Raw genomic sequence first — 117,447 nt, 5'->3', positions numbered from 1 at the left:
TTTCTTGCCAAGGAAATGGGGTATAGCCGCCCATGTCTGGTTTTGTCCCTTTTCTCCTCCCTTGCAATAACACTGCCGCTGTTGTGTGCCTACAAACCATTATGACAACCCTACGGAGAACCTGTCTTAGCGTTTTCTCTGCAAGATTTGCATAGAGGGGACCTTGCTCTGAGGCTGAGAGAGTGTGTCTTGTCCAAAACCACCCAATGGGTTTTCATGACTAAGCAGGGATTCGAACCCTGGTCTTCCAGACTCAAAAAGTCCAGCACTCAAACCAATTCACCACACTGACTCTGCAATACATTGCAATGGAATGCCTTAATCTCTTAATATCAAACTGGACAATAATTTCCTAGCTTGGTTTACAGAATGACATTGGCTACTTCTGCACTGCAGAAATAATCCAGTTTGACACCACTTTAACTTGCATGGCTGAAGGCTATGGGATTCTGGGACTTGCAGTTCTGGAAGACGTTAGCCTTTTCTACCAGAGAGCTCTGGTGCCGCAGCAAACTACAAAGCCCAGGTTTCCATAGGATGGAGCCACGGCAGTTCAAGCAGCGTCAAAACTGCATTAATTTTGCAATGCGGCAGTAGCTCGAAAGGTTAATAAAAGGGGGAAACGACTGCCAATGCTATTCTATGGAGTTAGGAGAATGGAGGGGAGTCCAGTCCATGAAGGTGCCAATGCATCTCAATATAGATCGTCCTATTCTCGTCCTTCCAGGGGACAATTATTTTATGACAGTCACAAAGGAAATAATAAAACTGAATGTTTCTTTTACAAAACCCACAACCGTTACCTGGGTTTTTCCCAAAAAAATTGTGTTTGTACAGAAAAGGAAAACACAGCGGAGGATGATCCGGATTATTGGCCCAGATGATCTCAAGGAGAAGGATTTAATTTTCCATGTTTGTCAGGAAATTGAGCCCCGTATCAAATGATAATAAAAAAGAGCAGATAGGCAGACAATCCAAATAACTAAATTACTCTAGATTACGGGTCGTGATTCAGAGACTCATTGCCCTAAACTGAGCACAATCCATTCTGCACATTTGAAGTCTAAAATAGCCCCAAAGGACGGGATCAGAATCCAAAACCCAGAATCCCACGCTGCAGAATTAGTGCGGTTTGATGCCACTTTAACTGCCATGGCTCAGTGCCATACAATCCTGTGTGGTATTTCTCCATTGGAGAGCCCTGGTGCCACAGCAAACCACACATCCCAGTGTTTCATAGTCTGGAGCCACAGCATTAAAACCGGTGTCAAACGGCATTCATTCTGCAGACATGTCCATCCACATTCGGTCCAATACGATTCCACACATGGTTTCAACCTGCTTTCAGCTCTCCACGCCATTCGCCAGGCGGTAGATACGTAAACAGAAAGGGGTGAGAAAGTTCACCGCTCATAAAAGTTTGGTGGCACGAAAAATGAACAAACACAAAAATTGCGACCTTCAGACTTTATGGGCTGTTTTGCATCAACATTAAATGCCATTGCAAACTATACAATCACAGCACTCTGCTTTCCCTTTGGCAACATCCTGAGATTTGTAGTTTGCGGAGGCATTTGAGCTGCATAAAGGTCTATGCTGGGCTTTGTAGTTTTGTCCTTGCTGGTCATTGACCGAATAAAACATATCTATCTATCAAGGAGAACAGGAATCCCCAACCAGTTTGGCCAACAGTCAGGAATTGTGGGAGTTGCTGTCCAAAACATCTGGAGGACCAAAGTTTGCCCTAGGTTGATAAAGATGATGATATATTATCGCAAACCGACCATGAAACGCAGACAATACAAATGCTAAAATGCTGATAATAATCATAGCACGGAACCATGGCAGTTAAAGCAGTGTCAGGCTGCATTGTTTCTGCAATGCAGACGCAGCTTCGGCGGAAGCGATCCCAATCCAGATTTCTTTGGAGCCTTTGCCCCAGAGTCACTCAGGGGTAAGTGGAAAGGTGACTCAGCCGTTGGGTTCACATTGGCATTTCCAACCCCGGTATCACCGCTACCTGGGCATCTAGATGGCCTTCCTTGGGTCCTGGGTTGTCAGTCAAGGAGAAAGTGGAGAAAGCTTCCTTCTCTCCGCTTTGAGTTTTGCTCCGGTTTTCCAGCGAACTCAGGGGCAAAACGACGATGCCTTCCTCCCAAACCGGGTGAGAAGAAAAATACTGGTAGGAAGAGGCCACTGAGGAGAGCCTCCGAAACGTGGCCTTCACGGCCTCCCGAAACTCATGGCGTATCAAACAGTAGAGGATGGGGTTCAGGCAGCTGCTGGCGTGCGCCAAGCAAGCAGTGAGGGGGAAGAGGTACGCGTGGACGAAATAGAAGGCGTTCCCCATGGGCACCATCTTGAATTTGACCAGGACCCCCCAGAACGTCAAGACGTGGTTGGGGAACCAGCAGACAAAGAAACAGCCGACCACCAAGCGCACCGTCGTGGCAACTTGCCTCTGCCTCCTTTGGTTGTTGCCAGAGATGGGGTGGACCCTGAGGAAGCGGAGGAGGAGGAGGTAGGAGGTCAAGATGATGGCCAACGGGACCACAAAGGTGAAGACCACCCTCTGGAGCTGGTAGACGCCCAAGAGAGACGGCGTGGGGAACTTGAAAAGGCACAACTCCACACCAGCAACATCCACCACGGTTGTATAGACGGCGGTAGGTACGGCGGCTCCCACGGCTAGGACCCAAAGGGCCAAAGTGATCCATGTGGCCCCCCGAGCGGTCATCCTCGAGCTGTCCTTGATGGCCGAAGCCACGGACCAGTAGCGCGTGACGCTCATGGCGGTGAGCAAGAAGACGTTGGCGTAGACGCACAGGACGGTCAGGGAGGGGATGACCTTACACATGGCCAGCCCGAACGTCCAGCTGAAATCCAACGCCGTCTCTGTCGCCCAGAAGGGAAGGGTCAAGGAGAACTGGAAGTCGGCCGCCGCTAGACCAAAGACAAAAACGTTGATGGCCGGCATGGGTCGGATCTTGTGGGTCCGGATCAGGTACATCACCAGACCGTTTCCCAACAGCCCCATTGCACAGACCAGCAAGTAGACCACCGTGATGACCATCCTCAAGCCAAAGGAAACATCTGAAGGGACGAAGGGGTCACCATCTCCAGCAAAGCCAAAGCCTTCTTGTGAGGACCAGTTCCAGAGCCGGGGATCAGGGGTGGTGCGGTTGTTCCAACCAAGTTTCCGCAGTCCGCTCTCTTCCATCTTTGCAAAAACAAGAGGACTAGCCGAGGGATGCTTCTGCTAGTCTACAATTGGGAAAACGTTGCCCATCAAATCACCCAAAATTGGCAATACTCCATGAAACCGGGGAGTTGCTATAGCTGGAACGGACACTTGCGTTTGCGCTGGTCCAACAGAAAACAGTCCCAAACAACGGAATATTATTTTGCATGTGAGAATGAGGGGGGGTGGGGGGTGGGATTGCCTTGTAAACCAAAGTCTGTTATTTGAGAAATCTTCTATCCTTGCCCATCATGGCCAATGAAGAGAAGCAAGATGCTGGACTCACCAACGATGGCTCTTTCTTCAGAACTGGCAGGTCCTTTGCGACGCTTTCTCTGCCTTAGGTGAGTCTCCGTCTGTTCCTAAAGGAAGGATGGAAGGATTTAATCTGCAGAGGGAAGGTTCTTACCACGCCTGGCCTGAAGATCAAGGACAGCCCCTACTTATGACCAGGTTTTATTTTCCTTGGACTTTGCTACTTCCTAGACAACTTCGTTTGGGGGAAGCAGCGGCAAAGGAGGAGGCCTGACCAAAACAGAATAGAGTGGTGTTATTACTTCACTTGCTCTAGACATTACACATACATCCAGCCTAGAATCACATTGGCCTTTTTAGCTGCTGCGTCACGCTGTCGACTCGTGTCCCCGAAGCCCCAACAGTCAGGAATACTGGGAGCTGCAGTCCAAAAGACCCGGAAGGCCACAGATGGGTTGAGAGGATAACGTAGGACCGCGCTTCTTTCTGCGCATGCGCAGCTCCCATCCCCTCGCCCCTCCCACCCCCTCAGAATACGCATGTGCTGAGCCATTTGCCGGAATGTGCCTGCGCATAATGAGGCTGCGTTGCCTGGGCAACGACGGCGAGGCCTTCAAACACAGAGGCAGCACAGCCTCCGCCATTTTGCTGAGGAGGCCTAAGCGTCAACAGCGAGTCAGGTGACCATGGCCAGACAAAGGCTCCTCCTTCTTTCCACGGCGGTTTCCGTTTCCGTCCTCTTTTCGTTGCTGGAGGTCAAGGGAGGGCTCCCGCGATGGAGGGAGCGCAGCTGGGGAGAGTTCTACCTTCTGCTCTCGGTCTTGTTCGGGAGCCAGGTCACAACCGTCACGCTCCTGGTCCTGGATGTGTTTTCGAAGAAGGGGCAGAAGTTGATGGCGACGGTCGGGACTCAGACCGAGAGCGAGGACCTGGAGGAGGAATCCGGGGATGGAGACTGGGCCCTGGAAGAAGAAGAGGAAGAAGAAGAAGAAGAAGAAGAAGAGGATGAGGAAGAAGCACCAGGCGAGGAAGACGAAGAGGAGGTGCGCGCTGACGTCGAATGGCTTCTCGGCCAGCAATTGGAGCAGAGGATGAGGCCCGAGGAGCCAGACCCACCGCCCAGGCCTGCCTTTCGGGGCTAGCAGCCAGGGTCCCGGCCTGGCCCTCGCTCCCCAGCATCGAAGACGCACTTGGGTTAAACAAGGCAGTGCCCCCCCCCAAAGAATTTTGAATTGGTTTAATTTAAAGAAACGTTGTAAAGGGTTATTCATTCTGTTGCAAAACCTCAGCCATAACGCAGTTCCTGGGAGTGACAGTTTGCCCTCGCGGTTAAAATGAATTAAAAAGGGGGAATAATCTGGAGGGGGAAAAAAGGGACCGGAAGCAGTCCCAGCGGAGGAGGAGGAGGAGAGGCCATCTTTCAAAAGCACAGAACCCTTTGAAAGCCAGGGACGGAGGAGGAGAAGATGTCGGAGACCAAGAGGGAATGAACGCTCCTCAACGTCGAATGGGTTCTCGGCCAGGAATTGGAGCAGGGAATGAGGCCAGCAAGGCTAGCAGCCATCATCCCAAAAGGTGACTTTGGAAACCGATGACCTTCTCCCTCTTGGTTTTGTTTGCTTTGTTTCGTTCCAGTTCGCTTTTAGGAATAAGCAGAGGCTGGCTAGCTTTGGCGCAAGGAAGAAGAGTCGTCATCTTGGGAACCCACTCTGCCCTCAGCATTGCACTGCGCAATGGCCTTCTGCATTCCCCTTCTCATCCTCCTTTTGGGAAGGAAAGATGCCAAGAGACCAGTGACACCAGTACAGCCAGCAACCTCCACCCAGCTCTTTCAGACCAAGCGTTGCTTCCGACTGGCCCCCGCTTCCAGTGATGTTGGAAATCTATGACGTTTTCTCTCTTGTGTATCTTGCTTTGTTTGCCAATGGTATTTCGTTCAAGTCCGCCGGAATAAGGACCTTGGGAATAAGCAAGGTTTGGCGCAAGGAAGAAGAGCTGTCATCTTGGGAGCCCAGTGTGCCCTCAGCGCACTGCGCAATGGCCTTCTGACTTCCCCTTCTCCTCCTCCTCCTTTTGGGAAGGAAGGATGCGCAGAGGGCTTGGAGGGTTAAAAAGCCACAACCTCCAAACCCCATTCGGAAAGCGCCTGGCATTTCGTTTCCCTTATGCTTAGGGAAAAGAAGAAGGGAGGCAGTGCCAACCAGACCTCCTTGGCCGCTTCTTCAAAACGTCTTTTCTCAACCTAGCCATGTTTGTTAATGGCTTTGCAAGCGAGGGCCGTGTGCCATCCGTTCGGTGGTACCTTTGGCACGTCGCCATCTTGGATTGTCGCGACACTTGTGTCGTTTGGCCTTGTGCTTTTCCTGACCCTCCTCCTCTGCGCAGAGGCCTCTGTTTCCGCTTTCCTCTCGGCGCTTTCCACCTTTTCCCCCTCCACCATCTTTGTTTGGGACGCATCAACTGGCTGAATTAAAACAACAACAACAACAACAACAAAATGGGTCTCTTCTGCTTTTTGTGATGTTTGGGAATCACTGTCCAATGGAATCCTGGGGTTTGCAGTTTGCTGTGGGGCCAGAGATGTCCAACACAGAATGACTGTTATCGTTACTATACTATTAATAATAATAATAATAATAATAATAATAATAATAAAATTTTAATTTATATACCGCCCTTCCATCAGATCAGGGCGGTTCACAGCAATTAAAAATACAAACAATAAACATTAAAATCATACAAACAATTACATAAAAGATAAAAACAAAAGGCCCCAGGTTAGCCAATCCCGTTGCCAGTGCGGCGGGGGGGGCCTATAGGACCTTATTCAGGGAATGCAATCCCAAACAGGTAGGTCTTCAAGTCCCGTCTGAATTGGGCCAGGGAGGTAGCTGAGCGGAGCTCTATGGGCAGCGTGTTCCAAAGGGCCGGGGCGGCGATGGAAAATGTCCTCCTGGTAGTGGAGACAAACCTCGCCCCGGGAACCCTAAGTAATTGCTGCCCAGATGTTCTGAGGGTGTGGGGCGGAATGTATGGGGAGAGGCGGTCCTTCAGGTATCCTGGGCCCAGGCCATTTAGGGCTTTATAGGTCATTACCAACACCTTATATTGTGCCCGGAAGCGAATGGGCAGCCAGTGGAGATCTTTTAATACCGGTGTTATATGGCTGGCCCTGGACGTACCAGTGACCAGCCTGGCTGCCATGTTCTGCACCATTTGTAGCTTACAGGTTTGGTATAAGGGTTGCCCCATGTAGAGTACATTGCAGAAGTCCAGTCTCGAGGTTACCAGAGCATGTACCACAGTTTCAAGGTCCCTCTGGGTCAGGTATGGGCGCAGCTGGCGAATAAGCCGAAGCTGATAGCAGGTGTTCTTGACCGTCGCATTCACCTGAGCAGTCAGGTGAAGCGATGAGTCAAGAAGCACCCCCAGACTGCGCACGGAGTCCTTCACAGGGAGTGTGACCGCATTCAGGACAGGTGGAACCACCGCCATTCCTGGACCAGGGGAACCTATCACAAGTACCTCCGTTTTCTCTGGATTCAGCTTGAGTCGGTTTTCCCTCATCCAGCCCATTACTGACTCCAGACAGGCCACGAGAGGAGAGACGCCATCCTCAGTCACTGCATCAGTCGGAGACATAGAGAAGACTATCTGGGTGTCATCAGCGTACTGATAACCCCGCGCCCCATGTCTCCGGATGATCTCTCCCAGCGGTTTCATGTAAATGTTAAATAGCATGGGAGACAGAATGGCTCCTTGAGGGACCCCAGTTTTAAGGGCCCTCTCGTCGGAGCACACGTCTCCCAGCTGCACCATCTGGGACCTCCCGGAGGTAGGACCGGAACCACTGGAGCGCAGTGCCCCCGATTCCCACCTCTGCCAGGCGCCCCAGAAGGATACCATGGTCTATGGTATCGAAAGCCGCTGAGATGTCCAAGAGCACCAACAGGGACACGCTTCCCCTGTCGATGCCCAGACGGAGATCATCGACCAAGGCGACCATGGCCGTCTCAACCCCGTAACCCGCCCGAAAGCCAGTTTGAAATGGGTCCAGATAATCCGTTTCATCCAAGACCGCCTGAAGCTGCATTGCAACCGCCCTCTCGATCACCTTCCCCAAAAATGGCAGCAGTGAAACTGGCTGATAATTATTATATACCAGGGGGTCGAGGGAGGGCTTTTTTAATAAAGGTTTTACGATGGCCAATTTAAGATCGGATGGAAATTGCCCATCCCTCAAGGATGTATTAATAATCCGGCGTAACAATAAAGTCACAGCCGGTCCCTCCTGGGCTGCTAGCCACGAGGGGCAGGGATCGAGAGAGCAGGTTGTCTTCCGAACACTTCCGAGGATCTTGTCCACATCCTCGGTACTTACCAACTCAAACCGATCCAGTTTAATAAGGTCCACGGAGGCCCTGGATACCTCTACTCTAGGTTCTGCCTGAATGTCGGCGTTAAGACCTTCCCTTATCCAAGAAGTTTTATCCGCGAAGAAGTTGTTAAATTGGTCACAGCAGGCCTTAGAAGGTTCAAGGATCTGGTTCAGGGCAGGAGGGAGCTGAGTTAGCTCCCTGAGTACCCTGAACAACTCTGCTGGACGCGACTCCGCGGACGCAATACGAGCACCATAGAACGAATTCTTTGCTGCTCGTATCGCCTCTCCGTAGTCCTCTAACAGTTGGGCTAGGAGTGTCTTGTCGTCTAAGCGAAGGTGTTTCCGCCAACGGTACTCTAGCCGTCGCAGCTCCCGCTTCCTTGCCCGGAGATCTTCCGTATACCAGGGCTTGCACTTGGAAGCGGGTCTGAGAGGGCGCTTGGGAGCGATGCTGTGTATAGCCCTCGAGAGACCGGTATTCCAGATACCAGTCAGGGCATCAACAGAGTCGCCGTCACTTCCAACCATGTATCCCTCTAGGGCTTCCTGGAACCTTTTGGGTTCCATTAGCCTTCGAGGGTGGACCATCCTAATAGGTCCACCACCCCCGGGAGGGATCTGGGTAGAGACCTTGATGTCCACCTCAACCAGGAAATGATCCGTCCATGGCAGGGGGGAAATATTAGTTATTTCCGCCCACGGATTATTCGCATCCGAACAGAAGACCAAATCAAGCGTATTACCCGCGCAATGCGTAGGACCTGAAATCAGCTGGGACAGGCCCATGGCTGCCATGGTATCCATGAATTCGCGAGCTGCACCGGGTGGAACATAGGTGGCCGTGAGGGAGATGTTGAAGTCGCCCAGGACAAGGAGCCTGGGCGTCTCCAGCATCAGTTCAGCGACCAGCTGTGTCAGCTCGTTAAGGGAGTCCGTTAGCGCATGGGGTGGCCGATACACCAACAGAATCCCTAGACTGTCCCTCGCTTTTAGGGTCAGGTAAATACACTCAATGTAGGACGTCTGTCGGATGTGGTTCCTGGTGAGGGACACGGTGTTCCTATGTATCAAGGCCACACACACACACACCCCGCCCACCTAACCTGGGCTGGTCCTTCACCGAGAACCCAGCAGGCAGGGCCTGAGCCCACACAGCATCCCCTTCAGGCCCAAGCCAGGTCTCGGTAATGCAAGCCAGATCGCAACTTCGGTCCTCCAGCAAATTGTGGAGGATGTGGGTCTTGTTGTTGATCGATCTGGCATTGCACAGGAGCAGCGACAGGGTTTGTGGCACGGTTGGAGTGACCCTCAGGTCCCTTGGGTTGGGAGAGGGACAGGAAGGGGAGATAGATATGAAGCATCGATCTCGCCTTCCCCTGGAACGCAAGTCCCTCCTCCCACCGCCATACCTCCCCCTGCCCCACACAACCTCAATAGGAGCTCCGCTCAAAGTGATGTTATCCCCTTCCTCCCCAGCCCATGCATCCCCCGCGTCCATGACCTCCCCCCCACCCTACACCAGCAATTTAAAGAGCAGAGGTTAGCCACCACAGGCATCCTCTGCTCTAAGCTAACCCACAACCTCCCAAGCCCAGTAAAAACTGCGCAGCTGCGCAACTGCGGAGTCCCGCAACGGAGGCCCTTCAGTCCGTGGGCGGCACTCCCGGGGCGGTGCGCAGATGCGCACCTCCGACACCCCGGGAGGAGGCCGCCCGGCAGAGGCGCGGCTCTGGCTGCGGAGTCCGGCGAGAAGGCGGAGGGGGCGTGGCAGGAAGGTCCGGGCATCCGGCTTTTAAGCTCGCCGCTCTCACCTGGCGAGCACTCTCCCTGCCTTCCCCCCAGGAGTCTTTAAAGGGCCCGCTCCCAGCTGCCGCAAAGCGCCAAAACAGCCAACACAAGAGTCCCTCAACGGAGGCCCTTCAGTCCGTGGGCGGCACTCCCGGGGCGGTGCGCAGATGCGCACCTCCGACACCCCGGGAGGAGGCCGCCCGGCAGAGGCGCGGCTCTGGCTGCGGAGTCCGGCGAGAATATTATTATTATTAAGCTTTGTTTATATAGCACTGTAAATTTACACAGCGCTGTACACAGAATCGGCTAAAATAGATAAACTAAACCGTCCTGCGGCGTACGTTCTACGAAAATAATTAAATATAATACATATTAGTACATGTTAACCCTCAATACAAAATAAGGCAGAAAACGGATTAAAACAGAATCATAGAATCGTAGAGTTGGAAGAGACCCCAAGAAGGGCCCTGATCCAGTCCAGCCCCCTTCTTCTGCCATGCAGGAAATCACAATCAAAGCATCCCCATTGACAGATGGCCATCCAGCCTCTGCTTAAAGACAGCCTCCAAAGGAGACTCCATCTTTCTAAGGCAGCATCTTCCACTATCAAACAGCCCTGACTCTCAGCAGGTTCCTCCTAATGTTGAGCTGGAATCTCTTTTCTTGCAGCTTGCATCCATTGCTCCATTCAATCCTAGTCTCTGGAGCAGCAGAAAACAAGCTTGCTCCCTCCTCAATATGACATCCCTGCAAATATTTAAACAGGGCTCTCATATCACCTCTTAACCTTCTCTTCTCCAGGCTAAACATCCCCAGCTCCCTGAGTCTTTCCTCATAGGGATTCATGGTTTCCAGGCCCTTCACCATTTTAGTCTCCCTCCTTTGGACACATGGCTCCAGTTTCTCAATGTCCTTTTTGGATTGTGGCAACCAGAACTGGACACAATATTCCAGGTGGGGCCTGACCAGAGCAGAATACAGTGGCACTATTACTTCCCTGGATCTAGACACTAGACTTCTATTGATGCAGCCTAGAATCGCATTGGCCTTGTTAGCTGCTGCATCACACTGTTGACTCATGTTCAATTTATGGTCTACTTGGACTCCCAAATCCCTTTCATTCAACCAGGTCTCCCCCATAATCCTATACCTGCGCATTTCATTTTTCTGCCCTAAGTGCAGTACCTTACATTTCTCCGTGTTCAATGCTTTGGCTCAGCTTTCAAGTCCATTCAGGTCGTTTTGAATCTGGATCCTGTCCTCTGGAGTATTAGCTACTCCTCCTAGTCTGGTGTCATAAATCACATCAGATAACAATCGCATAATGCCTGGGACGCTTCCCTGAACAGCGGAGAAGGCGAGAGGCATCTTGCGAAACTACGAAGCCCAGCATCCCAGCATCGTATAGACTTCATGCAGCTCCAGTGCCTCCATGAACTGCAAATCTCAGGAAGCCATAGCTGGATCCCAAAGACATGGTCACAGACCAGGGCCTCTAGTTTAGGGTTTCCCCAGGCCCTGAGGTTTCTTCATATATATATATATATGTGTGTGTGTGTGTGTGTGTGTGTGTAATTGTACATATATATTTGTTCATGTGTAGGTATATATACTTGCATATGTGTTTGCATATATATATATATACACACAGACATATATATAATATACATGACATATATACATATGTATATGCATGTGTGTATGTATATATGCTTGTGTGTGTGTGTGTGTGTGTATATATATACATACATAGATATGTGTATGTGTACATGTATATATCCATGCATATATGTGTGCATATATATATATATACTGTATATATATGATTTATGTGTATTTATATACGCATCGATATGAGTGTATGTGTGTGTATGTACATCTGCATGTTAGGGCTAGGACCAACAACTATGTACAATGTGCATAGACACTAATAGGCAATAATTGAGGCGACTGACTGAGGCGCTCGCGCAGCCTAACCCGCCCTCCGCCAATCAGGCGCCTCGCCGAGGAGCGCTCAGCCAATGGGAAACCGCCTCCGGCCAGAGCAGCACCGCCCACTCCCACCAATTAGGTTGAGACAGAGGACGACCGAGGCTTTTCTCCGCCCCCTCCTTTCCCCTCGCCCGTCGGCGCCCCGCCCACCTCTCACTATACGCGTGCGTCCTTCGCCCCTCCCTCCTTTCTGATAACGCGCACGCGCGTGCGCAGAGTGAGAGTGAGGAGGAGGAGAGGGCGGGGGAGCGAGGGAGCGCGTTGCCTGGGTGACGAGGAGGCCTTCATAGACACACACAACACGCATGCGTGGAGCTGTTTGGCGGCGCGCGCGTGCGCACTGCAGAGCGAGGCTGAGGCGGGAGCGCGTGGCCTGGGTGACGTTGAGGAGGCCTTTCTTGCTGGTCTGCCATTTTGCTGTGGATTGAGGCCTAGGTGCCAGGAGCGGCGCCTCCGCCGTCACTGCCGCCATGCGCCCCTGGACGGCTATCTACCTCTTCTCGTTCCTGTTCATCACAAGCGTCTTGTGGGCCATGCTCCGGCTGCTGTGCTGCTGCCTGACCGAGGAAGGGCGCGAGCAGCTGAACAGAGAGCTCCAGGGGTACCTTTCGGCGCTGGTGGACGCAGCCGTGGTCATCTGCGTCATGGTGGCCTTTGAACACGTCTTCTGGGTGAAGGGGCGCCTGGACCTTGACAGAGCGGAGGAAGAGGAGGCGGCGGCGGTGACGGTGGCCACGCAGACGGAGAGCCAGCCCCCGGAGGACGGAGGAGGCCAAGGGGGAGAAGCGCTCCTCTACATCGAAAGGCTCCGGGAGATCTGGCTGGCTGACTGGCCCCTTGTCCGCGAATCCGAGCAGCGCAGGAGCCTGGCGGCCGCCAGGGGCCTAGCTGGGTCCCCCCCGGAAGGGGCTCCGTCCTGTTAAATCCAAGGCCCTCCCAAGAGGGAGGAGGAGGAGGAGAAGAAGAAGCCCTCGTTCAGCTTCAGAGAACCGTTTTCCAGTTGTTTTAATTGTTCACTACGTTGCAAATGTTTTGCCCCATTGGGAAGCCTCTGCTGTTCCAAAGTTTCCCCTCAAGCGTTAAAAAGGAATCATCTAGAGGAAAAAGGGACCGGAGGAGGCCATTTTGCGAAGGCCGTTTGCGCAGAACCTTCGCCACTGCGGTCCCTCCGTTGCAGCCTCCTGGCTTTCTGGCGCGACTTCAGCCTCAACACACTTCCAAGGCTGTGTTTTTCCCATCTAAAAGGACCACAAATGTGTCCCTTCCGAAATCGAACGGCGTGGGGACCGCTCACTTCCATCCAAGGCCTAGGCTTCCAGTCATTCCCTATTTCAACAAGAGGCCTTTCAAGGCAGGGAGCCCTGACGCCGCTTTGGAGCTGGGCCTGTGTAATGTCTCCAGAAGAGGAGGCAGCGGCGTTCGACGTAGAGTTTGTTAATAGCCTTGGAAGCAAGGGCTGTTTGTCGTCCGTTCGGTTGCAAGCGACAGGCAGCCATCTTGGGTTGTGTTTGTTTGGAAGGCATCAAACAGCAGAATTGAAACGACAACGACAACAGCAACAATAAAATGCGCAAAATGTTTTTATAAACCCTTTATTCCAGGTCCGTTGTGCTTTTTGTGAGCATAAGGCAAGGGTTGGCGTAACGCCGGGGCAAAGGTCTGGTTTGCGCACCCCACAGTCATAGCGCTGTTATTCCACTTTAACTGCCACGGTTGTGGTCCCAAGGTCCAGGGGCCAATTAGCCCAAACTGTTGCCTATGATGTTGGGGTTGTATTAATTAATTAATACATCAATTAATCTATACAGAGGTCCCTACTCAGTGACTTTGGGCCCATTGATATAATAGCTAAATAAACCAGATATAGAACCAAAGTGACCAAGATTAAAACGCATTCGCCTCATAAACTAGCTTTGCTGGCCTTCCTTCTTTACTTAAGCGTTGCTTCTGGGAGTTGGGAGTTTGTTGTGGGGCTCCGACTCCCAGAATTCCATAGCCATGAGCCAGAAAAGAGTTAAAGCCGTGCCAAACCGGGTTATAGTTTCTCCAGTGTGGATGCAGCCTAAGAGTGTCTTGAACCTCTGCTCTATCCAGGTAACTTGTTTTAATGCCAGAACTGTAACTGGCCTGGCTCAGTGCTAGGGAATCCTGGGAATTGTAGTTTCTTGTGGATCCCAGAGCTCTCTGGCAGAGAAGGCTATATGTCTCACAAAGCTAGAGCTCCCAGATTTCCCTAGGACTGAGCCAGGGCACTTAAGGCGGTCTCAAACTGGATGATTTCTGCAGTGTGTTTTGCACTGAGTCCCCAGGGACCAAAGTACAACAGCCTCAGTTTTATCATCATTTGGCTTCAAATTGTCCAAGGACCCATTTATTTCTATATGCACACATAGAGACATGCATATATACAGACACACACATGCCTAGACAAGGCAACTGTTGCATGGACTTGTAATTGGTTGACCGGCCGAAGCCAAAGGGTGCTCAACAATGGCTCCCTTTCATCCTGGAGGGAAGTGACCAGTGGGGTCTCACAGGGCTCTGTCCTGGGGCCAGGGCTATTCAACATCTTTATCAATGACCTGGATGCCAGAAATGGGGGCATACTTATCAAATTTGCAGATGACACCAAATTAGGGGGAGTAGCTAATACCCCAGAGGACAGGATCAACATTCAAAATGACCATAATAGATTAGAAAGCTGGGCCAAAGCTAACAAAATGAATTTCAACAGGGAGAAATGTAAGGTACTGCACTTTGGGTGGAAAAATGAAATGCACAGATATAGGATTATGGGGGACACCTGGCTGAATGAGAGACTTATGTGTGTGAAAGGGATCTGGGAGTCCAAGTGGAGCACAAACTGAACGTGAGTCAACAGTGCGATGCGGCAGCTAACAAGGCCAATGCGATTCTAGGCTGCATCAATAGAAGTATAGTGTCTAGATCTCTAGTCTGCTCTGGTCAGGCCCCACCTGGAATATTGTGTCCAGTTCTCGGCGCCACAATTCAAAAAGGACATTGAGAAACTGGAGCCATGTGTCCAAAGGAGGTCCACCAAAATGGTGAAGGGTCTGGAAACCATGAATCCCTATGAGGAGAGACTGAGGGAGCTGGGGATGTTTAGCCTGGAGAAAAGAAGGTTAAGAGGTGATATGAGAGCCCTGTTTAAATATTTGAAGGGATGTCATAGTGAGGAGGGAGCAAGCTTGTTTTCTGCTGCTCCAGAGAATAGGACCCAATGGAGCAATGGATGCAAGCTCCAGGAAAGAGATTCCAGCTCAACAGTAGGAGGAACTTCCTAAGAGTAAGGGCTGTTTGATAGTGGAACACTCTCCTTCCTCGGAGTCTAGTGGAGTCTCCTTCCTTGGAGGTCTTCAAACAGAGGTTGCATGGCCACCTGTCAGGGATGCTTTGATTGTGATTTCCAGCATGGCAGAAGGGGGTTGGACTGGATCAGGGCCCTTGTGGTCTCTTCCAACTCTACGATTCTATGATTCTGTGTGTACATATGCACATATATGCATATAAACATACCCACACACACACATAGATATATGCACATATTCATGCATATATACATACACATACATACACACATATATGTGTATAGACATGCACATACATAATATATATACAAGTACATGTACATACCCATACACACATATATATGCATATATGAATACACACATGCACACATATGCATGCATATATACATACACATATATACACACATACATATACATATATGTATCTATTCACACACACATATATGCACACACATACATTCATACATACATACACATATATGTATATATAAATGCATACATATATATGCATATGCATATACACATACATATTATATATCTATATGCACACACACACATATATACACATGATTATATACATACACACACTCATATAGATCTATACATACACATACATATATATATATATACATACATATATGCACACACAAACATATACACACACACACACGTATATATATATACGTGCATACACACACATGCATATTATATATATATATGAATGAAGAAAACTGGGCCAATCCTAAACTAGAGGCCCTGATCTGTGACCATGACTTTGGAATTCATTTTCTAAATGGGTTGGAATTAAAATGAAATCCATCGTTTCCAGTGGGGCATTTCTAGACAGGAACCCGGAAGCAGCCTGTGCGAACAAGGAGTTCTATCGCTCTATGCTTGAGTAGCTCTGTGTTTCCTCCGTTGCCAACTCCCCCTCCTCTCCCTACGTCACGGCATGGCCCCGCCTCTTTCTTCCATGACGTAGTATAAAGGAGAGGAGGCGTGGCTGCAGCACGCAATGTCGCACATCCCCCGAGTCGGCCTCGCTTTACGGCCGCGTCGCACGGCGCTCCTCCTTTTCCTTTCCTCGCTAAGATGGCGGCGGCCGGGGTGAGCTTGCTTTTCCTGGGGGAGCCCTACTTTTATCCGCCGGCATCGGGCTCTAGAGGCGGCGGAGGAGCCACCGGAGCGGGGGGACGGGAAGAAGGGACCCTGGCGGTTCTTTTGGGGGGCATATTGGAAGGGAGACGGGCCTGGCTTGGGAGAGATCGGGGCGGGAGTAGCGGGAGAGGCAGGCAGGGCCTTCGGGGGGAGTGTCAGAGTACTTCCAGAATGGATGTTTCGTACCCCTTTAGCTGCCATGGCTCCAGGCGATGGAATTGTGGGATTTGTAGTTTTGTGAGATAGCCTTTTCATAAGGCTGCACCTTCACAGCAGATTCAATCCAGTTCCATACCGCTTCAACTGCCCTGGCTCCATGGTATGGGATCCTGGGATTTGTAGTTTTTGTCAGCTGCTTAACCCTTCCCTTGTCATAGAGCCCTGGTGTGCCATCCTGAACTACAAATCCCATGATTCCATAGAAAGGCGTTAAAGCAGTGTCAAACTGGGTTATTCCTGTGTAAGTGATAAACTGGTAAACATTTCCCATTTTGAAACGAAGCCCTTAGTTAAAGCTGATGCTGCGCGGCGGAATTAATCTGGTTTGACACAGCTTTTGCTGTCATGGCATCATGGGATTTGTAGTTTGTCATGGCGCCAGAACTCTCTGGCCAACAAGGCTGAATATCACAGAAAACTACAAATCCTAGGATTCCATCGCACCTAACCATGGCAACTGAAACAGTGTCAAACTGTGTTAATTCTGACATCTAGACGCACCCTTAAATACTTAGAATACGTAGATCAGTCCAAGCTTTGGTCCTCCAGATGTTTTGGACTTCAGCTCCCAGAATTCCTGACTGTTAGCCAAGCTGGTAAGGCTTCTGGGAGTTGAAGTCCAAACCCGCAACCTTTGGGAATCATTGCCTTCAATACTCTGACATCAGGGGCAAGGCAGCCTTTGGATCTCGGGACATTTTGGACTACAGTTCCCATGCTCTTGTTCCACTGCTCTCCCTGATGCTCACTTGGACTTGTAGTTTGGGATTTCTGGGGCATTTTGGACTACAGTTCCCATAGTCTTGTTCTACTCTCTTCTTAATGCTCACTGGGACTTCTCGTTGGGCTTTCTGGGGCGTTTGGGACTAGGGGCAAGGCAGCCTTTGGATCTCGGGACATTTTGGGCTACAGTTCCCATAACCGTGTTATACTCCTCTCTCTAATGCTCACTGGAACTTGTAGTTTAGGATTCAGGGGCACTTGGGACTACAGTTCCCATAACCTTGTAGTCTGTAACACCTGGAGGCTGAGCGTCCTACAGAGCTGGGGAGGTGTTGCCCCAGGTTCGAATTCAGAGCAAGGCTGCCAAAGACCTGTCTCCGAAACCCCCAGAATAGCGCCAGCCAGTTCAACATAATCCATTTCCTACAGTGGAAGTGGATTATGGTTTGTGGAGTGACCAGGCTGATAGAATAGCAGCCTACAGTGCCACATCACGGAGCCGTTGTGTGGCAAGTGGGTGCGGACTGGTGTAAGGAAGGCTCTCTTGCGTACCTCGAGGGTGGCTTAAGTTGGGCTTAAGCTTGGCAAGAGAGAGCGCCCAGGAATAGAAGGATGATGGGATTGCGTGTTCTTGGTAGGGAGAGCGTTAGCATGGGAAGGGTGGGGCAGGGAGATGCTGCAGCGTCAGTGTTGCGGCGGCTGAGCAGAACACGATTGTGGCTTTTAAAAAATCAATCTGCTGTGAGTCTGGCTCCACAATGTTACAGTCTTCAAGGCATGGAGTTTCCGCCATGATGTCCCTTATATGAAGCGGCAAAATCAAGGTTGGCTTTTGGGGATGTATAGTGGGTCCTCCATATCCGCCGGAGTTCGATTCCACGACCCTCTGGATACCAAAAGTCCCATTAAACACAATGGCTAGTACAGTGATGTCCCTTGTACAAATAGGAAAATCACAGTTGGCTTTTTGGGATGTATAGTGGGTCCTCTGTATCTGTTGGAGTTTGTGGATGCTCAGGTCCCATTAAATACCATGGATAATACAATGCTGCCCCTTATACAAAACAGGAAAATCACGGATGGCCTTTGGGAGTATATAGTGGACAATCCATATCGACTGGTGGTTGGTTCCAGGACCCTCTGTGGATAAAGAATCCATGGATAAGAGGGTCTGGCTGTATTAAATCAGGAGTCCCCATTTTGGGGGTCCGGGTTGCTGGGCTGTCGTTCTGGCTCCTCATGCGCTGTTCATATTCCACAGACTCTCTACACTTACCCCGAGAACTGGCGGGCATTCAAGGTCCTCATTGCTGCCCAGTACAGTGGCGCCAAGATCAAGGTCCTCTCCACGCCGCCCCAGTTCCACTTTGGCCAGACCAACAAGACCCCCGAATTCCTGAAGAAATTCCCAGTCGGGAAGGTGAGTCGCTGTGCCCCATTTGCCTTGGCCTGCTCCCTATCTGTCTCTCCCTGCCAGTCAGCTGCATAGGCGCCTTCTGGAGACATGTTGGGTATGTTCCCAGCTTGCTGGACGTTAGCTGCGTGCATGATGACAATAGTTGACTTGCAATGCCCTTCTGTGGTGTCTGGTAATGCCAGCCACGATTCTCCTGCTGTTGGTGAGATTGCCAGCAACCGCCTTCAGAAAGGGAATTTGGTTCTCTATCCAAAGAGGGGGGTAAGGTGCAAAAACCTTGACCTCGAGACCCCACATTTTATTATTAGCAGACTGAAGACCCCCGTTTTTTAGAACATTCACCTAAATTGCCTGAACAGCACTTAAACTGTGCCCAAGTCCTGGAGGACTATGCTTTTCCTATCTCTGCTTCAGCACTCATGAATTGGATGAGGTTGGTTTAGCAAAGCTAGGTTCTGTCCTTTTGGTGGCTTAAAAGGCCCTCTTTCTTTGTAGGTCCCAGCCTTCGAAGGGGATGATGGATTCTGCGTGTTTGAGAGCAATGCCATCGCACACTACGGTAACCTTGGCCTCTCATCTTACTGTTCACATTGCCTTTCTGTTAATGTCACAAAATGGGGGTGCAGGAGAATCATCGTTTCTAATAATTCAGTGAAGGCATCTGGGGCTGGTGATAGGCAAGCAGTGCCATATTAAATTGCATGGAGGGTGAGGTACGCTGGCTGCTAGGACAGGTCACAAAGTACTGGTTGAGGATCACCAATAAAAGTGGTTTCCTAGGAGCCAGATTCTAACCGTACAGTTGCCCCGGCTCTTGGGTTGCCAGGCTCTCCCCATCAGAACTCAGTCTGCACTTGTTTGGGTGCCTCATCTCCTTTCTTAGTGTGTTGGTTGTCAAGACCTTTAGTGAGGCCTTGTTACAGATACTATCCTGAAGAGGCTTTGCCAAATTCTCTTGGAAGGCTGGTTTAAATTTCTTACTGAGCATTTGGAAGCTGAGCTTGTATCTAATCAAGACTCTTGTGGGATCATAAAGCTAAAAAAGAGTTGGCACGAGGTTTTTTTGTCTTCAGTCCAGTCCATCAGGTGCCATTTCCCAACCGCTTCCATTCTGTTTTGTTCTCTTTTGGCTGAGTGTCTATTAAGCGGCATTCAAGACCTCTGACATATGCTTTGTTGCTTCAGTCAGCAATGAAGAGCTACGAGGACCAACCAAGGAAGCTGCTTCCCAGATCATCCAGTGGGTGAGCTTTGCTGACAGTGACATTGTGCCACCGGCCAGTACTTGGGTCTTCCCAACGCTGGGCATCATGCATTATAACAAGCAGGTGAGTAGCGAGCATCGATGATGCTGTCTTTGCCTGAAGGTAGGCTGTTGGTTTTCCTCATGTGCCATACGTAATGGTGTGGTCCCTTCCTGCCTCCCTCCAGGCCACAGAGAGCGCAAAGGAGGAAGTGAAGCGGATTCTGAGCCTCCTTGACTCCCACCTGAAGACCAGGACGTTTCTGGTGGGCGAGCGCATCACTCTGGCTGATATCACAGTGGTCTGCACTCTCCTCTGGCTGTACAAACAGGTGAGGGCCGTGGTTGTTGGAAGCTGATGGGTGGAAGGGAAGCCCTTACCTAGCTTTCTGGTGCCAAGGGTGCTTATCACTCCCAAGTTTGGGCTCCTGCTTGCTTGGAATAGCAAGAATCTCCCAAGTTTGAACGTGACACATTCAAACTGCACAGTCTTCTAATTTCTGTGCAGGAGGACTTGTATTGGAGACAAAAGCCCAGGTATTCTGCAGGTTATATTAAACCGTAGTTCAGTGATAAAGCCCAAGCCTATGGTTGATGCAGGCCATTAGAAAGTCAGATCCAATTGGGGTGGGGGCCGTGTCCAGTTTGAGATTCCTTGCCTGAACTTTTCTGGCTTCCCCTCGTCGCCTTTAGGTTTTGGAGCCGTCCTTCCGCCAACCTTATGAAAATGTGAACCGTTGGTTTGTGACCTGTATAAACCAGCCACAGTTCAAGACTGTCCTGGGAGAGGTGAAGCTGTGTGAGAAAATGGCCCAGTTTGATGGTAAGGGGGCTGGACAGCTCTAAGGAATCTGCACTTTGTTTTATGTTTAAATGTCCTTATTTACAAAAGAAAGGTAGTCTGTAGAAAATACGCTTGTTTCGAAGTGTTTTATCTCCTCAGTTTCTGATAGAGAAAGGGTCAGGGTTTTTTCTGACCCTCACCTTTGATCCTTTTGAAAGATTGGACATTTCAGGCATTTTAAGAGCCTCTTTTTTGTACCCAAGGACACTCTGTGCCTTGCAGTATTCTTGTGTTGCTTTCAGCTGTGCCAGCGTTCTTAAAATGCGCACTGCCTTCTCTGCAAATTCAGTCACTTCATTAGTGATGGTGCTTTTTCACCCTTATGCCATCTTAATTTCTTAAAGACAGTTGGTTGGCTTCCCTTTTGAACCTTTGATACATTTGCTGGCAGAACAGGCATGAAAATTGAGCATTGCTTTTAAAGCATAGTCTGGTTTAGCACAGAATAGGGATCATGCAGCTCTCCAGGTTTTGGACTGCAACTTCCAGCAGCCCTAACCAGTGTAGCCAACAGTGAGGAATGCTGGGAGCTGCCATCCAACATTTCCCCCCGAACATACCTACTTGAACCCTCAAGATGTCACAGGCTGAACTAGGTTGATCTTCTGTGTGCAAAACCTGGTCTTTGCCACTGCAAGGTATCTGCTCTCATTCTTAACCTGCCATCTCTGTTCTTCCAGCTAAGAAATTTGCTGAAAATCAGCCCAAGAAGGAAGCACCCAAGAAAGAGAAGCAGCCCAAAGAGGAGAAGAAGGCCGATAAGAAAGAGGAGAAGAAGCCAGAGCCTGAGGAAGAGATGGACGAGTGTGAGCAGGCCTTGGCAGCTGAGCCCAAATCCAAAGACCCCTTTGCTCACCTCCCCAAGAGGTAAGGCCCAGCCTTCGGCGGCCCCAGCTCATGGGAATCATTGGCTTTTGCCTTTTGGGAATAGCTGGGTCTTAGGTATTGTAGATAGTTTGGCCAATATACTGACCCATCTGTAGTCCTGAGAGGGAAAAAGGGCAGATTGCTTACTAGACATGATTATAAACCATGTCAAAAAAAAAAAAAACTGCTGGTGTCATGGTGCCCTTATGCAATTCTCGAATCCTGTGTGTCCTTGTGGTTACTGTATTGCAGTACAGGCGGGGAAAGTGTGGCATCAAAATGATCGGGTGGGGGAGCAACTCCCTTGTCTGCAAAGGTTATAAAATTTTGGCTGATAAGACATGAAAAGAGGCAAGTGAATGGGGGAACGGGATCGAAGTGGTATGTAGAATTATATCTGGGAAGAGTGGGTAGGAGATGTCTCTGTCTCGTGCACAGATACATCCCTGGAGCCTCCAGGGTAATGGACTGACACAGAACAGGGGGAGATTCTGCACAGGCCAGAGGAGGTACGTCCAGATTGCAAGCAGTTGGTGAAACTGAGCAGTTCCTGACCACAAGATGTAGCGATGGCCACCAGATTGAGCAAGTTTTGAAAAGGGTTGGACAGATTCTTGGGGGTGAAGACTCAACTGTTACAATCCCTATATATGGCCTCCAGTGTTAGCAGTACCACTTATCAGGGAGCTGAGGCCTTCATGTCGGGCTTGTGGGTTTCCCCTTGTGGCGACTGGTTGACTGGTGTGGGAACAGAATGTGGGAGTAGATAGGCCTTTGGTCTGATCCTGCAGGGCTCTTTTTATGTTACTTCCAGGTGTTTTCAGTGAATGGCTAGTGTTTCTCTTTTGTGGATGCAACTTGTGTAGTTTCTTCAATGAATCCATATACTGCTTATCATAAACAAAACAACTTCAACTGTGTGAGGTGCTTCCCAGACATCTGTGCACCTCCATCAAAATGGGGAATATTGGTTGGGGGGTTTCAATATCCTGTTAGCATTCAGCTTCAGGTAGATGTTAGAAAATATGGAGAGGAAATGGTAGCCTTGTGAACCTTCTTTGTGATGGTGTTAGGCACCATGTTGACTGGCCTATGCCAGCCCTCTCTTAGGGTTTTCTTGGCCAGATTTCTGCAGAGGAGGGTTGTCATTTGGTTTCCTCTAAAGCTGAGAGAGTGTGACTTGACCTAGGGGGTTTCTGTGGCTGGGTGAAGGTTTTAACCCTGGTCTCCCAGAGTCTTAGTCCCAACATAGTGCTGATTCCAATATGGTGACCCCATTTTAGGATTTTCTTGACGAGTTCTTCGGAGGAGGTTTGCCACGAGTGTGATATGCCCACAGTCACCGACGGGGGTTTCCATGGCTGAGGAGGATTCAAATCCTGGTCTGCAGTCCTAGTCTTCCACTCCACCCCTCTCCTTTGTAGTCTCCATAGCATAAGTAATTCCGATCAAGCAGTAATATCCTCTGGGAGTAGGAGTAACCGCGTGTGTTGATCGTGAGCAGTCAGGAGAGGGCAGTCGGCAGCCACGGTTGGAAGGCCGCTTGTAGGGCCTTTCCGTCGGCCCTCTCCCACGCCCTGCCACGTGCCCAGGCCAGCTTTTGTGCCTCATTCCAACCAGGCCAAACCCACATTCCCTGCTGGGCTGGGAACAGGGAGGGATCGAGGGGAGCAGCAGAATCTTGTTTGCCTGAACTGTGGGTGCCTTACGGTTATTGCTGGCCGTGCCTCTGAGTCGTAGAATGGCCTGCAAGAGGTTGCGGACCGAAGGGAAGTTCTGTTTTGGCCTGCGCAACCGATGTCTGCATGCAAAACAAGGAGACGTCATGTTTGCGACAGGGAGAGATAAGGTGGGATTGGGAAACCATGTCTGCCTTGGATCATTGGACTAATCCTGCTCATTACATGTTCCCTGGCGGATGCCTGGAGGCAGCAGACACTTTTCTGTTCTCAGGCGTCTTTAGAGGGGCTGGAAGGGACACATTTCACACCTATGCCATGGCCTCGTCCTCACATTTTTGTCTGATGTTCCCCAACCGTCACATGCAGCTCACATTAACTGTGTTGCAATGCTTCAGCTGTGGCTGAAATGGGCCATTCTGCTGTGAGGCAATAATGTCCTAAACAGTAGCTGATATTTTAAATAAAGTCCCCTCCACCCCAATTCTTTTGCCAGGCACTTCTAATTGTAGCATTCGTTCCCAAAGCAGATGGATCTCAACACCGGTGTATTTCTGCCTTCTGGAAGAACCAGTTTGGGGGGAGGCTTTTACCTGGCGTACCAGGTGGGGTGGGGGGGGCAGAATTGACATCTTCAGGGCTGTCTCTGTGGGTCTCTGAAAATGCAAAGCATTTGTGTCGAAGTCCCTCCAGTCCTGGACAGAGGGAGACATGGCTGATAGAGATGGCAACTATTTCACAGAACTACAAATCCCAGGATTCCATAGCATTGGGCCACAACAGTTAAAGCAGGGTCAAGCAGCAGCATTGATTCTGCATTGCTGATGCAGCCTCAGTCTTGAGGAAAAGGCAGGATATAAATACTGCTGATAATAATAATAATAATAATGGGGCCAGAATCCTATATCTCCTTTTATGCAATGTGACTTTATGTATACAGTGACCTGGGGTTTGGTTTCAAGGCCTTCTGTGTATACCAAAGTACTCAAGTCCTATTGAATACAGTGGCAAAATAAAATTGTGTCCCTTACACAAAATGGCAAAATCAAGGTTTACATTTTGGGATTTATATATCACACTCCCTCTCTGGACGCGGGATTGATGTCTCCTCTCTGTTGTCTTTCCTTCCAGCCCCTTCGTCATGGACGAGTTCAAGCGGAAGTACTCCAACGAGGACACCCTGACTGTGGCCCTTCCCCACTTCTGGGAGCATTTCGACAAGGAGGGCTGGTCCATCTGGTACGCGGAGTACCGCTTCCCCGAGGAGCTAGCGCAGACGTTCATGAGTTGCAACCTAATCACTGGTAAGGCAGCCCCGACACTCTCCCTGCCTTCTCTCCCCTCAGTCCCATGTTCAGAGTAACATCATTGCCTCCTCTCTGCTTTCCCAACAGGCATGTTCCAGCGTCTGGACAAACTGCGCAAGAACGCCTTTGCTTCCGTCATCCTCTTTGGCACCAACAACGACAGCAGCATCTCGGGTCTATGGGTCTTCCGTGGGCAGGAGCTGGCCTTTCCGGTGAGACTGGGCCAGGAGTTGGCCTACAAGTGGGGTGGGCAGAAACAGGTAGAAATGGAAGTAGGGAAGACTTAGTGCTCATAGAGGACCTATATACTAGTTGCTGCCAGATTATGGACAGTTTGGTTGGCCACCTCTCCATTCAGCAAATGAGGCTTTCAATGGAGAGTTTTTTTTTTTTATCTTCTGTTAATTAGGATTTGCATTGTTTACACTGCTTAACCAAACTGCTGTTTATTTGCAAGTGTCTGTTACTGATGGGTCCTCTTTGTGTCTTCCGCAGCTGAGCCCCGACTGGCAGGTGGACTACGAATCCTACACTTGGAGGAAGCTGGACCCCGAGAGCGAGGAGTGCAAGACGCTGGTGAAGGAGTACTTCCTATGGGAAGGGGAGTTCAAGCATGTCGGCAAAGCCGTCAACCAGGGCAAGATCTTCAAGTGATGCCGCAGCTGGGGGTGGCCTGGAACTGTTCCCCAGACATGGACCTAATGAGGGACGCATTTCCAGAGTGGCATCCGCCACCCGTAGTAGAAACAAGACAGGAAAGAGATCGCAACAACAGTCTTCAGACGTGAATTAAAACCCTGAGTGTGCTATTGGCTCCCTGCCTCTTTCTCTGGTCTCAGGGGTGGGATTGGAAGAAGCTTTGCCTCTGGGCAATGTTGTTCCTCCTAGGCGGTAGGTAGTTGTTTTCATGGGTCTTCGGGGGCTCAAGTATTGCTAGCCAGGCCTGATGTTCTGCAGCCCATTTGCCTTCTGCACTAAGGACCCTGGGAGAGGGCAGAGTTAAGAAACCAACCAGAGTTAAGCCCTCTGCTTTCTCTCTGTTAGAGTTTACTTGCTCTGTTCTCTTTTAGAGTTTACTTGTCTTATTCCCTCTGACTCTCTCTTGAACCTGCAGCAAACTCAGGGCATATGGAAGTGGGGGGGATGCATGCATTGCAATAGGTAGGGGCTTCCCTCATCCATTTTGCCACTGAATGTGGAGTCTGAGGGTGCATTTACACAGCTGGATACCACTTTAACTTGCCATGACTCCATCCTATAGGATCCTGGGATTGGTAGTTTGGCCACTCCTTGGCAGAGAAGGCTAAAGGCCTTGTGAAACTCAAAATCCCACCAGTCCATAGGATTGAACTGCATCACTTAGTGGTCTCAAACTGCATCATTTTTAGATGCACCCTTAGTGCCATGATAGGAGTGCCATGGAGATCTTCTCACTTCTGCATCGTTTCATTCCTTCTGGTTAACCAAGAAGGGGCTTGGTTCGGCTTGTGCTTTTAAAGGTTTTCTGGTGTTTCCAAGAAAGGACTAACTTGGTTTTATTGCCCTATGCCCATTGTGAGTAAATTGGTACCCATAACTCCCATCATCCTGCTCCATGTGGCTTTCTCTCTGGGGCAATGGGAGTTGTAGTCCAGCCGCAGCAAGAAAGCTGCAAGTTTCCTTAGTCACCAGGACCTTCAATATTGAGCAATTCTGCTATAAAAGCACAAAGTGTGAACAGTGCAAAGGCACCTTGCCCAATCCCTTTTTGAATGGGAGATTCGGGACGATTGGACCTTCTTGCAGAGAGAAACCAGAGTCGGACCTACTAGGGTTACACAAGCCTTGTTTGAGCCAGGCCTTAAAATAGGTGGAGGTGGCATCTTAAAAGTGGCTGGACCGGTTTCGGAGGTCTCTCTGTGCCAAGCTATTTATGGGGAGGAAGCAGGGATGCCTTGATCCTGGGTCCGAAGCCATGCAGGAGCAAAACAAAGTCAATGAAAGCGGGGTGTGTCCTTGCTCTCCTCCCCCCAAAATATCCTTATCAGTACTATAGGTATAAGGGCCAAGGCTGGGAGGACAAAGAAAACCACACCTTTGGTATTGATTCAGGCCTGGCCTTTGCAAACAAGGCAGGCTTTTAGAGGAGGTGAAGCTGATGCGTCTCCTTGTGGACTAGAAATCCCAGAGGAGTTGCACTCTTCCAGCAGAATTTGGGCTAATTTCAGCAGGACCCATTTGCAGACAAGGGATCCCATAGGAGTTGCTCGGTTTAGCAAAGCTGCTGCGAGATTTGGGTCCAAAACACTGCGGAAACAATCCAATTTGAGACTGCCTTTAACTGCCTTGTAGGTTTGTGAGATATTTTGCCTTCTCTGTCGGAGAGCTCTGGTGCCACGATGAAAACTACAGTTTCCAGGGTCCCATAAGAAGGAGTTACGGCAGTTAAAGTGGTCTCAAACCGGAGTATTATTTCTGCAGTGTGTTTGGGACCGTAGGATCTTTTACTCTCGTCTCCTTGCATTGTGCTCTTTCCCTTGCTGTTCCAACTGGGCTTGTCATGAGCTTGGAATTTGTCTCTTTTTGGCACCGGGGCTTGTTTGGGGAGGAGAGATTATGGATTTCGGGAGGAGGAGAAGAAGAGGGGAGGCACGGCCATGGTTAAGAATCGCCTTCCTCTGGCTTTTTGGGAGGCCCACAGGAAGAGTGAATCATCTCGGCATCCTGCTTGGCGGGTGGAGCGCGGCCACAGTTTTCACTCTGTATTTATCGCGCTGAGATAAATATGGCAGAGAGAGGATCGGAAGAGACCCCAAGGGCCATCCAGCCCAACCCCAATCTGCCATGCAAGAACTCACAATCAAAGCATCCCCATTGACCTCTAAAGACCTCCAGTGCTAGAATTGGGACCTGCAAAGGCCATCCAGCCCAACCCCCTTCTGCCATTCAGTGGAGTTTCCTCCTTTGGAGGTCTTTAAACAGAGGCTTGATGGCCATCTGTCAGGGGTCCTTGGATTGTGTATCCCTGCATGGCAGCTTGGGTTGGACTGGAAAGCCCTGTCAACTCTATCCAAGCCCTCCTGACAGATGGCCATCCAGCCTCTGTTTAAAAACCTCCGAAGAAAGAGACCACTATTCTCCAAGACAGCTCTTACCATTACTAATGTTTTTGGTGGAATCTTTTCCTGGAGCTTGCATCCATTGCTCCATTGGGTCCTATTCTCTGGAGCAGCAGAAAACAAGGTTGCTCCTGCCTCAATGTGACACCTCTTCAAAAACTTAAAGAGGGCTATCATATTGCCCCTTAACTGTCCCTTTTCCAGGCTAAACATACCCAGATCCCTAGGTCTCTCCTCCTAAAGCATGGTCTCCAGACCTCTGGGCACCTCTATAGAAATGTAATATTTCGGACGCTATAGCTCTCAGCCAGGGCCGGCTCACACAGCAATGTCCAAACTCTGGTCCTCCAGATGTTTTGGACTTCAGCTCCCAACATCCCAGACCATGCCATTGGTCTGGGATGCTGGGAGCTGAAGTCCAACCCTTGGAGGGCCAGAGTTTGGACATGGCAGAACAGGAACTTGTCGCGGCTGGAGGAGGGAGAACCCCCTGTCCTTTGGCCAGATTGCGCCACATTGTGGGCATCAAACCTGGCAAGAAGTTTGCACTGTGAGAAGAAAAGGAGGCAGATTTGAAGATCTGAGTGGCAATCCTATTCCTAACCCTATGTTTTGGGGTTAAGCTTCGCCCCAGAAGTTTGTTTCTGCCTTGTGTTGCCAGTTTTGAAGGAGACTTTATTCGCCTCAGAAATGCGAGCGGAGAGTTTCCCGCCAAAACCAATTGCCGCTTCCTCCATGATCCTCTCAGACCGAAGGGACCAGAGAGGGCTGGCAAAAGGATTTGGTCTCCATCTGCCCCCCCCCTCCATCATCCCCTAGTTTTGGAGGTTTCGGTCACTCCCTAAATTTGGCCGAGGCATTTGTTTATTGCCCTTGCCTTGCTTGGAAAGGAGAAGCCAAGCTGGGCCTAAAAGTGCGGCAGCCATTTTGATGGGCAGCAAAGGCCCAAGAGGAAAGGGCCTGCTGCTTCTGCTGACCAATGGCCTCTAGTAAAAAGAAGTTAAATAGTAACCATAGTTCATTCCTTGTCTCCCATTGAACCGAGCGCCAACGACTTTTGTGCATGGCACTCAGTTTGCAGCAATGGAAGCAAGCTGGAGAGAGAAGGAGGAAGGAAAGAAAGAAAGCAGGACATTTTAAAAGCAGCTGGGGAAAGTGGGACGGCAGAGGAGTACGATGTGCCCTTTCCTGCAGAGATCGGAGGCGTGCATGTTTGGGAATTAAAAACCCTCCATAAAAACAAGAATTGTGGTTTGGCAAGGGATGTGGCATCATTTTCTCTCCCGAGTCCCAACCCTTTTGGCTCGGCGCATCGAGAGGAGTGGAAAATATCTCAGCTCCAAGGCGAAGGAGAGTAAAAGAGCAAGGATCAACATTTCCTCGCCGGAGTTTCTTGTCTCTCTCCCCCCTCCACCAACAACAACTTTGCCGCCGCACCAAGTTGTGCGGATGGTTGTGGAATCTGGGCCCGGAGCCAGGGCTTTCTTGGCAAAGAACGTTGGGCTGAGTTCAACTTCAACAGCCCCCTTGGTGTGCGTTGTGTGTGTTTGTGACTCTGGGTCTACGAAAGAGTTAAAATCCCCATTGCCTCCTTTGCTTCCAGCCACTGCATGGGTTGACAAATGTGAGTTTCCTCTAACCGTGCAAAAAAAAAGAAAGCCCCCTCGGTCAGTGATGGACCCCCGGGGCAAAAGGGGCATCCTGGCCTCTGTCCAGCCACATCTGGAATTCATTTTCGTTTTAATTTTGCAAGGGCCGCCCCACCTGAGAACAGTTCTGTCTGCAAGAGATCAAGCTTTGCGGAAGGGAAAGACAGCTGTGCAACACAGTTGTGCATCCCTGTTTCCAAAAAATATATATGACATTGCCATGTTTCGGGGTTGTTCGCAGCACGACAGCACTTAAAGTGGGGTTGAACTGCAATATTTCTATAGTGTAAATGGACCCAAATCCTGGGATTCCATAAAATGCAGGTACAACACTTAAAGTGAGGTCGAACTGCATTATTTCTATAGTGTAGATGCACCCAAGTCCCTGTGCTTCCATAGGATGCAGGTGCAACACTTAAAGTTGAGTCAAACTGCATGATGCACCCAAATCCCTGGGTTCCAGAGGATGGAGTTACAGCACTTAAAGTGGGGTCAAACTGCATCATTTCTACAGTGTAGATGCACCCTCTTTTGCTTCAATGAAAAGCTTTGCTGGAATCTTTCTGCTAGTTGTTGAAAGGAGTCCTCCTCTGTAACACAGACACACAAACACACAATCTTCCACCCCAACCCAGGGAAAGGCTTTGGACCTTCTTCTCCTGCCAGCCCTTGCTTTGAAAGTGGAGTGTTTACATTCAGTTTCCCTCCCATCTTGGGAGGCCAGAGCCGAGGAGGAGGGAGGCCTCCGTTTTATGGGGAGCAAAGGCCCAAATCTGGCACCGATTCCCAGAGGCATCTGGCTCTGGAACACAAAGCCAGGGTTAGAGAGGAATGCAACTTAGGCTGGAAGAAATGCTCATGCTTTCTCTTCTGTGTGTGTTTTCCTTGGGAGGCTGGGTTTTTTGGGTGGTTCGGTCAAAGTGCTGCCCTAAGTGGAAGGAGGTTTGTACAGAAAGCCTCCGTTGGTAGCTGGGCGTCTAATCCGTGCAAAAGAGCAAAAAGGATCGCTTATCCTCTGCCACGATGAAATCTGGGATGCATGACAAGCAGCGTCAGATAGCAAGAGCTGCAAAGCTTCTTCTGAAATGCATCTAGGGATGTCTTGCTTTTCCTTTCACCGTTCTCCGCTTTCGTTACGACGTCCTTTTTAGTGGCCAGACCGATAGATCTGGATGCATTTAACAAAACATGGTGGAACGATGACTCTGGAGACCAAGGTTCAAATCCACGATCGGCCATGAAACCCACTTGGGCAAGTCACACTCTCTCAGCCCCAGGGGAAAGCCATGGCAAACCTCCTTGGAACAACTCATGCCAAGGAAACCCCATGAAGCTTTGCCTTAGGATCGCCATAAGTCGGAAACGGCTTGAAGGCACACCAAGGAAAGTCCATGCTTCCATTCAAAGCATGGAAATTGTCAGGAGATCATGGTGGAAATGGCCTCCGTATCCCCTTAGAAGACATTTTGGAGCAACTTACATCCTTTTCTTATTTATGGGTCTGTTTTAAGTAGGACTAACGTTCCCTTTCTTAGCCTCCCTCCCCAAATCTCTCATCCAAGAGCTGGATCAGCCGAGGAAATGGCACTCCCATCTTTAGCTGTATTGCCCCATGCCTTTGCTCTCCCTTTTCTTTCTCCTTGAACCTGTCAGATCCTCATGAAGGCTATATTTAAACTCGGCTGTGCATGTTGCACAATTATAATTACACAGGAGACGGGAAAAGGACAGCCGGTTTGGGTGGCATTGTAGCACCGCCGCCGTTCTGTACCAATTTGCAACGGGGAGGAAAAACACCTAAACCACGGACTTTCAAGTCATGCACCTTTGGGTTGCGTCTACACTGCAGAAGCATTGCAGTTTGGCACCGCTTTAGCTGCTGTGGGATCCTGGGATTTGTAAGGGTTTTTAAAAAGGATAGTTAGCCTTCTCTGATAAAGAGCTTTGGTGCCACAATGGTCTGCAACGCAACCAGGAAAGTAGACTTATATTCTGCATCCGCACTGCAGAAATGATGCATTTTTGCTGTGCTTCCAGAAAAAATTGACCCCAAAAACCTGAGTTGACTTATCCACAGGTCAATATAGGTACTCTCTCTATATATATAGGATTTTGTAAGTCCTTTGGCATTTGTTTTCCTTTGCGTCATCCTTTAGATCCTTTGTTACATGCCTCTAGATTTTTACCCTCGACGTATCCATGGGTCATATCAAAATCCATAGTTTTGACCCCTCGACTTATACACGAGGTTGGCGTATAGTCAAGTATATATGGTATGTACATATTTGTATATGCATACAAATATATATAATCCTCTCCAAAATGCAGAACTGGTTTTTACGGTGGCCTAAAGAAAAAACATTGGACACATCCTGGGTTGAGTCTCTCTCTGCCGCTGGATTGTTTGCAAGGAAGGAGAGAAATAAATCCGATTTAGGGAAGCTGGGACAGGCGCCTATCAGCCCTTGGAAGCATGGGGTTTGGCAACCCAGCCTTTTTGGTTGGTGGCCTTACCTCTAACAAGGGTTTTACTACTTCCCTAACAATTCTGGGGGCTTTCCTCCTGGCCTTTGTGGTTCGTTCGCCTCGCCTTTCTCCACTTTGCGTTGCAAAGCGCTTTCCTGATTGCAAGAAAGTGGCACTTAGACTGAGCAAGATAAGCTTTGCAAGAGGCAACCTGTTCCCTGCAAACGGTCCGTCTTCTGTGCCGCATTGATGCTCAATAATGTGGCTTCTTCTAAGATTGTAGAGCCCTTGGACTCCTGGCGAAAGCTCCCTGGCAGGTTTAACTTGTGAGCAGATAAGATAAGCTTTGCATGAGGCAAGCTGTTCCTTGCAAGCAGTCAGTCTTTTGCATGCACTGAACCTAAATGTGGAAGGATCTTCTTCTTAGATTGCAGTCCCTGGCCAGTTTAACTTGTGAGCAGATAAGCTTTGCAAGAGGCAAACTGTTCCATTAAAGTGGCCAGGCTTTTGCATGCGCTGAACCTAAATGTGGAAGGATGTTCTTCTAAAATCTCACCCCTCTGAGCAAAAGCTTGCATTGAGCCTTGGCGGTTAAAGCAGCGTCCAAATACATTAATTCTCTGGTACGGATGGAGTTAAAGATAAGGGCCTGGCCCAAAATATATTTGAAAATCATAGGAAAAAGGGTGCCTCTGAGCATATGCAGAAGGACTCCTCATCCTCTGGGGGACTCCCACAGAACTGGGATCCAAGGAGGTGAATTCCATGCAGGATTGAAGCCTGACACATCATCAACTCTTTCTTGAAAAGTTTTTCCGGTTGTGGCGGCGCAGCGTTTCCCCTGAGGGTTGTTGTCATGTGTGTGTTGCTCAGAGGTTTTGCCTTTGCCAGTTTTGCTGCTGTTGCTGCTGCTGCTGAGCATGGCACATCCGGCCAAGCGGTGACTCACAAAGCCCATGCCAAGCTGCCCGGGCACATCATTGTTATTTTCTGCCTCAAACGCTTTGCTCCGGTTGCTACAGAGACACACATTTCGCCCTCCGGGAAGGATGCATGCCGTTTGCAAAATTACTCACGCGGATTCCCCTAAAAGCATTCATTTCCGACGGCCGTTGTTAAGGCGACACAAGCTGTGTGTGTGCAACAATGACCCAGGGCCCAATGCAGCCTGCCCTTGGTTGTGTTGGGTACGTTGCCGTCTGTTGTCGTGTGCCTTTGAGTCATTTCCGAATCATGGCGACCCTAAAGGGAACTTATCATGGGCACGTTTCTTTGGAGAAGGTTTGGATATGTCATCCTCTGAGGCTGAGAGAGTGTGACTTGCCCAAAGTGGATTTCCATTGCCAGCTTGCAAAGAAAGCCCCATGATAAGTTTGCCCTTTTGTTGTTGTGCGTCATTTCCGGCTTATGGAGACCCTAAAGCAAACTTATCATAGGGTTTTCTTGACATGTTTCTTCAGAGGAGGTTTTTCATTGTCATCCTCTGAGGCTGAGAGAATGTGACTCGCTTAAGGGACACCCAGCAGATTCCTGGGCCGAGATGGGAATCGAACCCTGGTTCCTAGAGTTATTAGTAATGTTATTTTATTCGTTTAGTATATTATATTGTTGTGTCTTACTCCAACGCTCAGACCACTGCATCACTTGCCTTAAATCAGAAATGCCTTGGAGGCACACAACAACGACAAAAGCAACAACAGATCATCCTAAAGTTCATCTCTGGCTGCAAAACCGCTTGGGTTTACTCTGAAGGTGCAACAATATGTTGCCGCCTTGCAAAGAAATTGGACTTTTTCTTGCTTTTCGCCACCAATATTTTCCTTGCCTTGGCTTACTTTTTGGGGGAGAGGAAAGTCCCTGACCGGACGAACGTCTTTCAAAGCCATGGAAGTATTTCCGGCTTTCCACGGTGCCGCCGAGCAAAGCCACATCTGGAGTAGATTGGGATTGTTGCTACAGCAATATGAGCGCTCTGAAATTCCAGAGTCCTTCCCCCAAAACAACCCAAAAAATCCCATCCTGCTGGGACTGTTTTCCTCCCCGTTGCGTTTCCAGGCTGCTATAATTGTCCAGGAGGAGGCCCTGAGATTTGTGATGGGTCTTCCGAATTGGTTGAGGCTTATGGGGACCCTTTTGGAGTTTCCTTGGCAAGATTAGGCAAAGGAGGTTTGCTGCAGCCTTCCTTGGAGGCTGAGAGTGTGTGACTCGACCAAAGGCATTCAGTCGATTCCATGGCTGAGCAGGATATTGGACGCTGGAGTCCGGCACTTGGACTGTTACACCGATTGTGGTTGTGATGCGTCTTCTAGGGTTTGCCAAGGGTTTTCTTGGGCCTTATTCCCACTACCTTTTAAACCAGATTGCAAATCGGTTTAAATGACCATGGTTTGCACTTGAAGCAGACCCATTTAACCCACGTCTTTTTGACGCTGATGTTTCCCACGTCTTTTTGGATAAACCGATTCCACGCAAGCGTGAACCAAATGTGGATCGGAATCGATTTAAATTTGCCCTTCGGCCGGCTGGAGCAGGTCCATTTTGAACTGATCCATCCATGAATGTGAACCACAAGTGGGTTATTTTACAGGGGGGGAAATGCGACAGGGGCAAATGTAGCGGGAACCACGCTCCGTTGTCGAATTGATCCATCCGATTCAGATCGCAAACCGATTTATTTGTAAGTGGGAATGAGGCCTTGGAAAGTTTTGGACAGTGGTTTGTCTTCTTTGTCTGAGGCTGAGAGAGTGTGGCTCACCCAAAGGCACACTGAATATAGTTCTTAACTACATGGTCAGACACATTTGGGGTTTTTGAGCTGCAAACGGTTGCATTCAAAAGTGGACGCTTCTGGCCCATGACCATTGCCTGGCTCCTTCTGCCTTTTATAACCCAGGCCGGCTTGTTTACGAAACAAAACGCGGAGGGGCCTGTTTTTGTGGGGAGGTGGCGAGGACGGCAACGGCTGCCCCATGTGAATGTCCTCCTTTGTTGGAATGTCTCTGGAGTGGCGCGCAGCTGTCATGTGAGAGAGCAGCATCGGTTTCCCTGCTGCTTCAGCCCTTTTTGCAAGCTGCCTGCTTTGCCAAGGCTGGGCAGCCGGCTGTGGGCGCAAAGACAGAGGCAGCGCATGGGAGGAAAGCAAACCTCGCCTCCTTCTCGACTTCCCTCCATGCCAGCCATGTGGCTCTGTGCAAGTCACACTCTCTCGGCCTCAGCCGTAGGTTCGCCGTAAGTCAGAAACAATGTGAAGGCACAGAACGACAATGGCAACCGTGACAGACCCTGTCTCATCTTGGAAGTTAAGCAGGGTCAGCCAGGGCTGGTACTTGGATGGAAGACAGCCAACAAATATCAGGTCCCATTGAAAGCAGTGTTTCAGAGGGAGGAACTGGCCAAACCACCTCCGCCTAAGAAAACCCTTTGAAATTCACAAGGTTGTCAAAAATCAGCAACCACCACCTAGAAATTTCATAAACACTGACTGAGATTCTACATCTTGGGCTACATTTGTTGCAGAAATTGCAATGAATCCATTGCAAAAGTTGTATCTCCAGGCCCATCCGTGCCACCATTACACATCAGTCATGCCACCATTGTGCCACAGATGCCTACTGCAAGCTGTAACATCATGGCAGCCCCATAGGAGAAGTCGCAAATCCCAAGCCAATGCCAGTCCTCCCCTTGGCACGTCTCTTCTGTAGGTCAAAAACTCAGCAGAAGCTGGCATGCCTGGCTCCGTTTCCAGTTTCTTCATGTGCCACCCATTCGGTTGCTGCTCTCTATGGCTGGGAAGTTTCATTTCCTTCCACTTGGCCATCGGTTCGTCTTTTTGGTTTTGGTTTTTGCAGCGGTTTGCTCAGAGAAGGGTCCTGTCTCCGTATCTCTCTTGGGCATTTCCTCCTCCAACCCTTCCAGTATTATTTCCCCTAAGCATCTGGCCAGGACCTTTCAGCTCTTCATTCGCGTTGTAATTTTTCTTTGGCATGGGCACTGCCACCCTGTTTTCTGGAATGGGCAGTGCCAGGGGACTTCAGCCAAAACAGCTGTGCTTTACTAAAACAAAAAAGGAAAGAAGGAAGGAGATAGAAGTGGAAGGAAAGGAGTAAGAAGAGGAGGGAGGGAGGGAGGGAGGGAGGGAGGGAGGGAGGGAGACAGAAGGAATTGAAGGAAGGAAGGAGACAGAAGTGGAAGGGAAGAAGTGAGGAGAGGAGGGGAGGGAAGGAAGGAAGGAGACAGATTGGGAAGGGAAGGAGTGAGGAGAGGAAGGAAGGAAGGAAGGAAGGAAGGAAGGTCCACTGTTCCTAAACAGCTTTTTCTATTGTTTTCTATCAACCTGACGAAAGGGAATGATTCAATAGTAATCTCCCAAGACAACAATAGCTAGGTTAGCTGGACCCACCTTTTCAAAGAAGGAAGTTGGCCGGATCTGCCTGGCCCTGCTTTTAATTTTCAGCCTTCTTGGCTGGCTTCTTTGGAAACCGGGGTCTCTGGGGAGCTGCATGCGAAGTGCACACTTTGCCTTGCTCTTTAATTCATTTCCTCCTCCATGGCCTGGCAGAGACACTGCCAAAGTGGAGACAGCGATGCGAGAGCGTTTTGCCGCCTCTGAGGTCTTGCACCCAAAAACCCACTCCTTCCCAACGTTGCGCAGGAGAAAATCCAAAGCTGGGGGGGAACGCAACAGGTTGCTTTTGCAACTGGGAATGCTCTGTTAACACCCCCCCCCAAATTCATTCATTGTGATCTGCTTTTGCGCTTTGCGTTCAGTTTGCGGTGACCGAAGTAAGCCAAGGGCAAAGGAGGAGAGAGGAAACCGGGACATTTTAAAACTGGCAGAAAAAGTGGGAAGGCAGAGGATTAATTAATTGGCCCCTGCCGAAATTTGGAGAGTTGGACGATATACAGTGGATGGAAGGAGATCGCTTCCTTCTCTTTCCTTTTGTTCATGTTTCTTCCCTCTTTTCCTTTCTCTCCTCCAAGCAAGGAGAGGCTGCAGCAGGTTGCTTTTGCCTGAGGTTGGCCATTGTCATGAGGCTGAGATAATGTGACTTCCCTGAACTAATTCAATGAGTAGGGATTCGAACCCTGGTCTCCAGACACTCAAACCACTATGCCACGCCGGATGACCTGGACTCCCCATAAGTCAACCAGTGACTTTTAAAGTGTGATTCACCATCCAACAAGCCACCGAACCTTAGATTTGGAAGAGGTTGCATGAGGCCATCTAATCCAAACCCCGCATTATAGCATTATGTGCAACTAAGAGGTGTCCTCAGGCTAGGAATCGCCACACTATGAGTCAGGTCAAGCATCTTTTGGGCTTTCCTATGCTAATTTATAATGGGTTCCTTTGGGGGGGGGGATAGAAAAAGCTTCTGCCAGAGATAAAGCCTGCAGCCTTTCAAGTGCCTTGAAGGTCTTATCAGTGAGTCCCATTGTCTCTATTTAGACTCATAGACTTGCTGATAAGCCTCTCTTGTTGGCATCTTAAAAGGATAACCAGTTTATCTGCAAGCATTCCTGGGCTGGAGAATCCCCTTTATCCAATGCATGGATGCGGAAAGGCGCACCACAGGTGTTTGGTTGGCTCCGAAGACCCTCTTATCACCAACCGAGGATGCTTTCGGGATGACCAACCGTGGGCTTATCTTCTCTTTCGACATCCGACCTTTGGCTAGAAGAGCCACGGACCGGCTTGGCCTTTTGGCCTCTCCTTTGCCCAGTCTCTGCGTTTCAATTTCAACCAGACATTCCAATTTCAAACCCTTGCAACGCTTAAGCATTAAAATATTCTGAGATGTACATTCGATGCACGATTGTTTTAATATCTGCATCAGGAGGAGGGAGTCAGTGTTTTACGATGGCCAGGATTATGAGCGCATAATGGTTTGAGCATTGGACTGTGACTCTGGAGACCAGGGTTTGAATCCCAGCTCAGTTGTGAAACTCACTGGGTGACTATGGGCAAGTCACACTCTCTCAGCCTCAGAGGATGGCAATGGCAACTGAAGAAACCTGTGATAGGTTTGCCTTAGGGTCACGATAAGTTGGAAACGACGGCACACAATTTGACACAATTTGTAGAGGTTGCTGGTTTAGTGCAAATACAATTTGCACTAAAAGATATTCCAACCTTATGCCGAAGGAAGGAAGGGAATCAAAACCAAATTAGACCAAGCTTGCTTTGTTTCTTGCAGATCAGTGGCAGGTTCTTTAAACAAAACAGCTTTGTTGGTGTTTGCCTCCAAGATGACTCTGCATTGCAGAATTGATGCACTTTGGCACCGGTTTAACAAGTGTGGCTCCATGCGAAGGAATGATAGGATTTGTAGTTTTGCACAGCTCTCTGCGCCTAAGACTGGGGTTGCATCGGCAGTGCCGAAATAACCCAACCAAACAATACTTTTGCTTGGGCCCATTGCATTGGCTGCAAGGTGGAAAAGGAGCCAGAGGCCTCTGCAGCAGAAAAGCCAACCAAACCAAACAGTCATCCTCCAGTGACAGTCTCCACCCATGAAAACGGATCAGGCGCTCTGACCGCAGGAACCGTGTTTTCCTCTTGCTGCTGATCTTGGCGCGGATCGCCCACTTCCTCTCCCTCACCCACCGATGTGCCATTTTTTGTTTGGTTTGGTTTTGTCCTTTGCTGCAGAAATGCGCGCTACGCATATCCTTCGAGTCATAGGTTAGGATCCCAATAGCATAATGCACATGCACCATGCATGGCTTTGCGCTCGTCTAGGTTTTGCTTTGTGTGGAGCACAACAAGAGACTGATTTTAGCCCTTTATGGTCTATCCAAAACATTGCCTTCCAGGTTGGTCTCAACCCCAGGAGGCACTACTGCTGCTTTTTAGAAGGAGAGGACACTCAGATGATGGAGACACGGCTGGTCTTGGCTGCAAGGGGAAGAGAAACTAGGGTTTGCTCCGTCGGGGAGATAACCCTCCTTTCCTTTCGCCTTTCAGCTGAGACCAGATGCTTCGTTGGAGTTATCGGAGTTGTCTCCCTCCTATTTGGGAACGCTTTTTGGTAATGAGTCAAAAGATGGAAGCAAAACCATGTGAGATGATGCTGTTGGGACTTGCCTGCAACCCTTTCCCCCCACAAAATGTAATGAAGGTGGCAAAACCATTGCACAATAAACACCTTGAGTGGAAGGCGTCGAACCAGTCTGCATTTGGTATGCGCATTAGGTTGCAGAATGAACGCAGTCTGAACACCACCTTAAACAGCCCTGGCTCCATCATGTGGAATCCTGGGATTTGTAGTTTCGCAAGGCCTTGAGCCTTCTCTGCTGGTGCCTCACCGAACTACAGATCCAAACATTGCCTAGGACGCAGCCACGGCAGCATTATTTCTGCACCATAGATGCAACCAAAGGTGAATTTATTCTTCAAGCACAATCTTGCAGATGCGAAATGGGGTCGCTTTGCAGATTTGGGCAGCTTTAAGTGGGGATTTTGAAGTCGCAAAAACCCCGCAGAGAGAGAGAAAGAGGAACACGTTGGGGATGGACTTGATTTGGGACGTACCCCTCCTGTCCTCCTGCAAAGTAATTTTGAGAGTTGTTCGGCTGAGGAATTGGGCCAAGCCTCCTTTCTTCTCTCTATGCCTAGTTTAGATGGAAAAGAAACCTGTTCTACCATTTTCTCGCAGGCAGGTTCGGTCTTGCTGCCAGCCGAAGATAATAGGGCTGGATTTCTTGGGCGTGGATGGGAGACGGAGGAAGGGAGAGGGACTGAGGAGCATGTCTTACGTTCAGGAAAGTTGTAATTACAAGGCGAGTCCTCCCATGTTTTCGGTGCCTCCAAACACATTGGTGCATACCCACCAACATTTTGCAAATACAAAACCCCTGTGGCCAAGCAACATCGGAGCATGGTTGAGAAAGCTATCGATGAGGAAGGATGCACAAGCTAGGAAAGGGTTGCAGCGGTTTGCTTTTGCCAGAGCCGACTGGGAAGTCTGAGATGCCACCCCTTCTTCTCTTTTCTTGCGGAGTCAGCTGCAAATTCCTTTTGCATTTTGGGTTTAGTTTGCAGGAATTGAAGCAAGCTTGAAGAGAAAAGGGGAAAGTGGGAGGAGGAGAGAGAAAAGCCGGGACGTTTTAAAAGCAGCTGGAAAAGTGGGAAGGAAAAGGGATCATTGGGACTATCTCTGCCTTTGGAGGGTATAGAAGCTGTGCCTGTTTGAAGTGCCAACTGCTGCTGTCCATCTCTGGTACTTTGCTATATATATATATATATATATATATATATATACACACACATATATTGTAAATTATACAGTGATCAAACCGCTGCGGTTTTGCACACTTTTTCTTTGCAAAACATACGTTTGCAAATGTGTTTTTGCCCTGCTCCCTGCCTAAATCCTTAAGACGTGAGCTGCCTCGCCATCGCCGCTGTGAGCAAGTCCAGGCACAGGTCTGGTATCTGATGGAATGCTTTGGAGACACAGGTTCGAAACCTGCCAAGCAGGCAAAAAGGCTTTTTTAAATGAGTATTGTATTACACACAGGGGCCTTAGAAATATAACAGGCTGCCTTCATCCCAAGGGAGAAGTTTTTCCCAATCGGCTTGTCTTACCATTGGGATAGAAAGGGCTCCTATACAAGACCAAAGCGATGTCGAAGCTCTAAACATTGGTTTAAAAAGAAGAAAGAAGAACTAGTTTTAAAAGGATGTTGTAGTGGTTTGAGTGCTGCACTACGAGTCGAGAGACCAGGGTTCGAATCCCGGTTTGGCCATGGAAACCCAATGGGTTACCTTTGACAAGTCACACTCTCTCAGCCTCAGAGGATGGCAATGGCAAACCGGCTCTGAAGAAACATGCCAAGAAAACCCTGTGATAGGTTTGCCTTAGGGTCGCCATAAGTCGGAAGCGACTTGAAGATATGACAACAACAGCAACAACCAAGTCATTTAGTCTTGCATTTGGTTTACATGTTAAAAATTGCGTGGGATACCTAGTGCACCGATTCCTGGAGTCGTCCCTTTGCGATTCACCAAAGTGATGCAGGTTTCATTCTATACCTTTTTCAAGCATGCAATATTTGGATATAAAGAAAAGAGAAGAGATATAATTTTGGAACTAGAACTAACTCGGCTGCGGTTTGTGGTTTTTCTAGGGGAGGGTGAGCTGAGATAAAAAGGGAAGGAAACGCAAGAGAGAAAGAAAGAATAAATGCTCGGAGAGGGCCTTTGGAGCATTTATGCTTGATATAAGCACAAAAACTGGGTGGGCGAAGAAGGGAAGGTTTGCTCCGAAAAGAGGAGTTTTTAAGTGGCGGATTTCACAAAATGACTCAAGAGTCTGTTTCTTATCAAACTCCTCCTCTCCTTTGCCAAGAAGCTGGAGTGGGAATGTGGCGCACCCAGCTCTTTGCGTTTCGCATGCGCCAAGGCAGCCTTGGGAAGAGACTCCCTCCATGGCCATCTTTGCAAACCGCTCTTGCAAAAAACAAACCCAGAACCCAGCAGGCCTAGACTATGTGCAACAACTCCTCTGAGGCAGAAAAGGATCCCCACCCCAGTGCCTCCCCAGCTGAGCATGATGCGCCATGCGCGAGCGCATGGTTGCTGTGGCTACTGGATCATAATAGAGGCAAATATTGCAATTGCCGGGCTGGGTTGCCAGGGAACTCAGGCCAATGACACCGCCACGAGAAAGGGAAACCCCGTCTCTCCTTGCACATGGCAATGACAGTGCGCCATGCCCACAATATGCCTAGTCATAATGCAACAATGTAGGGATGCCCAAGGGGTGAGAAGGCTTCTGGGATAGATAGTTGCAGGGTGAGCGGTTGGGACAACCTGAGACAGTTACATTGGCTTCTCTTGCGGTTCAGGACGGTTCATTCGGAGACCTACCCTTCGGAAGAATTTGTGTGAGGCAAGACTTTTCTCGCTCCCAGGGGCACCATTTTGGAAGATGTTTCGGAAGGAGAGCAAAGTTGAAGGGCCTCCGCCGCTTGCTTTGGCTATCTTCAAAACCCGATGGATGCAAAACACAAAACGTTAGCCGACCCAGCATACATGCGCATGGGATACATGGAGTTACAGGAGCGAAGTGGTGTCAAACCACATTGTTTCTACGGTGCAAATGCTGCGGGGGGGGGGGAACCCAGTTTGACATCGCTTTAACATGCTATGGAGTTCTGGGATTTGCAGTTTGTGGTGTTCCCTCTGTCACAGAAGACTCTCCAAACTGCAAATCCCAGAATTGCTCATTGGCACATAAAGTGGTGTCAAACTGGATTATTCCTGCAGTGCGAATGCAGCTGAAGTTGCAAACGGAGAGGGCTGACAAGTGACGAGGAATTGCAAAATGCACCATCACTCCAAGAGAACTACATATCTCTTTTCTTTCCAAGTCTTGGTCCGCCCGCCTTACCTGACATCTGAGTTGATGTCTGGGTTCGGCAAGAGATCCGGACTTTAATCCGCTTTTTGGTGATGACTCCAGAGCCATGTTCCTCTTATAATTAGAGGCTTTGCCAGTGATGTGGGTTTTCCTCACGGTTCCCAGGGACAAGAAGTCTGATTGTGGGTTGCAGGGCATAAACAAGAAAGAAACAGCCCCTCCTTCCCCCTCTTGCTCTCATAATCGACCGAGTGTTTTGTGTGTGTGTTTTGTGCAAGTGTGTATGTGCCGCCCTGCGAAACTCATTTCTGCCGCTTCGATCAGGACTTGATCAAAAGGGAGCATGAAATGTCCATGCAGAATCGGCTTATGGGACTCAGGACCCCATGACATGATTAGGTGCTTTCGAAACAGCAACTAATAGAATACGAATTCACCAGAATTAGGGTTTTTGTATCATTGATAAGGGATTGGGAGAACATCCAGAACAACTGAAACAGCCCAGATTTTGTTTTATAAAGTCGCTCTTCTGCAGCCACAGAGTCTGTATTTATGGATGCTTGACTTTACCATTGAATATAAGGGACACCATTTTATGGCACCACTGTATTTAATGGGACTTGCGCATCCGTGGATTTTCGTATCTGCAAAGGGTTCCCTGGAACCAAGCCCCCGTAGATACCAAGGGCCTACTCTATATACATTCCCAAAAGCAAACCTTGATTTTACCATATTTCATAAGGGTCTGACCATTTGACTATCCCAAATGATGACAATGTTGCTGTTGCATGCCTTCAAGTCATTTCTGGCTTATGGCGACCCTAAGGCAAACCTATTATGGGGTTTTCTTGGCAAGGTTTGTCCGGAGGCTTGCTATGGCCTTTCCCTGAGGCTGAGAGAGTGTGACTTGCCTAAGGTCACCCAGTGGGTTTCATGGCCAAGGGCCATAATTTAATGCTCAAACCACTGCACCACACAGACTGCTTTGTAAATACTGTTATCCTTTTCAGGTTTGCATTCCTCACTCCAAATCCCAGGATCTTGTAGGACTGGAGCTGAGAAAGGCGGTTAAAGTGATGTGGCGCTGGTACAGCTGCGCAGTGCGGACACACCCATCCCTTCCGCATCTGATTCACCACTGCACAATCCCAGTTCTTTCTTCCTTTTGCTGGAGACAAAAGGCTGAGTTGTCTCTCTCTCTCTCTCTCTCTCTCCAAAAGTGGTGATTCACTTTTCAGATAAGTTACATACATCCCTCCCTTGGCTCCTGATTCACATTTAAAATAGACTCCTGCTCCGCTTTGGGTTCGGTTCTCCAGTCTGGTTCCCCAATTGCTCCATTTCTTTGGTTTGGTTTCCCCACTTCCCAATTCTGTGACCTTTGGGGGGAGTTTGTACGGTGGAGTGGTTTGAGCGTTGGCCTATGGATCTGGAGACCAGGGTTCGAATCCACGCTCAGCCAAGACTTTTGGCAAATCACACTCTCTCAGCCTCAGTGGCAAACTCCCTCTGAAGAAACCTGCCAAGAAAACCCAGTGTTGTTGTGTGCCTTCAAGTCGTTTCCGACTCATAGGGACCCTAAAACCAACCTATAATGAGGTTCACGTGCCATGTTTCTTCACTTGCCATTGCCGTCTTCAGAGGCTGAGAGCATGTGGCTCAGTCAAAGTCACCCAATGCGTTTCCATGGCCAAACCAGGATTTGAACCCTGGTCTCCAGAGTCAACACTCCAACCATTACACCAAACTGGCTCCACTGTTTATACTGTTGGCCCAAACAAATTCAGTGAGCCTTCAAGGACATTCCCAAGGTACAAAAGCAAAGGATTTTGAACCTGGTGAATGATCTTTATATACATTATCATACAATTGCTTAGGAAACACAGCCGCACCCACAGACTGTACATAAAGAGAGAGGAAACCAGTATACGCTGCCCAGAAACCAGTCCACCGATTCAAGCGAGGGACCTGCCTTGCCTTAAGTGACTATTATGAATATATACACAATATAATTTGCGCATCGGACGCTTTGCAGAGCGGTTATGGTTTTTATAAGGTCTCTGCCCCAGGGAGTTTGCAGTCCGAATGTAAACAGTGGAGGAAGAGGAGGAGAAGCAGGACAGGAGCTGTGATCGTTTGGGGAAAAACTGGGGTTTCCCAATGGTCAGAAGTGTTACGGATGGAAACAATCTTCAGGAGGAAATATAATTCAGCAGCTTTTACAATGTCCTGGTTTCTCTTTCCTCCGGCTACATTCCCGCTTCGTCCTCAGCTTAACTTCAATGGCTGCAAAGCTGATTTCAAAGTGCAAAAGCAGCTTGCACTCCATTAACCCAGCAGCAAAGAAAGGAGAAGAGGAGGCTCTGGAGACTTGCCCTTCCCTGTAAACCTGGGCCAAACAAACTGCTGCAGCCGCTCCCATCATTTGTGTTCACGAATAACGTTTGCACTCCATATTCTGATGCCAGCTTCGCCACTTGGGTCTTGGTTTTCATCTGCGCAACCTTGGAGGGTTTGCTGTGTGGATGAGAAGGGGTTGATATCATGAGACAGGATCATCCAGTCCCAATTAATCTTGGATGAATTGAAGTCTCTGGACCATTTTGCAAAGGCTGTTTGATGTACAACTCTCCCAGTTGCTGTTTCTGTATGCCTTCAAGACGTTTCCGACTGACAGTCCTGACTATGAAGTAGTTTGCAATATTCCTAGACTAAGTCATCCTTAAGTCCCCTTGTAGCAATAGTTCCAGCTTCGATATTTTTCCAGACAAGTTTGTCCTCCATCTCTTATCATAAGTCAGGCTGATAAGGTTGGAGGAATTCGCCATCTTTTCCCCAAATACAGCCTAGAAGGTTTGGTCTCTGATGTCTTAATAATAATAATAATAATAATAATACTGTTTATTTGTATCCCGCTTTTCCTTTTCAGATCAAAGCGGGTTACAGGGGCACAGCAGTGCGCAAAACATTTCAACAGCATACACATCTAAAAATGTGAACGGTACAATCAGATTAAAAACAGATAAAAAGCTACCAATTAAAACCATAACAATAGCTAGCAAAAGTGCAAGTGCGTCAGTACATCGGTGGGAGAGCAGATATTACATTGTCTGGGGGAAAGCCTGTTTAAATAGGAAGGTTTTTAAGCTCTTCCTGAATATGTCGAGGGAGGTAGCCGAGCGGAGCTCATCGGGAAGAGAGTTCCAGAGCTGCGGGGCTTAGAAAGCGTCCTTGGTAGATGGAGAGAAAAGAGGCAGGGTTGCCATCCCTTAAGTAAAGCACAATGGCTGGCATGGGACTTATGTCTCCATCAGTGGATTTACATGGGCCAGAAATAGAACCAAGTACTTTTGCAATTCACCTGGAGCTGTTGTGATGTTACAACACATGGGCAACCATTGCTCAATGGTATCCAATGGAGTGATGGATGTGCCAACGCTCCAATGTGTAATAGGCCTGGTGTGCATCTAGACATTACTAGGAAGGCAAGCCCAGGGCACATCAGAAATGTGCAATACCCATCATGGGTGCCTAAGGTACACCAGGAGTGTCCTATGTACACCAGGAAGGCACAATGCCCATCAAAAGTGCTTGATTCGTATCAGAAGTGTCTAAAGCACATCAGGAGTATCCAAAGCATGCTCAATGCCCATCAGAAGGGCTTGATCCACATCAGGATTGCCCAATGCCTATTAGAAGGGCCCAGTGTGTGTCAGAAGTGCCCAGTGCCCATCAGAAGGGCTCGATCCTCATAGAACCTAAAGCAGCTTCCTATCTAAGTTAAAACAAAATCCAGGGTGAGGCAAACTGTGTTCGTCCTGCGGAGAAAGCTAAGAAACATGCATTTCTATTTCTGTGAGCTCAAAGATGTGTAGAATCAGTCTGCAGAGAGCTCCTGTAGCCCCTTTGAGACTCCTGGAAGAAAGAAGTTGGCAGCAGGAAGAAAGAAGTTGGCAACTTCAGCCTACTTCCTCAGATGCATTTCTGTCATGTAATGCAATGTCCAAATTGATGTAGAGAGCTCTTGTGGCCCCTTTGAGACTCACTGAAAGAAAGAAGTTGGTAGCAGGAGCTTTCGTAAAGTCTACTTAATGCACCCAAGGAAGCAGACAAGCCTATGAAAGCCCATGCTACCAACTTCTTTCTTCCAAAGGTATAGCTGTGCTGCTCTGCAGAATCAGGATGCAGAGAGATCTTGTAGCCCCTTTGAGATTCACTGGAAGAAAGAAGTTGGCAGCAGGGGCTTAGTCTTAAGTCTACTTAGTGCATCTGAAGAAGCAGGCTTAAAACTAGGAAAGCTCAGGCTACCAACTTCTTTCTTTCAAAGGTATAGCTGTGCTGCTCTGCAGAATCAGGATGCAGAATCAGGATCTTGTAGCCCTTTGAGACTCTCTGGAAGAAAAAAATTGGCAGCATGAGCTTTTCAGCCTACATCTTCAGATGCTTTCCCCCCTGATATTTCTATGAGTGTTTGGAGCTTGTCTTGGGTCGGGTCCTCCCTTGTTTCCTGGGATGCCCTCCTCTTTGGAAACAGGAGATCGGGATCCCCCTGGACCTCAGGCATCTCCAAGTCTTGGGTCTGCCCTCTGGAGAGGAGCAGGGCGAGGCTGGGCTTGCTTGCTTGCTTGCTTGGGCTGCCTGGTCCCTCCCCCTTTGGGGAGGGAAAGGGGGGAGGACCAGGACCAGCCCTGCCCCACTTAGTCCCTCCCTTGCTGGGGCTGAGAAAGTGAGGCATACAAAGGGGCCCGGCCAGCCCTGGGCGCGCCTCACTCGCAGCTGCCACCTTTGCGCCAAGGCTGAGGATCTACCGCCTCCAGGAATCTGGGTCGGTGGCAGGGGCCAAGGGACAGGAGGAGAAGACCCCCTTGGCTTGACCTGGCATGGCTGTGCCAGGCAGCTGAGACCCACTGACCCACACACAGGTAAGGAACAGGGACCCTTGGCTTTTACGCATCACTTTTACGCATCTCTGTGCGTAAAAATCTCCAGGGCGCACAGAGAACCTTTTTACACCTTTCTTCCCCTCTTTGAAAACTTGGTGGGAAAAACTTTTCAACTTTGCAGTGGGTCAAGATGTGGGGCAGAGATGGCAAAGTTTTCAGCAGGGCAGCCTTGCTTTGCTCCTGAACCCTTCTTCTTTTCCTGAAGCTCCCTCCAAGAAAACAATACTCTGGCAAGGGAAAGTTGAAGGCACCAATTTGGGGCACTTTGTGGCAAGGCTTTCAAAGGACATGCCTCTCTTCTGAAGCTCTCACTCCTCTCAAACTTTCTGTTTGACAAGGAAATTTGGGTACTTTCTTGGAAGAGGGGCTTTGCAAGGCTTCCAGAAGCTAGGGCAGAAAGGAAGGGTGTGTGCCACCATGGCATAGCTTGGTCCCTTCTTTATCTCTTTCCTATTTCCCTCCCCCTAAAAAAACACAAATCATTTCTAAAAAGGAGATTTTAATGCAGAAATTGGGCACTTTCTTGGAGAGGGACTTTGCAAGATATAGGGCAGAAAGTGGTTTTGGGTTGGTTTGCACCTTCCTTAGTTGCCCCCTTCCTTGGTTCTTCTGGTGCCCTCTCCCCAATTTCTTTTATTAAAGGGGATTTTTAAAACCCAGCCGCTTGCAAAGGCTGGGCAATATCCCCCCCCCCCCCGAAAGAAGGCAGAGAGAAATAATAGCTGGGCTTTGGGAAAAAGGGGAGGCTTATTATTATTATTATTATTATTATTATTATTATTATTAAATGAATCTTCCCTCCTCTCTTAATGTTTCTGAGCAAATCTCTTGCTCTGTTTGCTCCCCACATTTGCTGCCCCCTGGGCACCGCCCTTGGCACACAGGCCTTTGGGCTTTGGCAGAGCCTTCTTCCCCTTTCCCCCAAACTTTTCTTTTTGGAGGGGGAAGAGGGCTTCAGATTGGAGAGGACAGAGTGGTTAAAGAGGGACTACAACTCCCATCTGGGGGACCTGGCTGGGGATGGTGGGAGTTGTAGTCTCCAAAGGGGACCAAAAGAAACTTGATGGAGGAGGAAGGGAGGGGTTGGAGAAGAAGTTTGTAAAACTGTTGGCTTTTGGTGTGCCGATAATAATAATCACAGTTATTATTCCTTATCGTTCATTATTATTAACATTAATATTTTATGATACTATTGGTATTACTTTTAGGCATTGCAGTTGGGTGTGACCCAGCCTAGTCCTTGCGTAAAGTTGTGGGGGGATGGGAGAAGGAATGGGTGGGATACCAGTTCAAATGGGAATGAATTTGGGGTTGTGTGTTCACATGGTGTGGTTTTTTCCCTACAAAGACAGGGTTCATTTTAAGAAGGAAAGGCATTTTGGGGTGGGTTTTTTTGGCCTTTGCATGGAGGCAATGATTTTTGGAGGGGTGTTTTTATACGCACATGGCGTGGCTGGCTGCCATGTCCATACTGCAAAAATAATCCGGTTTTGACACTGCTTGAACTTCCACGGCTCAGTGATATGGGGTTTTTGGATTTTAGCCTAGCGGGGCCCCAGAGCCTCTTGACAATTCCAGAATTGCATAGCATTGAGCTATGGCCGTTAAAGTGGTGCCAAAATGGATTATTTCTGCAGTACAGATGCAGCCTTAGGCGTCGGTTTTAATCCAGAGTGACTTCAGTTTTGTGGTTTCGTCCCCTGGAAGTCCTCCTTGGGGTCTTCATAGCCTAGACCGATTTGTAGAGGAAAGCTACTGGAGTGTATTTTTGTGGTTTATATTGCATTGGAATATTCTCCAGTAATGGCAAAAGCGGCATTTCTTGGACAAGTGTTAAAAGACAAAAACTGCTGTATTTTGGACTTTTCTCCATCTGTTGACAATGAGTTTCCAAACCATTTTTTGCCTAAGAGTGAAGGTTTCCATGCATTGCTTTATTCCGGAATGACACCTTTTTTGACATTGTTGGAGAAAAAAGTATTGCGCCTTGGTCCATTAATGGGGCACATGGGTATGTGTGTATGGTATGTATGCAAGCGCAAGGTGTGCCTGACTACCCTTCCTTCCCCTCCCTGCATGGAAAAGTTACTTTTTTTTTGCAATTGTCACTCCCCAAATCCCCTTTGCAACCATCTTTCCCAAACTTCCTGACCCCTTGGCCTTCCTGGTTGAAGGGATCATAGGGGAAATAATCTGGCAGCTGATGTTCCCCAATAAGTCTGGCAGAGGATGGCCCCCCAAAGTGACTCCCCCCCCCAAGTTCTAACCAAAGCAATAATCTCCTTTGCTCCAACTCTCCCTTCCACTTTCCTCCCTTTTGCAACTTGCACTTGGAGGGTGGCTGGATGGATTGGTTGCTGGAAGCCTCCCAGGCCTGCCTGTCTTTCTAGGCCTGGCCTTTGGGGTGGGGAAACTCCTCCTCCCCATTCCCCAAATTGGTTTTCAACCCCCCCTCTTTGCCCCAAACTGGCCTCCTTCCAGAAACCTCTGGAATGCAAGGGCTGGAAAGACTGACTAATGCAAAGCAGGATTTTTTAGCTGGCAAATGGCAGCAGCAGCAGTAGAGCAAAACTTGGGGAGGGGGGGGAATAGAAGAGAGTCCAGATCCAAAAGGGAAGGGCCTTGATCTAGAATGAAGGACTTGGTTTTGGAGGAGAGCTGTATGGCAAGAGCAACTGAGTTGCACTGTTTGTGCCATTGCACTGTTGTGACTTGATCTGTAGGGTGGCATGATGGGGCTGGAGAGGGAGGTTTTTGGTCCTGGTTGTGGGTCTGAGAGGATCTTTGCAAGAGTCCTTCCATGGGGGAAAGCCTTGGAACTGGGCAAGTTGGAGAAGGGGACATTTCGGACCCACATGCAAGCTTTGCCGAAGCAGGACGTCCCTTTCAGCGAAGGCAAAGAGGGTCTTCTGTGATGGGTTTCTGGGGGAAAGAGGCCTATCTGTGGATCTCTAAGATTCTACGGAGCGAAGGGGCATGGCCTTGATATGGCTAAGCTGTCCTCGATCTGGGGAATATGGGTCTTTGCATGGATTCAACCCTCCATGGGGCACTTTGGTTGTCTAATAGAGTTGGGAAAGGGTTCCTTCTAGTTATGGGGCCAACCTCCCCGTTTAGGGACAGGATTTCCGGAGCCATATGGGAAAGCTCTGTCCTAAAGGTTGTAAATAATTTTATTAGGGGAGGCTCTGTCCTATAGCGCTGATGGATCTGGTATTTTGTAGGCCCTTTTGGCTTTGCTTCTTTGTGAAGGGGAGGTGTACTTTCCTCCGCAAATGTGTGGGGCTGGGCATCCCACAAATTCATCTGTTGTAGGCCTTTTCGAAGAAGACTCTTAGGCCATGTGCGTCCCACTTTGGTCCATATAGCCCTGCCACAGATATGGGCCACCATTATAGACACCAGTTTGGAAGCGTGTCGAGGCAGAACCCTATTGAAAAATCCCAGATTTTGCTCCTGTCCTTTTTAAATTTTGATACTGGGAGAAAGTGAGCATATAAATGCAATGAATAAAAAATAAATACAGTGGTCCTGCCCCAACCGTGAGCATCCTTGGATGGCCTTGTCGCATTGAACTCAATGGTGGCGTGTGCGCATGTCCATGCCGCCCTTGAAAACCACGAGACCCTTGGTTTTTGGCATGCACTGGGGGGTCCGTTCCGGATACGAAGACCCACCTGTACATTAAAATAAACTGACTTGTGGAACTGGTATATAAAGTCTTGGGTGGCATTGGGAGCTGATACAAAATATTCTGAGATGCACAAAATGCGTATGTCTCTCCAAAATATAATTGAAAAGAACAGGAGCAAAAATGGGGGTCTCTGGTCTTTTCAGTTCATCTGGATGGGCCTGATTCTCCCTTTTGTGGGCAGGAATAATGCCTTCTCCTATAGGATCGTCTCCAGGAATGACCCCCAAACATCCGGGGCTTTTGCAGATGGAGAATTGAATCCCATCCCCTCCTAGAGAAAAGGCAGGGATCTGATTTATCTAACAAGGGTGTTGGCCTTTTGCTTTGGGTAGGGCTGGACTGGCGCATACTGGTTCGGTGGCTTTCTGGAGCTACCGTGGCGCAGGTCATGGGTTTTGTCTGGGTGTGGCACCACCGTCTCCGCGTGGGAAGCCAGGAAGAAACCCGGGTCTGGTTGTGGCACGACTTTGCACACCCACACCTCTTGTCTCCTTTCTGGAATGGCTCCGTTTTGCACGGCTGCAAACGTTGATGGGAGTTTAGTCGGCCCCGACATGAACACAAATTCCCTCCCTCTTCCCATTTTGCGGGTCTCTGAAGCCACAGAGTTTTATGTTTTTGTTGGATAAGTCTGGAAAAAGCAGGATTTGGATGGGACGGGTGGGGAGCATGGAAGGAATGTTCCCCTAGTTTTGTTCTCGGAGGAAAGAATGAGCAATTTTAACCGTTTTCGCCCCCACTGCTAGAATAAATCTTCAAATACAGTGGGCCCTCCGTACTCATGGATTCTGCATTCCCGGATTATCATGGTATCTATGGAGGGTCCTGAAACCAAACCCTAGTAGTAGTTCTTTTTAAAAAGCATTCGCCGCTTGGGATTTCTTCTGTGCAAAATTTGGGTAGATTTCTTTTTTGGGCCGCAGTGTCTCCACAGAACATCTGTCTGCACTGAAATAATATTCCCTGCCATTTTCGTTGCCAGTTTTGTGCAGAACGAATCCCAAATTGAATCTCGTCGGTCCAAGATTCTCCTCGACAGGATTCTTGATTCCGGAGAGGCGTGTTTTTCGGCCATTTCCCCAACATTTCTGAATATTCGTTCCATCCCTAATGTGGACATATTTTCTCTCTTTAAACAAAGTGTTTTGCTCAATGCTTGAGTTGGCCAGACCCACAGCCAAGGAGGCCAAACGCCTTGAGTTTATGGGCGAGCAAAAGGGAACATAACACAAAGAGGGCAAAAGACTACACTCGCCAAACCGAGAGGCCTGACAAAAGGAGTGAAAGGGATTGTGTTGTTGTGTTTCAAGGCACTGAGATCCAAGCTTGGCGCCAGAGGGGTCAACCACGTGCGCTTTGTCCTGGTGCCCAGAAAAAGAAGGGGGTCTCATTCACACTGGCATAGAGACATGGAGAGGGACATCGTTGGGGTTTAAGATTCCCATCTTATAATGGTTTGCTGGGGTTGGACCTAGTACTTGGCTGCTTGACATATGTGTGGGCTCTTATTGGGGTTATACAATGGACTGTTCTTCCATTTTGGGAAAAGATCACCGCAGCAATAAGCTAGCATGCCCAGGAGCGGACTGACCGAGACCCTGACAGGCTGGTTTTCTGTGTGCAGGGAATGTTTTTACAGAGAAGGGATTATACAACTGAATACTCTTCCATTTCAGAAAACGATCACTGCAGGCACATGATGACTGAGACCCTGATATGCTGGTTTTCTATGTGCAAGGAATTGTTATTTTTGTACAAAGGAGGATCTGGTTAACATGAACTTCAGCTTGCAATCTAAACAGTGGCGACTGATGCCCACTGGGACTGGTACGCCTACCTTTGCTACCCGATCTTTTTCTTTGGAAGATCCAAAAAAGCAAAATATTCCACAAGTCGAGTTCCCCTTATCTGGAATTTGTAAATCCGAGATGCTCCAAAATTGTCCACGTAAGTGGCTGGGATGGTGACACCTTGGATTTCTGATGGCTACACAAACTTTGTTTTATGTGCAAAATCGTTTTAAAATATGATGTACAAAATTGCCTTGAGGCTATATATGTATGCGGTGTCCATGGAACATAAATGAATTTCAATCATGTTAGGACCTGGGTCCCATCTCCAAGGTATGTGTATGCAAAATCCAAAACGCCTTTTGGATAACAGAGATGAATCCTATATCCTCTTGCTGTTTGTAATAATAATAAAATTATTTGTTAATAATAATAATAATATAATAATAATAAAATTGGGAATGGATTGATGATTAGGTGGGCATCCTTCCACCTTCCCAAATTAAGACCTATAAGTTCATGTCCAGGTTATCTGAAGGGCCATTTTCGTGCATTTTCATGGCAGAATTAATGCAGTTTGTGACTGCTTTAACTGCCCTGGCTCCATGCATGCTATGGAATCCTGGGATTTGTAGTTTGTGGTGGCACCAGAGCACTCTGACATGAAAGGCCAAGTATCTCACAAAATGACAAATCCTGGAATTTTGTTGCATGGAGCCACGGCTGTCAAAGCGATGCCAAACTGGATTATTTCTCCAGTGCAGATGCAGCCCAGGCGGCTGTTCCCCCATCTTGCCAGCAACACCCCGGCCTGTGTTGTGTTCCCACAAGCAAATTTCTTTTGCTAGCGGGTTCCTGGATTGCTCTGTCCAACACGTTGCGCATTAATGCGTCCCTCAGCTGTTGTCCCCGTAGCGCACCACATGCCCATTTGCTCGGAGGGTTCGTGGAGGCCACTGTCGGAGATTGAAAGGGATGCACTCTGGGGTTACATTAGTTTGCGGTCAAAGGAAGAGGTCTTTTCCAGCGCTGTCTTTCTAAACAAGAAACCAGAGGAGAAATTGGGGTGGTGGCCGTCATGGTTTAGATGACCTCTAGGCCTCTGGTTCCCAGAGTGAGTTGGGTTTGGAGAGATGTGTGAAGCCTTGCAATCTTCTGCAGAAGTCGTGTGGCTTCAAGATGTTTTGGAGCAACCCATGTGGCGTAGTGTTGGCCTATGACTCTGGAGACCAGGGTTCGAATCCTGGCTCGGTCACAAAACCCGCTGGGTAATCAAGTCATTCTCTCTCAGCCTCAGCTGACGGCAATGGCAAACCTTCCCTGAACAAACCTTGCCAAGAAAACCAAGAACACGACTTGGAAGGCACAGGACAACAACAATAAAGTGACCTTCTCACTGAATTTTCTTGACAAGGGTTGTTCAGATGCGTTCGCCTTCCTCTGAGGCTGGGAGAGTGTGACATGGCCCAGCCAAGCAAGGATTCGAACACTGGTCTCTAGAATTATAATCCAACGCTCAAATCATGATGCCGTGACACCTCTCAGGGTCTTCTTTTCATGCCCCATGTTCAGCAGAAGCACCCATTTTGGGCATCTCCGCCCATCTTTGAAGCTCATGTGGGTGCCGCACGTGAGGTGAGGCATTAATTTCATGTTTGGGAAGGAAATGTGTTTGGGAAGGGGACGACGCAGGGGCCTGGCTCCTTCCAAGGTTTTTTGTGGACGGGTGGGAGGTCGCTCTCTTGCTTGCTTGGCCTTCCAGGTTGTGTTTCGTTTTTTTCCAAGCCAGATGTGACTGCGTTGGATTTGCAAGGAGATAGGAGATGGGCAAAAACCCTTCCCGGTTGGGATGGAAAGGCGGTGCAATGAAGAAGAAGGAGAAGGAAATTGTCCAGGAAATTGGAAACTGTCCGAAATTCCTGAATGGAGAGAGGAAAGAAAACCTTAAGGCAGGGATGGGGACAGCCTTGGCCCCGAGGGATACTCAGAAAGGATGGGCGCATTAGTCATTTTTGCCTCTCTAAATGAGTAACTTGCAAAAATCCTGCGGGATTCCTCTGTTATCAGTTCTGCGGCGTTGTTTCCGTCCTCCGCGTCCTTTCATTTGGATGTGTGTTGTTCTGAGTCCGAATGCATGGTTTTTCTGGTCCCGGTGGATGGGCAAAGGTGCCAAGGAGACATACTTAGCATCGCCCCTGGGGCTTTTTGCCATTTGGAGAGGCACCATGAGGTCTAGCAACTTGATCCCGTCTTTAATAAAAGTCAGATTTCAGCCCCAGATCCTGCTGCCCTATGCTCCTGCAAAACCTCAGCTTTGCCAATTGCTTTGCAAACGCGCCCATCCCTTCGCCCTCGCAATTAAAAGTGGCAATCTTCCCTTTGCGGTGTTGGAGAGTGTTTGCGTGTTTGTTGAGGGTGTGGGGAGCTCTGGAAACTTTGTGCGCCTTTTCTTTTCTTCCAAGGCGACAAAAGGTATGAGAGAAGGCAATTGGGCCTCTCTTATTGAAAGGCTTGAGATGCTGGGAGATGCAATCCAACATCATTTGGCTGGACCCATGATGTCAGGTCAGTACATAACCAGAACGTTGTGTTGTGGTTCGAATGCTGGACTAGGTCTCCGGAGACCATTGGGTGATCCTAGGCAAGTCACACTCTCTCAGCCTCGGAGGAAGGCAGTGGCCAAACCCTCCTCTGAACAAATCTTGCCAAGAAAACCCCATTATAGGTCGGAAGTTGGAAAGGAACACAGTAACAACAATGGATTCCTTTAGTACAGGACATACGTAGCTGCACCTCTGGAACAAAACTCAGTTACTTCTGCCCTTTGGATAGGAGTGGCATGTTGTTCGGATGAAAACAGAAACGGAAATGTGCTTCCTAGACAAATGTTTCAGTTCAGAGAGGCAAACTGAATTTCTGAACCATCCGGAGCGATCCTGTTGCATCTCCGCTGTTGGAAACATTAGAAAAATGACCACCTTAGCAGAGGTTTCTTTGCAAAGGAGCAAAATCAGATCAGCAAACCTTGCAGAAGCGCAACAGGCAGCTCCCTCTGCGTTGGCCCTTTGTGGGGTTTTGTCATTATTTGGGGCGTTTTCTCAGAGTACACAACTTGCCGTTGTGTGCCAAGTTGGTCCTTGGATGTTTGCCCTTTGGAGAGAGGAGGGACTTGTTAGATTGTGTGCGCTGTGTGCAACCTGTGGCAACCATAAAGTGAACCTATCGCAGGGTTTTCTTGGCAAGTTTCTTCAGAGGGAGAAGAGGCTGAGAGAGTGTGACTTGTCACCTAGTAGGTTCCCATGGCAAAGCCAGAATTCGGAGCCAGCTCTCCAGCATTCAAGCCCACTACATCAAGCTTGCTCTCATATGTTATATGTGGACTCTGTTTTCTGGATGCCTTTATTCCATTCTGGTTTTGCATCTTGCAAGTGCAGATTTCATGCGCAGTTGGCTCTCTTCAAGACGAAGGAGTGAGGATGATGGGAATTGGAAGAACCGCTCAGGCTAGACTTTGGCAAGGCAGCCGCATAATCTTTTCCTTTTGAGATAAAAGATCCAGGTCTGTTTACACAAATGAGTGATTATTTAATGCTGCAAACATGCATTTGTCATTTCCGAATGACAAGTAGGGACCGGCCTGGGCATTGTGACAACCTTGTGGGTGTGTAGCTGGGTTGTGTGATGGGTTTATCAAGGCAATGCATTGCCGGCTGGGCAGGTCAGACCTGCTGGCATTCGAATGCACAAAAGTGAGAGGCACTTGGCTTGACTACTACTCTGGGGAAGCTGTGAGATTTCCCTTGAAGACTGTTCAGAGCTTGCAACTTGGACAGAGGAGTATTGCCAGTATTAAGCAATTTCATTGCTGCTTAGTTTATTTGTCCAGGCTTTTCGCTCCCCTGTTGTTTGGTTGTTTGTTTCATCTGTGAAACAGGGTTTGTAAGGCTGCATCCACACTGCGAAGATAATCCAATTTCACCCCACTTTGGCCTCATCCGCACTGCAGAAATAATGCAGCCTGACATGGCTATAACTGCCTTGACTCAGTGCTATGGAACCCAGGGACTTATAGTTTGTTGTGTCGCAGAGAAGGCAACATGTCACACAAAACTACGCACCCCAGAATTCCCTAGCACTGAGCCAGGGCAGTTAAAGCGGTATCAAACTGGATTATTTCTGAAGTGCAGATGCAACCTAAATACGTATAGGATAGCTTGCAAGGTGCTGTTATTATTCCCAAGGGATCTGAAGGACAATCCCTGTGGCCACCTTTGCCACAAATGGATGCAAGACCACAAAAATCCTGGGGTTGCAACAAGGCAAGATTGGGGTACGGCCCCAATATTCGCTCTTCGGTGGCACAGCTGGTGGTGGCTGGCAAAATCTTTCTTCCCTCCATATTATTCTTTTTAATATCCTTATCAACACGCTCACCTCTTGCAATTTCAATTTCCTTCTCCCAGGCTTGTCCCAACGCAGTAGGTGTGAAAGCGAGCTGGGCACGGCGCATGGCGGCGGTGTGCCAACTTCCAGGTGGTTGGGCTTGTTTGGCTACTGAATCTGGAAAGAGACGAAAAAACCATCCAAAGGGCTCCGTTCCGACACTTTTGCAGGAGGCAAGTCGGGACGAGTGGGAGCAACAAAGGAGTCGGGATGTGTCTGGCCAGGTCCATTGCACACTCAGCCATCTCCGTGGGGTGTGTACACACACACACACACACAAACACAATGGTTGCCAGATATCAAGGCCTGGCCCTGAGCCTCCGCTTTTCAGGGGTTGTTTCTAGGCCAGAGACGAAGCCAAATTCGGCATTTTTTGGAGAGCTCAACCCTAGGCAAGAGGAAAGGCTGATGTGTAAATCTCCATCTCAGCCGCCCCGATTGCATAATAATAATAATAATAATAATAATAATCATCATCATCATCATCATCTCAGTTTGGACAGGTAGACTTCCCAAGGCTTAATAGATTTGCAAAGTGGAAAGACCCTCCGGAGAGAGGGAAGGTTTGGGGATGTGTTACAACTTGAGTCTCCATAATCCGAAATACTTGGGACCAGAAGTGTTTTGGATTTTGGGACGTTTGCCTATATAGAGCGAAACATCTTGGAAATGGGACCCAAGTCTAAATACGAAATCCAAGTATGCATTGTATGTATGCACCTTATGCGCGGCGCATAGCATGGAGGTCATTTTGCGCACAATATTTTTGTGTGTGAAACAAAGTTGCTGTACCTCTACCTGTCCACGATTTTGCATTTGCATCCCCAAGGTGAGCTGGAATTATAAGCAAGGATATAAGCGTGGTTCGGAGCAGCGGCCTTGTTTTGGGACTGCAAGTCCCAGAATCCCCCTGAGCAACTGAAATACTAAGCAAGGTTATAAGCACAGCTTGGGGAACGGGATCCTTCATGTTCCCAAGCTCTGACTTTAAACATCGTCCAGATGGTTATGTTTTTCCTGTGATGCAATATAAGGGGGGGAGGATGGGAGTTGTAGTTTTTTTGCTTTAAAAAAGTAACTTTTCCAAGCTGCAGAGACAGGGATGCTTGCGGTTTGTCGTTGTGGGTCTATGATACAAAAATTGTCATCATTTTCCCAGAGGTTCAAAGTAGGGAATGCATCTTTGTACATGGAGCATGCCAGCGTCTTGGGATGTGCATGGGTCGCCTCTGGACAAAGAAGAGGGATTTATTATTATTATTATTATTATTATTATTATTATTATTATTATTATTTTGGAAGCCAGACCCAAACCTGCAAGGCCTGTTTCGCCAGCCATGGTTCTGGCTTCATGCATTGCCTTCCAGACATTCTCGTCTGAAAAAAAGGATTGCGCACTTTTTGTCTTTTCCTGCCATCTGCGAAATGTTGTGCCACACAGAGAGAGCGCTGCATCCTCACATCTCCAGTGATGCTCTTGGCGTTTCGATCTCGGTACGCAGGTTGAGTCTCCTTTATCCAAAATGCTTGGGACCACAAGTGTTTTGGACTGCAGCTATGTATCTATGTGTGTTTATATACATATATATAGACACACACATGTACGCAGATATAAATACGCATATACATATACATACACAAACATATTCACACACACACACACACATATACATATATGGATTATCTGTGTTTGTATACATATCTATAATAAAATCTCTTGGCGATGAGACCCAAGTCTAAGCATGCAATTCATTTGTGCATAGAACCTGAAGGTAATTTTATGCGTAAGATCTTCAATAAGGTTGTGCATGAGACAAAGTTTGCATGCGCCGAACCATCGGTTTTGGATTTTGGAGCGTTTCGGATTTCGGAGTTACAGTCTGTATCTCCGTTATTGTTTGCTATGACTTGGATGCATGCCGATCCTTTCTTAGGGTCTCCTTGGCGAGATTTCCTTGGATGTGTTCCCCTGAGGCTGAGAGATTGTGACTTGCCTTTTCCGTGGCTGAGCAGGGATCTTGAGGAGTCCTAGTCCAACACTCACATTGCAATAGCACCATCTTGGTGTCCATGTTAAATATTGAAGGCACTTTGCTTCTGATGCACAATGACCTGATTGCAAAGTTTTCATGGCATGATTTATTCAGTGGAGGTTTGTCATTGCTTTCCTAAGGCCTGAGAGAGCGTGACTTGCCTAAGATTGCTCACTAGGTTATTGCAGGAATAGGGACTCGAACCCAGGATTCTCAGACCCCTAGTCCAGCAGTCTAACCACTACCCCACATCCGGTTATCTTGGCAATATCTATCCAAGGGACTTTTGCTCAGTCTGAAAGAGCATGTGACTTGTGCAAGATGGGCTCCTGCAGCTCAGCAAGGATTTGAACTTGGAGTCCTTGCTCAATGCTAGCAAACCAGGGGCTGGGAGAGGGATGGCATGCCTCCTCCACTCCTAATGGGACGATGCTCCTACCCCTCCAAGCAAATGCGTTTGCCAACTTGGCTTTCCAGTTGCATTTGCAAAGTGGCTCATATGACTCGGGTTTGGTGGTGTTCTTCTTCCTTTTGCCAACTGAACATAGGCTCCATCCTATGCAACCCTTGGATTTGTAGTTTGGCACCAGATAAGGCTCAGTGTCTCACGGAACTACAAATCCCAGGACTCCATAGCATTGCAGGAGGCCAGGGATGGAATTGTCGGACTGGTTGCAGGAGCTGGGCATTGCAATCCCATACCCACCCATAAAACCAATTTACAATGCGAGTGATATGCATCAGGCGTAAATAATAACGGGGAGAACCGGTTACGGAGGCTGGGGAGGTCTGTGCCTTTTTAATCGGGGAAGATTCGTGGCCTGTAAATATTTCACACACAGAAAATATGCTTTTCAACCCACGCCAGGAATCGGCGCCTGAACCTTTCCTCTCCTCAGCTTGCTATTTGTAGTCCAGATGTACAATGTTCCTTTTTAAAACCCTTTCCATGCCCAGCCTCCATTCCCCTTTTTCCTTCTCTTCCTCTGCCCAGCTGCAAGTTTCTCTAGCAGTGTCTGCCTCAGGAGAAGTGGAGAAACCTATAGATTCTAGGAGTCCTTTGTTCAGCCTCACTGCATCAGATCTCCATTCGAAAGGTACTGTGCCTTCTTCCAACGGTGGAGCGTTTGGTCTCTGTTTGCTGCCACTTACAATTAATCCAACAGAAAACAGAGCCGCGTGGGCATCGCATAAAAGACCGGCGCCCACCGAAAGGTCAGATCGGAGCATGCTTTGCGGAAAACGCTGCGTCCCTAAAGAGATGGGCATGAAAAGAGTTGGGGATGATGGAAAGCAGGGATTTGGTTCGCTTGCATAGAAAAGGCCTGTTTGCTCAAAGGTTTGGAGAGGATCGTAAGTGTTGAAAATCCACAACTAAGCTTTGAGTTGTTGTTTTCTGTTTTAGAGGGGGATCATAATAATAATGACGATGTTGTTGTTGCTGTGTGCCTTCAAGTCATTTCTGACATCCGGCGACCCTAAGGCTATCATGGGTTTTTCTTGGCAAGATGTGCCATCGCCGTCCCCTGAGGCTGAGAGAGTGTGACTTGCCATTGGTCACCTAGTGGGTTTCATGACCAAGCTGGGAATTTAAACCTGTTGTTAATGTACTGCAACTCCCATTACCTTCCACCATTGGCTCATGGCTTATAGGACGACGGAAGCTGCAGTGCAATGACATCAAGGGTGCGCCTGTCGTGTGTCGTGCGCCTTCAAGTTGTTTCCAGTTTATGGCAAACCTATCATAGGGTTTTCCTGGCAGGATTTTGGAGGAGGTTTGCCACGGCCTTCCCCTGAGGCTGAGAGAGTGTGACTTCTTGCCCACGGTGGAAATAAAAACTGTATGCAGACCCTTAACAAGCAATGCATTTGTCCATTTAGCACCATGGCAATTAGAACCGGAATAATGCCGCTGTACAGTTTGAGTGTTGGACTGTGATTCTGGAGACCAGGGTTCGATCGCCAGCTGGGCCACGAAACCCACTTTGGGCAAGTCACACTCTCTCGGCCTCAGAGGAGGGCCATGGCAACCCTCCTCTGAAGAAACTTGCCACAGTTGGTTTGCCATAGGATCACCATAAGTTGGAAACAACTTGAAGGCATGCAATGACAACAACAACAACAGCAAAAATGTGGAAAGACCCCATGGTACCCTTTATTGTCGCCTTCACTGGCTGAAGGATGCATTGAAGGTTGCAGCTCCGAACATCTGGAGTGGTGCCCGGTTGGGAAAGATTGCATGAGAAAAGGACAAGCCAGACAGACCAGTTGTTTGCCTCCGTCCCTATAAGGCCTCTTTGCAAAGGTCTGAGGTGTAACCAGGCGTGCCAACCCTCTCTCTTCCCCCTGCTCCCTTTATCTTTGCCAGTCTGGGCGTAAAGGGGCACGGCTGCCAAGGAATCTGCCTTGGCCAGTCCTACAGGCTGGGTTTGCAAGGGAGAATCCTTATGGGAATTTTATGCGTTCCTAGAAGCTTTGGTGGGGTTTTGTCTCAAGAGCAATGGCCATTGGATGGATGCCGTCTCCCAGCATCTGCTGCCTGAGACAAAATGGCAGAGCCTCCATAGCTCTGCATAGGCTTGATGGTCCCTCATTTTGGCACATGCTTTGGAAAGGCATCAGTCATGCTGGAAACAAAGCGCTAATCCTGGGATGACCAAGATTTGGGGTTTACGGCCCTCAGTCCTTGCATTTTTGGTTGCTGTCCCCCATGGCTTCTGCATCCCGCCCCCCTCCTTCTTTGCAGCCCAGCCCTTTCCAAAAATGTCGACATTCCTCTTGACTGACATCATGGTTGCAGTCAAGATGAATTGCACCAGTGTTCAAGGAAGTATCCATGAGCTCCTGCATGTGCAGCAGTCAAAGCTTCGGGGCGAAGGACCCAAACAATTTGCATTGTGTGTTGGTGTGCCTCCAAACTGCCTCACCTGCGACCAGGTGCATTGTAGTTCTCCCCCTGGGAATAAAAGCCAATAAACCCCAAATATTCCCCTATATGGGAATAATGTGTCTCTTTTGCACTCCTCGCGCATCGCTTTTTTATGGGATTAGCCAAAATAGCAGCCCGCATTTTTGCTCGGTGGCACATGTCCTCCCTTTTGTTTGGTTTTTGACTGTTCTGGAGCATCCGTCATTAACTGTCTCAGTCCAGTCGTCCCCGGACACAATTAAAAATGCCCGGCCCAGATAAAAAGGATTACTCCTTTTGCCAAGAGGATGAAACCCACAGCTTGCACCGTGCATAGCAGGCGGCATCACATTGGCTTTTGTTTCGTTGCCCCAAATATTAGCAAATTGCAGTGGTCCCTTGGTATCCGCTGGGGTTTGGTTCCAGGACCCATTATGGATACCAAAATGTATAGATGCTCATGTCCCATTAAATCCAATGGTGTAGTCAAATAGTGTCCCTCATGTAAAATGGCGCAATTAAAGTTTGCTTTTTGGAATATACAGTGGTCCCTTGGTATCCTCTGGGGAACTCTTGTGGATACCAAAAACCATGGATGCTCAAGACCCTAATAAAATGGTGTCCCTTATAAACTGTGCCAAAATCAAGGCTTGCTTTTTTTGGATTATGATTGCTATTGTTGTTGTTGTTGTTGTTATTATTATTATTATTATTGACTATTTTCAAACTGTGCATGGTGCAATCCATGGATGCAGCATCAATGGAAATGGCTGACTGTACTGAGTCCTGAGTATACCTTTTGGCCTAGGTTCTGAAACAAGTCAACAGACTTGTGAAGGCACACACAGACACACAGACACACACACACACACACACACTAAAGGCACCAGATATAATCTTGGAAGCTAAGCAGGATCAGCCTTGGTTACTCCTTGGATGGAAGACCTATTTCAGAGAAAGGAACTGCCTAAACCACTTCTTCCTTGCCTAAGGAAATGCTGTGAGATTAATGCAGTCGCCCGAAGTTGAGATGTGAATTGAAGTCGCATAAGAGCCAGCATGGGGTGGTTTGAGCATTGGGCCATGACTCCGGAGATCCGGGTTCAAATCCTCACTTGGTCATGGAAACCTATTGGGGAACCTTGGGCGAGTCGCACACTCTCGGCCTCAGAGAACCCCACAACAAGGTGGCCTTCTTAGGGTCTCCATAAGTCGGAAATGCCTTGGAGCCGCACAGTGACAAACCCACTATAACCCCAAAGGTAATACGGTCGACAAATCTCACACCGAGGAGGGAAAGTATCTCAGATGGTTCACAGCCCTGGCTATGTTTGTTTTCTCATCCTGGCGGCGAAGTAAGAAACCCTCAAGCGTGGATTAGTGGTTGCGAACGCAGCCATTTAACAGATGTAGCGTTCTGGCAATTGTGCCATCCCTGGAACCTGGCTTTTGTTTGGAAGCAGTTTGTGTGTGTGTGTTGTTGTGTTGCAATAGAAAATGAGCCAGCTACTGACACAACACCCTCCAGCATGAAATTAAATAACTCTCACCTGGGATTATACATGTAGGAATCAATAGTTTATGGCTACCCGGATCTACTGTGGTTTCTAGTGTGCCCAAGCTCTTGGCACAATGGGCAGCTGGTGACCAGAAGATCTCTTGGCGGTTTCCAATTACGATGGTCATTTTTGTTACTTTCTATCCCTGGTTGATCCATCGGGCGAGCGCACATCAGAGTCAATGCGACGCGCAACAAAAAATACGAATACTCATTCCGAATGTTGGTCTTTTTGTTTGCCGGAACCACTTCTTCCAAAGGTAAGGTGGGCATGTATGAGTGCAGCCGGTCTGCCAAAGCACCCGCCAAGCCAAACTTGTTAGCTTTGAAGGTTACACAAGACTCTCTGTTGTCTTTACATTCAAAACAAAATTGTGATTAAGATGTCTAAAGGAGTTTCTCCCGGCGCTTTTGTCGGGAATGGTTTTTATCCCAGGAGGGCAGGTGCAAGCTTGCGTCTCCTGGTTGAGCAACACTCTTAGAACTGGGCCTGCGGGTCTTTTGCTTTTATATCTCCGCAAATAAGGCAGACTAGAGACTTAGAGTGGTTTTCTTTTCCCCAAAAAATAAAACCCTGGAAATCCAGGGGCAAGAACTTAAAAGATGGCTTAAGAGCCCTAAGATCTACTCTGTGGCAGTGAATGACTCTAGCAATGAAAGCCTGCAAGGAAGAGCATAGTCATGTTTTCCAATGAATATCTATCTATCTATCTATCTATCTATCTATCTATCTATCTATCTACTCATACATATATACAGTGGGCCCTTGGTATTTGCTGGGGTTTGGTTCTAGGACCCCCCATGGGTACCAAAATCTGTGGATATTCAAGTACTGTTAAATAAAATGGCACAGTAAGATGGTGTGTGCCTTGTCTAAAATGGCAACATCAAGGTTTGCTTTTGAGAATGTCTATATTGTTGAAATATTTTCAAACCATGGATGCTTGAATCTGTGGATATGGAGTGCCAACTGTATATGTATGTGAGATTATATATATATATATGTGCATACATACATACACACACTATATATAATCTTTTTTAGTTGTGGATTTGAGCACCAGCAACCCATGGGTATCCCTTCTGGATCCATTGCACATTTCTGCACTTCAATAGCTCTAATGCAGTTTGGCACAACTTCCAACTGCCATGGCTCCATATGACCGAATCCGGGGATTTGTAGTTTTGGGAGGCACCAGCCCTTCTTAGGGAGTTTCGTAAACCTTTCCAAACATAACATCTCATAGGATGGTGCTACAGCAGTTAAAGTGGTGTCAGGCTGCATTACATCTACAGGATGAATGCACCCGCAATTTCGCTTCCCAAACGCTTAGGAGTGGATTTCGCTGTGCAATAAGGGTAGGAAATCTCAGGTTCTGCGGATGTTGTTGGATTGCAGCTCTCAGCATTCCTCTGGTGGGTCTGGATCAGGATGATGCCAGTCTGGCATCTCCGGGGGATGCCCAGCTGAATGAAGGAGGGTGGCTGTATTGGCGCATAACCTCCTGGTTCTCCCCCCTTTACTTTTTCCAGTAATAAGCTGGCGATCCCAAGAAGTCCTGACCAGTTCGTAGCTAGTTGCGAGGCAAAGCAGATGGTTCTAAATATACCAGGAATGCGCACACGTGGCCAACCTGCGAATAGAAGCAACTGGTGCGTGCCCTCGTGGTTGGCATATCTCTTGGGGATGGCTGGTTTCCTCTTTCAAGGCTGGGGAACAGGCAGAAAATGTGCTCCGATCCCACCTTGTTCGGTGGCCCTCCCTTTTGGCAAGGTCTCGGAGAAGTTGGCACCGAACGCGGGGCGGTGGGCAACGAGGAGGGCTTCGTGGGGATGCTGAATTCTGTATCCAACCTTTCTGAGTTGCAAAGTGGAGCCCAGGTCCATACAACAGTCTATCAACCAAAGCTTTGGACAGTGCAACAACTTCTCAGACTGTGAACCAAAGCTTTGGACAATGCAACAATTTCTCAGTCTGCAAACCAGAACTCAGGGCAATGCGATAGCTTCTCAGTCTGCAAACCAAAGCTATGTCAAACTGCATTTATTTTTGCATTGTGGCCGCAGTCTGAGCTTCCAACAGGCCTGTGTCGGGGATTCATGTTTGCTGTGGATGCCAGGCCTCCATCCTGACCGACTCGCTGCCAAGAGTTGTATTCCTTGGCGACCTAAGGAGTGTTTTGTTGACCGTGGGCTGCGCACTTGGCAGCTGGGTGGCAAAAGCAGCATCCCCCCCCCCTCTTGTGGCTGATCTCTCAAGGCGCAAGGGTGCAGGTTCCTGAGTTTCCACTGACCCTTCTTTCCCGGGCGGTCTGTCAGCCTTTCTTGGGGAATATGCAAACTGTGCCAATAAAGCGAACACTGTTTTGTGGATTCGGGACCTTATTGTACTTTGCTGGATATGTTTTTGGCTGTGTACATTGCAATGGGGCAGCGGAGAACCTCGAGGGGGGAAAAAGATGGACGTGGAAACGTTAAAGCGAGGTTTAAAGAAGCAAAAACCGTTGTGGGTTCCATTTCCGTTCCTGGCCTCCTCACTCGGCGGTTGCTAAAATGTCAGCCGTGGCCGGCTGTGAGACGGTGCAAAGTTTGCCCAGCCGCTCCCTTTACTCCAATCCAGCCTGTTTGTGCCTTCTTCTTGGGGTGAGTCACCTTCGCAGTCCGTCACACCCGGCGTTTGGGCTCCTCTCCAGAGGAACAAAGCCAGGCGGGGTCCGTTTGTCTCCGCTTTTTTCCCAGGAGTTCAACAACTGGACACTCCTGAGCCAACTTCGGCTCCTGGATCCGTCCCTCTGCCTTTCCAGAAGCTGGCAAAAGGACTTTTGGAGATGATGGTTCCCAGCATCCACACCCGCCGTGACTCATGGCCAGCGTGGGCTGTGCCTTTCCGCTGGCCCCAGAAAGTTGCATTTCCAAGCTCTGATTGCAAACCAATTCCATAGTGTTCAAAGGTCTGGCGATGGACGCCCTGAACATGAACCATATTCACTTTTTTGGAAACGTCGGAGAATAGTTTAGGAAAGCTGCCGCAGCGCACCGGTTTGTATGTTGGACTTATGACTCTGGAGACCAGGGTTCAAATCCCTGCTTGGCTATGAAACTCCTCTTGGGAAAGCTAACCTTGGGGAAAGGCCTCCTATGGGCAGCATCATCCAAAATCCATACAACAGTGATACCTGTATGCACATTATGCACAACCAAAATGCACATTATATATGTTGCAAGCTTTTGAAGCTGCACTGGGTTCTTCATAAGGCAAAAAACATGTTAAAAATGATGCCGGATGGGTGGAAAATTGGCGACGTTAGCCCTGCGTTTGGTCCAGATGTTGCCGTTTTGGTGTTGTTCCCATGCATTCTGTTCCTTTTGAAATGTAATTTCACCATCCTTCCCCCCAAAAAGATGGATGCTAGTCTGCATAGGGTTGTATTTCTCAATAAATCTAGTCCTGGGTTGTTGTTGTGCATCTTTGAAGTTGTATCCGACGTACGGTGTTTTCTTGGCAAGGTTTGTTCAGAGGGGGTTTGCCATATTTTTCCTCTGAGGCTGAGAGAGTGTGACTTGCCAGTGGCTTTCCATGTCCGAGCCAGGATTCGAACCCTGGTTTCTGGCTTCCAACGCTTTGACTACTGCACCGTGTTGGCTGTAAGGTGTCCCAAAAAAACCGCTTCTAAATAAAAAGAGTCCGGAGTCTGGGACAGGAGTTTTGCAGAATGCAAAAGGAACGATGCGGGAAAAGGGATCTACATTTCTTGGCGAGGTTTCAAGCAACGCTAGCATCCCATCTGGGTTGCAGATGCGTAGTAAAAGGCGACATAAATGACTCAATAGTCGGGCAGCTCCATTGTGTCAGTTTTCCCCCACATTCCCAGCGAGGAGCATCTGAACATCGGCCGCCTTTGGAAATTTTGACAGTCTTTTGGTGACTTTTTCACTATAAACAGTTTCTTTTTTGGCTGCACTCACAAAGTAGGAGTTTGCTATTTGCTTTTATACAAATACAAAGGGGGGAAAGAATGAAAAACTTGCTATACCAGAACAACTTACGGTGAAGATCTGATGCGTTCGGTTCGGCACATTTGATGTGCGGAGTTGCTTCCCTTTGCAAAGCGAGTTTCTAGATCTGAAGATCGGGGAAAGGACTTTGGGAATCCCAGGGTTTGTTCATGTTCAATCATAACATTTATTTATTCCTATCTTTGACAGACCGAGTTCAATGTCTCACGAAATTTGCAAATCCCAGAACTGTGGCAATTAAAGTGGCATCAAACTGCATCGTTCTAAAATGTAGATGCATTGTCTGCAGTAGAGATGAAGCCATGGTTGGTTATAAAGGCGTTATAAACCCTTTTCTTTCCTTTTGACGATATTTGACACTGGGATAATAACCATGGAGGTGGAATAGCCAAGTGCTGGATTTATTGGAGAATAATAATAATAATAATAATAATAATAATAATAATAATATACAGTGGGACCTTGGTATGCACTGAGGTTTGGTTCCAGGTCCCTCCATCAAAACCAAAATCCACGGATGCTCAAGTGCCATTAAATGCAATGGAGTCCCTTATATAAAATGACAAAACCAAGCTTTGCTTTTTGGGGGGGATTCGTTTATTTTTAAATCATTTGCAAACTTGGATGCTTGAATCCATGGATTAAAAAATATGTGGATAAAGAGGGTTGGCTGTAATAATAATTGGCATTTGTGGTTTTGAATTTGGCGGTTTTTCTGGGAACGGCAGACGGTCCCAAAAGGCAAGAATTCGCAGGAAGGACGAACAGCATTGGAAAGGCTGGCTTGTTTTGCAATGAAGGCACTGTTTCCTCGCACATCTGGCGCCATTTTTCAATGTTCGAGGAACAGCTGCTCCAACGGCCATTTCCACATTAGAGAGGTGGATATATTATATATAGTGTGTTGGCATAAGTCAGGTGGCGCTGCACATGGAGCATCTGGACAGATTTTGCAAGCCTAGGGCTTCTTTGTGAGTCAAAACCAATGACTTTGTTTCCCACCAGCTCACACCGCTTCTCCAGTTCTAAGCATGCAAGTTATATTATTATTATTATTATTATTATTATTATTATTATTATTATTATTGCAGTAGGCCCTTGGTATCCGCTGGGGTTTGGTTCCCGTCTAGCCAAGATATGGTCGCCATAAGTCCAGCCCAGAATTCCTGACTGTTGGCCAAGGCAGCTGAGGCTTCTGGAAGCTGAAGTCCAAAACAACTGGGAACCACTGTGACCATTTACCATCTCTTTTCCTTTCAAGGAAAGGGCTGTGTCCAAAGCAAGGGAGCTTTGGGATCCTGGACTGACCATCGCAAGCATTTATTTGCAAGCACTCAGGTTTGACAAACAGTTGGCGACTTTTTATCTCAGCCTTTGGTACACAAAGCAAAGATCCTGTCGCTGTTGGAATCCCTTTCTGTTTCATCCCTTCTCGGGTTGCCATGTTTGCCGTTCGGGTTTTACAATGCTGCAATCTCCTCTTTATGTGCATAGGGGACTTTGCCAATTGGCACCCAGTGGGTCTGGTCCATTTGTGCCAGGCTTAGCCCACTTCTTCGCCCATACGTCAACAGGAGGCTCGAAGGCATATTTGTTGTTGCGGTGGTGGTGGTCAAGTCATTTCCAACTTATGGCAACCCTGTGGCGAACCTAACCTGGGGTTTTCTTGGCAAGGTTTGGTTCAGAGGAGGTTTCTCATTGCATTCCCAAGAGGCTGAGAGAGTGTGACTCGCCTAAGGTCACAATTATCCTAGTTGGATGGTATCCCTTACTTATGCGTTGCGCGTGTTTTGCATATGCGTGTCTGTGTTGCAGTTGTGCTTGCCTCTCCGTGAATGTAAAATTTAAGACAGTGAGGCGCTGTCAGGGGTCTGTGCGGAGGAACAGATCTGGGAAAGGGTTTGAGGCGCGGAGACCCAGCAGCCCATTCCTGGCATGGTTGACTCAGTCCTACGTCCGGCTGAGAAGAAGACTGGGATTTACTACCTGGCAAGAGCATAGAGACCAACGACCATAAACTGGAGCAGCTGGGCATCTTTGGAAGCATGCGCATAGATGTATCTCTCCTGCCGCAGCGTCCGATTCCAAGGAGATCAGTCCATAGACCTGTCCCAGTTTTGGAATGGAGACTCCCAATGACTCCCACTTTTTCCGCTCCTTTTAAAACGTCCTGGTTTCTCTCTCCTCCTCCCACTTTCCTCCTAGTTGTTGGAAGCTGCTCTAAGGGCCGACTTTGAGTTATGGAGAGCCCCACGAAGGAGAGACCTCAGGTCTTGCAAAGTCAGGTCCGTGGCTTGGCTGAGTCCATCCATCTGCAGTGCAACCTTCCCCTTTTCCTGCTGGCTTCTACCTTTCCAAGAAGCATTGTCTTTTTGGCGGCTGTGATTTGCTCCAGAACGCATTTATTTGTCTTTTTGGTGGCTGTGGTTTGCTCTGGAACCCATTTACTTGTCTTTTTGGCAATGCGCAATATCCACAGAACTCCTCTCCAGCCCCACATCTCCAATGAATTTCCTGGGGTGTGTAGTTTTGCAAGCCTTCTCTGCCAAAGATCACTGGGGCCTCACCGAACTACAAATCCTAGGATCCTGTAAGATGGAGCCGTGGCTGTGAAAATGGTATCAGGTTGCATTTGTGGTATACTATGCTATAGAAATCCTGCAATGGTATAGGAATAATAATAGGCGGCAGGGTTGCCATGAGCCACACAACGACAAGAACAAGATGCACCCTGTGTTTTCACAAGGGAAAATCCAAGGCATTTCTTCTGCTATACATTGGTTTACATTGCCGTGGGGCTGGTAAGGCTTAGTCTTATCCGTATCCGGTTACATTACTCAGTTTGTACAGAGATTAGATTGAACTATTAGATTTAAGGTGATCTTTGAACGGACGAAATGGAGCTTTAAGTCAAGTCTCCAAAGGAGTCTGCAAAAACTGTGAAGAAGAAGAAGAAGACGGGAGGAATGCCGTTCCTATTTTTTGGTTCAAGTCCGCGATTGCGACGCATGCATCGATGCTCGGTGGTGTTTCGTAAGGAATGTGCATCCGCCCGAAAAACTAAAAACAGGATTAGTGAGTTTGGAGGAACGTGGCTCCGTCTGTGTTTTGGCCAGGTGCGGGGAAATATTCTTCTCATGTTGGAATGTAAAGTATCCCAACAATGTCATAACTATGGAGGAGAGGGGCCAGGTGGAGTTGGCAGCACATTGGGTCTCCTCCTTGAACCTTTGCAAAACCATCAGGCCCCTAGTCCCTTTTAGCTGCGGAGGTGCAAAGATGATGCGGCTCTTGGACATTTTCCTGTGGGTTTCTTGTTTTGCCATATAATGCCATTCCTCCTCCTTTCCTCCTTGACCTGTTTCTCTTGAAAAGGCTATACCCCTCTATTCCTATGATCCAGTCATGAGACGCATCCCTCCATTGATGCCAGTGCTGTTAGAAAGCCTTACAGCTGGATGGAGGAGGAGGAAAGAAATGGCCCTGGGCTTTGCCAAGCGAGGGATGGCTCTGCACTTGGCACTTCCATGGCAGAAAGGGGTCTTTGGGACCCAGGGTCCCTAGGAAGGCTGCAAAGGGGCTCCAGAGGCCATTATCGTCTCTCCTGATGGAGGAAGAAGCCCTGGCATCTTGGTTGATTGATTGGTTGGTTGATTGGTTGGCATTGGAGAAGATAGGATAGGATAATGATAAATGATAATGATAGGACTTGAGCATCCATGGATTTTGGTACCCTCTGTGGTCCTGGAACCAAAACCTCAGCGGATGCCAAAGGCCCATTGTAGTAATAATAATGATACTGATCATAATTTTAAGTGTAATACCCCATTGCATTTTAATGCGACTTGAGCATCCATGGATTTCGGGATCCATGGAAGGTCCTGATCCAAACCCCAGCGGATACCAAGGCCGCATAATAATAATAATAATAATCATAGAATAATAGAGTTGGAAGAGACCGCAAGGGCCATCCAGTCCAACCCCATTCTGCCATGATAATAATATCCCATTGCCTCCATGGATTTGGGGATCCAGGGGTCCCTCTGTGACTTGGCCCCATGGAAACAAAAGCAGAGCTTGGGGCCACAAGGACTGAGACCTCCTTCCATCCTGAGGCTCTTTTGGGAGCTGTAGTCCCCAAGGGCCATGTCTTCCAGTTTGTTCTCCAGGGCAGCAGGGTTTTAAGCCTTCAGGAGGCCCAGGACCAAAGCCTTTGCCTCCCCTGCCTCATTATTATTATTATTATTATTATTATTATTATTATTATTATTATTATTATTATTATTATTAATGTAAGTTTGGACTCAAAGGTGCCAGCCCAGACCCAAACATACCCAGGAGCCAGGAACCATGAGCCCGTTTTTGCCTGAGAATAATGAGCCTGCAACGCTCCCTTTCCACCACCAGAGGGCGCCCCAGGACAGGGAATCATCATAATACTGTACTAAGCATTGGGCCGAAGTGCGCCGCTTTAGTCACAGGAGGGCGCCCGAGAGAGAACCAGGAAGGAGAGCGCAAAAGCGATCTTGAGAGCGGAATTGCGATAAGACTTGCGACGGTGCGATTTTCCCTTCCTGCTCCTCCTCAGAGCAGCCACAGAGGGCGCCAGAGAGACAGAGAGAGATACAGAGAGAGCCAGGCAGGGAAGAACCCTGGCTGCCGCTAGAGGGCGCCCCAGGACAATAGGGATCCATAGAGAACGGGGCTCCTGCTGCTGGCGCCCTCAGCAAGACTGAGTTTGGGAGGACTACAATTCCCATCACCCCCAACCAACCAACCCACATGGCCCTGGCGCTGGAGGATGCTGGGGGTTTCCAGAAAGGAGCTGGAGGAGGAAGGGGGCCAATGCATACCCTGGGGATGATGGGAATGGGAGTCCTCCTTCTTTCCTCAGATGCACATGTCTATGTATAAAATGTATGGAAGCTCAGGCTGCCAACTTCTTTCTTTCAAGGCGCCTCAAAGGTGCTGCAAGACCTCTCTCTTTGTTGTTGTTGTTGCCTCTAAATGCATCTGAGGAGGAGCCTGGCCTCTCTTCCTCCCAGATGCCTTCTTCCTCTCTTCTTTCTTGGCATCAGCAAAGTTTGGCATTTCCAAAGGTTAAGACCCCCTTCTCTCTCTTTTTGTCATTTAAAAGGTGTATCAATTATTATTGTTGTTGTTGTTATTATTATTATTATTATTATTATTGAGAAACCTTTCAAGGGTAGCTGTGGATCCCAAAACCCACGATGTTCAAGTCCCATTCAATGCAATGGAGGAGTCAAAGGGTTGGTTAGACTGCAGTCCCCGGCACCCCTGGCTGGCTATTGCTGGCTCAGACTGCTGGGAGTTGCAATCCAACCCATGAGAACAGGTCCTTCGTGGATCCCAAAATCTATGGAGGCTCCAGTCCCATTAAGTCCAATGGTGGAGTCAAAGGGGAGGGGACCCTCCTGCCCTCTAGGACTGCAGTCCCCATCATCCCTTCCCAGGCTGCTGGGAATTGCAGTCCAGCCATTGAGAAGAGAACCTTGGTGTCTGCCAGGGTTTGGGTCCAGGTCTCTCCCTCCATGGACTCCAAAATCCATGGAGGCTCGAGTCCCATGAAATGCAATGGCAAAGTAAAATGGTGGTGTCCTTTATATGAAATGGCAAAAGTTTGCTTTTGGCAATTGATAGTTTTGGGGATACTTTTGGGCCCATGGTGCTGGAATCTGGGCTGGGATTCTGGAAGTTGTAGTTGCAGAGGAGAGCAAGGAGCCCCTTGGGTTCCCAAGGGGAAAGGAGGAGTAGTGGTCAGTAGGCTTTCCAAAAAGAGGCTCTTTCCCAGGGTCCCTCTGTGCAACCTCCATTGAGGCCAATGCTGCTAGAAAGCCTTACAGCTGGACGGAGGAGGAGGAGGAGGAAAGAAAGGGCCCTTGGCTTTGGGTCTCTGGGCCCATCTGGACCCCAGGAGGGCTGCAAAGTGGGCTGCAAAGGGGCTCATGCTCAGCCCCATCATCCCCAGATATAGAGGTTCTGATCTCTGGGTCGAGCCACAGAAGTTGGTAAGAAGCTCAAAGCGGCTGCAGTTCTCTGACTCTCCACAAGAGGGAGCCATTGTATTAGGAATGTTCTTTATCAGCCAGATCAAAGTCTATGGGGACTCATGTGATTTCCCCATTGGCTCCCCATTCCTGAGGGGGCGCGGCCTCCTTCTCTTTACGTGGACCTTCCTCTGCTCCCATTGGCTAGCTACCCACGAGGGGCGTGGCCTCCCTCTTTGCACGTGGAGCATCATCATCATCATTTAAATGATATTATTATTATTATTATTATTATTATTATTATTATTTATTAGCCTCATCTTGATAAAACCGAAGTCTAAGGGGACTCACAGAGACGCATTAAGGCACATCTTCATACTGAATGAATGAATGTATATCCGCCTCCAATGCCCCCTTCAACAGCGACGGCACATTTCCAACATCACTTTATTTGCGCAGTGGCGTGTGATAACCATTTGCGTGATTCCCTCGCCGTTTCTGCTTCGTTTGTGGGACGCTTTCCATGCGCTGTAATGTCTTTTTAATGCCTGAAATCCGTCCTTAGTCCTGGGAAAGACCTTTCCGTTCCTCAGACGGTTCCTTCTTTGGGATTCCTGGGGCGGGGAGCATTCGGGCTGTGCATTCTTGCTGGCATATGTACCATGCCTTGCATGCTCCGTCTCTGGGAGCGGCCAACTGGCGTGCATCATGCGCTCTTCCACCGTCGAAGAGTGCGCAAAGAGCAAGGCAGAGTCCCACGAAGCAAACAGGGAAGTGGCGGTAAGGAGAGTCGAAAGGGGGAGGTTGGGTTCATCGTCCTTGGTTGCTGTTGTTGTCATTGTCGTTGTGTGCCTTCGAGTCTTTCACAACCTATTGCAAGGTTTTCTTTGCAAGGTTTGCTCAGAGGAGCCTTTCCTCGGAGACTGAGAAAGTGTGACTTGGCCAAGGGTTTGCAGAAGGTCTCTCCAAATAGACATTTCATTAAACAGAGGCTGGATGGCCATCTGGCAATGGGGATGCTGTGATTGAGAGTTCCTGCATGGCAGAATAAAGGGGTTGGACTGGATCAGGGCCCTTTTTGGGGTCTCTTCTAACTATTCTACGATTCTATGATTCTCAGGGTGCATCTAAATACATAATGCACCTTGTAGAAATACGTAATGCAACCATGGCTCCATCCTCCGGAGACATGGGATTTGTAGTTTTGTGTGGCACCCTTTGGCTTTAGAGAGGGCTAAAGGCAATGCGAAATTGCAAACCCCAGGATTCACGGACGGAGCTACAGCCCCCAAAATTGCGCCAAACTGCGTCACTGGGTTAGACGAACCCATGGTTAGTATATAAGGTGTGTGTGTGTGTGTGTATATACTTAGTATAAAAGGTATATATATAACCCTTCTGTGTCCTTAGGTTCTTATCAGGACGTTGCAAAAAGGAATGTATCCTAAATTTTGCCTTTAAAAATAGGTGTCGTTCTTCTCGCCTCGAGACGCTCCTCCTTAGCACCGTTCCGGTTTTTTATCAGGCATTTCTGGCATACTTTCAATGCTCCCTCTGCAGCCAATAAATTATTATTATTATTATTATTATTATTATTATTATTATTATTATTTATAGGGAATAAAAAATCTATTATTTAGTATAATATAATTTTTATTATATTAATCATATTAATATTCATACTATTTATTATAGGAAATATAATAATTATTACAGGAAATAATAATTGTTATTATTTAGAATATTATTATTTATAATATTATTATTATTATTATTATTATTATTTATTATAAGAAATATAATAATTATAGGAAATAATATTTTTTATTATTTAGAATAATATTTATATTATTATTATAGGAAATATAATTATTATAGCAAATATTTTTATTATTTATATTATTATTATTATTATTATTATTATTAATAGGAAATGTAATAATTATTATAGGAAATAATAATTTTTATTATTTAGAATAATATTATTTATAATATTGTTATTATTATTAATATTTATTATTATTATAGGAAATATTAATTTTTATTATTTATAGTATTATTATTAATAATATTATTATTTATTATAGGAAATATAATAATTATTATAGGATAATGATTTTTGTTATTTATATTATTATTATTATTATTATTATTATTATTATTTATTATAGGGAATATAATAATTATGATAGGAAATAATATTTTTATTATTTATAATCATATTATTTATAATATGATTATTAATAATAATCATATTATTTGTTATTATAGGAAATATAATAATCATTATAGGAAATAATAAAAGAGTTGCTTTAAAAGAGAAGCTAAAAACTGTGATGGGGGAAAACGGAAACGATTTACGGAAAGCTTAGTCTTGCGTTTGACGCATCCCCCGGTGCATTTTGTCTTGCATTTTTGGGGATCTGTAGGATATCCATCAGCGTTCCTGGATATTGGAAACCGCCTTGTTCACCAACTGGTTTCCTTTCATTCTTTTTGCTTTCTCTTTTAGGTTGGAAAGTTGGAAGGAACGTTACCGAAGGGTTTGCAAAGCGACCAGAACGGCATTCCTGGGGCGGTTCCGGCTTGGACCAAAGTCCTGAAAAAGTGGGTGCACCGAATTGCAGCCATCCTCTTATTTTCTTATTTCTTATAAGGAGATATATATATATATATATATATATATATATATTATATATATATATATAAAACCTTCAGGGGGAAGAAATATATATATATATATATATACGCACACACACACCCCTTTGGAGAAGGTTTTTATTATTTATTATATATATTTATTTATTATACATATTAAACATTAATATGTATTGACATGTCTTATGTTTTAATTATTTAAATATTATTTAAATATTTTAAAATATTATTTTAATATTATTTTAAAAATTTAAAATATTCTTTAAATATTCTTTCGCTCTTTCGTTCTTCCTCAGATGGAGAAGGAGGACAAAGCAACCCGGGAGGTCCTTCTCCCCGACTGGCAAGGCAGTGGCTCCCACGGCATCACCCTCGACCAGACGGAGGAAGGCGTCTTCGTGAAGCAGGTCCAGGAGGATTCAGCCATCGCCAAGACGGGCGTCGTCAAGGAAGGTGAGGGCGCACTAGACGCCAAAGGCCCAGACAGAGGAAAACGTTGTTTCGGGGCCTATTTCGTAACACAACAACAACAACAACAGCCAAGAGAGATCCCATGTAAACTGATCCTTTGGGTGTTAAATTTAGAACTCATCCTTCAAATGTTTCTCTCCCAGCATCGGCTCCTCGCTTTGGCCAAAGTCCAGTTTCGTGCGACGCAGAGATAGCGCCAGGATTGAAATGCCGCGGCTGCATCCTATGCAAGTTTGGGATTGGTAGTTCAGTCCAGCACTAGAGCTCCCTGGCTTTTGAATTCTCAATACGCATCCGTTTTGCAAATCCCAAGATTGCATAGGAATCATAGCCATAGAAGTGGAGAGTGCGACAGAATTGGAAACGACGGGAAGCAAAATGGACTAAATCAGGGAAATGTGTCTCATTTTATAGGAATGCATCTGGCGCTGTCAAAATAATGCGCTTTGACGCCCCCATCCCACAGAGTTTGGGATTATGTGGTTTTGCAAGGCCTTTCTCCTTCTCTTTGGTGCCGCACCAAACTGAAAATCCCAAGATTTTGTAGGATGGGGCCATGGCAGTTAAAGTGGGGTCAAACCGCATTATTTCTACAGTGTAGACGTAGCAAGGGGCGGCGGTTTGAGCGTTGGACTAGGACTCTGGAGACTAGGGTTTGATTCCCATCTCAGCCATAAAACCCATTGGGTGACCCTGCGCTGGTCACACTTTCTCAGCCTCAGACCATGGGAAGAAATTTACCAAGAAAACCCATTGATAGGTTCGCCATAAGTCAGAAACAACTTGAAGGCAGACGAAGCACACAGGTTGCAGCTTCCATCATCCCAAGCCAGTATAAGCCAATGGTGAGAGGTGATGGGAGCTGCAACTCCATTAACAACAGGAGGGAGGCCAGATTTCCCACTCAAATCTCTCATCCAGTGGGGCTTTCCATATGTTTTTATGCTGTCTTCTTCCTTCCTTCCTTTCTCTTTCTCTGCAGGGGATCAGATTGTGGGTGCCACCATCTACTTCGACAACTTGCAGTCCGGGGAGATCAACGAACTCCTGAAAAACGTGGGACATCACACCGTCGGCCTCCGGCTCCAGCGCAAAGGAGACCGCTCTCCATTGCCAGGACAGTCTTGGTCCCAGGACGTCTTCGTTCCCCAAAGTCCGGAAGTTGTTCTGGTGAGCGGGCGGAATAAATGCAAACTGTCCAGCTGTGTGGGTCCTATACCAAAGTGCAATAGCATCCCAAATCCACAAAATGGCAGCATTTTTATTGGACCAGCCCAAATGCACATGTTGCATGCTTTCAGGGCTCCAATGGCATCGTTGTCAGACAAAGGCGTTAGGAATCAAACAGGAGAAAGGAGATAAAAGTGATGATGTTGGAGTTATAGGTCTGCATTTTGTCAAGATGCTGTTATAGTTGTTCTCAGTTAAGATGGTATGGAGGGATATCCATGCCGGCAGAGGCCATTCCTTTATGATAAAGAGTCATAAAGTCCAGGACATAAAACTTAAACTCCATTATCCTAATGGAGCGTGGCCAAGGTATACATAGGTATAGGTCAGTGGTTCCCAAACTTTGGTTTTGCAGATGTTTTGGACTTCCGCTCCCAGGAACCCCAGCCAGCTTGGACCATAGTCCATCTGGAGGACCCAAGTTTGGGAACCCCTGGTACAGATGTATCTTTGTATGGTAGAACTACTATACTTAAGATGATCTCAAGACCTTAAACAGTGCCGTTTCTCTCTGTTCCAGAGTGGAGATGATGAAGAATACAGGCGGATTTACACGACAAAGATTAAGCCTCGCCTCAGATCGGAAGACGGCATGGAAGTCGAACACAGCGGGACGCAGAGCAGAACGATCACCGTCACCAAGAGAGTGACAGCTTACACCGTCGACGTCTCGGGTCGGGAAGGTGCCAAGGAGATCGACCTCACCAGCCCAGAATTTAAAATCAAGATCCCAAAGCATGAACTCACCCACGTCTCCAAAGCCGAGATCGGAACGGAGCCTGGGAAAACTGTGATCAAGATCCCGCACGGAGATTTGTCGGGGAGAACCGTCCAAGTTAGAGACTTTGGGGCGCAGGGGAGACCTTCAGATGCGGCGTCTTCTGGACTGAGGGTGGAATCGCCCTCCCGGAAGTTGGCATTTGGCGTTCCGGATATCTGCATGGAACAGCCTAAGGCAGGGACGCCTGCCGTCCAGATCTCGGGGCCTCAAGTCCCAGGTATAGATCTGAGAACCCAGACAGACTTTAAACCAGGTCTGCATGTGACAAGTCCAGAGATGAATGGCAAGATGGGTGGTGTTTCCGACATAGACTTGAAAGCAGGGGTTCAGGGAGGCAAACAGTTTGGGATCTCAGGACCGAACGTCCAAGGTGATGTGGGAGGGTTGGAAGGTGATTTGTCAATGCCCCGTTTCACAGGTCCTTCAGGTAGTATCTCAGGCCCCCAAATCCAAGTGGGTTTCCCTGGGTCAGGCGTCCAAGGCAGCATGAAAGCTCCAGACGTTGCAGGGGACCTCAAGTTTCCTGCAATGAAAATGCCCAGATTTGGGATATCATCTCCAGTTTCTGATGTTGAGGTTCCTCAGCTTGATGCAGCTGCTCCTTCAGTGACCATCAAAGGCCCAGAAGGGTCCCTTAAGGGTCCCCAATACACAGCGGGAGATCTTGGAGTCACACAACCACAGATAGATGTGCAACTGAAAGGACCGGACTTGAAAGGCGGCATGAAAGTGACCTCTCCAACTTTGGAAGGGCCCAAGGTGGACCTTGCGGCTCCAGACGTCAGACTCGAAGGCGGAGAAGGGAAAATTAAAATCCCCCACATGAAACTTCCTAAGTTTTCTGCATCAGGTCCCACAGTTGATGTGACCGTGCCAAAAGGCGGAGTCACCATCTCCGGACCTAAACTGGACACACAAACGCCAGACGTGGCTCTTGAGGCGCACGTCAAAGGACCCAAATTCAGCCGGCCTGAAATGGCTGGCCAGATGCCCAAAATCTCCATGGCAGACGTTGACTTGAACCTCAAGGGCCCCAAAGTGAAAGGAGGCACTTGGGATATTTCGGGGCCGAGGGTGGAAGGCGGACTGAAAGGGCCTGAAGTGGGCATTAAAGGACCCAAGCTAGATATCAAAGCTCCCAGTGTTGAACTTGAAGGTAACCTAAAAGGCCCAGAAGTCTCAATGCCGTCTTTGAAAACATCGCCAGTAAAAGTATCTGTGCCAGACGTGGACTTGAAAGGGCCGGCACTAAAGGGCGATGTAGACGTTTCCATGCCAAAGATAGAAGGGCTCAAAGGGCCCCAGGTCGATATTAAAGGCCCCCAACTGGACATAGCTGCACCTGGCTTTGGAATCAAAGGCCCAGGTGGACAACTGAAAGGTCTTCACATGAAGACCCCACAAATCTCAATCCCAGACATTGACCTCAATTTGAAGGGCCCTAAAATCAAAGGAGATGTGGATGTTTCCATCCCAAAAGTGGAAGGAGAGTTAAAAGGCCCTGCCCTTGATATCAAGGGACCCTCCGTGGACCTAAGTGCACCAGATGTTGAGCTTCATGGACCTGAACTCAAAATGCCCAAAATGAAATTGCCTAAATTCGGAGTGAAAGGTGAAGTCCCTGATGTAGATGTTAGCCTCCCAAAGGGCAGCATTGACATTTCAGGTCCCAAGGTAGACGTTGAAGCTCCCAGTTTGGGCATCAAAGGTCCTGGAGGACAACTGAAGGGTCCCCATGTCAAGATGCCAGAAATGCATGTCAAGACCCCTCAAATCTCCATGCCAGATATTGACCTGAACTTGAAAGGCCCTAAAATCAAAGGAGATGTTTCCCTTCCAAAAGTGGAAGGAGAATTAAAGGGCCCAGCTGTGGATATCAAAGGCCCCCAAGAGGACCTTGGTGCACCAGACGTTGAACTTCACGGACCAGACTTCAAGATGCCCAAGCTGAAGATGCCCAAATTCAGCATGGCAGGCTTCAAAGCCCCCAAGGTAGACATCGGTCTTCCAAAAGGCAGTGTCGATATATCGAGTCCGAAAGTCGCCGTGGAAGGACCTGGCTTGGATATAGAAGGACCCAAAATCTCGGCCCCAGATGTGGACTTGAACCTGAAAGGCCCAAAACTCAAAGGCGATGTGAACATTTCTGTGCCAAAGATAGAAGGTGGACTCAAAGGGCCCCAGGTTGATATTAAAGGACCTCAGCTGGACATAGCTGCACCCAGCTTTGGGATCAAAGGCCCTCAACTGAAAGGGCCTCATATGAAGACCCCACAAATCTCAATCCCAGACATTGACCTCAATTTGAAGGGCCCTAAAATCAAAGGAGATGTGGATGTTTCCATCCCAAAAGTGGAAGGAGAGTTAAAAGGCCCTGCCCTTGATATCAAGGGACCCTCCGTGGACCTAAGTGCACCAGATGTTGAGCTTCATGGACCTGAACTCAAAATGCCCAAAATGAAATTACCTAAATTTGGAGTGAAAGGTGAAGTCCCTGATGTAGATGTCAGCCTCCCAAAAGGCAGCATTGACATTTCAGGTCCCAAGGTAGACGTTGAAGCGCCCAGCTTGGGCATCAAAGGTCCTGGAGGACAACTGAAGGGTCCCCATGTCAAGATGCCAGAAATGCATGTCAAGACCCCACAAATATCCATACCAGATATTGATCTGAACTTGAAAGGTCCTAAAATCAAAGGCGATATGAGTGTTTCCCTTCCAAAAGTGGAGGGAGAATTAAAGGGCCCAGCTGTTGATATCAAGGGCCCCCAACTAGACCTTGGAGCACCGAATGTTGAAGTTCACGGACCTGAACTCAAGATGCCGAAAATGAAATTGCCTAAATTCGGAGTGAAAGGTGAAGTCCCCGATGTGGATGTCAGCCTTCCAAAAGGCAGCATTGACATCTCCGCTCCCAAAGTAGACATCGAAGGGCCGGAATTGGACATCGAAGGACCAGAAGGCAAGATTAAAGGTCCCAGATTCAAGATGCCCGAAATGCATATGAAAACTCCCAAAATTTCCATGCCAGATATTGACTTGAACTTGAAAGGGCCTAAAGTGAAAGGGGGCCTGGATGTCTCAGTGCCCAAAGTAGAAGGTGGCTTGAAAGGACCTGGGATCGATATCGAGGGACCGAAATTGGATGTCGACGTGCCAGATGTTGATCTTCAGGGCCCTGAAGGAAAACTGAAAATGCCCAAATTCAAAATGCCGAAATTTGGAATGCCAGGCTTCAAAGGAGAAGCGCCCGATGTGGATGTCAGTCTTCCAAAGGGCAACATTAATATCTCCGGTCCCAAAGTAGACATTGATGCTCCTGGCTTGGACATTGAAGGGCCCGAGGCCAGAATTAAAGGTCCAAAATTCAAGATGCCGGAGATGCATATGAAAACTCCTAAGATATCTATGCCAGACATAGACCTGAATCTGAAAGGCCCCAAAGTCAAGGGAGATGTGGATGTCTCCATTCCTAAAGTAGAAGGTGGTTTGAAAGGTCCCGAAGTTGACATCAAAGACCCCAGCCTGGATGTTGAGGTACCCAACGTCGATCTTTATGGCCCAGAAGCAAAACTGAAGATGCCCAAATTCAAGATGCCCAAATTCGGGATGCCCGGTTTCAAAGCAGAAGCTCCTGACGTGGATGTAAACCTCCCCAAAGCAGACCTTGACGTCTCTCTTCCAAAAGTAGACCTTGAAGCACCAAGCTTGGATGTTGAAGGTCCAGAAGGAAAATGGAAAGGCCCTAAGTTTAAGATGCCAGAAATGAACATCAAGGCTCCCAAGATTTCCATGTCGGATGTCGATTTGAATCTGAAAGGGCCAAAATGGAAAGGGAACGTCGACGTTTCTGGGCCAAAGCTCGAAGGAGAACTCAAAGGGGACATCGAGGCTCCTAAACTGGACGTCGACCTCCCAGATGTGGAACTGGAGGGGCCTGAAGGAAAAATCAAAGGTCCCAAATTCAAAATGCCCAAACTGAATATCAAAGCGCCTAAAATCTCCATGCCAGACGTCGACCTGGACCTTAAAGTCCCCAAAATGAAAGGAGAAATGGATGTAACCATTCCAACCATCGAGGGCGATTTGAAAGGACCCAGCATTGATGTAAAGGGCCCCAGAGTCGATGTGGATCTCCCCGATGTTGACCTCGAAGGCCCAGATGCCAAGTTGAAGATGCCCAAGATGAAGATGCCCAAGTTCGGGATGCCTGGCTTCAAAGGGGAAGGCCCTGATGTTGATGTGAGCCTCCCCAAAGGAGACCTGGATATCAATATTGAAGGTCCAGATGCAAAACTGACCGGCCCGAAGTTCAAAATGCCAGAAATGCATTTTAAAACGCCCAAAATTTCCATGCCAGACATCGACTTAAATTTGAAAGGACCCAAGCTGAAAGGAGAGGTTGACGCTTCCATCCCCAAACTGGAAGGAGAACTGAAGGGCCCCAACATTGACATCAAGGGTCCCTCGGTGGATTTGAGCGGTCCAGACGTCGATCTTCACGGCGAAGGGAAACTGAAGATGCCGAAACTGAAGATGCCACATTTTAGCGTCTCTGGTCCCAAACTGGAAGGCCCTGATGTGGATCTGAGCTTGCCGAAAGGAGACATTGAGATTGCTGGTCCAAAGATAGACATTGAAGCTCCGGATATTGATCTCGAGGGCCCTGAAGGGAAAATTAAAGGTTCAAAATTTAAGATGCCGAAACTAAATATCAAAGCGCCTAAGATTTCCATGCCGGATGTCGACTTGCACCTTAAAGGCCCGGGTTCGAGAGGAGAGATGGATGTAACCGTGCCAAATCTCGAAGCTGATATCAAGGGGCCCAAACTGGACATCGAAGCACCCGACCTTAACTTAGAAGGTCCTGAAGGAAAACTGAGAGGACCCAAGTTTAAGATGCCAGAGATGCACATAAAAGCTCCAAAGATTTCCATGCCAGACGTCGATTTGAACCTGAAGGGCCCTAAACTGAAGGGAGATGTTGATGTTTCCCTTCCAAAACTAGAAGGAGAATTGAAAGGTCCGGATGTGGATATCAAAGGACCCAAATTGGATGTTGATGCCCCAGATGTTGAGCTTCATGGCCCTGAAGGGAAACTCAAGATGCCAAAATTCAAAATGCCTAAGTTTGGGATGCCTGGATTCAGGGCAGAAGGCCCAGAAGTGGATGTAAACCTACCAAAAGCAGACCTTGATGTTTCTCTTCCTAAGGTTGATGTTGAAGCACCAAGTTTAGACATAGAAGGTCCAGAAGGAAAGCTGAAAGGGCCCAAGTTTAAGATGCCGGATATGCACTTCAAAACACCCAAAATTTCCATGCCAGATATTGATTTGAATCTGAAAGGCCCCAAGTTGAAAGGAGATGTCGATGTTTCGGTGCCGAAGCTGGAAGGCGACCTGAAGGGACCAGACATCAATGTCAAGGGTCCAAAGTTGGATATCGATGTTCCTGATGTTGACATTGAAGGCCCTGAAGGAAAGTGGAAGAGTCCGAAGTTTAAGATGCCCGAAATGCATATAAAGGCTCCAAAAATCTCCATGCCGGACGTTGATCTAAACTTAAGAGGACCCAAACTCAAGGGCGATGTAGATGTTTCAGTTCCCAAATTAGAAGGTGACTTGAAAGGACCAGACCTTGATATCAAGGGCCCCAAAGTGGACATCGATGCGCCAGATGTTGAGTTGCATGGCCCTGAAGGGAAGCTGAAAATGCCAAAATTCAAGATGCCCAAATTCGGGATGCCCAGCTTCAAGGCAGAAGGTCCTGATGTGGATGTAAACCTGCCCAAAGCAGACCTGGACGTTTCTCTTCCTAAGGTGGATGTTGAAGCACCCAGTTTAGACATAGAAGGTCCAGAAGGAAAACTGAAAGGGCCAAAGTTTAAGATGCCTGAAATGCACATCAAGGCTCCCAAGATCTCCATGCCAGATGTGGATTTGAATTTGAGAGGCCCTAAACTGAAGGGAGATGTTGATGTTTCGGTTCCAAAGCTGGAAGGCCCAGATGTGGATATCAAGGGTCCCAAACTGGACATCGATGCACCGGACGTTGAGATTGAGGGTCCTGACGGAAAGTGGAAAGGCCCCAAGTTTAAGATGCCGGATATGCACTTCAAAACACCCAAAATCTCCATGCCAGACTTTGACCTGAACCTGAAAGGTCCCAAAGTAAAAGGGGATGTAGATGTGTCTGTGCCAAAGATGGAAGGTGACCTGAAGGGCCCCGACATTGACATCAAAGGACCAAAGCTAGATGTCGATGTTCCAGATGTTGAGCTGGAAGGTCCAGATGCAAAGCTGAAAGGCCCTAAATTTAAGATGCCAGATATGCATTTCAAGACACCCAAAATCTCCATGCCAGATGTGGACTTCAACCTGAAAGGCCCCAAAGTGAAGGGAGACCTAGATGTTTCTGCTCCCAAGCTTGAAGGTGACTTGAGAGGACCGGAAATTGACATCAAAGGTCCCAAGCTGGATATCGATGCCCCAGATGTTGACCTTCATGGTCCAGAAGGAAAACTGAAGATGCCCAAGTTCAAGATGCCCAAATTCGGGATGCCCAGCTTCAAGGGTGAAGGCCCAGATGTGGATCTAAGCCTCCCGAAAGCAGACTTTGACGTGAACCTGAAAGGTCCCAAACTGAAAGGGGATGTGGACGTTTCTCTGCCAAAGCTAGAAGGTGACCTGAAGGCCCCCGATATCGATATCAAAGGACCAAAGCTAGATGTCGATGTCCCAGATGTTGAACTTGAAGGCCCAGAAGGAAAGTGGAAGGGCCCTAAATTTAAGATGCCCGAAATGCACATCAAAGCACCCAAAATTTCCATGCCTGACATAGATTTGAACCTAAGAGGTCCCAAGGTGAAAGGTGACCTGGATGTGTCTGTGCCAAAGATAGAAGGGGACTTGAAGGGACCGGAAGTGGACCTCAAAGGGCCCAAGTTGGACGTTGACCTTCCTGATGTTGACCTGGAAGGACCTGAAGGAAAACTGAAAGGTCCTAAATTTAAAATGCCAGAAATGCATATCAAAGCTCCCAAAATATCTATGCCTGATTTTGACCTCAGCTTGAAGGGACCCAAAGTGAAGGGAGATGTGGATGTGTCCGTTCCAAAGTTGGAAGGTGACCTGAAGGGCCCCGATGTTGACATCAAGGGCCCCAAAGTCAATGTCGATGTTCCAGATGTTGAGTTTGAAGGACCCGAAGGGAAAGTCAAGGGCCCCAGATTCAGGATGCCCGACATGCATTTTAATGTTCCCAAAATATCTATGCCCGACATCGATTTGAATTGGAGGGGCCCTAAAATTAAAGGGGATGCAGATGTGTCCGTGCCAAAAATAGAGGGAGACTTGAAAGGCCCAGATGTTGACATCAAGGGTCCCAAAATCGACATTGACGCCCCTGATGTCGAGATCGAAGGCCCAGATGGGAAATGGAAGGCCCCCAAATTTAAGATGCCCGAAATGAACATTAAGGCACCCAAAATCTCCATGCCTGATTTCGACCTGAATCTGAAGGGACCCAAACTGAAAGGGGATGTTGATGTTTCCATGCCAAAATTAGAGGGTGATATAAAAGGTCCCAAATTAGATATTGATGCCCCTGACGTCAGTTTAGAGGGTCCAGAGGGAAAGATTAAAGGTCCAAAATTTAAAATGCCCGAAATGCACATCAAGGCCCCCAAAATCTCCATGCCCGACGTGGATCTGAATCTGAAAGGCCCTAAACTGAAGGGAGACGTCGACGTATCGGTTCCAAAGCTGGAAGGTGACCTCAAAGGCCCCGACATTGACATCAAGGGTCCCAAACTGGACATCGACGCACCGGACGTTGAGATTGAAGGTCCTGATGGAAAGTGGAAGGGCCCCAAGTTTAAGATGCCAGATATGCACTTCAAAACGCCCAAAATTTCCATGCCGGACTTTGATTTGAATCTAAAAGGTCCCAAAGTCAAAGGCGATATAGATGTTTCTGCACCAAAGCTGGAAGGCGATTTGAAAGGTCCTGATGTAGACATCAAAGGGCCGAAGCTGGACGTCGATCTTCCGGATGTTGAACTTGAAGGTCCAGAAGGAAAGTGGAAAGGCCCTAAATTTAAGATGCCCGATATTAAAGCCCCAAAGATCTCCATGCCAGACGTCGATTTTAACTTAAAAGGCCCCAATTGGAAAGGAGACGTGGACATTTCGCTGCCCAAAGCTGAAGGTCCTGACATTGACATCAAAGCGCCCAAGTTGGACATTGATGCGCCAGATATTGACTTGCATGGTCCAGAGGCCAAGCTCAAGCTCCCCAAATTTAAAATGCCCAAATTCGGCATGCCTGGCTTCAAAGGCGAAGGTCCTGATCTGGATGTAAATCTCCCAAAGGCAGATGTTGACCTCTCTGCTCCAAAGGTGGACATTGAAGGCCCTGAGTTAGACCTCGAAGGTCCAGAAGGCAAAATTAAAGGCTCCAAGTTTAAGATGCCCGAAATGCACATCAAGACGCCAAAAATTTCCATGCCGGATATTGACCTGAACTTGAAAGGTCCAAAACTGAAAGGAGATGTAGATGTTTCGTTACCCAAAGTTGAAGGTGAATTGAAAGGACTGGACATTGACATCAAAGCGCCCAAGTTGGACATCGATGCGCCAGATGTTGACTTGCATGGTCCAGAGGCCAAGCTCAAGCTCCCCAAGTTTAAAATGCCCAAATTCGGCATGCCTGGCTTCAAAGGCGAAGGCCCTTCGGTGGATGTGAACTTGCCCAAAGGAGACATTGATATAGCTGGACCCAAACTGGACATTGAAACCCCTGATTTAGAAATCGAAGGCCCAGAAGGAAAACTGAAGGGTCCCAAGTTTAAGAAACCCGACATGCATTTTAATGTCCCCAAAATCTCAATGCCAGACATTGACTTGAATTTGAGAGGCCCCAAGTTGAAAGGGGATATAGAAGGTGACATTAAAGGTCCGACCGTTGAGCTGAAAGGACCAGACGTTGACCTGGAGGCACCAAAAATAGACATTGAAGCAAAGCCAAAGAAATCGAGGTTTAAACTGCCCAAATTCAATTTTTCCGGCCCCAAAGTCCATACCCCAGAGGTTGATGTGAAACTTAAGAAACCAGACATTGACGTTTCAGGTCCTAAAGTTGACGTTCAAGGCCCAGATGTTGACTTGCAAGGCAAAGTGAAAGGTCCTAAGTTCAAAATGCCTTCCTTGAACATTACGTCGCCCAAAGTTTCAATGCCAGATGTGGAACTAAACCTGAAAGCGCCGAAACTGAAAGGAGACCTAGATGTCTCTTCGCCAAGCTTGGAAGGAGATTTGAAAGGCCCAGATGTTGACATCAAGGGCCCAAAACTAGATGTCAACCTCCCCGATGTTGATATCGAAGGTCCGGAAGGAAAGTTGAAAGGTCCGAAGTTTAAGATGCCAGACTTACATTTCAAAACTCCTAAACTCTCCATGCCAGATGTGGACATGAACCTAAAAGGCCCCAAATTGAAGGGGGATGTTGATGTTTCGATTCCAAAATTGGAAGGTGACCTCAAAGGTCCAGAAGTGGACATCAAGGGACCCAAATTGGACATTGATGTTCCTGATGTTGACATAGAAGGGCCAGATGGGAAACTGAGAGGCCCCAAGTTTAAGATGCCAGATATGCACTTCAAAACACCCAAAATCTCCATGCCAGACTTCGACTTGAATCTGAAAGGTCCCAAAGTAAAAGGAGATATGGATGTGTCTGTGCCAAAATTGGAAGGTGACCTGAAGGGCCCCAACATTGACATCAAAGGACCAAAGCTAGATGTCGATGTTCCCGATGTTGATCTTGAAGGTCCAGATGCAAAGCTGAAAGGCCCTAAATTTAAGATGCCAGATATGCATTTCAAGACACCCAAAATCTCCATGCCAGATGTGGACTTCAACCTGAAAGGCCCAAAACTGAAGGGAGACCTGGATGTTTCTGCTCCCAAGCTTGAAGGTGATTGGAGAGGACCCGAAATTGACATCAAAGGTCCCAAGCTTGATATTGATGCTCCAGATGTTGACCTTCATGGACCAGAAGGAAAACTGAAGATGCCCAAGTTCAAGATGCCCAAATTCGGGATGCCCAGCTTCAAAGCAGAAGGCCCAGATGTGGATTTAAGCCTCCCCAAAGCAGACCTTGATGTTTCCCTTCCAAAAGTAGACCTTGAGGCACCAAACTTGGATATTGAAGGTCCAGAAGGAAAACTTAAAGGCCCTAAGTTTAAGATGCCAGAAATGAACATCAAGGCTCCCAAGATCTCCATGCCAGATATTGATCTGAATATGAAAGGCCCTAAACTGAAGGGAGAGGTTGATGTTTCGGTTCCAAAGCTGGAAGGTCCAGATGTGGATATCAAGGGTCCCAAACTGGACATCGATGCACCGGACGTTGAGATTGAGGGTCCCGATGGAAAGTGGAAGGGCCCCAAGTTTAAGATGCCCGATATGCATTTCAAAACACCCAAAATCTCCATGCCAGACTTCGATTTGAACCTGAAAGGTCCCAAAGTAAAAGGGGATGTAGATGTCTCTATGCCAAACTTGGAAGGTGACCTGAAGGGCCCCGACATTGACATCAAAGGACCGAAGCTAGATGTCGATGTTCCAGATGTTGATCTTGAAGGTCCAGATGCAAAGCTGAAAGGTCCTAAATTTAAGATGCCAGATATGCATTTCAAGACACCCAAAATCTCCATGCCAGATGTGGACTTCAACCTGAAAGGCCCCAAACTGAAGGGAGACCTAGATGATTCTGCTCCCAAGCTTGAAGGTGACTTGAGAGGACCAGACATTGATATCAAAGGTCCCAAGCTTGATATTGATGCTCCAGATGTTGACCTTCATGGACCAGAAGGAAAACTCAAGATGCCCAAGTTCAAGATGCCCAAATTCGGAATGCCAAGCTTCAGAGCAGAAGGCCCAGATGTGGATCTAAGCCTCCCCAAAGCAGACCTTGATGTTTCTCTTCCAAAAGTAGACCTTGAGGCACCAAACTTGGATATTGAAGGTCCAGAAGGAAAACTTAAAGGCCCTAAGTTTAGGATGCCTGAAATGAACATTAAGGCTCCCAAGATATCCATGCCAGATATTGATTTGAATTTGAAAGGCCCTAAACTGAAGGGAGATGTTGATGTTTCGGTTCCAAAACTGGAAGGTGAGCTCAAAGGCCCAGATGTGGATATCAAGGGTCCCAAACTGGACATCGATGCTCCAGACATTGAGATTGAGGGTCCCGATGGAAAGTGGAAAGGCCCCAAATTTAAGATGCCAGATATGCACTTCAAGACACCCAAAATTTCCATGCCAGACTTCGATATGAACCTGAAAGGTCCCAAAGTGAAAGGGGATATGGATGTGTCTGTGCCAAAATTGGAAGGTGACCTGAAGGGCCCCGACATTGACATCAAAGGACCGAAGCTAGATGTCGATGTTCCAGATGTTGAGCTGGAAGGTCCAGATGCAAAGCTAAAAGGCCCTAAATTTAAGATGCCAGATATGCATTTCAAGACACCCAAAATCTCCATGCCAGATGTGGACTTCAACTTAAAAGGACCCAAACTCAAGGGCGATGTAGATGTTTCAGTCCCCAAACTAGAAGGTGACTTGAAAGGACCAGACTTTGATATCAAGGGCCCCCAAATGGACATCGATGCGCCAGATGTTGAGTTGCATGGCCCTGAAGGGAAGCTGAAAATGCCAAAATTCAAGATGCCCAAATTCGGGATGCCCAGCTTCAAGGCAGAAGGTCCTGATGTGGATGTAAACCTGCCCAAAGCAGACCTCGATGTTTCTCTTCCAAAAGTAGACCTCGAGGCACCAAGTTTGGATGTTGAAGGTCCAGAAGGAAAATGGAAAGGCCCTAAGTTTAAGGTGCCAGAAATGAACATCAAGGCTCCCAAAATTTCCATGCCAGATTTGGATTTGAATTTGAAGGGCCCTAAACTGAAGGGAGATGTTGATGTTTCGGTTCCAAAGCTGGAAGGCCCAGATGTGGATATCAAGGGTCCCAAACTGGACATCGATGCACCTGATGTTGAGATTGAGGGTCCTGACGGAAAGTGGAAGGGTCCCAAGTTTAAGATGCCGGATATGCACTTCAAAACACCCAAAATTTCCATGCCAGACTTTGACCTGAACCTGAAAGGCCCCAAAGTGAAAGGGGATGTAGATGTTTCTCTGCCAAACTTGGAAGGTGACCTGAAGGTCCCCAACATTGACATCAAAGGACCCAAGCTTGATGTTGATGTCCCAGATGTTGAGCTGGAAGGTCCAGATGCAAAGCTGAAAGGCCCTAAATTTAAGATGCCAGATATGCATTTCAAGACACCTAAAATCTCCATGCCAGATATGAACCTAAACCTGAAAGGACCTAAAGTGAAAGGTGATGTGGATGTCTCCATGCCAAAGATAGAAGGGGATCTGAGAGGTCCTGACATTGACATCAAGGGTCCTCATATAGATGCTCCCGATCTTGATATTGAGGGGCCGGATGGAAAATTGAAAGGACCCAGATTTAAAATGCCTGAAATGAACATCAAAGCTCCCAAAATATCCATGCCAGATGTTGACTTCAACTTGAAGGGCCCAAAACTTAAGGGAGATGTTGACCTGGATGTATCTGCCCCTCAGATTGGTGGTGACCTGAAGGGTCCAGACTTCGATATAAAGGGACCCAAGCTAGACGTTTCAGTGCCTGACGTTGAGCTGGAATGTCCTGAAGGAAAACTCAAAGGACCCAAGTTTAAGATGCCTGACATGCATTTCAAAACACCCAAAATTTCAATGCCAGATTTTGACTTGAACCTGAAAGGCCCGAAAGTGAAAGGAGATGTGGATGTGTCCGTGCCAAAGCTGGAAGGCGATCTGAAGGGTCCTGACGTCGATATCAAAGGACCGAAGTTAGATGTAGATGTTCCGGATGTTGAGCTGGAAGGTCCCGACGGCAAATGGAAAAGTCCCAAATTTAAAATGCCAGAAATGCACATTAAAGCGCCCAAAATCTCTATGCCTGACGTTGATCTCAATCTGAAAGGACCTCAGATGAAAGGCGACTGGAACATTTCTGGACCAAAACTTGAAGGAGATTTGAAAGGTCCTGAAATTGATCTCAAAGGCCCAAAGTTGGACATTGATGCTCCGGATGTTGATATCCATGGCCCAGAGGGAAAGGTGAAGTTCCCCAAAATGAAGCTACCCAAATTCGGCATGCCTGGGTTCAAAGGAGAAGGACCTAGCGTAGATGTCAATGTACCCAAAGGAGAACTGGAGTTGTCCGGCCCCAAAGTCAACGTCGAAGCTCCCAGTTTGGACATTGAAGGCCCAGAAGGACAACTGAAGGGCCCTAAGGTCAAAATGCCTGAAATGCACTTCAAGACGCCAAAAATTTCCATGCCAGAGATAGATTTAAATCTAAAAGGACCCAAAGCGAAAGGCGATCTTGATGTCTCTGTTCCCAAAATAGAAGGCAACCTCCAAGGTCCAGATATTGACTTGGAGTGTCCAGATGTGAATATCGAAGGGCCAGAGGGAAATGTCAAACTCCCGAAATTTAAGATGCCAAAATTTGGGTTCGGCGCAAAAAGCCCTAAAGCAGATGCGAAATCTCCCGCTCTGGATGTCTCCCTTCCAGAAGGCGAACTGAATGTGGAGTCTCCCGACTTTGCCATTTCCGGCAAAGGGAAGAAAAGCAAATTTAAAATGCCCAAACTCCACATGAGTGGGCCGAAAATCAAAGGCAAAAAGGCTGGGCTTGATGTCGGTGGAGAGATGGACGTGAACGTGAAATCCCCAGATTTAGAAGGAAGCGTTTCTGTCCCTCAAGCAACCCTGAAAGGGGATGCGAACATCAAATCGCCAAAGGGCAAATCTATGTTTGGGAAACTCTCTTTTCCGGATGTTGAGTTTGATATAAAGTCACCCATGTTCAAGGCGGATGCTTCGTTGCCCAAAGTGGAAGGAGAAATCAAGACGCCCGGCTTAGACGTTTCGTCTCCAACCATTAAGTCGCCCGGTCTTGACATTACGGTTCCCAGCGGAAGCGCCAGTCTCCCCGACGTGAACATTGGAGGTCCTGACATCAACCTGAAGAAGCCCAAGTTCAACCTCTCCAGCGGAAATGTTGACCTGGCCGGCCCCAAATTGGAAGGAGACCTTCAAATGCCTAGTCTTGATGCAAACATCAGCGCTCCAGACATCAGCCTGAAAGGCCCCTCCGTTGACATATCCCCTCCTTCTCTCTCGGCCCCTGATCTGGACATTAACTTGAAAGGACCAAAGATCAAAGGTGATGTTGAGCTTCCCAAAGGAGAACTGCATGGCCCAGAAGGGAAACTAAAATTCCCCAAATTTGGCTTGCCGAAGATTGGGAAACCAGGCGTGAAGCTGGAAGGGCCCGACGTGAACCTTCAAGGGCAAGTGCCTTCTGCAGACATTGATGTTTCGGCCCCGAGTATTGAAGGAGGTATGAGCCTCCCAGCCGTTGACGTCAGCTTGAAAGGACCAAAATTAGGAGGAGACTTGGGTCTTTCTGGCGATGTGAAAGGTCCAAAGATGGGCTTTGGCATGCCAGATGTTGATATTGGTGGTTTCGATGGGAAGATTAACATGCCCAAATCCCCAGATCTAGATGTCAACGTGAGTGCTCCAGACCTAGACCTGAAGGGTCCGGGGGTGAAAATGACCTCCGGAGGAAACATCTCTACACCCGATTTTGATGTGAATCTCAAAGGACCAAAGATTAAAGGAGATCTCGGCTTTTCTGGCGGCGTCACGTCCCCCAAAGTGAATTTGGAAGGTGGTTCTGGAGCTGGAATTAAAATCCCTTGCATGAAGCTCCCTCAGTTCGGCATCTCCAGCCCTCAAGGCGAAGGAGGAGTGAGCATTTCGGGGCCACAGATCAAAGGGCCTGAAGTCGATCTCAAAGGGCCTAACATATCTGCCCCAGACTTTGATTTGAACGTGAAAGGACCAAGTTGGAAAGGCGACGCTCACATGTCCGGCGATGTGAAAATGGGCGCACCAGGGCTGAAGATGTCCGGCATGGGCTTGGATGCTGACACTCCCGACGTCAGCTTGAGAGGGCCTTCGCTCAACGTTTCAGCCCCCAAAGTTTCCGGACCAGACATTGACGTCAACTGGAAAGGGCCTAAGGTCAAAGGAGATGTCCAAGCTCCAGAGCTTGGCATCCAAGGGGCAGGAGATATCCGGTTTTCTGGACCAAAGGGAGGGGTGGATGTCAAAGGTCCTTCCGTTGGGGTCAGTCTTCCACAAGGCCATTTCGAAAGCCCTTCTGGAAAAGTGTCATTCCCCAAGATGAAGATACCCAAATTTGTGGTTTCGGGGCAGGAGCTAACAGGCAGGGAGGTCGGCGTCGATGTCGAGTTTCCCCAAGTGCCGACGGCGAGCCTCCACGCCGGGGCCGCAAATGTCGAACTGGAAGAGCCCGATCTGAAGCTTAAGAAGTCTAAAATCAAAATGCCAAAGTTTGCTTTCTCTAAACCGAAGGTCAAAGGCAGCGTGGGTTCCCCTGAGGTTTCGGTTTCTGGGGGGGAAGGAGAGCTCAAGGCAAGTTTAGGTTCCTTGGAAGGGGATGTGGATGTCGGAGAAGGGTCGGCCTCTCCAAAGGGAAAATTCTCCTTCTTTAAAACCAAAAAATCCCGGCACCGGTCGTCGTCCTTTAGCGACGAGCATTCCTCGCATTCGACGCCGACTGGCACGCTGGAACACGAAGGGGGGGACAAAGGCAAGCACGCCAAGCTGAAATTCGGCACCTTTGGGGGAATAGGGTCAAAAACCAAAGGTTCATACGAAGTGACGGGGAGTGACGATGAGACGGGGAAGGCGCAAGGTGGCGGTGGCGGTGCCGCATCGTCAAAAAAGTCCCGGCTGTCCTCTTCGTCCAGTAATGACAGCGGGACGAAAGCCGGTTTCCGGATGCCGGCGGTGGAGCTAACGGTGGCGAAGAAGAAAGAGTGAAACGGAGAATTCTCATGTACATATGGTCTCTGTGTATATATCTATCTATCTATCCATCTACATCTCTCCTTCCCCTTCCTGTGTGTGTATATACATTTCTTAGCTCAGCAATAAGATAAAAATACAGGTGAAGCCCGGCGAAACAGTAGGCCTTAACTGAAAATGTCCTGCTTCCGAGAATACGTTGCGGTTGCAAAACTGTGAAATGTGCCAATGTTGTCGTTTTTTAAACCCTTGTTAAAAGCAACAGTCCAACTTGGTTTGGTCAGTGATCTGTATCGATTCAAATTCGATCAGTTATCATTGGTGCCGGGGGTCATTTCTGAATAAGAATCGCTTGTTCTTACTATGGAAATGAAAAAAATAAGGTCTGGAATGATGTGATATTTAAAGCTGTGCCATTAAGAAAGATGGGGATGTACAGTTCCTGGAATCGAATCCTTCTTTGTATCTGTTTGGGTAACTTCGCGTTCAGGCTTTGGGTTTCGCGCTTTGTAACGCCGAGAGCTTTAACGTTTAACTTACGGCTCGCTTTGGAAAACGTACCTTTTTCTTCCCCCCAATTTGCCAAATATCTTTATGGAAACGTGTCTTATTTTACCTACTTTTTTTCTCTCTCTTTGCTTTTATCTGCAAATGGGGGGGGGGTTAACATTGTTATAATGGGGGGGGGGAAGTGGATATATTAAAAAAGAGAGAAAAACACTGTAAATATATAGAGACGCAACTGAGACATGTCACATTTGGAAACCAAGAAAGTCAATATTTGCATTGTTTGGTAACGGATAGACAACGTGTATATTTAAAACAACACATTCACAGTTTAATTTAAGTTTCATTTGGGGAAAAGATGGCATATTAAAATGAACCATAAACATCCTTTGAATATATCCTGACGTGATCTTAGTTGTCTCCATATATTGGTTATCCTTTTGTATAATAAGACGGGAGTTCTCTGAGTTTTGGAGCATTACTTTTACCCCCCGTACGGCTATTTTATTCCCTTCCATCCCCACCGATGCCATTTGTTATCTCTTTGGGTTGCTAACAAATGTTATCTCGACTTCAAACCAATACAATAAAAGGATTAAAATAAAATTCTTTCAGCACTTTAAGGGCAAATTTAAACTGAGAATGTACGGAGAACGGTCTTGTAAAATGCAAAATAAACTGTTTATTAACCTTTTGATCCGCTGGTACGTCTCCTTCCTTCCTTCCTTCCTTGAAATTCTAGACAAATCCCAATTAAATGTGTGATGTATTGTATATACTCATTTAAGGTCTAGAAATTTAGGTTAAAAAAGGGACCCCCAAAAAACCTGACTCGCCTTATCAATATACGCAATGTATACGTAACCCTTATTTATAAGAAGGAACCATCTCCTGGTGCAAAGCAAGAGTATCATATGTGAAGCGCCGACCTCCTCTGTTCTCTCATCCATCCATTTTAAGATCAGCCCAAAGAGGAACGCTGGGATTTTGTAACTTCTTTGACATGGCTTTGCTTTGCTTCATCCTTTAGATCCTTTGCTATATGCCCCTAAATTTTATCCACGGGTCGCAGCAAAATCCTTAATTTTGGCCCAAAACCTTGCCCTCGACTTATACATGAGGTTGACTTATAGTTGAGTATATACAGTCATTCTTATTTGACAAATCAGGATGATTCCTTGGGTAGATCTATATAGCCTTCCATGGATCTACAGGGTGCAAATGGGTCACGAAAACCAACGATAATGGAGAAGAAACCAGCTGTGTTTGGGCAAGATGGGAACCATGTGTTGTCATTGTTGAATGCCATGGACTCCCAACTTATGGAAACACTATGAATGAGAGACTACCTTGTTACCAATAACCCTGATCAGGTCTTGTAAAGCCATGCCATTGTTGAATGCTATGGACTCCATCTTATGGCAACCCTATGAATGAGAGAGCACCTTGTTACCAACAGCCCTGCCCAGGTCTCGCAAAGTCATGCCATTGTTTAATGCCATTAACTCCAACTTATGGAGACCCTATGAGCGAGAGACCCCCCAAGTCACCTTTTTACCAACAGCCCTCCTTAGGTCTTGCAAAATCAGGGCAGATGTGCCTCCCTTTAAAAACACACACACATATCCATTCAAATACATCCCTTGATATAGTCAATCCATCTGTAATGTGGTCTTCATTTTTCCCAACTGCCTTCAAACATACCAAGCCTTATTGTCTTTCCTGATGAGTCCTATCTTCTCATTACCTGTTAGACTGCCACTCCCAGCATTCGTCACCATTGGGGATACTGGGAGTTGCCTTCCAACCATAGCTGGAGGGCTGTCTTGACACTCAACCTGGGCTTTTGGGCATGTCATGGGCTTCTCAAGGTGCATCCATGACATCCCCTTCTTCTTGAGATGGTCAGGAGAACCTCTAATGAATGAAATGACAGTCCTTGGATGGAGCAAAAATGGAAGACCTGATAGTTTGGAAGAGCAATCTTTTAATGTCCATGCAATATTAAGAAGGTAAAGCAGTGGGATGCAAAGTATGACCCATGAACCCCAGTCCTTTAACCACCCCACACCTCCAAATTTAAACCACTGGTCCAGTTTTTGATCCCCCAAAACCTTGTAAAAAGCCTCAAAAACACATTAACAATCTGGATCTCCATGTTACTGCAGGCAGTACCTCCATTTGGAATGGAGGCTGCATCTGCATTGCAGATATAACACAGTTTGACACTGGTTTACCTGGCATGGCTCAAGGCTATGGGATTCTGGATTTCGTAGTATTGTGAGATATCTATCCACCTCTGTCAAAAAGCTCTGGTGCCACAATGGTTCCAGATTTGCACAGCACTGAACCACGGCAGTTAAAGTGGCGTCAAACTGGATTATTTCTACAGTGCAGATGCAACCTATCAAACCGTGTAAAAAAACAGAACAAACAAGTAGAAGTTTGTTGTTGCACATATCCATTGAAATGCATCAAATCCTTGATATGGAGGGTCTTGGAACCAAACCCCAGCGGATATCGAGGGCCCACTATAATCATCATCATCATCATCATCATCATCATCATCATCATCCATTGTATACAATGGGACTTGAGCATCCACGGATTTTGGGATCCATGGGGGGTCCTGGAATGAAACTCCAGAGGGTACCAAGAGCCTTGGTTAGCTGCAAACACTCTCCGCTAGCTCCCTCAAAGTTGCATTCCCTCTTTTGCTGTACACAAGAAGGCATGAAGGCCGGTGCGCCAACGCAGGCATATCCTTGAAGGAACCCTTCTGGAAGACCACGCCGCCGTCCGCCACGGCCAACCCGTGCGCCTGGCACAACTTTGCAGCATCCTCGGCATCATCCAAGGCTAATAGCTGAGCCAGACGAGATGACGGATATCGGCAGTTCCGGGCATTGAATCCATGGCTGAAGGTGAGGAGGGCCTCGCGGCGGGCATTGGCGAAATGTTGGTGCAGGGCGCAGCTGGGGAGGTAAGGCAGCCCCCGCGCCAGGCGGAAAAAGCGGGCAAAGTTGCGCTCCAGGAAGGCCCAGTTGATGGCTAAGGCTGTGCTGAGTTCGGGGGACGTCCGGACGTTTTCAGGGAGCTGGAGGATCTGCCGGAGAGCTTCTGTCGAGCCTGTTTGGGTGGCAGAGAGAAAGGGGGCAAAGAAGGACCCAGTCAAAACAAGTAACTAAAGATCATGATTTCCCTAAAGGTCAACTAGTAAGTGTCAATGAGGACTAGCACCTTATATGATAAAAGTGGTGACTGGTGAAAAACCTAGATACAGGTTGAGTCTCCCTTATCCGGAACACCGAAATATTCCAAAGCTAAAACTACTTTTCATGGGTGGCTAAAATAGGGGCACCACTGCTTTCTGATGGTTCAATGTACATACCATACATACTCGACTATAAGTTGACCTCATATATAAGTTTAGGGCAAGTTTTGGGCCAAGATTATGTATTTTGATACAAGCCGTGGATAAGTCGAAGGATGGAAAGGACGAAGTAAAGTTCAAAATGCCAATGAACTTACAAAATGCCAGCAGTGCATAACTATGTGCATATACTAAACAGTGCATAAACTATACTGGATGGATGAGAGTAGAAGGGGGTCATTGCTTCTAGGGCAGATTAAACTCTTGCCTTTCACCATATCTATCTATCTATCTATCTATCTGATTTAAAATACAGTATTTACATTGACCCATGGATAAGTCTCCCATCCTCTTCCCTGCCCTGCCCACTACACCACACAACCCCAGACCACATAGTACCCAGGTTGTAGAGCAGGAAAAGTGCTTGGAAGCGGGGCTCGGTGGCGGAAGCATGCCGGGCACCATCTCGGTCCTGGCGGTAGGCGCGTCGGAGGGCCGTGAAGCTCTCCTGGAGGTGGGCACGGTGCAGGTGGGCATCGAAGTGGGTTGGTGGCTGGGTGCAAAGATGGTGCCCAGTGTGGAGAAGGAAGACCAGCGCACGTTCCAGGATAGCGATGGTGCAGGGCTGGCCAGCCAGGCGTTGTAGGGTGAGGTCCAGGCGGATGGCACGAAGGCGGTCAGCTACGAAGGCATAGCGATCGACCGCCACTTCGCCGCTTTCAAGACCCAATAAGTGCTGAATGGTGGCCAGGAGCGTGGCAGGTGGGCGCAGCTCCTCGGGCGACGGAGGAGGCTTGCCAGCGGCCGGACGGGAGTACTCCTTCACGGCCCACGATGGCTCTGGACGGCACTCTGGGGCAGGTCCCAGCTCAAGGCGGTGGAGGCGGCCCTGGCGCAAGCGACGGGTGAACTCCGAGGCTGGGCACATTGTGGCACAAGTGCCCACTATGGTCAGTGGCTTCGGGGTCTCTGGCAATTCTTCCACCTCCTTGGCTGGTTCGGCACCACCCATGATGCTGGAGAAGGAGGCAGGACGATGGAATGGATGGTCTCTAAGAGGTGCAGGTCCAGTTATCTTCCCTTAGGAGAAAAAGAAAGGGCTTGTGGATGGTGAAGTCGAAGGGCAGGCAGGACTTCAGTCCATTTGGGAGAAGATGCCCCAATCCAAAGGCCTTGCTTCTGATCCTATTGGGTTCCACCTAAAAACAGCAATGCAAAAGGGAAAATAGGATTTTAGCCCAGATAGGAGAAGGTGCCCCGATCCAAAGGACTTGCTCCTGATCCTATTAGGTTGTATGCAAAAAAACCAGCAACGCAAAAGGGGAGATAGGACTTTAGCCCGGCTGGAAGGGGATACCCAGATCCAAAGGGCATGCTTCTGATCCTATTAAGTTCTTTGTATAAACTGCAATGCAAAAAGGGAAGGCAGGATTTTAACCCAGTTGAGAGAATATGCCCAGACCCAAAGGACTTCCTTCTGATCTTATTAGGTTGCATGCAAAAGTATTCATGCAAAAGGGGAGGCAGACAGGGCTTTAGCCCAGCAGCCAGAGGAGGATGCCTTGCTCCAAAGGCTTGCAATCCTATACAGTTGTGAGCAGAAGCAGCAATGCAAGACTGGAAGCAAGGGCTTAGCTCACCTGGGATCCAAAGGGCTTGCTTCTGATGCTATTTAGGTTGCCTGCAAAAGTAAAGGCAGGAGGAGAGCATGCCTTGCTCCAAGGGACTTACTTGCCTGCTGCTGCTGCTGCTGCTGCTGCTGCTGCTGCTGCAACCCTATTGATTCCCCTACAGCCTTCCTCCAGAGGTTTTCGGGTTCTTCTTCTTGCACGAACTTCCCATCAGCCCCAGCCAAAGTGAGGCATCATGGGAGTTGGAGTCCCCAAATCTCTTTGGTGGAATGTTTCCTGCGAGAGGATACACACTCCTTTACAAAAAACAACAACAACGAGGTTTGCACTGTTACGTCACTGTTCATGGCCATGCTCGCAGAGGATCATGGGATTCGTAGTTTGCTAGGAGGAACCTCAAAACCCATGATTATTATTACTGCTACTACCATTACTTTTTATGTGTGTGTGAGTTTGGAGTCATTGTTATTATTATTGTTAATATATATATATATATATATATATATATATATATATATATATACAATTTATTATATATTAGATATATATATTATAATATCATATTATTATATAATCGTATTATTACTATATATTATATATATTAAATGTATTAAATATATATTAAATAATATATCAAATATTATATAATATATCCTAAATATATTAAATATTAAATATATATATATTAAATAATACTATATATAATACAATTATATAATAATATCATATAACATATATATACACATTATATTATATGATTACAATATATAATATATAATTGTATTATTATTAGTAGTAGTAGTTGTAGTATTATGTGAAATAAAGACAATTTGTAAAGAAAAGTTTCATTTCTTAAGCAGAAAGGAAAGCCGGAAGTCTATCCCTGTTCTGCTCTCTACAGTTTCATGAGTCTACGTTGCGCCAGTGACGTCACCGCTTCCTGAAAGAGGCGCCTCCTTTCGCGTAGGGTTTTTTCGGGGTGGGCGTGGCCTAGCACAGGTGTAGGCGTGTCTGGAGCGCTCCCTCCGCGCGCGCGATGGGGCTGCTGAGCATCCTGAAGAAGATGAAGCAGAAGGAGCGGGAGCTGCGCATCCTCATGCTGTATCCTTCCGCCAGGGAAAGTAGGGAGGCAGCAGGGGATGATGGGTTTTGTGGTGGGTGCTGGTGATGCTGGGGAATGAGTGGGGCCCAGGCATGGCTTGGCGGTTGCCTTGGCTTCAAGGCTTGGCGTTGCCCTTCTGCTCCGGGGCAGTTGAGGCAAGCAAGGGCACTCTGCACATGCCCAGGGGCACTCTTGACCTCCCATAGGCAGCATGGAGAGGCCTGGGGGGGGTCTGTGCTTGGGCTTGGCATTGCTTTGGCTGCAAGGCTTGCACTTGCCTTGGCATTGCTACTCTAAGGCAGTTAGGCAGCATAGAGAGGCCTGGTTTGGCACTGCCTTGTCTGCTGGGTTTGGCATTGCCCAGTGCTTGAGGGCAGTTGAAGGAAGAGCACGCTGCACATGCTCAGGGGCATCCTTGTGCTCACAAAGCGCTTCAGATGCCGCATATGGAGAGGCTTGGGGAGGGAGGGGTCCGCGCATGGCTTGGCATTGCCCTGTGCAAGTTGGAAGGGCACTCTGCGCATGCCTAGGGGTGCCCTGGACCTCCCAAAGCACTCCATAGGCAGCGTGATTTTGCACCTTCCTTCTCGGTGCTGTCCTCCTTGTCCTCCATAGATGGCTCACCTCCCTTAACTTGTTCTTCCTCCCCTGAAGAGGCCTGGACAACGCGGGCAAAACCACCATCTTGAAGAAGTTCAACGGGGAGGAGATCGACACCATTTCTCCCACTTTGGGGTTCAACATCAAGACCCTGGAGCATCGGGGGTGAGGTTCCTGTTGCCCCCCCAAACGCGGTTGCGTCTGCACTGCCTTGGCTCCATACAGTGCCATTCTGGGATTTGGAGTTGGGTGAGCTTCTTTGTCGGAGAGCTTTGGTGCCGCAACAAACTGCAAATCCCAGAAATCCAATCGCATGGAGCCATGGCAATTAAAGTGGCATCAAAGTGGATTAGTTCTGAAGTGCAGACGAGTCCCTAGACTTCTCCTTCCCAGCGACATGGGTCTCCCTTCCCTTGCAGGTTCAAGCTGAACATCTGGGACGTGGGCGGCCAGAAGTCCCTCCGCTCCTACTGGCGCAACTACTTCGAGAGCACCGACGGCCTCATCTGGGTGGTGGACAGCGCTGACCACCAGCGGCTGGAGGACTGCAAGAGGGAACTGCAGAGCCTTCTGGTGGAGGAGGTAGGAGAAGCCACCTCATGCCATGCTAAAACAATCCATGCGCAGCTCTGTGCGGCTGAAACAATGCAAAAGACGAAGGTATTTGGGTGGGTTACTCATAGGATTGCCGCAAGAAATGTTCCAGGTTCAAATCCTCCCTCTCGCCTTTCATAGTGATTTGAGCATCACGCCACAACCCTGGAGGCCAGGGTTCGTTTCCCCACTCAGCTGCATAATCACCGCTGTTGTTTGTGCACCTGGGACGAGTCGCATGCTCTCAGCCTCAGGAAAACCCCGCTTATAGGTTCTACCCTTGGGTTGCCATAAGTCAGAAACGACTTGAAGGCACACGACAACAACAACAACAACAACTCACCTTTCTTCCAGCGCAAGACCTAAGCAGTGAATTCGGGGAAATTTTGCAGCGCTGCCAATAACGTCTGATGTTTGCTTTTCCTGCTAATTCTTTCTCTCTCCGAATAGCGTTTGGCCGGAGCCACCCTCCTCATCTTTGCCAACAAGCAGGACTTGCCAGGGGCTTTATCCTCCAGTGCCATCCAGGAGGTAAGAACAACTGGCCTTACTGGGTAAACTGGGAGGGAACCCAGCATCCTCCGGTGCCACGTCTGCGGCGCAGAAAGCACCAAGGGCGGGTGCTTCTGAATGCTTGCAGTGTGTGTTGTTAGCCGCCTTGGGTCCCACCTTGGGAGAAAGGCGGGATAAAAATCTATTATTATTATTATTATTATTATTATTATTATTATTATTCTGCCATTTCTGGAAGTTGCCTTGGTTCCACTTTGGGGGAAAAGCAGCATTAAAATGAGATGATGATGATGATGGTGATGGTGATGATGATGATGATGATGATGATGATGATGATGATGGTGATGATACAGGTTGAGTCTCCTTTATCCAAAATACTTGGGACCAAAAGTATTTTGGATTTCAGATTGCATTTGTCCCTCCGTATTCGCTAGGGTTAGGGGCACAAGACCCCCGTGAATATGGGAAACCGCAAATAACAACAACGCCATGTTTTTACCTGAGAGGGTGCCTCTCTAGGAATCTCTAGGCCCTGTGGCGCAACTCTCTGGTCAGTGTCTGACAGACACTGACCATACAGTTGCGCCAGAGGAGCTACAAAGGCCTAGTAGAGTATCCTCTAGGAATCTCTAGGTCTTTCAGGGCAACCTTTAGTTAAAGTTGACCATAGAGTTTCACTGGAGGAGCAACAAAGGCCTAGTAGAGTGTCCTCTCTAGGAACCAGGCCTTTCAGTGCCACTTTTAGTTAAAGATGACCATAGAGTCGCAATGGGGGAGGACCTAGATATTCCTAGAGAGGAATATATTAATCAAATCAGTGAATAATCAGATCCACAAATATGGAGGGATGAGTGTATTTTGTTCATGTTGCAACATTTGTATCGATGTGGTATAGCGGTTTGAGGGTTGCACTATGGCTGTGGGAGACCAGGGTTCAAATCTGGGCTCGGCTATGAAGGTTAGTGCATGGGCTTCTTAGGGCAGTTCCAGATGGAGGACAGTTCAGAGTTCCTCCTGGGCAGACAGTGGGAATGTAGGACAGGTCCTGGGAAAGGAGGACAAGTGGTTGCCCTGCCTGTGCCCATTTTCTGTCGTCTCCTTCATCCCTTTCCCCAGGCCTTGGACCTTGACAGCATCCAGAGCCATCACTGGTGCATCCAAGGATGCAGCGCATACACGGGAGAAAACCTGCTCTCTGGCATCGACTGGCTCTTGGACGACATCTCCAGCCGGGTCTTCACAGCGGACTGAGCGCCGGAGCAGACGCCTCCCATTCGTCTCACCAACACTAAATAATTCGGACTGCGTTTCTTAAAATAGCCGGGATTCTTTGGAGCATCTTTTGCACTTGTTGCTCGCTGCCAAGTGTGCATGTACATGGATGAAAAGGAAGAAAAGATGCACTGCTGAAATAATCAGGTTTGACGTCGCTTTGGCTGCTCTGGCTTAATGCTGTGGATTCCTGGGATTTGTAGTTTTAGCACATGGCAGTTTGATGCACTGCCCAGAATCCCATAGCCTTGAGCTATGGCAGTTTTAGTGGCACCCAAACCAGATTGTTTCTGCAGTGCGGATGCTTCCTCTTGTCTTGAAACCTTACTAATAAAGCTCTTGCTGTGACCCAAAACTGTGGGAGATTGGTTTGTAATATTCGTAGCCTTCTGTCTGCATGCAAAGTTGTGCCCGGCTCGCAAAGAGTGTATCCACACTGCAGAATTAAAGCGGTTTGAGACCACTTTAATTGCCGTATGGATACGGATAGGACTCAGCCTTACCAGCCCCACAAGAAAAACGCCATTGGTGGGTTGTATGCTGCTTTGGCGATGCCTGCAAAGTGCCATGCGAATGTATGGCGCTATGTAAATAAATATGGTTAATAATGACAATAATAAGTATAAATGCACAGCGGAACAAATATCCTGAATTTGTATGTAGGCTATATATATATAGCCTATGTGTGTGTGTGTGTATTTATATCTACATATATCTACATATGCATACATACACACACACACATCCCCATATAGATATATATATGTGTGTGTGTGTATGCATATGTAGATATAAATATACACACATATATAGGCTATATATCTAGCATATCCTGGACCCATATAGATTATACAAATCCAGGATATTTGTTCTGCTATGCATTTACATTTATTATTATTATTAGTGATATATATATATATACACATATATATATACACACACACACACACACACACTCGCACAAATACTAATGGTACATACGTACATGTGTGTGTATGTGTATATATATTTGTGTGTGTAAATATATACTGTATATCTATAAAACATACAGATTATACAAATCCAGGATATTTGTTCCTCTGTGCATTTACATTTATTATATTATTATTATTATTAATAGTAATATATAGGCTATAAAATGCATGTATACACAGTGTGATATATATATAATTTTTATTAATCTGAAAATGTACAGATATACACTGTGATATAGATATATATATACACACACACACACACACACGGTATTTTCTGCTGTATAAGACTACTTTTTAACCCAGGAAAATCTTCCCAAAGTCGGGTGTTGTCTTATAGGGCAAGTGCTGAATCTTCCAAGCCGAGAATCTGCAGTCGCTGCATATGGGGGGGCCCCTCAGAAACGGCCACAACCACATCCCCTCCGTATGCGGCGACCGACCGTATGAAAGCAGCAAGGGCGGCACTGTACAAGTACGGTAGAAGAAAATCCATTCACCAGGGTTCATGGAAAGAAGTGACTGAACGTGGTCCCGATGATGGTGTGAGGGGGTGCCTCCCTGGGAAGGTGCAAGTGAAGGGCAGAGCAAGGGGTGCGACCGCTCTGACAGTCTGGAGACAGCAGGGAGAGCTGACCCATCCAAGCAGGCTTTGCATACAACAAGCTTTCCTGCTAAGGACCTGCATGTCATACGCATTGCAATGAAAACGGCCAGATTGAAACCACATCTGATGTTTTAAAAATGTTTATTTGGTGTGTGTTGGAAGAGGGGTAGAAGCAGTCTTATACGGCGAGTATATCCCAAGCGCTGTATTTCAACTGGAAAGGTTGGGGTCGTCTTATACGCCAGAAAATAATAATATATTATTCTCTTAATAATTTATATAGACTATAAAATACATATATACACTGATAAATATATATATATATATATATATATATATATATATATATACACACATACACACACACATAATAATTATTAATGTATTATTTTTATTAATATGCTATAAATATACAGATATATACTGTGATATATATATATATATATAATTTTAATAATTCACTGTGATAAATATACAGTATATATATATATATATATATACACACACACACACACACACACACACACACCCTGGGATAAGGTTGCTATAAGTTGGAGAAACTACTTGAAGAGGCAGATACATGTATGTATATATATATATATATATATATATATATATATATATATATATATATATATATATACACACATACACACACACACACAGTGTGTGTGTGTATGTATATATATTTGCAATGAGAAGCGTGCACTTTGCAGAGGAGCCCTTACTCCTCCCAAACTCCGGGACTTGCACTTTGCAGACGCTCCCTGGCTCTGGGAGGCGAAGCAAGCAGCGAGGAGCGTGGCGCATGCGCCGTGGGCGACGAAGCCTGGGACGCTCCTGGTTCCCTGGCCCCGGATTTAAAGGGGCCGCGCCAGCTAAAAGGGCCGGGGATGTCCCGCCGCGCCAAGGAGGAATACCAGCGCTACTACTCCGTGACTGAGCCCCGCAGCCACCCCAAGGGACACACCGAGTACAAAGTCACTGCAAAGGTTAGCAAGGGAGAGCTGGAGGGGCTTGCAATGGAACCAGCAGAGGTGCCTCTGGGCATGTGCAGAGTCCCAAGGGTAAAGGATAAAGATTGCAATTGTTTAATGGGGATTGTGAATAAGCACAGACACACCAGTGCCTCTAGGCATGTGCAGAGTCCCAAGAGTAAAGAATAGAGAGAGGGGGGTCAAAACAATTGATTAATGGAGGTTATGAATAAGGAGAGATGCACCAGTGCCTCTGGGCATGTGCAGAGTCCTAAGCATAAAGAATAAGGAGAGAGGTCATAGCAGTTGATTAATGGAGTGCTTTAGCAGATCTAAACCCATGTCTCTGGGCATGTGCAGAGTCCTAGCCATATGAGATTAAATGAGTGGCAGTGGGTCTGTGAAGCATGCCAATAATAAGGGAAGCAAACCAGTGTGTCTAGGCATGTGCAGAGTGGACCCAGTGAAATGGGAGAGAGGTAACAATGGTGGGTTGGCAGAGCATGTGGATAAGCATGGACGAAGCTGTGCCTCTGGGCATGTGCAGAGTCCCAAACGTATGGGATGGGGATGATTGTGGCGAAGGGTTTATGGAGGGTGCCAATGCAAAGAAAGGAGCACATGCCTCTGGGCATGTGCAGAGAGACCTGATGGCATGTGGTACAGTGAGTGGAAGTGAGTTTGCAAAGGATGTCAGTCAGTGGGAATCAAAGGGGTGCCTCTGGGCATGTGCAGAGTCCCAGGGATGTGACAGTGCTGGGTTAATGGAGCATGTGATTATACACATCCTGACTACATTAAAATACATTGCAACAAATGGATTTGTATGGGGTTATTTGTGGGGGAAATCTCATTTTTGTAACATTTCCCATTTCCTTCTTCCTTTGCAGTTTGTCTCCAAGGCGAATCCGGAAGATGTCAAGGAGGTATGGCTTGGATGGAAGATGGGACAATGATGTGGCATGCCTTGAGGGCAAGGAGCAATGTAGGGCCTTCCACATATTCCTGGACTACAACTCCCATCATCCCCAGCCAGCGCAGTCAATGGCAAGACTATTGCAGTCCAACCTGGAGGGCAGACATTGTGCCAGCCTCCTGTGGTCCCCATCAACGGCTGCGTCTGCACTGCGGAATTAATGCACTTTGGCGCCACTTTCATTTAATTCTGGAATTCGGAGCATTGCGAGATATTTAATAATAATAATAATAATAATAATAATAATACCACACCATTATATATAATGGGACTTGAGCATCCACAGATTTTGGTATCCACAGATGTCCTGGAACCAAACCCAAGCAGATACCGGGGCCCCACTGTAATAACAATGATAATCATATTAATCATCATAATATCCTATTTCATATATTGGAACCTGAGCATCCATGGGGAATCCTGGAACCAAACCCCAGCGGATAACAAAGTCCCAGAGTTCCATAGCATGGAGCCAGGGCAGTAAAAGCGGTGTCAAACTGCATTATATCTGCAGCGTAGATGCAGCCTGACTCAGTCCTGGGAGAAGTAGTCCAGATTTGTAGGCTGGGAGTGGGCAGCTTTCAAAGGACGGGGATCCATCCCTGCTGTGTTTAGGGGTCCTTTTGCTCTTGTTATGTTGAAAGGGACCCCCGGCTATGGACCCTTACTACACCTTTACTCTCTTGCCTCTTTTTCTGCCTGCAGCTCGTGGTTTGGAAACGCTACAGCGACTTCAAGAAGCTGCATTCGGACCTGGCTTACACACACCGGAACCTCTTCCGACGCATGGAGGAATTCCCTTCCTTCCCGAAGGCCCAAGTCTTTGGTGAGGGGTGCCATTGGGGTCGGGTGCCTTGTGGTGCCATTGCTCCAAAATCATAGCATTGGAAGGCACCTCTAGGGCTGAAGCACCTCCATGCGCAGTTTGACATGTGCCTGGTGTTTTTATTTCTCGGCAGGCCGCTTCGAACCCGAGGTGATCGAGGAGCGGCGCAAAGCGGCGGAGGTCATGCTACGCTTCACGGTGCACATTCCTGCTCTGAACAACAGTCCTCAGCTTAAGGAATTCTTTCGGGTATTTGGTTTGGGGACGCGGTGGGATGGTGGCGGCGCAAAGGGAAGAGGCGCTGGGTCATACTTAAAGTATGCTTAAAGTGGTGTCAACCTGCATTAATTCTGCAATGTAGATGTGACCTGCATCTCTCATGCTGCTATGGCTTCCTTCCTTGTAGGGTGGGGAAGGACAGAGACCCTCGGAAAGCTACGCTGACCTGCCGTCCCTGCCTCCGCCTTTGCTCCCTGTTCCGTCAGAAGCTGTGGAAGCCGGCGAGGACGCTCTGGGGTCTGTCTCTGGGCAGGAGTTCCTGGATATGAAGCAGGACCAGACTGAAATGATGGAGGCAGCGGGCCAGGAGTGGGATGGACTACTGCCTGAAACAGATGAGAGAGGTATGGCTTCCATGGCTTTCTGTTGCTCGGGTTTTAAAACAAGGGGATGTATGTGTATGTGAAAAATCCTGTTGACCTCCCTCTCCGTCACAGGGGAGCATCCCTCTTTGCCTGTCAAGTGTGATGACGAAACCTTCGATGCCCTCTTTGCCTTCGGCGGGGAAGAGGAGAAGGGAGAAGAGGAGCATGAGGTGGGATCGCCCACACGCTGCCTCTTGTCGGTCCAGGAGCTGGCACTCTTTGACCCCTTCTCCAAGGAAGGTAAGCACCATGATTGCCACTTCACCAGATAAGGGAAGCCGACAACCCACACTGAAACGTGGGCTGTATCCGCATCGGCGCAGAGTATTCTGCCCCTGTAGCTGCCCTGACATAGGACTTTACCACACGCAGGGCTTACTGTGAATAAATAGCCATGCAAACATTAAAAAAGCACGATTGGGGTTCATGTGCCCATGTGCTTCTCCCATCAGCGAATGGTCATGTCCCACTCACTTCTTCCATGACCAAAGCGTCATGGAGTGCATAACGGAAGATCCCATTATTACCAAAGGGCGGCTCCAAGGACGCTTTGGTCATGGAAGGCGCGTCCGTGACAGTTCACTGATGGGAAAAGCGCACAGGCCTGAACCCCGATTGCGCCTTTTAAACAACTTATGATGTCTGCATGGCGATTTATTCATGGTAAACCCCCCCCCCCCCCCATGTATGTTTAAAGTCCCTACTCTTGTTCCCTTGCTTACTTTGTTTTTATTGTATACCAGAGATATTTTAATTATGTAATGCTGTGGTTGTTTTGGATTGTACACCTCTTGGCAGGTTTTTATTTCCTCATTTTATTTGACCCTTGCTATGTAAAGCGCTATGCAAAACTTTACAGCGCTCTATAAATAATTGTTAATAATAATAATAATAATAATATGACTTTTTATTTGGCCCATACATACAGGGCCCTGGAGTTATTTTTCACGAGCGTGAAACAGTGGTTTTCCCATTGGGCTTCTTTTCATTGTCACTTAGACTCGGATGTTGCCACCCGTTCTCACGGTGAAGAGCTGGCCGGCCTTTCCGTTTCGGATCACGGACCGGAACCATCCCTGGAAACGGTTGAATCGGACCCCGGCGGGTATCTTCGCCTGGCCACCGAACGCATCCGGAAAGCCTTGGAAAGCGAAGTGGCCCAGGACTACAAGGAGGCTTTCTGTGGCTACCGCAGCGGAGTTGACTTACTCCTCCAGGGAATGCAAGGTAAGCAAAGGTTGCTCCTTTGGCTTCCTGGCATCTCATCCACACTGCAGAATTAATGCAGTTTGACACCGCATTTCCCCCCATTTTTATTTATTACTAAGTGTTCCAAATGCATCACTACATGAAGCTTTTATGTGTGTTTGTTGTAACTGTCTCTTTTGTCATCTGCCTTGAGTCCTAGTTTGGGTGAAAGGCAGGATATAAATAAAGGGATGGATGGAATCAAAGTCACAACATGGGCTTGTAATACCTTTTTGCCTTCAGGGGACCCAAACATGGCTCGCCGGGAAGCAGTTAAGAAAAAGACGGCCGAGTACCTACAGAGAGCGGAGGAAATTTTCCAACAGCACCTGAAGCATCTTCAGTTGTGAGCCGGGGGTCCTCTCCTGCAACCACACTTGTGGGTCTGTGCCATCTCCAAATGGAGCAACCCTTCCTCCATTTCCCCACCCTTCCTTCCTTGTTTCAGCCGGCTGGATTGCCTTCCCATTGTCCTCCCCTGTGTCCACACTTTTGCCGGCTATTTGCTCTTAACCCTCTAAAATACACATTTGTAAATCTCCTTTCCACTGCATTGGTCTTTATGCCTTGCATTTATTTCCTTGCATGGTGCAAATGGATTTTCCATTTTCCTCTATGGTTCTTCTCAAAATGGCGCCAGGATGTCACTTCATTTTACTCTCTGTCACCATTTTGAGAGGGACCGCAAAGGAAAATGGAGGTATTTGAAGAAGTATGAGTTTCTGTGCATTTGGCGAGCGCTTTTGGCATGTTTTGGGAGTGAAAGATTGTCCGAACGTTGGGAGATTGGGGGACTGGTGGTCACAAAAGAGAAGAGCGGAGCCACAATTTGCCCACTCTCTCGTCCCATCTTCCACAGTCCAGAAAAACAAGGGGGATATTGGGGAAAGACGTTGGTTGTTCCCGGAGGACGCCCAGAGTAGATCCGTGGTCTCTTCCACTGGCCGGCAGAGGGGCTGCAATGATGGCACTGCGTTGTTTCGGGTCAGCTTTGTCTCCTTTGCAAGGTGGCATCCGAAAACCCCTTTTCCTCCTTCCAGAAACAGCTGTCCACAGAAAAAGAGAATCGGCGGAAGGGGGGAAAGGGGAAGAAAGAGGGTTACAAAGCGTCACAGGCCTGGCGCGGGTTGTGCGTCGCTAGCCATCCCCAAGTAAAGCTCCGCAAAAGGGACCAAAAATCTGCAATTTGCACGGCACTCACTATTGCAAAAGTGCCCAAACCTTCTGAGCCGGGAATGGAGTTAGGGTCGGTGGCCAAAACAAAGGGCCCATCCGCATTTGCTGGGATACTCTGGGCTGCCCCTGGCCCCAAATTCCAACCCTTACCTTCTCTGGGTTTTTGTCGGATGATCCCTGCTGCGGGTGCAAGTCACGCTTGCAAAACAAGGCTTGAACCCGCAGAGCAACTCAATAGGGACCACTTGGGAAGGGAACCAGAACCACGTTTTGCTCTGGGTTGTCTAGAAAAACCAGAGCAAAACCCCAAATCGGTTCCAGGGATTGTGCAAACGTCCCGGACCGGATTCAGTAATGCAAGCAGTATGCAACGAACCCAGGGGAATTCAAGATTTCTAGGTAACGGAGGCAAGCCCAAAAAGAGAGGAAAAGAGCGAGCGAGAGGCGAGGAGACAGTGCGTTTTTCGCAGAGCGGAGGGAAGAAAGGAAGCCAACAGAGACGGGAACACGCTCTAAAATGTCAGGAGATGGGTATCTTGAAGCAAACGGATGTGGTCAGTTTTCCGCATGCAGAAAGAGGGCCAGAGAAGGCGGAGGCAAAGTCGGTTCGGGGCAAGGAAGGGAGGGCATCCGAGAGTTCAAGCGACACTGGTTTTGAGGACGAGACGCACGCGAGAGGTTCTCTGTGAAAGCCATTTAATTGTCAACATTTATAAAAATAAAACAAAACGGCGAACAAGTTGCCGCCACGAGACCAAACTCTGAACCAGTTATACAAAGGTGAAATTTTAAAAAAGAAAAAGGAAATATTACCAAGGGAATATACAGCAAAGCAAAGGAAGCTTTCTGGTTACGGCTCCCGCTGCGAGGGATTGGCACACGACGACACGGAGCAAGCAAAGAATTGGCTGGCGGAACGTAGTGTGGCTTGGCGCAAGGAAAGAGTTCGGGGGAAGAGGAAAAAACGGACGCGTTTCTACGAGAGCGCAACCGTCTTCGGACCGTCCCACGGGTTTGCAAGGAAGGGGTGGCGTGGCGAGGCGAGGCGAGGCGAAGGCTCTTCGAAGCAGGTTTGTGTTTGACGGCAACGACCGAATGGGAAAGATGGGGAAACGACGACGACAACCAAGGCAAGAGGGAAGGAGGAGAAAGGCAAGGGGATGAGAGAAAGGGGGAAAGGGTGGCCGAACCCAAAAAAAGGCATCATCACCAACCTTGGAAAGGAGCTGGAGTGAAAAGTCAGTGGAAGTTAAGAGTGTGATCGGCCTCAGAGACACCATTGCGGCACCGCCTGGACGGATCCTGCAAAGAAATCTACACAATTTAAGTGTGCACTTTTAGAGACACATATACACGCACTTTCACGCTGCAGTTTTAAAGGCTTTGCGCATTTCTCTGTTTATGCGCATCAAAATCCGCATGCTTGATCACAGAGCTACCAAACTAACTGGACAACGGCTAAGTTGAGTCCCTTTTTTGGTGTACAAACTCTGGGTGGTTTTGGACTTCGTTTCCCAGATTCCTTAACCATCTTGACCAGCGGCCTGGGATTCTGGGAACCAAAGTCCGAAGCACCTGGAAGGCCAGAATTTGGGAACCATTGGCGTACACTAATTTTTTACCAGCCAAACATTTGTTCCACTCAAAGACAAACCGAAAATTATCAAAGCCCACTTTGGGGTAAATTTCATAGTATATACATACGCACACATATACACACGCACACATACACATACCAACAGGCTAAAGACAGCACCTTGTGAGTACATACACAATATACACAAACGCACACGCACGCACAGAAGCAAGAAAAGATACCATTTGGGATCTCAGCTGGAATTCACTATCACAGGTACTTAAGTTGTGCATCCATAGCTGACTTGTATTCATGGTCCCTATATATTCACAATTGTGGCGCTACCATCCCAAGTACCCCCAATCCTGCTTCGCCGGGCATCAGATGCTGTGAGCAACGGAGGTCTGTTTTCCTGCCGGTCGGGGTGCGGCATACTAAAGCAATAAATAAATAGGTTTCCACTCCAAAAATTTCTGAAGTGACCATCGGAAGAAGGATCCGCGGTTGCAATCCTTCCTTGCGCAGAGGATTGCTGGTAGGAGAGAGATGGAAAGCATCAGTACACTGAGCCCTTTGCATCCGCTGGGGTTTGGTTCCAAAATCTGCGGACACACAAGACCCATTATATACAACGGTGCGGTAAAATGGAGTCCCTTATATCAAACGGCAAAATCATATATACTTATACAGTCGGCCCTCTTTATCCGCGGATTGAAAATATTTCCCAAAAAGTCTAAATTCCAAATAGCAAACCTTGGGACACTGTGCCATTATATTTAATAGGACTCGAGCATCTACAGATTCTGTTATCCACAGGGGGGTCCTGGAACCAAACCCCAGTGGATAACAAGGGCCGACTGTACTGTATATACTCATGTACTACTACTAAATGCATACTAATACACGAGGTTGACTGAGTTGAGTATATATGGTACTTAAAAAATATTTTCAATGCATGGGCGCAGAATCCGTGGGTACAGAAAGCGGACTGTATGCTTCACCCCGATCAATAGACCTCAATTACTCGCAGCATGCCCAAAAACAGGATTGGGGAAGGTGAGCTACTTCGGAGACGTAAGTAAACCGTTCATGCAGCTGATCCCAGCCCTTGTGTGCAAGCACACAGGTGTGGACACAATGAAGACCCAACCTACTGACTCTTAGTGGGTCCTTTCCCCCCCAGCAATGTGCGGCAGAGAGAGTTGATACATCTGAAGCCCTCCTCTCCAGAATATTCACCCCTTCGCCATTCCCAAAACCCACATAAACATATACGCCACCATGCAACCAACACTCTCTTGACACTTACTGCTGAAGAGGTTTGCAGCCAACTCAGAACGTTTGCGCATATTGGGCAGCGTAGGCGCTTGCGTACCTCTCGTAATACTCTGCCACATTATAGGCAGTACCTATGCTGTACTGGGAGTACGTGGCTGCCGCAGCAGCTGCAGCTGCATAACCCGGCTGACTGTAGGCTTGGCTATAGGTTTGGTTGGCTGCGGCGGTAGCAGCTGCAGCGGCTGCAGCCGCAGCAGCCGCCGCATAGGGGTCAGCATACTGGGCGACAACGGCTGTAGGGGTGGCAGTCCGTCTGCCCACGGGGCTTCTCTCCCTATAAGCGGCCGGGGGAGGCGGAGGCGGCAATGCCCGGTCGTAGGCCGCCCGGGCGCGGTCGTAGAGCTCGTAGGAGTACCGGTCGCAGTATTCTCTGTCATACCAAGCCCGAGGGCAGTAGGGCGTGTAGGCCGGGGACGGCGTGGCGATCCGTCCGCGGGAGAAGTAGTAGCTGGCCGCCGTGGGAGCTGGGGTGGCCACAGCCGCCCCCTTCGCGGCCCGGAGGGAGCTGTTGCTCTTGGAGAGCGTGACAAAGATTTTCTGGTCCTCCAAGGGCGTGTCGTTCAGGTTCAAGATGGCATCCATAGCCTCCCGCTCCTTGGCCATGTGGACGAAGGCGTAGTTCTTCACGATGTCGCACTCCACCACTTTGCCGAAGCGCTCGAAAAGCTGCCGGATCTGGGAGGTGGTGGCCTTGGCGGAGACGTTGCCCACATAGATCTTGGTGGCGTTGCGGATCTTGGAGGTGGCGTACTCCACCGTCAGGTGGGCGCCGTAGAACTCACTCTTGTGGAGGGCGCTGATGGCCTGGTGGGCCTCGTCCTCTTTCTCCATGTGGACGAAGGCGAAGTTCTTCAGGATGTCGCACTCGTTCACCTGGCCGTATTGCTCGAAGAGCTTGCGCAGTTCCTCCGCCATGACCACAGGCGACAGGCCCCCGACAAAGATCTTCACCATGGTGACCCCAGGGGGGCTTCCCCCTATGCCGCGGAAAAGGGGAAGGAAGGAAAGAGGTGAAGAACGAGAAAATCAGACTCAACCAACTCCTTTCCAGCACCCATTTCTCACCCAATTGCATCTTGGACCTGAAGAATGTGCCAGTTTGTGCCAGGACCCATTAATAATAATAATAATTTTACAGTATAAAACAATTAAAATCAGATTAAAATAATCATAACCGGGTCAGGGCATTTGGGGCAAACACTGGGCAATCCATCCATGTCTGTGGAGGTGGCTTCTATATTGGATTCTCGTATTGCATTTTAATATATTACATCCAAGAAGTTATATTCTGCACTGAAGTAGTTATTAACGTTTTATTCATGCATATCAATGGCACTATATAAATAAATGATATTAATAATAATAATAATAATAATAACAATTCTCCAATGCACATCAGGCATGTCTTACGCGCATTGGGTGCTTCTGATGCACACTGAGCATTTCTGTTGCGCCTCTGCATTTCCTAGCCTTCGCATGGCGGCCAAGTGTCCTCTTTTACAGAAGCCTGTCCTCTTTTTGACAGCGTCCTCTGATCCGAAGCCTATCCCAGTTAACATATAAAAAACCCATTGGAGGAGAACTGGATCCTTGGATGTTGCCCATCATCCACAGTACACCCGGAGTCACCTGGTCCCAAGTCTTCTCCATTCGGGTGAGATGCATTTTGGAAGGGGGATAATGGGATTTGTTATTGTACTTTATTGTGTTATATGTTTTTATGATGTAAGCTGCCTCGATCTCAATGAAGAGGCGAGATAGAAATAATAATAATAATGATAATAATTGTTATTATTATCTTCTCTTGTTACGGGGTTTTCAAGTTGTTTCCGACTTACGGTGACCGTAAGGTATCCTGGGGTTGCCATTGCCGGCCTTTGAGGCCGAGAGAGTGCGACTCACCCAAGGGCAACCAATGGATGTCATGGCTGAGCTGGGATTTGAACCCTGGTCTCCAGAGTTCCAGTCCAGCGCTCAAACCACAAATCCACATTGACTCTTTTGCACATCGACCCTATAGAAATTAGGCCGCCTGGCACTGCTTGGACCGACGCGGCACTGTCCTACACGGTTTTGGGATGCGTAGTTTTGGGCTCTTGGGCAGAGCGACGGCAAAAGGCCTTGCAAAACTACAGATCCCAAGGTTGCATAGGCTGGAGCCCTTCAAAAGAGCCAAACTGCATCATTTTGACAGTGCAGATGCACCAATGGATGCATGTCTTTAAAGGCAGGTACCATTTTCCAGCAGATGCAAATCTTTTCTTATGTGTGTTTATGGGGGGGGGGGGTAAAGGGATGCTCTGCTTTGGGGTGCTGTCTAAGGGGGCACCCAAAATGGAGGGCAAGAGAGGCACCCCCCAAAAAAAAGCCCCACTATATGACCCCCCCACACACACACATTTCCCCTTGCATTGCCTAAGCAAGTGACCCATTGCAAAGGCGGAGAGGATGAGTTTTGGACCACTGAGGACCCCCCCCATTTCTTTTACTTGGGGGGCAGCCAGGGAAGGGAAGGGATCCCCCCGATGCACTCACCGACAGACGTTCCCTCCGGCTGCTTCTCTCCTCTTTAAATGGCAAAATATCGCCCAATTTTGCAGAACTGCAATGTTTGCAAAACTGTGCAAAAGGGGCAGAGATGGGAGACTGCAATGCAAAAGAAAGATGCAATGTAACTGGATGCAATGCAAAAGGCCCCCTCTTTGCCTCAATCCAGGCGAGGCTGCCTAGGACTGCGCCATGATGGCCTTCGTTGGGATCACGTGATCAAAAAAGGGGGGTCCAGACCCCCCTCCCCCACCCCTGGTGCTACATCTCCCAATGAAGGGAAGGAGAAGGAGTCAAGGGGACCCACCTCTGCATGGACCCCTGACACGCATCCCTATTTTGTGCCCCTGCACGCCTTTTGCACGTGTGAATGCACCCAAGTTTGCATTTTCTCCTGGCCCAAGGCTGCAGGACCCATCCCACTCCAAGGG

The 117,447-nt window shown here is 48.0% G+C and overlaps 7 protein-coding genes across 11 annotated transcripts; 4 read left to right on the top strand and 3 right to left on the bottom strand.

Moving 5' to 3' along the window:
- Window positions 1–1,984: 1,984 nt before the first annotated feature.
- LOC149302157 (relaxin-3 receptor 2-like) lies at window positions 1,985–5,936 on the bottom strand. The gene is made up of 3 exons (XM_089483618.1): window positions 5,799–5,936; window positions 4,303–4,458; window positions 1,985–3,259 (listed from the first exon to the last, which is right to left on the bottom strand). Exons 1-3 carry the CDS (start codon window positions 5,934–5,936, stop codon window positions 1,985–1,987), a joined length of 1,569 nt encoding a protein of 522 aa, XP_089339744.1.
- A 10,079-nt stretch (window positions 5,937–16,015) lies between these two features.
- On the top strand, window positions 16,016–25,250 carry LOC149302156 (elongation factor 1-gamma). The gene is made up of 10 exons (XM_089483012.1): window positions 16,016–16,093; window positions 18,348–18,506; window positions 18,999–19,062; window positions 19,689–19,831; window positions 19,935–20,078; window positions 20,440–20,569; window positions 21,271–21,457; window positions 24,268–24,440; window positions 24,531–24,655; window positions 24,939–25,250. The coding sequence occupies exons 1-10, from the start codon at window positions 16,079–16,081 to the stop codon at window positions 25,095–25,097; spliced, it is 1,299 nt and encodes a 432-aa protein (XP_089339138.1). The 5' UTR covers window positions 16,016–16,078; the 3' UTR covers window positions 25,098–25,250.
- A 21,543-nt stretch (window positions 25,251–46,793) lies between these two features.
- Window positions 46,794–95,739, top strand: LOC149302155 (neuroblast differentiation-associated protein AHNAK-like). Of its 2 annotated transcripts, none has more exons than XM_089482824.1 (5): window positions 46,794–46,945; window positions 75,930–76,024; window positions 76,372–76,528; window positions 77,529–77,716; window positions 78,297–95,739. In XM_089482824.1, exons 3-5 carry the CDS (start codon window positions 76,372–76,374, stop codon window positions 94,548–94,550), a joined length of 16,599 nt encoding a protein of 5,532 aa, XP_089338950.1. In that variant the 5' UTR covers window positions 46,794–46,945; window positions 75,930–76,024; the 3' UTR covers window positions 94,551–95,739. The 2 variants fall into 2 exon arrangements, with proteins under 2 accessions (XP_089338950.1, XP_089338951.1); XM_089482825.1 differs by lacking the exon at window positions 46,794–46,945 and adding an exon at window positions 60,007–60,023.
- Window positions 95,740–96,986: 1,247 nt separating this feature from the next.
- On the bottom strand, window positions 96,987–100,158 carry SAC3D1 (SAC3 domain containing 1). The gene is made up of 3 exons (XM_089483296.1): window positions 100,147–100,158; window positions 98,815–99,614; window positions 96,987–98,171 (listed from the first exon to the last, which is right to left on the bottom strand). Exons 2-3 carry the CDS (start codon window positions 99,425–99,427, stop codon window positions 97,708–97,710), a joined length of 1,077 nt encoding a protein of 358 aa, XP_089339422.1. The 5' UTR covers window positions 99,428–99,614; window positions 100,147–100,158; the 3' UTR covers window positions 96,987–97,707.
- An 854-nt stretch (window positions 100,159–101,012) lies between these two features.
- ARL2 (ARF like GTPase 2) lies at window positions 101,013–104,482 on the top strand. The gene is made up of 5 exons (XM_089482961.1): window positions 101,013–101,147; window positions 101,803–101,913; window positions 102,168–102,330; window positions 102,793–102,873; window positions 103,972–104,482. The coding sequence occupies exons 1-5, from the start codon at window positions 101,083–101,085 to the stop codon at window positions 104,104–104,106; spliced, it is 555 nt and encodes a 184-aa protein (XP_089339087.1). The 5' UTR covers window positions 101,013–101,082; the 3' UTR covers window positions 104,107–104,482.
- A 2,050-nt stretch (window positions 104,483–106,532) lies between these two features.
- On the top strand, window positions 106,533–110,921 carry SNX15 (sorting nexin 15). The gene is made up of 8 exons (XM_089483182.1): window positions 106,533–106,700; window positions 107,576–107,611; window positions 108,367–108,487; window positions 108,621–108,736; window positions 108,894–109,110; window positions 109,204–109,371; window positions 110,131–110,358; window positions 110,623–110,921. Exons 1-8 carry the CDS (start codon window positions 106,602–106,604, stop codon window positions 110,727–110,729), a joined length of 1,092 nt encoding a protein of 363 aa, XP_089339308.1. The 5' UTR covers window positions 106,533–106,601; the 3' UTR covers window positions 110,730–110,921.
- Window positions 110,901–117,210, bottom strand: LOC149302151 (uncharacterized). Of its 4 annotated transcripts, XR_016272122.1 has the most exons (4): window positions 117,005–117,210; window positions 114,441–115,446; window positions 112,770–113,733; window positions 110,901–111,425 (listed from the first exon to the last, which is right to left on the bottom strand). XR_016272122.1 is itself a non-coding variant. In XM_089483183.1 (3 exons), exon 2 carries the CDS (start codon window positions 115,421–115,423, stop codon window positions 114,464–114,466), a length of 960 nt encoding a protein of 319 aa, XP_089339309.1. In that variant the 5' UTR covers window positions 115,424–115,446; window positions 117,005–117,210; the 3' UTR covers window positions 112,216–113,733; window positions 114,441–114,463. The 4 variants fall into 4 exon arrangements, 3 of the variants coding, with proteins under 3 accessions (XP_089339309.1, XP_089339310.1, XP_089339311.1); XM_089483183.1 differs by lacking the exon at window positions 110,901–111,425 and having other exon boundaries at window positions 112,216–113,733; XM_089483184.1 differs by lacking the exon at window positions 110,901–111,425 and having other exon boundaries at window positions 112,216–112,869.
- Window positions 117,211–117,447: the final 237 nt, after the last annotated feature.

Source organism: Sceloporus occidentalis, unplaced genomic scaffold (assembly GCF_023333645.1).
Source record: "Sceloporus occidentalis isolate IW3139 unplaced genomic scaffold, rSceOcc1.0.p SCAF_20, whole genome shotgun sequence".
NCBI classification, from domain to species: Eukaryota; Metazoa; Chordata; class Lepidosauria; order Squamata; family Phrynosomatidae; genus Sceloporus; species Sceloporus occidentalis.
Note: the sequence above shows the minus strand (reverse complement) of the source record. Positions and strands in the feature narration are given on the sequence as shown.

Coding starts and splice junctions, on each gene's coding strand:
- LOC149302157 (XM_089483618.1), bottom strand. CDS start 5,936: ATGGTGGAGGGGGAAAAGGTGGAAAGCGCCGAGAGGAAAGCGGAAACA. Junction 4,459..5,798: donor AAGATGGCGACGTGCCAAAG/GTACCACCGAAC, acceptor TTCTTCTTCCAG/GGCCCAGTCTCCATCCCCGG. Junction 3,260..4,302: donor AACAAGACCGAGAGCAGAAG/GTAGAACTCTCC, acceptor ATTGTAGACTAG/CAGAAGCATCCCTCGGCTAG.
- LOC149302156 (XM_089483012.1), top strand. Junction 20,570..21,270: donor GAAAATGGCCCAGTTTGATG/GTAAGGGGGCTG, acceptor CTGTTCTTCCAG/CTAAGAAATTTGCTGAAAAT. Junction 24,441..24,530: donor GAGTTGCAACCTAATCACTG/GTAAGGCAGCCC, acceptor CTTTCCCAACAG/GCATGTTCCAGCGTCTGGAC.
- LOC149302155 (XM_089482824.1), top strand. CDS start 76,372: ATGGAGAAGGAGGACAAAGCAACCCGGGAGGTCCTTCTCCCCGACTGG. Junction 76,529..77,528: donor GACGGGCGTCGTCAAGGAAG/GTGAGGGCGCAC, acceptor CTTTCTCTGCAG/GGGATCAGATTGTGGGTGCC. Junction 77,717..78,296: donor AAAGTCCGGAAGTTGTTCTG/GTGAGCGGGCGG, acceptor TCTCTGTTCCAG/AGTGGAGATGATGAAGAATA.
- SAC3D1 (XM_089483296.1), bottom strand. CDS start 99,427: ATGGGTGGTGCCGAACCAGCCAAGGAGGTGGAAGAATTGCCAGAGACC. Junction 98,172..98,814: donor TTTCCTGCTCTACAACCTGG/GTACTATGTGGT, acceptor CCACCCAAACAG/GCTCGACAGAAGCTCTCCGG.
- ARL2 (XM_089482961.1), top strand. CDS start 101,083: ATGGGGCTGCTGAGCATCCTGAAGAAGATGAAGCAGAAGGAGCGGGAG. Junction 101,148..101,802: donor GAGCTGCGCATCCTCATGCT/GTATCCTTCCGC, acceptor CCTCCCCTGAAG/AGGCCTGGACAACGCGGGCA. Junction 101,914..102,167: donor AAGACCCTGGAGCATCGGGG/GTGAGGTTCCTG, acceptor CTTCCCTTGCAG/GTTCAAGCTGAACATCTGGG.
- SNX15 (XM_089483182.1), top strand. CDS start 106,602: ATGTCCCGCCGCGCCAAGGAGGAATACCAGCGCTACTACTCCGTGACT. Junction 109,111..109,203: donor GCCTGAAACAGATGAGAGAG/GTATGGCTTCCA, acceptor TCTCCGTCACAG/GGGAGCATCCCTCTTTGCCT. Junction 109,372..110,130: donor TGACCCCTTCTCCAAGGAAG/GTAAGCACCATG, acceptor ATTGTCACTTAG/ACTCGGATGTTGCCACCCGT.
- LOC149302151 (XM_089483183.1), bottom strand. CDS start 115,423: ATGGTGAAGATCTTTGTCGGGGGCCTGTCGCCTGTGGTCATGGCGGAG.